Source organism: Leucopleurus acutus (genome assembly GCF_964270905.1).
Source record: "Leucopleurus acutus genome assembly, chromosome: 4".
Taxonomy (NCBI): domain Eukaryota; kingdom Metazoa; phylum Chordata; class Mammalia; order Artiodactyla; family Delphinidae; genus Leucopleurus; species Leucopleurus acutus.
Window position 1 is genome coordinate 35,831,413 of NC_139146.1, and position 144,179 is coordinate 35,975,591.

The 144,179-nt window shown below is 39.3% G+C and overlaps 2 protein-coding genes across 4 annotated transcripts; both read left to right on the forward strand.

Moving 5' to 3' along the window:
• Positions 1–16,184: 16,184 nt before the first annotated feature.
• SLC9B2 (solute carrier family 9 member B2) lies at positions 16,185–44,503 on the forward strand (the record flags this gene model as incomplete). 3 transcript variants are annotated; one of them, XM_082838355.1, is made up of 9 exons in its annotated part: positions 16,185–16,355; positions 21,260–21,402; positions 22,283–22,410; positions 23,626–23,801; positions 27,091–27,197; positions 29,409–29,558; positions 37,875–37,983; positions 41,227–41,363; positions 44,282–44,503. In XM_082838355.1, the coding sequence occupies exons 1-9, from the start codon at positions 16,190–16,192 to the stop codon at positions 44,501–44,503; spliced, it is 1,338 nt and encodes a 445-aa protein (XP_082694481.1). In that variant the 5' UTR covers positions 16,185–16,189. The 3 variants fall into 3 exon arrangements, with proteins under 3 accessions (XP_082694481.1, XP_082694482.1, XP_082694483.1); XM_082838356.1 differs by lacking the exon at positions 22,283–22,410 and having other exon boundaries at positions 23,684–23,801; XM_082838357.1 differs by lacking the exon at positions 41,227–41,363 and having other exon boundaries at positions 44,282–44,499.
• Positions 44,504–67,235: 22,732 nt separating this feature from the next.
• On the forward strand, positions 67,236–113,587 carry SLC9B1 (solute carrier family 9 member B1; the record flags this gene model as incomplete). The annotated part of the gene is made up of 11 exons (XM_082838358.1): positions 67,236–67,304; positions 69,632–69,770; positions 86,504–86,674; positions 87,870–88,012; positions 89,086–89,213; positions 101,549–101,724; positions 106,010–106,116; positions 107,002–107,151; positions 110,425–110,533; positions 111,144–111,280; positions 113,375–113,587. 11 exons carry the CDS (start codon positions 67,236–67,238, stop codon positions 113,585–113,587), a joined length of 1,542 nt encoding a protein of 513 aa, XP_082694484.1.
• Between the last annotated feature and the right edge of the window lie 30,592 nt (positions 113,588–144,179).

Here is a 144,179-nt window from a genome sequence, read left to right on the forward strand (position 1 = left end):
TATATCACAAGAGATTGTTGACTATCTGGTTCATGACTAACTGTTCGTGAGTCCTGTTGGTAATTGGGAGGCCGCTGACTCTTGGTTGGCACACAAACCCTAATGATAGAACAGATTTTTCCTCTTGGGAAAAGAAATTTACATCTTTTTCACACAAAGCCTAGGAAACTAGTATGTGGGGAGATGGAGCTCCCTGTATATGCACTTGTGTAGTGAGGGAGCATTCTTTGTAGTCTTGGGTCATACATGTTAAGGAAAGTGCAATGATGATAAGTTCGAAGGAGTTTTGAACAGCCTTATAAAGTTATAAGTATACCTTGCCAATACAGTAAAAGCTCTTTATGTGTTTTTTTTTAGGAATCTATTTATGTTTCTGTGGTTCATAAGGAGGAATGAAAGGTTCGAGTTTACCCGTGTCCCTTATCTGTGCTCTTCAGTACAGTACATGTATGCTTCTTTCTCAAGGAAAATCTCATGGAAGGAAGATAAAGCACTGAGGGTCTTTTTTTTTTTTTTGCGGTACGCACTGTGGCCTCTCCCGTTGCGGAGCACAGGCTCTGGACGCGCAGGCTCAGCGGCTGTGGCTCACGGGCCCAGCCGCTCCGCGGCATGTGGGATCTTTCCGGACCGGGCACGAACCCGTGTTCCCTGCATCGGCAGGCGGACTCTCAACCACTGCGCCATCAGGCAAGCCCGCACTGAGGGACTTTTTGGGGACTCCTTGATGTACTTAATACTAGTTTAAGGTTTTGTGTGACATAGGCATTATCACCATTTTGCGGTTGAAGAAAATTGTCCAGACTGGCTAAGTAACTTGCCCCAAATGGCCCAAGTAGGAGGCAATGACACAAGAAGGAAACTCAGGGTTTTCATGTCCTTCTTCCTCTGACTGCTCCACATAGCTTGCATATGATGCTCATTATGAGCTCATTGACATGGATGTGCACAAAATTCCCTACCTGCACTTTCCTTTTTACCCCTTACCCTTTAATCCTGTGGTTCCTCTGCCTGTAATGGTCTTTCTTTTCTTTTCGAGACTAAGTCATCTTTCAAGGCTTAATTCAAGTATCAGCCACGTAGGGCATTATCTCCTCTCCCCTGTTTAACGCTATGCCTGCGCTTCTCACATTATAATTAAATTACCTTAAGGTGGCACTAGCTGCTGTAACAGATAATCTCCAAAACCTCAGTAACTTAACACAATAGAAGCTTATTTCTCATTCATATAAAGTCCAAGCAGGTGTTCAGCTGGTGGCCTTCTCCTCAGTGATTCAGGAACGCTAACTCTTTTTATATTATGGCTTTGCCACCCCCTAAGACCTTGGAGTCCTTAGTTTCCAGGCAATGGACAGGAAAAGAGAGAGCATAATGTAAAACATGGGAGCTTTCTTACAGCAGTGGAAGTACAACACATCATTTATGCCGACATCCCTTTGCCAGACTCAGGGACTTGCCACACTGACCTGCAAGGGAGGCTGGGAAATGTCAACTATCTGTGTGTCTAGGCAGCAGAGGAAACTGGTTTGGTGAACACATAACAATCTCTGTCCCTTCCTTAAAGAGCAGAGACTGCATCTCAGTCATCTTTCTGTCTCTTGTGTTTACACACCATAGAAACGCAGTAAAAGGCTGATGAACTTCAATGATTGTGAAAAGATGGGGTTGCTTATCTCATGTGCCTTAAATTGAAACTTAACCACACTTCATTATGGTTACCTAGGGAATGGTCTGTCATACTCTGACTAGGTTGCAACCTTTGACTATAGGAACTGTGTCAGACTGTTCACATTCAAATCCCTAACACAAGGGCTAGAACATGGTAAGAGCTTAACAGAGGTTTGTTGAATGAATGAGTCCTTAGAGAGAAAAAAGAGGAACAGAGTTAGTCTACATGGAGTTAAGAAATACTAACTGAGATGGTGACATTTGGGTTAGATCTTGAATGACTCGTAGAACTTTACCAAGTAGAGAAGTAAAACATGAAACCCCAGGCAGTGATGGTAGTTGTGTTTTGTTGTTCTTGTTGTTTTGTTTCATGAGTAGAAAGTAACAAAACAATCATATGTTTATAAGCCCAACTTTTAAAAATTCAATATTCAAATATTACAACTAAACTTCAGGGATAGGGCAGAAAAAATATATATAACCTTACAAGCTATGCAATCTCTAAAGACTAAAAGAATTGTGCTAAAAACATTGGCACTGATTTTTAGCTGCTGAAATGTTATTTTCTGGACATTTTTGAGAAATTTCGATATGAAGGCAGTGTTCTATCAATATTTGTTCATCCTCTGTGAAGGTTTTGCACCATGTCAAGAAGCTAGGGAGACGTGTAAGCCAAAGGTTCCTCATCACTGCTCTTATCAGAGCTTCTCAGAGACGGCTCTGCAACAGAGTCACCTGTTGTATTGGTTAGGATGCTTTTGGCTATAAGTAACAGGATATTCAGCCAAAATTGCCTTCAAAAATACAAGCTTCTTTTCTCATACGACGAAATATCTAAGGTAAGTAGATCCAAGGTTTGTTCAGTAGCACGTTGATATCAAGGTCCAGGTTGCTTTCCATTAGCTAATCTTGACGTTTTCTTCATGGATAAATGATGGCTGCTAGAATTCCAAGAAACACAATCCCCATCCACAGCTTCATCCTCCCCTGCTAACAGACGCGCGCGCGCGCACACACACACACACACACACACACACACACACACACAGACAAAAAGAGAAGAGGGTTCTCCTCTTGCCTCTCTGTCTTTATATTAGAAAGGAAAATCTTACCCAGTGGTCCGCAATAGCCTTGCCCGCAAATTTCATTGGCAAGAAATGAATCATGCTCATCCTTAAACCGACAGCTGGCAAAGAGGAATGATGTTACAGAGATTGACTTAGACCAGTCATGATTTATTCCTAGGGCTGGTGAAGGGACCCACTGGCATACCTGAGCAGTGGCTCTTAGGTAGGTAATAAGTCACATTGCCACACTTGGGGAGATTGTCTCTGGAGATTCTGATTTTAGTAAGCCTAAAAGTAATATTTTAAACTTTCAATTAAACATATTTGCCTTTGGGTGGGGGGAGAGATTTTTTACAAAGAGAAGCAAGTATTGGGTCCCTTCTTACCTAGGGATAATTTCCTTTTATTCCTATCTCATTGCATAGTGTTTTACTTCATGATGATTCAGTCAAATCACTATATTAATTAACCAAATAGAATAGTGGTTGTTTTCTTTTGATAACTTGATTGCATGCAGTTGGAACACTTAATCCTTTCCGATAAGGTAGTTCTCATTCAAGGAGACATTCTTAGTCATTTCAGTAATTAATTGTCAAGGAAATTTTAAGCCCTACTCTTCACTTAATCTGAATTCCTCACTGATGGAATAGGGCTTCTTTGGGGAAATGAGCATTAGATCAGAGTTGATTAGCAGAATCCAGAAATTGGAAAGTTTCAATATGTTCTACATAGAAGTACCGTATGGTATGGAAACCCTACACTTTTAACATATAAATGGATGAACACCAAAGATAGGAGATTTTTATTATAATTGTTACAGAGTACTTAATGAACAATCATGGAGACGCTATTTCAAATGCATGAATACAGTGCACAGAGTACTCCAGCAATATATGTAAATTCTCAGTACAGTCACCCCATTAAATGTCAGCCTGTCCTACCAAAGACAGAAAATAACAAGAACAACCATTCTTTATCCATGTAATGATCTTTCAGCAGTAATTCAGTTGATAGCAGTAAGTGTATTTTACTTGCCTAAGAGCCTGTGGACATTTGCAAGTTGATAGTTCTTTCATTTCCTCTGGAATATTACAGAAAGCACTTTTAAACACTTAGATTAATAAGATAACCTGAAAAAGAGAAGGTTGATTTAACAAACCTCTTTCTATATATGAAAGCATATTTACGGAAGTTGTTTTCAAAGTGTGCTTCACTTGCCAGGAGGAACAGGGGTGAGTGGACAGGGTTTCTGCAGCTCCACCTTTATCTGTCCCATTTGTTGGATTTCAGGATAAGGTTTCATTTAACAGAAGATCTCTGGCTTAAAAAAATATTTGAAAATTGCTGTAGAAGCTTCTAGGCAGTTCCCCCATCTTCTTTGAAAACCACAAAAACAAAAAAATGACTTAAATTGTGGCAGGTGGAATTAAGTTACCTAAAATCAAATTACCAGAGTCTGTCTATGAAAAATATTATTACCAAGGAAAGCTGTGTCATTTTCTTTTCTCTAAAGCTCTAAGAATTGCGTAAATTCTTTTAAAATGTATTTTAAATTGCATTTAAAAATCTTTTTTTTAATTTATTTATTTCTTTTTGGCTGCGTTGGGTCTTCTTTGTTGCACACAGGCTTTCTGTAGTTGCGGTGAGTTATTCTTTGTTGCGGTGTGAGGGCTTCTCATTTCGGTGGCTTCTCTTGTTGCAGAGCACGGGCTCTAGGCACGCGGGCTTCAGTAGTTGTGGCGCATGGGCTTAGACGCTCCACGGCATGTGGGATCTTCCCGGACCAGGGCTCGAACCCGTGTCCCCTGCATTGGCAGATGGATTCTTTACCACTGTATCACCAGGGAAGCCCCTGAAAAATCTTCTTATTGTAAAAATACTAACAATAAAGAAACATAGAGAATAAAAATGAAATTCCAACAACTCCATTTCCCTCCCCAAAGGCAACTAATGTTAACAGACTTTTTCCTCTTTATTTACGTATATATACATACCAGAACTGCTCATATTCTTGATCTGCAGTTTTCTCTCAAGTTTGGAGGAAAGACAAAGTTCCTTTGAAGTCCACAGCTCTATGATTTTGGTGGCATATGTGCCTAATACTGGAAAATAAAGCTCAAATTAAATCAAGATAGTTTCTAAGTATGTGTATCAGTCCTGTAGGAAATTCTGTATACTGGGAATGCTAAAGAGAGGCATGATTGGCCAATAGCCTTTGCATTTGTTTTTAGAAAATACTTGACCTACTAACTTATAAGCAAGTGGGCAGTCACAACAGTCATAACAGCCATGTCCCTGGGCTTATGTCAAGCCTCATTCTTCTGTTGAAATCTGTACTTGAGTCAGAGAACTTTGATTAAACTCACATTATTTACTGAATTTATGAAGTCTATAAAATTTCACCATTTGAAAAAAATACATTTTTTTCTAATATGGTTTCCAGGTTGTGTATCAGTCTGAATAAAGCAATATCCTGATTGAGAGGCAGGAAAAAAAACTTGGTTCTGTGTATAGGCCCTTTTACTGTTTATTTAAAATGTACCTTGCCTTCCTAGTTCTCAGTATAATTTTCTGATATACAAAAATCTCTCAAACCATCTAAGTTTAACTGGATATTTTTTTAAATGAAAAGCTTCTTAATTCTTAGAATCTTAAGTCATATTTAAGTGGCAAGTTGTCACTCAGCCAGTTAACTGATAATTCAGAATACGTAAACAATATTTGTCAAGAGAATAGAATAAAAGTTCTTATTTCATTCATTTTGTTACCAATGTTGTGCAACTTAAATGGATTAGTAAGAATTTTTGTTTGTAATAAACTCTATAACATTGATAACAATGGAAAAAAGTAGAGCTGAACAAAAGATAGAAATTTTTAATATTTATATTTGCTTGTGGAATGTGTTTTCAAACTTATAATTAACTATGGGTATATACAAGTAGAATTTTAAACAAAATATAACAAAAATGTAAAATTATAATGCAGTGACTTGATAGAAAGGACATGAAGTCAAAGATATAGATTAAAGAACTACCTCATTTCACAAATTTTTATAGTTTTACTATGGGGCTTGGCGGATACTGGCTGTGTTCACTGAGAAAAGTTATTTAGCTTCTCTAAGTTTTAGTTTTCTTATTTAAATATGAAAGAGATTGGACAAGGTAATTTCTAAAGACCTTTCCAACTTTTATTATTCCATTAAACTATGAGTGATTTTTAGCTGCTTAAAAGCCATCTAGTTTCTCCATATTTCCTCACTTTTTAACTTTTCCATCTCAGACACCTAGCATCTCACATCGATTCTGTTGAACCTTTACTGGACCCAAAGACTTTTAAGGACTTCCATGAAAAAAAAAAATAAAAATAAAAAAATAAAGACTTCCATGAACACAATAAAAAAAATAATTAGGGTCCATTAACTATAGTATATCATTTAACTAGCATTGTTGAAAAACAAAGCATTTCACTTAAATTAATTTTATTGGTAACTGACACCTATTTTACTGAATGCAACATTTTTGTTTAACATTTGCTTTAAAGAAAAGCTCTAAAAATTTGCCAACACAGAATGCTAGGTTTGAATATTTATGAACCATCCAGGCAACTTGAAAAGAATTAAAGTGATCTTGTTAAGGAGTATAGTTTTTGAGTTCACATTTTGATGCATATATAAATAAACAAATTCTAAAGAAAAGAAAAGCTCTAAACGGTACTGTATATTTTAATGCCTTTTAAAACAAAATATTTCCACCTAATTTTTTTCTTTTCATTTTCTTAAAGATGTAGAATCACCTTTCTAAACATCTGTTATTATACAGGGGCTCCTTCAAGGCCAATTCAGGTATGAAAATTCTTACTAAGGATTTATTTGGTGGCAAGTGACAGAAACCCAACTCAGACTGGTAAGAAATTTATTGGCTCACCTAACTGAAAAGGAGCTGCTTTCAGCGGTACCAGCAATGCTTTTATTATTGCTTTTTATTATTGCTTTTTATTATTATTTTTATTATTGATTATTAATTTAGAGCTTTCTCTTTCTGTCTTTCCATATTAAGACTCTGCTTTGTTCTGTGGTTAGTTACCTCATTCTTTAGAAGGCTTTTCTTGTATGTTACAATGATTGTCAACAGCAAGTCTGGGCTTAGCAACCCCGACAGAAAGAAAATTCTTTCTTAAGGGTTCCAGTAAACACCCTAAACCTGACTCCCTTGGCCAGCTGTGGGTCACATGCTCATGCCTGAACTGGTCAAGGTGACCAGGGAAGGAGTTCCCTCTCTGGCCAAGCGTGTCTTCATCTCTGGAGCATTGGTGGAGCATGGGGATTAGAGAGGGAAGGATAAAAGTCTCACATGAGCCATATGTATGGGGAATAGAGGAGGCATGGATTCCACAGAAGAGAATTAGTGTGCTATCACCAAAAAAAAGGGGGAGAATCATGCTTGGCCGGCCAAAACTATAAATATCCCCTATGAAAAAGACATTTATTCCCACATTTTGTAGCATTAGATTGCAATCTTTTCCATCTTTTTCATTGTCAGCTGTCACTCACGCTGCTCTCAATTTGTCTCTATCACAATCTCTTCCTACATTTTAATGTATAACATCATAAGAGGATTTGGAAGTCAGATGAGCAAAATCATTAGAATTGTTTTCAAAATAAGAGTTAATGCGCTCTGAGAACTTGAGAGCCTCTCTATGAGTAAGGAGTATAAACTTTCTACTTTTTAATGGACTTCATGATATTTCTTATGTTCCTTAAAAAGCTCATTTTTCCATATTTTCTGATTTCTTTACCTTCTTCTGCCTTCTTAATGGGAGATATACTATTGTAAATTTGTAAATATTGTAAATTTCAAGACCCAGTGACTATGAACAATAAATGCCATGAACATGGTTGCTTTAAGTTACATTTTTGTGATTTTTCTAAATTTAAGCTGGGTTTTGAAATGAGACTGGTGGTTTAAGTATTCTTTTGGAAATGGAAACATAGCAGAGTACAAACAAACAGAACTGACCAGTTGTAAGTTGTTTTATTAAACAACTTATTAAAATACTGGTATTTTATTTTACCTTTTCTCTCTGCAATACCTCTCTGATCTCAAACAGTACTTTGGTATCCATGGTGGAGACTATGGGAGAATAGGGACATTTTTTTGAACACAAAACTATATGAATTCTCGAAAATAGCATATATTGTGCAACATGCCCAATTTTGATTTTTTATGTTAAAAAGGACTAGAATAACATTAATAAAATGAATTCTCAAATTCATTTTAGCCAGTAGTGTTACGTCCCCTAATCAAGAAGTTTGCCTTGAAAGAAAGAGGTTAAAATCATGATCAAAGAAAATGAATGGAATTATGTAGTAAATTCTTCAAGACTGGAGAGGCCTTGTCCTGCTTTAAGAGGAAAAGCAAAAAGAATCTCAGAGATTTATGATAATTAGGGAGGAGGAATATGAGTGGCTAATAACCAACACTAGTGAATGCCTAACATATCCATGGTTGGACCTACTCTTGTCTCTGTTGTACAGATGGAGAATTACTTACAGCCTGAGAAATTTTGTATATGATGGAGCTGGACTTTAGACCCAGGTTTGTCCAAATCCAGAGCCAATAGACTTTGTCACCTACTATATTAGGGGGTCAGTCTCTACAGAGGGTGAAGGCCAAGTGCCATGGTTTGGGATACAATGTCCAAACTCTCCAGCCTTGTCTCTCGTTATCCATAGCCTCCCACCACAGGCTCTAACAGAGTTTTCCCTTGCACCGCACTGGCTTTCATGCCTCGATGCCTTTAAGACAAGCGTTCTCTGAACCCAGCATTTTCCAGTCAAAATGGCATTCTTTCTCATGAGTCTAAAGTTTGAAGTATTTAAATTTTAAAAACTACATATACATAAACACAGACACATATGTAATGTATCATTCTATATACTTGTATTTATTTTATATAATATATAATAAAAATCAAACTGAAGGCTTTTTGAGATGCCACTCTGGCCAACATTGTATTCTGCAAGGAAGAAAAATGATGATGGTGGTGGTGGAAAGGATATCATTTTCATTGAAATTTTAAATGCAAGCATCTTGGCATTTTGTTAAACAGAAAATGATGCCTTGAGGCAGGGGTCCTAGCTAATTTATCCCTGTCTTTATGGTCTAGCATAGTGCCTGGCACATATTAGGCACTCAAATGTGTATTGATGGGCTTCCCTGGTGGTGCAGTGGTTGAGAGTCCGCCTGCTGATGCAGGGAACACGAGTTCATGCCCTGGTCTGGGAAGATCCCACATGCCGCGGAGCGGCTGGACCCGTGAGCCATGGCCACTGAGCCAGTGCATCCGGAGCCTGTGCTCCGCAACGGGAGAGGCCACAATAGTGAGAGGCCTGCGTACCACAAAAAAAAAAAAAAAAAAAAAAGTGTGTATTGAATTAGATTTTCCCTTCTCTCATATAATTTTCTCTTTGGTTCTGCCAGTGCTTATAGTTTGTACCTCTATCATAATACTCATCGTACTTGTTGCATTAGGAATAAGTTTGGTTACTAATAAAAAGAAAACTTGGTAATAGTGGTTTATACAATTACTCCAAAGCTTGGCAGTCCAAGACTGACACAGCAACTCATGATGTCATCAAGGAACCAGCTCCTCCTCCTTTCTTGTCTACTGTCCTTGTATAGGGGTTTTTATTTTCATGGTTAAAAGATGACTTTTGGCCCTCCAGGAGGTATATCTACAATCTAGGAAAGAGAAAGAAACGTGAGAGGGCAAAGAGTAAACAGTATGATCCTTGAAAGGTCTTGCCTTATTGTTCGGGAATGAAAGCCCTCCCCAGGGACTCCCACTTATATCTCATTACATAGAACTATGACACATGGCCACCTCTAGCTGCAGAAGTAGCTAGGAATTGGAATATTTGGCTTTTCAGCCCATATAGCATGGGAAGCCAAGGGAGAAGAGATTGAAGTGGGTGTTTATGAAGGCAACCTACAGGTCTGCCCTACAGGTTTTTTAGTTACTTCATACAAATTTATTTTTCTTGGTGTACTGTAAGTCTGTAGAGAACAAAGGATGTGCTTTGGTAATCTTTGAATTACCCACAGTGACTACCAAGAGTCTGTCACAGCATTTATCACAGTGTCTAAGACATTGTGGCTGCTCCATCATTGTTGTTGTATTTTATTTAATTTCAATTTTGAAATAAGAACTAGGCAGGAATTAGTGACTCTGGTTTCTCTGAATATGATGGAATCCGTAGATTTCTCTTTGGTGACTCATTTCCTCATATCAACATTGGAAAATTACCTGGAGCTTTCCTGCTTCAATTTGGCCCATTAGAGAGGACAATTTAACAGTAATATTGCTGGGATTATTTGCAATATAACTCAGAAAACAGGGTGGGAAGGAAATCATATAAAAATATGGTAAACAAGGGCTTTTTCAAGAAAGGTACAAAGATAAGTATTAGGATTATATATTGTAATCAAAGAAAAGATTAGCAATTGAAAGTTAAGAACAGTCTAATTTAAAATATTTTAGCCACTAAGGGGAAAAATAAGTACAGTTCATTCATTTAAATCTCAAATTGGTGTTCTATATCTATACTCTTTCTCCTTCAAAACAGATCCTGTTCTTCCCTCTATCATATTCTTAATTATAAATCATGGAGAATCAAGATAAAACAATTAAGCATGAAGATTCAGAACCATCCACAGAGGTGAATCACACAGCCTCCAGGTGTCAAGTACAACAGGTATGATCAAATGTAGAACATCCCAACCATTTCCTTAAGGAGGGGACTACATTTCCAAATCTATGACAGAATTGTGTTCTCTTCATTCTCTATCACTCAATTAACAATTCTCCCCATTCTTAAATCCCCAAACTGGTGTAGTAGGTGTGACTGCCAGTTTTCCTAGATAGTCATTAGCAGCTGGCCCTACATGGAGAGCCTGTGAAGTGCTTTGTGTTCCCAGCCTAAGCCCTAGAATGATTCTGGTTTCTTCCGTCTTTATTGCTTAAATTAAAGTAAATGAATGAATGTGAATTTGTTTTCGCCACAGATGATTATCTCTTTCTGAATCACTCTGACATATTTGCCAACTATGGTCTTGAATCATATTTTAAATAGGCTAATTTTTAAACCCAGTATTGAAAATCATAATGAGATTTTATGTGACTCAAGCACTTATAATGCTACAAATAGTGACTCAATGGTAAATACTCTTGGTAAATACTCAATGGTAAATACTCTTCACATAGTTTGTTCTTATTCTGAACATTCTCCAATTAGCTAGTAATAAAGCTGTGCTTTTCCTCTGTAAAGTGTTAACCTTGATTCTAGCAACAGAAATTTGATTTGTGATGTGATGGCTCAGTAACTATAAAAATGTACAGCAAATATATAGTTTTAAGGATTTTTTAATTGCTCTAAACACAGGAGGAAACAGTTATGAACCCCAGAGGTATAGATGGAAATGAACCAACAGAAGGAAGTAACCTACTGAATAGCAATGAAAAAATGCAAGAAACACCAGCTGAACCAAATCACTTGCAAAGACTAAGACAGACATTTGCTTGCCCTCCACGTGGTTTACTGGATAGAGTAATAACAAATGGTATGTAAATGATAAGGATGAATTCAGAACAAGTGGGTAAAAGATGAAGTTGTTATAATGAGAGATTCCAAAGTAATATGGTTTAAAGGACACAAAGACGTTTACTTCTCTCTCACATAAAAACTACAAGGTGAACAATTCATAACGGTATGTAGCTCTGCTCCATAGTCATTCAAGGTCCCAGGCTGACAGGACTCCACCATTTTCAACACAGGGCTACCAAGAGCAGTGTTGTCACCACCATTCCCGCTAGCAGGAAGAGGGAGAGAGCAGAGGTCAAGGGCATTTTCCTTTTCTGTATCTGAGTAATTTCACAGGATTACATTAGGCCTCCAATGAGAAAAATGACTGAGAAATTACTTATAAACAGAAAAGCACCAAATAAATGTTGGTTGTTATTACTGTTAAGTCATGCCACTAATGTTTGAGCAAACACAGCTCAATTTATACTTCCAAACAAATCCATCATTTTGTAAGTAAAGATCCTGGTTTCCAATTCAACTTATTGCTGCTATTACTTAAAATTGGGGGGTTAAGGAGGGGGAATTTATCTCTGCACTATTTTGATGTGTTAGGGTTGGGATATATTTGTCTTTTAGGAATGGATTTGGTCTTTGGAGGCATCCCAACATTATTCTGATATCAATTTGATGAATAAATGGACGTTCAATTTCAGTAATGTTGTTTTTGTTCAAAAAGGAAGTTGTGTGCATGTATACTGCATGTATATTGGAGGATGTGTAATATAGTAAGAAAAAGGAGAATGGGGTTGAAACTTCTCTATAAAGGCAAATTTAAAGACAGTTTCAAAAATTGTGTTAAGGAATGACAGCATCATTACATATATGGCTTCCCCCAGTAAATATGTTGAAGAATGTAACATGTTTGATCTAGAAGTTATATTTACTGAAAAATCAGGTTCACTTCTTTATACATATGCTTCATTTGTGAGCTCTGAAAAACATTTTTATCATTCGCCACTGGGACAATGGAAGCCAAGTATGATACGTTATACTGTACTTCAGGCTCTAGATATGTTTTTAATGAAATTAGGGAAGTTTCTAAACCAGCACGAGAACTTTACTTAAAACATGTAGAGAAAACCAGGTTCCGGAATATACACTAGTTGAGAAGGCAACAGATAGTTTAATACCTTTACTGTTCTTTTTATTTTTTTTAAACTTTCACCGTTCAAGTTATGACACACTTCTAGTTAAAACCTGTGCACTACAATGGATATGGATTGCATTAAGGAAAGGGGTATAAAAGAATGATGTGATTTGGAGACTATAAAATTTATACAATTTTATAAAATTCTATAATCATTGTCCTTAAAGCTGCCTGAGAAATGGGGACTCACGATACGTAAACACCTCTCACTTGTTTTCTTATACTTCCGTTTCTGAGGCTTACAAGACTGCTTTTTTTCCCTGTACTCCTTCCTGTGACCCTTCATCATGCAAAGTATTCTTCTTAAGAAGTAAATCTTACATGTGAAAATATTATTTTTCAGAATTGTAGATAGGAAATAAATTATTAATTGAATTAAACATGATTTAGAGAAACCTTATACATGTATACTCACTATGTATTCAGAATTTCATTTTGAGTATGAGGAGGGAAAAAGGAAGTTAGAGGTTTTTTTTAAAAAGTAGTATAAACGTATGGGCACCAAGGGGGGAAAGTGGCAGGGGTGGGGTGGTGGTGGGATGAACTGGGAGATTGGGATTGACATATATACACTGATACGTATAAAATAGTTACCTGCTGTATAAAAAAAATAAGTACAATTTTTAAAAAAAGTAATGTTGAAGTGGAAAACCCTTAATTCTACCTTTCTGAATTAGTATCAAACTAGGTTTATGCTGTGATAAGATACAAGTTAGTAGCTGGCAATTCCTGATTTCCCATTATTTTTCAGCTCCTGTTACAAATTTCAGCCCCGATAGCCAGTTGGGAAATACTGAAGGCCCCTTTGTTATTTTGTTGTAATAGCATCATAAGCCTAGAAAATCTGGAACAATTCTGTAAGGGTTTAAAAAATGGGACATTGGACGTGATCTCTAGCAATATGTAGAGGAGACTCAATGAATAATCCTTTCACTTATGCCAGTGAAAACATCTGAAAATAATTTAAGGCTTTTTAAATATACCTTTTATCTGTCAAGAAAACAGGAAGTCATCGGACACCGAAAACGAAGTATAAGTAGGACAGAGAAATAAACACTCAAGCTGGCCTTCTCTCCAGAGGCTTCTGCAAAATACCAATGAACTTGAGATTTATTCTGAGAACCATGAGAGTATAGGAGGCTTTGCTAGAGCCGCCCAGGTTGGGAGAAGTATCATAGGAGAAGTCATTCTCCCTCACCCACACAAAGGTGGAACCCAATGTGATGGTGGATTTGAGGTAAACCTGCCCTGCAGAGGGGCCCAGTAACTAAACCTGTCTGTCTAAACTGTGGTGCTGGCTGGAGGAGGGGACAGCCTCCACTAAAAATGGGTAACTTCATTCTGATTTGTGCTCCAAATTCATAGAAAAATAACTCAAACTGAAAATATATCTAAAAGTGGTCCCAATTTGTAAGCATCTAAACACATGGTAGAAGCAAATTCAGATCCTATCTGGAAAAACTCAGACTCAAACCTAAGGCTCCAGCAATTCCCAGAGATACAGTTGCAAGGAAGAGCTCACTGTTGCAAGAAAACAAACAAAAAATCATAAATAAATGCACAAGGAAACATCTCAACATTTTGCATTATCAGAAAATAGAATATAAAATATTTTTTGATATTTGCAAAGAACCTGAAGAGGAAATATCAAGTATGAGTACAAAACAACTCTTTATAAAAATGAACAGATTTTAACAAGAACCAAACTGAAGTTCTAGAGATGAAAAATAAAGTACAGTAATTGAAATTTAAAACAGTGGATAGACAACAGAGTCAGTGGAAAGAAAGTTGGTAAACTAGCAAATAGATCTGAAGAGATTATGTACAATGCAATACACAAAGACAAAGATGGGAAATATGAAACTAGGGTTAGCAACACGGAGAGGAGAGTGTGACTATTTAATCATAGTTCCAGAAAAAAAAAGAATAGGAAAAATGGGGGAGATAAAATATTTGAAGAAATACAAAATTTATAAAAAGCATAAATCCTAAGCAAACCAAAAGGAAGCCATTCCTAAACATATACTGAATTTGCAGAAAGCCAAAGGAAAAGAAAGATCTTAAAACCAACCAAAGAAAAAGAATTCCCTAAAAGAGCTGAAATTAGACTTACAAAACAGTAACAAAAGACAGAAAACCAAGGAATAATATTTTCAAGGAACTGAAAGTAACGCTCAACTTAGAATTGTATACATAGATAAGCTATCTTTTAAGAATGAGAATAAAGATGATTCCTGATAAATAAAACTAAAAATTTGCTACCAGGAGACCTTCATGAGAAATATAGCATGCTCTGCTACAGAGTGTTTCTGTACCATGATTTAGTTTATATGCGATGGTAAATAGGGAACTGTGTCAGTGTAATATGGAGTTTGCATTTTTGTACATAATTTTTCCTGGCATATTAATCTTTAACATCATCGAGCAATAGCAAATAAGTACAAAGTGAATTGAACCCTTCCCCCAAGAAAGATCAGGTATATACTTTATTACAACTAAAGATAAAGACTTACTAACTTTAAAGATAAAGCCTTTTAAAAAGCTGAGCACCCTGGGTAAGTACCTTCCTTTGAGGCGGTTAGTTGTTCTCTTAGGGACGTCAAAGACTTAAACTTTCCACGACATTCAGCTGTCTAAGAAGCCACATGTGATGAAGAAGCTGCCAACACTTACCTCAGTTAAAAAACAAAACAAAACAAAACATTAACAACAACAAACCATTTGATTGATGGAGAAGGCTACAGTCTGGATAGGATTTGATAGAACTACTCTCTGTTTAGAGCAAATGCTCTCAAGATTCTGCATCTTGAAATAGTAAGTGTGGTTCCAGTGTTGAAGTCTGCAAAGAAGAGGTTGACTATGGGAGATACAAATATTAGTGGAGATTTAACTGTGCTGGTACTTTTATTAGGATCGTTGTTGTTTCTGTTAGTGCTTTGGTCACAAGTTTTGAGTTGTGAGTAGTCTGCCCAACTCTCTTTTTTCCATGTGCCTTTCTATTGTCAATGTATGATTTTGTAGAACACAAGGTTTTCAAACAGGGAAACATTTCACATTCTAACAGACATGCCTCTGCTAAAGGAAATACTTCAGGCAACAAAATAATTGTCGAGATGAAAGGTTTGAGATGCCATAATGAATGATGATGAAAGAAAAAGGTAAGTATGTAGGTAATTCTAAACAAACTGACAATAGAAAAGAAGCAATAGTTAAGCAATAAACAATAATGCTTAATTCAAGGCAGAACTAAAATACTGGAGTGTGATTGTTAAAGTGTTCTCATGTTTCTGCGAAGAGAAATATATAGATATATAGATAGTGACTCTCTTTTTATTAACTAATGAATATTTCTGGTAAAATTATAAGGAAAAATAAGGGAATAGTTAAAAAAAAATCCAAGATAGTAGTTTCTTCTGGCAGTGTGAAAGCAGATGGGCGATGGGATTAGAAAGAGCACACAGGTGGATGCAAAGGCACTGTGGTAATATCCTACTTTTTAAGGTGCTTGGAAATTACCCAGTTTTTTATATTACTGATGTTCTTTAAAACTTACACATGATTATAAATATTTGTATGTGTCTTCATTTTTTTTAATGTTTAGATTATATTAAAACCTGCAGATGACCACTCCTTGGTAGAAACTAGTTTTCCTCGTTTATTTCAGTTACCATGGTGGTTCTTCTGTGGGCTGTAGTTTGGTCAATTACCGGCCCTGAATGTCTTCCTGGAGGAAACCTGTTTGGAATTATAATCCTATTCTATTGTGCCATCATTGGAGGTAAACTTTTGGGACTCATTAAGTTACCTACATTACCTCCACTGCCTCCCCTTCTGGGTAAGTGCTAAACACATCCTGTTTACTTCAGAGTAAGTCATATTTAAGTCATATTATGGAAATAATATATAATGGTGTGCCTCTCATGCCCTCTTCCTAAATCCACATTCTTTGACACCATGTTGGTAGCTTAACATCAGCCATGGTGGAAGTATCTTTAAGACAGAACTCAGCAAGTGCTACAAATCAGGGCTTACTATATTGTTAGTCATTCACATCACTGACAAACAAGTGAAGTTCCAACCTGCATTTTCATTGGTTCATTTTCATCTTACTCATTAACATAAACAAAATTATCAGCTGATATTCATGGTGACACTATACTCGCTCGTCATAATGTGAATGACTTCTTTGCTAAGCCAGATAGTAGTCAAGCATTTATTTGTAATCTGATTTTGTCAATTCATTGTTGAACTGCAACCATAGTTGGTTATGGATCTGGAGTTCAACAATGAAAAACAATGAAAGCATTCTATGAGAATCGATTGGCTCTATAGAATTTACAGCGATGATCGTTGCATATTTATAAACTGTATTCTGCACATCCCTTATATCAGTAAAATTTATAATAAATATGTAAATATATAAATACACACTTTTTTGGACAGCTACTTATTAAGCATTTACCAGCACACCATTGGCTGTATTGTATTATCATGCTTATTAAAATAATTTAGCCAAAAATATTCTTCCAGAGGCCATGAGAACTGTCCAAACATGAAACACATGAAAATTAGTCTTAACACTGGACATTATATCTTTAATGTTTCTTCAAAGAATTCCATATTACAAAATTTTAATTTACCACTTTCATTATACCACAAAAGGCATTTTGTGTCCTTTTCTAACAGATTTATAAATCACTAAGTTTTATTTATAATCACATATCTTTCACACATATATATTTGCACACAATTCCTGAGTAACAATTTTTCCTGTTATTTTATGTTAGTGAGGACAATTAATATTGGCTAACAAAGACCAAAATTACTTGCTTTTGAATTTGTAGTCAGCAGTTGAAGCTAAATATAAAAAGAAGTAGAGTTATTTACATTTGACCATGCACTATTTCTCAATATACTTTTCAATTTTAGGTAAAAATAAAGTTATTTTGCTTAATTCATATTATTTATCATGAGTGCTTTTTGTTCTCTAAAGTTATGAACTGAATTATTGTTAAAATAGTTGTTTCTAAATATGCCTGTATGCTGTGATAAAGGGTTGGCAATCCACCTCTTTTGTAAATAAGATATTATCGGAACACACCCATGCTCATTCATTCACATACTGTCTGTGGCTGCTTTCACACTACAATGGCAGAGTTGAGAAGTTGTGAAAGAGACCCTGTGGCCCACAAAGCCTAAAATATCTCTTATCTGACCCTTGACAGAAAATGTTTGCTGACTCATACATCTAAATCAGTGCTTCTCAAACTTTATCATGCAGAAAAATGACCTTGGGACCTTGTTAAAATGCAGATTCTAATTAAACAGATCTGGGGGTGGAGCCTGAGATTCTGCATTTTTAATAAGCTAATTATAAGTTTTCAAACATGGTTGTGCATAGGAATCACCTCATGAAGTCTTTTAAAAGCTGATGCCCAGAGATTCTGAATTAATTGATGTGGCATATGCCCTGGGCATCAGAATTTTTAAAAGTTCCCCATGTGATTCTAATATGCAACCTAAGTTGAAACTGCTGTTCTAGGCTCCATGAAAATACACTTTATACCTCATCCTTTTTTTTTTTTTTTTCCATTCTATGCCTATTATTACAACAAACTAAGTATACCACATTGCCAAGTGGTACAGACTTGGGCTTTGAGATCTCATGAAATCTCCTGGGGTGACTGAAATTATTCTGAAAGATCACATACGTTACATATCTTAGCATCCCTTTTTGTAGTGTTGCACTTGTGATAGAAAAAAGTTTACCACTTTTTACTGTAGTAGGGCCAGTAACTAAAACCGAAACATTATCTGAATCCATAAAGACTTGTTGAGACAGAATATGTGTGATGATTGCCTGTTCTATATTTTCATAAGCTCATTGAAATAACTGCTAGAGATAGAGGATGAAGGAGAATTTTTTTTATTCCCAAAATAAACGTGAAAACAGTTGCCCTGGAACACTTTCCTTTGCCCATGAAAAAAAGAAAGAATAGAAGAATAGTCCTATATCAAAGGAGGTGTTCTTTCCTCCACAACCTACATGAGAGGGAGAGGCCAACGGGGGCTCAGAGGCAAGAAGATGCCTGCCAAGTCCATATCAGGTGGCCAGAGCAATCCAGACCATTGGCAAAGGAAACTGGTTCCCAGGGAAATTTTCACATTCATTTGAGGAACAAAAAAATGCTCCCTTCCCCCCTAAAACTCCAAAAAACGCCCTCTTAACATATTTTTGAATTCTTGTTAGATTATTATTCTTTTTGATTCCAGGTAGTTATATGCTATAATTAATTTAGGACTGGTTTAGATCCACATTTTAAGTTTCAGTAAGGAACTATGGACGTATTAATGAAATATAAAGTTAGTGCAGCATTTTGGGCTTGGTAATTCGTCAATATCTATGAAAATGAAATATGCCTGTACCCTAGGGCTTAACATTTCCACTGCTAGGGATTATCCTGTGGATATACTTACACAAACCTACAAACATGTAAGCTCCATATGGACAAGGACCATGTTGGTCTAGCTGCTATCTGTATTAGCAGGGTATCATAAGGGTCTGGCATGTAGTAGGCACTTAATAAATACTTGATGTATGAACTGTGCTCATTTCAGCACTGTTTGTAATGAAAAATCTTAAAGTCCATTAATTGGTTCCAAAATTATTGTACTTCCAAACAATGAGATACTATTGCAGCTATTATAAAATAAGGCAGATATATATATCAATGGGAATATATCCAGGATATATTGTTAAATAGGGAAATATTATACAATGGTATATAAACATGCTTTCATTTGTGTCCAGCACACACACACACACACACACACACACACACACACAAAAGCACACACACACACAGGCATGCTTAAATAGGTATAGAAACTTTTTGGAAGGGCACAAATAATCCTTAACAATGAAAACCTTTGGGGAATGAAGATCAAAAGTTGCCCTTGGGGGCTTCCCTGGTGGTGCGGTGGTTGAGAGTCCGCCTGCCGATGCAGGGGACACGGGTTCGTGCCCCGGTCCAGAAGATCCCACATGCCGCAGAGCGGCTGGGCCCGTGAGCCATGGCCGCTGAGCCTGCGCGTCCGGAGCCTGTGCTCCTCAACGGGAGAGGCCACAACAGTGAGAGGCCCTCACTTTTACCCTTGTCAGTAATTTTTAATTTTACCATAAGCATATATTATTCTTCTCATTATTCTTTTAAAAATAGTTATTGTAGGCTAGTTTATATTTTCACAAATTCTAGAAAGACCATGACTGCAGAATTCAGAACTTAGAGACCTTCTTCCAGATTAAATGGCAGGGATGAAAGATGCCTGGGAGTGATGCTCCTTTACCTAACGGTGTCTGGGGCAAGTCACAAAAAGCCACACGGGTAATTCTTTTCTGTTCTCGAAGCTTACATTCAAAACATCCCAACACTAGTAAATTTGTCCAGTCATATAATGGGTGGTGCTTATAAGGACATGGTGAGAAGAGGGTAGTGCTGGAGAACGGAGGGTGGAAGCCTCACAGTATCTGCTGGAGAAGTCTTTCCCTTTGCGTGGGCATGAAGTATTATCACTGAGGGCAGGATTCCCTTACAAACTACTCAGTTTCCTCAGTCACACTCAGCTACTTGCAGTTTCTAGAAGGTCACACTTCTTTTTCATACCTTGGAAGAAACTGCTTTCTCTTTCAGAAACTTTTCAACTCCCCGGCCTCTTTACCCCTCTTCTCCTTCTTTGCACCCCTCTGACTCTCCCCTCCCGTCTCAGCTCATACAATACCTCCTCATGCTTCCATAAAATTCAGATTGTCAATTTGTCTTGCTCCCCTAGAGGCTGAAAGCTTGTTGAGGTGTAGTACCCAGTTTTTGTCCATTATTATATCTCTAGTGCCTATTATAGTATCTAAAATACTGAAGGCATTTGGTGAAGGTTGAATGGCTGAACGAAAAAAGAGTCACCAGCTGACATGACAGAGCAATGTCCATTTCATCATAACTCACCTTAAGCCTTTGCAGAGCAGGTTATGTAGGATCTTTTTTTCTTAAATTATCCTGTTTGAAGGTAAAATGGAATCCATATAGGTATTTATTGACATTTCAGGTAATCTGACATAGGCAATACTGTCAGGAGCTCTTTGCTAGTTGCACACAAAGGGATGACTAAGTTGGACATTGTATTTTTTTAAATATTTATTTTATTTATTTATTTTTGGCTGCGTTGGGTCTTAATTGTGGCACACGGGATCTTCACTGTGGTGCGCGGGCTGCAGAGCAAGTGAGCTCAGTAGTTGCGGCACGTGGACTTAGTTGCCCTGCGGCACGTGGGATCTTAGTTCCCCGACTAGGGATCGAACCCACGTCCCCTGCATTGCGAGGCAGATTCGTAACCACTGCACCACCAGGGAAGTCCCTGGACATTGTATTAAAACATTTTACATTTAGAATTTGATCACACTTTCTACAAATACTGCATCCTGTTTCTCCCTTTCAGGTTCAGTTATTTAGGAATTATTAATTATTCTAATCTGTTGTTTTTATCTTCGTATTAAAGCCTTGTCTTAGCTCCTCTAATTTATTATATTATTTTAATTAAAAGCTTAACCTAATTTCACCTAACTGATAAGCAAAACAGGAAGTATTTCCTAGGATTATAGGGTAGTCTCTTTCACAGCTAAAGTGCCAAAACCTATTGCCTGTATTTGAAAACTAACTAAAGAGCTGTTTGACTTTTCCATTCTAGGCATGCTGCTTGCTGGGTTTCTCATCAGAAATATCCCTGTCATCAGTGATAACGTACAGATCCAGCACAAGTGGTCTTCTGCTTTGAGAAGCATAGCCCTGGCTGTCATATTGGTTCGCGCTGGCCTTGGGCTTGATTCAAATGTATGAAGTACAAATTTCTAATTATTGACTAGGAATTTTGTTCCTTCACCACTGCTAGTGTTTAGAATCACTGAGCTTTGGGAAATGGAAGTGGGCATTGTGCATGACATTCTCAAGAAGAGAAGAGAATCTGTTTCATGCAGAACTCTCCCCAGAAGATGTTCCCATACTCTTTCTTGGAGAAAGGTGGAGTTACTATGTGGGGACAGCACCAAGAATAAAGGCCCCCCCCTTTTCTCTGACAGAGCTATGGGCCATAGTTATCAATTATGGTCATGAGAGAGAAGACATCATATTTTTGGCATGCGAAGCCCTATATAAGAGTTTAGGGCTAACTGTACTGGCTCAGGAAACTGCCTCCTATATAGAATGAGTCTCAAGTATGAGGTTTTTAAATGCTTTTTTACATTAGGAATGAATTTTTGGAATGTTTTGATTTAGAAATGCATGTTTTGGGGGACGGAGGTTTTCACCCAAGCCTCATTTGGGGACCATAAATTATAAATAAAGCTAACCCTGAGAGGGTTAAATCAGCTAGCGTGGAGATTATGAGCACAGACTCTGGAAGCAGCCCGCCTGGGTGCAAACCTAGCTCCACAACTCACCAATGTCATGATCATAGGCAGATCACTTTAACTTGAGCCTTTTTAGTTGAGGACATCTACAAAATGGGCATAATATTACCTATGTCGTAGGGCTGCTATGAGGAATAAATAAGCTAGCTCTAAACACTTAGAACACTAGACGTTCTAAGTGGAACATTCCTGGAAGATTTGTGATGATCCAGATGTGGGCTGAATATTGAAGCAAAAGCATTGAATGTCATCATCTCTGCATGTCTTTAGAGAAGTATTTTAGTATGTCTAATTTTCTGTTGCAGGCCCTGAAGAAGTTGAAGGGTGTTTGTATAAGATTATCCTTGGGTCCTTGTCTTGTGGAGGCGTGTGCGTCTGCTCTTCTTGCCCACTTCCTCATGGGTTTACCATGGCAATGGGGATTTATGCTGGGGTAATGGTTTTTCTTTATTGGATGAAAATATGCACAGACATTTAGGGCTTTCACCGATTCCTTACAAGAGAACACGTAATAGCATTTTCTTAAGGACATCAAAAAATACAACATCGATATCAGCATAATCTAAATATTATAACTTCAAATGATAGTATACGTGTATAGTGTATGTCTAGCTTTTGCAGTGATTATAATAATTTAAACTATTGAAGAAGTAATGATCTTTTACCTATACGTGATTCCAGACTGGTGAGAGAGATGCCAGATCTCACCTCAGAGTCTGGTATAAAGGATAATAAATATATCAACGGTCATCAACACCCAGAAGTGTTTTCCTCCTTCTTTTGTCACCAGACTGTTTGATTAGATGGTTCTGCTGTCTCTTCCTTCCACTGTCAGTTCTTATTTCTAATGGTTAAAAGCCATGAGAATTAAATAAATATGAAAGTACTTAGAATTTAGTACTAGTGCGTATGCAACAAGTAAGAAGTTCTTATTTCTCAGGGTTATGACCCTGGAGCTATACTGCTTGGATTCAAATCCCAGCTCTATGACTTTGCGTTATGCAATCTTTGGCCAGTTATTTAATCTCTCTGTGCCTCAGTTTCCTCATTTGCGAAACAAAGATAATGATTGTAGCTTTTTCATGGCGTTATTGTGAGGATTAAATTAATATATGTAAAGTGCTTAAAATGGTGTTCCGCACGTAGTAAGCACTATAAAATGCTTTCTGGTGTTACTACTGCTGCCATTATGAGTGTCACTGTCAATGTCATTATGGCCTTTTCCTTCTAATCTGTTGTCTTATTTTACATACTCAATCCTGGTAAAAGGCCTAACGTCACTGGGTTCCAATCCAAAAAGTCTGTGGCCATGTTTTTCAAACCTCATACCATAATGTTTTGTTTTTAAAAAAAGTTAGATTCCTGGGGCCTAACCCCGTTAGGTCTTCTCTACCACCCATAAACATAACTTTTTAGGCAGCCTAAGTAGTTCTAACACAGGTTATCCATGGCCATACTTTGAAAAAAGTGTTCTATAGAACTTGCATATATGTATGTGTTTCTGGGTTGGTGCTTTGCTCCCATCTGAAAGACTTTAGTTGTCCAAAGTGTAACCTCTAAAAGAGTAGAGGTTATTATACTTTCAACAACAATAATAATAATAATGAGTAAGATACTGTCATAAATGCCTAAAGCACTGCCTGCTTAGTTTTGTTTTAGGCGCTGTATCTCCAGCTGTCGTGGTGCCTTCAATGCTCCTTTTGCAGGAAGGAGGCTATGGTGTTGAAAAAGGCGTCCCGACCTTACTCATGGCTGCTGGCAGCTTCGATGATATTCTGGCCATCACTGGCTTCAACACCTGCCTGGGCATGGCCTTTTCCACAGGTACAGGGATCCGTTCACAACGTGCTGTTCTCTTGCACTCTAGAAACATAGATTGTGGTGTTACAAGCATGGCATAGTTGCTTGATAATTAATTAAGGCAAATTAAAATGGAAAAAGTCACCTCCCAAGATTTAGTTCCATTCTAGGAAGGGACCAGTAGCTTCACCCTCTAGACATAGACTGCTCAAGCAGTTTGGTAAGTGCAGTAAGGCGAGATTCAAAGGACTTAAAGCAGATTTAGAGAAGGACTAAAACAGCTTCTACATGGAGCCTCTGGGAAGGTTTAATCTTGGAGACTTCACACAAGGGATGAGTAGATTTTCAATGAGCACAATGACAGCAGGCCAAGTGGGAGGAAGAGCGCTCTTCTAAAACAGGAACAGTTTTAACATTTGGTGGGTAATAGCAGCAATGATTTTAATGGGTATCTTTTCCATACTTACCATATGTTGGAAATGGATGCATTATGTTTTAAGTAGTAATGAAAAAGAACTTAAGGCATCTTTTTCTCTCCCACTATTATTCAGTACCTTTACTCTCCTTTGGCACAGCATAAATTTAAGTTCATTTTTTAATCCACGTCCAAGAGTTGGAAATAAGATTTGCAGTTTCATATTATTGGCAAAATGTAATTGTAGCTTAAATTTAGCTTCAGATTATTTAGTGGGAACACGCCTTCATAGAAAGTCATGTATTTTTAGCCTTTCCACTCCACCATAGTTACTGTCCCATTTTGGGGGGTTATATATGATTTCTGCTGAGTACCTAGAACTTTGCCTCTTCCTGTTGCCCCAAAGTTGCCTTACATCCAGTCCCTGCCATATGTCACTGGTTAAATTAATCTTATCAAAAACATGGCTTTCATAAGGTTACCTTCTTGTTCAAGAACCGGTGAGGATTTCCTCTTATCTATTAAGTCAAATCTACACTTTTTTCTCTTTTGGAAACCTTGTTCTGATGCTGAACTGTTTGATAATAAAGTGCTTATTTGCAGATAAAAAAAAAAAAAAAAAAACCTCTGCTCTACCTATCCAGAAGTATGTTTGCACTGTTCTCCTGCTATACACCTTTTAAACAATAGCTCTCAGCCTCAGCTGCATACTAGAATTACGTGGGGAGTTTTTTAAAATACTCTTGTAGGCACTGCCTTAGGCCAATTAAATTAGAACTTCTGGGAATGGAAACCATGGCTTTAGAGCAACAGTTTGCATTAGAATCACAGGGGATGGGGAGAGCAGGGCAGGGAGGGCAACCAGGAGGGTCTGCAGGGCTGCCAGCTGTGGACTGCCTGCAGAACCTTCCCAGTCAGCAGTGCTGTATTCCCTCTGCCCTGCCCCACTAAATGTGGACTAAATGTGGTCCTTAGGCCTTTTGCTTGGAACCACCTGGAGCTTCTTTTTTTTTTTTTTTTTTTTTTCCGGTACGCGGGCCTCTCACTGCTGTGGCCTCTCCCGTTGCGGAGCGGAGCACAGGCTCCGGACGCGCAGGCTCAGTGGCCATGGCTCACGGGCACAGCCGCTCCGCGGCATGTGGGATCTTCCCAGACCAGGGCACGAACCGGTATCCCCTGCATCGGCAGGCGGACTCTCAACCACTGCACCACCAGGGAAGCCCCTGGAGCTTCTTTAAAATGTGGATCCCAAGCCCTGCCAGATTTACTGAATCAGAATTTTCAGAGGTAGGGCCCAAGAAGTATTTTTTTTAAAAAACAATCTTACTATATCAGAGACTGAAACTAATTGGCTCCTTTCTACACATTTATAGTAAATTATTTACCATATTAGCTCAAGACATAGGCTACTATCACAGCTAGATGCTTTTGACATTCCCACCATTACCTAGCAGAGAGCTATCCTAGCTAAGTAAAATTACTACAGAGGTAATTATTCTTTTAAATAAGAGAGATGATAGAAACCGTAGGGGAGGAAAAGCTATTTCGCCTCTACCCACCTTAGGTTCATTGGCTGGGACCCTGTAAATCAGACTGACCAAAGACAGCTTAACAAGAGAAAATGTTTACTAGCATGTGCGTGCGTCGTGCTTACACACTGGAGTACGCAGTGGTGAGTAACTCAAGGGGTGGTTAGAATTGGGGCTTAAAAAGCATCTTAGCGGAGAGCAGTGATTTTGTAGAGAAGTGCAAGACAAAGGAGAAGGACTTTGAGCTTTTAGAGGCAACAAATTGGGGAAAGGCAAATATACGAGCAAACTATTGTTAGATGAGGGCTGGTTTCAGCGCTTTGTTATGTAGATTCCTCTGGTGCTGTCCCTGGGCTGATTAGGGTTCCACGTGGCCTCAGTGGTTAACTTCTGTCATTCCTGATGGAGAGGGGAGAGGGAGAGCTTTACAAATTTATGTCCTTCTTTTAAAAGCAAATAGAGAGATGGCTGAGAGCTTATTTTGTATATGTTTCTTCTCAATTGCCTTCAGCTCAAAATAATCCTTATGCCAAAGTGGCATACGTTAGGGGTGGCATATGCTGTAGCCGAAATTATAATAACAAGAAACCACATAACTGGTTAGTACATATTTTCTTAGAACAGTTTGTGAGGATGGCTTTATATATTGAGCAATATTAATATAATTTTCTGCACAATGTGCTAGCAAAGATTTTTTTAAATTAAAGTTTCCTAAATCCTGTTTGCTATGGGGGAAAATATAGTTTACTTACCTCTATATTGTGATATTTCGAAGAAGCTAAGCAACAAATAAAGACTCTTCCAAGAGCAATTTCAAAAATAATTTATTTTCAGATTTAATCTTAGAAATAACATTCGAGAAGGAGTAAGTCCCCTACGTTCATTGTAGTAAGAAAAGATTTTACTTTTATTGCCAAATTCTTAAGTTACTGTATTCTGTATATAGCTACTAAAATCAATATGCATTTATTATTAAAAAATCAGGCTCTTAAATGGCAGTTTGAATACTAGGTCTGTCTGCTCACCCAGCCTATGCATGTAATACAGTAGAACAAATTAGACCTGATTTATGAATTTTATCTTTCATATTTTCTTAGTAAATAATAAATTATGTAAATTTATACTGAAGTAAACATAGAAAAAAGTACACAAATCATAGCTTATGCCTATTTTTAAATTTATCTCCAATAATATGCATACCTTTCTTAATGGAGGCCCATTTTATTAGACGTTTTAAGAATATGGAAAGCAGGAAAGATCTGTACATTTTCCTTCTATACAACTAGACTCTTTATGTTAATGATTACCGTCTGTGCATTTATGGATTTAGAATTCTGTCTCAAGTTTTTCTTTTTATGTTTTTTTTAAGGCTCCACGGTTTTTAATGTCCTCAAAGGAGTTTTGGAGGTGGTAGTTGGTATGGCAGCTGGATTGCTTCTTGGATTTTTTATTCAGTATTTTCCAAGCAGTGACCAGGTAAAAGAAATAATCTGTGGGTAAGTCGTGTTCTAACATGTCATTGGAGGAGCATTCTAGAACACTCCCCTGAAAGCTGATGTGAATTAGTGATTTAGAAAATGGCCCCCCATTTTAAAACTGCTCATTGCAATATTAGTGCTGTCCATGAGATTTATGAAGAGAGCTGGATGTATAAGATTTTTAATGCAGTCCTGGAATTTTTTTCTCTAATTTATATTCTGTATACTTCAAACTTCACTGTAAAACAAATAACATCAATTCTAAAATAATACAATATGTCTTTTTATTTATCTTAATTTTTTAAATTTTATTATTACTCATAATACTCAACTAAATCAAGATATAAAATGGCTTTGGGGGCCTCTTTTTTTAGTATCAGAATACGTTAGATTCTTTTTTTTAAAGATTTTTTTTGATGTGGACCATTTTTTTTTAAGTCTTTATTGAGTTTGTTACAATATTGCTTCTGTTTTATGTTTTTTGGCCACGAGGCATGTGGGATCTTAGCTGCCCGACCAGGGATTGAACCCACATCCCCTGCATTGGAAGGCGAAGTCTTAACCACTGGACCTCCAGGGAAGTCCCAAAATACCTTAGATTCTAGTACTATCAAATAGACAGACCTTATCATCTCATATCATATAGTTCAACATTTCTCACCAAAGATATCAAAGTCTTTTACTGTACACAGTGATTTCTTAATAAACAAAGGTTTTGTTTGTTTTCCTTTACTCCCCTTGTCTCTTAGATAAACATATAAAAGTCTTTTTTTTTTCCTAGAAGAACTGGCATTATTTTGAGATTTCAGAGCATTTTGAATGGAATTAGAAACTTAACTAAAGTAGAACTGTACGTAAGAACATTAATATTAACATTACTTGAATGTATGTTAGTTTGAATTTTTACTGTGCGCAAAAAGCTTCAATTGTAGATTGTAGATTTTATGAATGCATAATAGAAAGTTATAGGATTTTCTAATTAAACAGCAAAGTAAAGAGAAAAATGATAGCTTACATTTTGTTGTTTACTGTGTATAAAATGACGTGGTATGTACAATAAAGTGCCACTAGTTCAATATAGCAGCCACTAGCTACATGTGACCATCGCAGATACAGAACACTACCGTAGACAATGCAGATACAGAAGTTTCTGTCGTCACTGAATGTTCTGTTGGAAAGTGCTGATCTAGTGCACTCCATACAATAACTCATGAAAAGAGTACTGTTAATATGAGCATTTTACTGATGAGGAAATTGAGGCTTACGGAGAAATGATTGAAACAAAGTCACGTAGCTAGAAAGCAGTGGAGCTGGGAATGAACTCAGGTAACCCACCGCCAGAGCCTGCACGCTTCCAAGCCAAGCACTTCTAAAAAGCCTGCCTGCCTTCTAAAGCAATCAAGAAGTTTAAAAGGCCAAACGGAAAAGTGAAAGGAAAGAGGTACACATTTCTGAGACTTTAAAAATCAACAACAAGGACCTACTGTGTAGCACAGGGAACTCTGCTCAGTGTTATGTGGCAGCCTGGAAGGGAAGGGAGTTTGGGGGAGAATGGATACATGTCTATGTATGGCTGAGTCGCTTTGCTGTGCACCTGAAACTATCACAACGTTGTTAATCAGCTATACTCCAATATAGAATAAAAAGTTGAAAACAAATCAACAACGAAAAACTACTCTGTCTACAGCCTCTTAAAGCTTCTTGGTATTCAAGGATTTAGAAAGAAAAACCAGGAGAGTATCAAATTAAAGAGTGAACAGAGAACCTAAAAATAATAGAGATATCATATCTTTAGCCTTCACAGAATCCCTGGGATGTAACTGCTTTAGGGAACGAGGAAAGAAGACTTGAAGAGCTTAAGTAATATGGCCAACTACATATGTCAGTGGTGTAAAAGCTGAAATTTTATCCCTGGTCTCTCTGTCCCTAAAGCCTATGTGCTTGTTTCTGCTGTTGCATTTAGCCCTGTGAAATTCTGCTTTGATAACTGCAGAGAAGGATAACTGGTATTCCTGGGAGAGGCACCTAACATCTGTACATGTGCTAACTCTACTTTTACTAAGGAAAAGAAAGTAAATGTTCTGTCATGCATTTATATGCTCAGACACAGACGTTTTTATTTTCTACTAAGTCCTGACTATGGAAAAACCAATAGTTAGCAATCAGTTATATGAAATAATTGAGCTAACCAACCTCTCTCCTCCTCTAGGACAAGCTCGTGTGGAAGAGAGCATTCCTGGTCTTGGGGCTGTCTGTGCTGGCTGTGTTCAGCAGCATGTATTTTGGTTTCCCTGGGGCAGGAGGACTGTGCACGCTGGTCCTGGCTTTCCTTGCAGGCAAGGGATGGGCCAGCGCAAAGGTGAATTCATTTTAAGTTCTTCTGCTCATGATCACTTTCTGATCAGATTAATTTTTTCTTTCCAGATACTTTCTTAACATCAAATTAATGAAATTATTTAATCATAAAAGCTATTTTCTATACATTTGTAAATGTATGTCCAAGTTCACACACGCACATCCTTTTCCCCTTACATACGAATCTAGAACTTAAGGTCTTTACTTAAAACATATTTACTGGGCTTCCCTGGTGGCTCAGTGGTTGAGAGTCCGCCTGCCGATTCAGGGGACACGGGTTCGTGCCCCAGTCCGGGAAGATCCCACATGCCGCGGAGCGGCTGGGCCCGTGAGCCATGGCCACTGAGCCTGCGCGTCCAGAGCCTGTGCTCTGCAACGGGAGAGTCACAACAGTGAGAGGCCCGCGTACCGTAAAACAAAAACAAACAAAACAAACAAACAAAAAATACATCTTTAAGTAGGAAAAAAAAAACATATTTACTTACTTAAAGCATACCATGGTTCTATTTCCATGCTGCCTTCCTTATCCTTTGTAAGGGCTGCAGAGTACTGCATTGTATAGCTGTGCTATACTCTATTTAATCAGTCTCCTACTAATAGACATTAGATTGTTTCTAGTTTGCTAAGACAAAAAGTGCTTCAATAAAATGCCCTTACATATACTATATTCAGTAAACTCTAAGGCACTATCCAGTCTTATTATTATTTTACATGCTATCAAGGAAGAAAAAGAATGCTGCCAATTAAACTGATATCCTAATTTCAGAAATATTAAAATGAGAAAAATTTTAATGTTATAGCATATTACTGAGTTTATCTATAGGATACATTTCTAGAAATAGGATTGCTCTTTGAAAGACTGTGCACACTGCTACTTTTGATAATATCAATTTGCCCTTTTAAAAGACTGTACCAATGTACATTCTCACCAACAGTATGTGAGAGAATCTGCTTCTCTGATCTATTTTCAGTCTTCAGATATTGTGCCAATCTGATGGGTGAAAAATGTATCTCATTGCTGATCTGGTGGCATTTCTTTATGAGTGAAACTAATCATCTTTTCATATGTTTACTTGCCAGTGTATTCAAAAGCTTGTGCCTGTTTTTTATAAGATTGTTTTGGTTTTCCTTACCAAGTTTCAAGATCATTAAGGTTATCTGTTTTCTTAATATGTATTATGGAAATCAGCTGATTGCCATTTATTTATTTTAATTTTAAAATACATTTTTATAGATTTGAACTTGGCAGGGTCATGTGCTATTCTGTTTAATAAAGAAATTAGATGTATGTGACCTAAACTAAATGCAGATATATCCTTTTGGAAAACCTAAAGACAACTGCTCAAAATAATTAAGCTTAATATAATGCCATATGGAAACATGTGAAGGTTATAAATCTTGAGATTAGATAAATAATCATATTCAATTATGGGAATCTCTGCAGAGATATACTAGAGATAGAATTTCCTTGTGGGTAAATAGCATTCAGATAGGAGGCTTCCATTCATTCTCTAACTGTGATTATAAAATTAGGACAAGTATAAGTGTGAATCATCTTGCTTTAGAGGAGGGAAGGATTGGAAGGGGCTCCTGGAGCCTTGTGTGAACAAGGGTACTGAGGCCACAAGAAAGTGAGCTGAGATGGATTGGACTTCGAGGAAAAGGAGAGTCCCTTTGAAACCCTGCTCTAGACACCAGATGGGCACCTAGGTTTGTTGCCCTGTCAGAGGCTTGGCTGTAAGGCTTTCAGGTGGTCTACTTTTTTTCTTTTCAGCAGCACCTATATTATTCAGTTCTACTTTCTGATTTCATATAACATTGAACAAGAACAAAGCTAAAAAGTAAACAAACTTCCTCATATAAATTGGGTACTCCTGTCATCCCTCATCTCTCATAAGCCTTTGCTCTTATCAAACATTTGTTTTTCTATGGCTTCCCTTTTCTTGAGGGCTGAGGCAAGGTTGTCCTGTATCGTGGGCAGTCTTCTGTCCAATCTCAGCTTGGGACAAAGGGCTGTGCTGCCTCCCTTGCTTCTCTCTGAGGACTCACCACTGTCTGTCTTCCACCCTAATCTGGGCTGCGGACTAATACACCTGCTCCTTGAAGCTCTCTGATCTACTCCTTTGCCTCAGGACCAAGGACACAGTTTTCACCCAGTAAAGGGATGCAGCTAAAGTTGCATTGTGACCCCTTATCCGACACCTGGGAAGTTTGCCAGCCGTTAGCATTCTACAAACTGTCCCTTAACTTCTTTTTTTTGTATATTGTTTGGTTTCTTTTTTGCTGTTGTAAATATTTTTTATTTCAGTTGTCAGTTGCTGGGTTACAAATTACCTCAACGTTTAATGACTTAAAACAACCATTTTGTTTTGTTTTCATTTGTCTTGCATTTCTGTGGATAGACTTGGCTCAGGTGGGTGCTTCTTACTTGGAGTTGCTCATGAGGTTGCAGGCAAATAGTGACTGAGACTGGAATCTGTCCCTTAACTTCTTAATTGTAAACATTTGTCAGTATTAAAAGAAATAAATTACTAAAGAGAATAATTTTTAAATAAAATTAGTTTTCTTTCTGAGTATGAAAGTACTATACGCTCATTTTAAAATATTGGGAAATAAAAACAAGTCAGAAAGCAAAGGAAAGAAAAAATCGTTTACAATTCCTCTACCTAAAGCCAACAGCTCTGTAAGCTATTTAAGTATTTTGGCTTATTTCCGTTCATTTATTCAACAGGAAAAATTTCAAATACACTTATAGTAAGTTTCTTCAAATTGAATTTTACTGGAAAATGCTATCTGTTGTCACCTCTTAAAAATTTTCAAAAATTAACAACCAGCTCATATTATCCTGTCATGGGTAAAAGGAGGGAAAGGAACTAATAAATGTTACTGCCACTCTGTAAGGCCTTATACAAGGCACTAAGTGAGTATTCTCACTTACTTTCACAAAAGAAACTGAAAAAGTATTACCATTTCCATTTTATAGAGACTGTAAATCAGAAGAACTTGACATGTTCTAAAACATGTCCGAGGTCACAAAATTTAAAAAGTGGCACTGGGATTTAAGCTCAGGTTTGAATCCAAAGCGACTGGTACTACCCTTATAATACAACTGTAGCATTATTACACAGGACACATTTCTATATTTTGACATCTATTTGAATAACACATATCACATATATTAAAAATGTTATACTTCTACACTTTGCAATTTAAAATTAAGTTCATAAATGATAGGATTTTAAAAAACAACAAAAAAGAGTCATGTCATTTGGAATAGGGCAATAGTTTTAGCAACAGGGAAATCAAAGGGGAGACTGATCCCTACTACAAGTGGTCACTGGCTGTGGGCATAGAAGGACAAAGAGGGAAAGGGAAACTCTGATGAGTTTCAGTTGTGCTATTCTCCAGAATATAGTGTGGGTTATATAGAAAATATTGTTAAACCCGAAACAAAGCATCTGTTTGAATGCATTTGTCATAACTTTGCCTGAATTACCTGCAGCCTGGTTGAGTACATAGAAGGTCGATGTAATCCACAACCCAGAGAAAGAACTAGGTACCTTGTTTTCATATTTACCTCTGGTTACTCTCCTGTGTATATCTCTTTATCTACACACACACACACAAAACACAACACACATACTCACACATACACACACACATAGGGATGCCCCATAATTTTTTAAAACCATTTCCTTATAGTTAAATATTTAGGTGATTTCTAGTCTCTGCTATTTTTAATTATGCTGAAATTCAATTTCTGATCAATTCCTTAGGCCAGATTTCTAACAGTGAAATTTTGGGGTCAAATAATATGAACATTTTGAGGTTTTTGACATGCATTACCAAATGGCTTTCTAGAGTTGTATCCATTTACTTTTCCACTGTAATATATGAAGTACCTATCTCATTGCACCCTCATCAGCTTAGAATAGTGTTTCTCAAACTTGAGAATGCATCAGAACCACCTGGTGGTGTATACACACATCTATACATATGAAGTTAGATTTTTGTGCCATTTTATATTGTTCATTTTTTACACTCAAATATCATATACTTTAATGTGGTCAGATCTATGAATCTCTTATTAGGACCTTTCCTCAATAGTTTTTTTTTTCCTTAAAGATGTCTTTCTTGTAAAGTTTTACATATGTCATCTCATGTATTCTCTACAATAACCTTGAAAGGTAGATATCAGACCATTTTACAAATGAGGACACCAAGGCTTAGAGATACTAGATAGACTGCCTAAAGTCGCAAAGCCAGTAAGTGGCAGAGTCAGGATGAGAACACACAATGTGAATACATCAAACTGGTTCCCTAAAGAAAGGAAAGCAAAAGAATCTTCATTGAATCAATTATGTGGCAGACACCCTCCAGAGCAGCACAACATTATATAAAGAACATAAAATTTAAGTTATGGGGACTCGGATTCCAATCCTGCTTCAAGCTGTATAATCCCCCAAATGTCACCTACCTTCTCTAATACTCAGTTTTCTCAACTGTAATATGAAGAGACTAATAATAACATCTAAAGAATTGTGGCTGTTGTTTGGGGAAATGGAAATGAAGCACTTGTAAACTCAATAGTGCTACAGTAATACTGTTGTTGAGTTATACTTTGAAAAGCTAAAATATTTTATAAAATTCATTTGTGCCTGTAGTTTCTGATGTTATTTCTTACTTTTCTGCTTGGTCTTCCATATAATCATTAATCTTGCCATTTGTCTTACTTTATTCAAATGCACTCACCTTTCTTGGGCCTGTCATCTATTTTTTCATCTATTTTCAAATTCAGTGCTTCTAGATGACCTTTATAGTTATGGGATTTTGTTTTCTGTTATATTTTGGATCTTCTGAATCTTGAATTGTTCAGTCTGAGAAGTGTCCACTTACATAGGTATTTAACCCATGATGAAACCTTCATTTCTCTTAACTTTCTCCTTTTGTCCATCCTTGAAAGTGATTTATAGTTTTGAAGATTCTTACCATTGATGCATAGAGATGTATAAAGTGGCCTTACCTTTCAATGGACAACACAGTCTTCATTCCCCTTGGCTCATCTTCTTTTATACTTAGCTTATTCTATGGTTCCAGTTTCTTTTTATTTTTTTATTTTTTTTTTGCGGTACGCGGGCCTCTCACTGTTGTGGCCTCTCCCGTTGCAGAACACAGGCTCCAGACGCGCAGGCCCAGCGGCCATGGCTCATGGGCCCAGCCGCTCCGCGGCATGTGGGATCTTCCCGGACCGGGGCACGAACCTGTGTCCCCTGCATTGGCAGGCGGACTCTCAACCACTGTGCCACCAGGGAAGACCTCCATTTTCTTTATAAATAAATTCATTTTGTTTTTGAAGTTATGAAAAGCCACAAGAAGATACATTGTGACTCTTCTCCCTTTCTTAAATTATATAATATGTAAGCCTATATCTGATGTTCAATTAGTCTAAAATGTTACAGTCAAAATACAAATCATGTCTTTAGTCTACAGTTTAGAAGTAAAAATAATTTGATAGAGAAAACTCTTTAGGACTTCTGCTCTCATTGGAGTTCTGAATACATGAAATATTTTTGAGGACCTTCCTTAAACAATTAGTCCTGGCAACAAAAGGCTAAGTAACCTAAAGTTAATATAGTTGAATTTTGTTCTTTACAACTGGGGGTATCAAAGTCTTAGTTTTAGCTATGATATACTCTAAAAATTAAATTCGAAAGTAAAATTTAAAGATATGTGGAAGGGTGGCAACTGGACCTGTTGGGGCAGAACTAGTCATTGTCATTAAATGATAAAAGATCTTGGATGTTTTCTAATATAAACCTCTCATTTTACAGATGAGAAAAATGAGGTGCTAAGGGCAAGTGGCTTGCAGTTAGTGGGTGGCAGAATTTGAACCTCATTCATCATCTGATTCCTTATGATGTAGAAACAACTGTTTTTTCATGATAGAGGAATAGAATTATATAAAAAAATCAACAAATCCCCTCACAGATGCTGTCTTTATAAGCTAAGAGGAAATAGAATCTTCACCCTAATAAACATATCAGAAATAATAACTGAAGAAAATAAAGAAACAATGTAATCCTCCTTTGTCGGAATTCCATACATATATGGAAGTGCATATCCTTAAGAACATGTAATTGTAAGGGTAAAAATGTGGTCCAAAAATATAGATTAAAAAAAAAAAGTATTTATTTATTGGCTGCGTTGGGTCTTTGTCGCTGTGTGCGGGCTATTCTCTAGTTGAAGCAAGATGGGGCTACTCCTCGTTGCAGTGTGCAGGCTCCTCACTGTGGTGGCTTCTCTTTGTCGTGGAGCATGGGCTCTAGCCACGCGGGCTTCAGTAGTTGTGGCACACGGGCTCAGTAGTTGCGGCTCACGGGCTCAGTAGTGGCACACGGGCTTAGTTGCTCTGCGGCATGTGGGATCTTCACGGACCAGAGTTCGAACCCATGTCCCCTGCATTGGCAGGCGGGTTCTTAACCCTGTGCCACCAGGGAAGTCCCCCAAAATAAAGATTCTTAATGTTGACTGAAAAAATCTGTTAAATGTAAATTCATAGGTACTGTACTGGGTACTGCTAAATTGCCCTCCAAAAAAGCGTTGTCAGTTTGCTCTCCTACCAATTATTCAATCTTACAAATTGAATCTTACAAAGATTCAATTATACAATCTTACAAATACTTTACATTGTTAAAACTTTTTTAGTGTTTTTTTTTTCAATGTGATTACCCCCTCCCCCCAAAAGATGGTATATCATTTTAATTTGTGTTTCTCTAATTACTGAGTTTCAGTGTCTCAGGGTTTTTGGCCATTTGTGTTTCTTCTTGTACAATTACTTGTGCATATGCATTGCCCATTTTTCTACTAGGGTCTCTATCTTTTTCTTATTGATTAGACATTGTTCCTTATTCTGTTACACATAGTACAGTTATTTTCTCCTGGTTTGTCACTGTCTTTTTTATGGTTTATTTTGCCACAGACATTTTAGTTTTGCATGGTCAATTGTGTCAGTCTTTTCCTAGGATGTTTGCATTATGTGTTATAAAGTTATGCTTATATCAAATAGGGTCTCCTAAGGAAAGAGAAATCACATAGTAACTGGAATAGGGAAGTTTATTATTAACCATCCTGGGGATCAGTTAACAAGGGATTGGCTTGTAAGATGTAAAGAGACCCCTAAATAATATAGGAATAGCAGCTATAAACTCCTAGGGCTGAGATACAGCACACCCTTCCACCTCTCCTCCTCACCTCACTACTCCCTCCTCCAGGGCTGAGAATCCAGACCTTGTTAGAGCCTTGGTTCACTGGGTGACACAGAGATCACCATGGTGCCCTACCTACAAAATTTACTAGAAATCTACTCTCCAAACTTATAGGAAATCCACCCTCTAAGTGCATGGGGAGGTATATGGCCCAAGGGAGGTGGCTACGAAACCACCCCAGGTGTAGGCTGGGGAAAGCTGCTAGCACCATGCACTGCAAGACCCTGGCACTGGAGAAGCCACCTGGACTGCAGGAGCCTTGTGCTGGAAGACCTTGCTGGGAAGAGCCACAGAAACCAGGAAGAGTTCCTTCTCTTGCAATAGATTTCAGCACCTTCTACTGACAATACTTAATATGGTACCAGCTGGCAAAGGTGAAATGTTTAAAGGGCCCAGCTCCATTTTCTGCAGAGAAACAAGGAAAGGCAGATTTGGAGCCAAAGGGCAATAAATTAATAACTGGCACAGCACTTTGTTATACCTGGATTTTATCTTTGTGCGTGATTTGAGATATCCACAAACAGTATTTTTTTATAAAGAAAAAATTGGAAACAACTTAAAGGCCTATTGATAAAGAAATGATTTAATCAACTATGGTACTCCCATACCACAGATTACTATGCAGCAGTTACGAGGTGAATATCTAGATATATGCACTGATATAAGGTCTTTAAATCATATTGTTGAATGAAAATTAACAAAATTTTAAACTATGCAATAATGTAATAATAATATAATTAATATAATATTATTCATTATAATACATACACACAGATTGTGTATTCAGCAGCAGAAGTCCTAAGATTACTTTGTAAAACTCTTTATAATTAACATTTACTTGTAAACCAACACTAAAGTGCATATATCTTAATTGTGTTAGAAATATCTTTGCGCAATTTTTTGCTCTCTTCTAGCTAACTTCTTATTTATAGATGCTACAGAGGTAAAGGCTATCTCAGGCCAAATTGACTCAAATTTCAAATTAATAAAATTCTTAGAACTTCTAAATTCATATAATGAAAGTCTGTTTGTGTGTGTGTGTGTGTTCCTTTTAGGCAGATGTTGAAAAGGTTATAGCAGTTGCCTGGTTCATCTTTCAGCCCCTTCTCTTTGGACTGATTGGAGCAGAGGTAGCCATTACAGCTCTCAGACCAGAAACTGTAGGTAAGAATTTTGCTAAAATCAACTCTTCTTATATTCAGTTGAAATATCTTTAGTAGGTGTGTGTTCAGTGGTTCCCATTGTCACAATTATATAGAAAGGTAACGAGCTAAGTCTTTTAGAGCAGTTCGTTAGAAAATAATGTTTGTCAATCTAAGACAGTAAATTTTATACCTTTAAATATTGTTCCTTGTAAAGAAAAGTGACACTGCTGACTGCCATCAATAAAATGCAGGCCTTAAAGTGTTTTTCCAAGGATAAAAATGTTCATCTAGCCTTACCCTGATCAAGGGCCAGAATTTTAAAGATAAATAGTGAGTTCTATAATATGTACCCATAGAATAAAAATGTTTGTTAATTCATTCTTTTATTCATTCACACATTTGAAAGCCATTATGTTAAAACTCTCTTAATTCATAGCACTTCACTTAAAAATTAATTTATACACATATACTCATTATTTCCTCCTTTCCTTGCATCACAATATTCTTCCGTCCATACTAGGGATCCCATCCCCTGCCACCTCTTTCTGGATCTTACACATAGATTCTTCCCTTTTTCTTATTCATCCTCAAATATCCTTGTCACAGTGTTCTTCTCTTCAGAAGTTAAACAGACTTTAATCTCTAACTTAAAATAATATCCTTCCATTCTGCTACATGCTATAACATGGATGAACCTGGAAGACATTACACTAAGTAAAATAAGCCAATCATAGAAAGACAACTACTATGTGGAATCTAAAATATGGCACAAATGAACCTATCTACAAAACAAAAATAGACTCATATACATAGAGAACAGACTTGTAGTTGCCAAGGGGGAGGTAGGGACTGGGACTTTGGGGTTGGCAGTTGGAAACTATTGCAAATAGAATAGGTAAACAGAAAGGTCCTACTGTATAGCACAGGGAACTATATTCATTATCCTGTGATAAACCATAATGGAAAAGAATATAAAAAAAGAATGTCTGTATGTGTATAACTGAGTCACTTTGCTGTATAGCCAAGATTGGCACAGCATTGTAAATCAGCTCTACTTCAATTAAAAAAAAAAAAGAAATCAACAAAGTAGAAAACAATAGAGAAAATTAACAAGGTCCAAAAAAAAAAAAAAGACACTACTGTGTGATTCTACTTATATGAGTCAAATTCATAGAAATAGAGAATAGAATGATGGTTGCCAGTGGTTTTGGGAAAGGGGAGATGGGGATTTGTTGTCTAATAGGTACAGAGTTTCAGTTTTACAAGATGAAAACGTTCTAGATATTTTTTGCACAAAAATATAAATGTTTAACTTAATTCTTACTGAACTGCACATTTTAAAATGATCGGGATGGTAATTTTTATGTGTATTTTATCACAATCAAAGTTAAATAAATATACACACATATATTTATGAAAGATATATATATATATATATCCTTCCTCCATTTCACTTCCCCCCTCACCTACCACTCTATCTCTCTATTGCTCTTTTCAAACTTTTCCAGAAGGGTGTCTATATTCCCCTTTTCCATTTCAGTTCTCATTCCCTTCCTCAGTACATTTCAGTTTAGCTTCTGCCCCATCACACAACCAACCCTGCTCTTACCAAGGTTATATTATTAAATCCACTGAATACTTACCAGTCTTTATTGCACTTAATACTACTGACCTCTTTAAAACACTTTTACATTGAAGTCTGAAATTTCATATTTTCCGGTGCCTTTTGAGTCTTTACCGTATGTATGGCTTAAGCGCTGCTCCTCCTCAAAGTTCTTTCCAAAACCTTCTATGCTTCTCGCTCTTTTATCACTTCCTTGAGCTCATCTACACTCAGTGACTTTGATTATAAACTATGTAATTCCAAAATCTTTATCTCTAAATCTATAAATCCAGTGGCTGATTGGACATCACCACTTATAAATCCCACAAAACTTAAAACTCAGTGTGTCTAAAACTTCCTCTTTATCTTCTCCCCAAACCTTCAATGTTCCCTCCTGGGAATGGGATCATCTCTTTTGTATCTTGTACTTCAGCAACAAATATTTTTGAAAATCTACCAACCTGGGAGAAATATCCTCCAACAAAAAGCCACAAAACTTTTCGGTAAAAAAAAATATTGCAGATTTACAGTAGAGCCTCCTGCAGTGTCTATCCCTTTTACCCAGCCTTTTGAACTTGACAAAGTTGTTTATCCTTTTTGAACTTCACTTTTTTCAACTGTAAAATGACAGGAATTACCCCACAGGTTGTAAGGATTAAGTAAAGTAATGCACTTAAAGCTTAGTACAGAACCTGGCACAGAGTAAATACTCAACAAATGTTACTTTAAAAAAAATCATCCTGTAACTTAGCAGTCACTTTAGCTGTGCCTTTCTCAGATTCCAGTAGCCTGCAGCGGCCAAGTCACAATCCTTTATTTTGCACTTCAGGATGAACTTAACTTTACCAGCAAAGGATTCTAAATGCTGACTGAATGCAGTAGCTGTATATGAAAACCAGGGCTAATGGGCTGTCAGTGTACACACCAGTATGATGAAACAGCTGTAGACTGCCACTGTCTGTTCTGATTGGTCACTGCCCAGCGAGCTCTGTTCTGATTGGCTGATTGCCCCCATATTGGCTCATAAATATTTTGAATATCGCCTCTGGTCTTATACTCTCTGTAAAGAATTCTCAACCACTTTGATGAAAATAATAATTTTTTCCTCTTCTGTGCCCTCTTACCAGTATGCTTATACTGTACTTACCTTATAGTATATTAATTTGTTTTTTATGTTTCTGTCTTCCTCTGTCTTTGAAGTTCATAGAAGTAGAGTCTGTACATTATACACTTTTGGATACTAGTACCTAGTCCAGATCCTGCCATGCATAGTTATTGAATAAATTCTTGTTAAATAAATGCATGGAAGAAAGTGTGTTTCTTGCTATAAAGCTTAAAAGAACATTCAAATCTCCTTTTAGAAATTAAAATATGTTTAATTTCTGTTTTCAGTTTAAGAGAATATTCTGGTTTCTCTCAGAGCAAATAAATCTTTTGCATTTTACTAAAAAAAAATCAAGGGGAAATACCTTCTTTTAAACAAGTGATCTGATTGATCCTTAATATTGATGTTTTGATAAATTATGCCTAGCCATTTTTGTCTTTTTAATTTTGTGAATGTTTTTAGACTTCTGTTGAAAGAGTTCTGAATCAGTAACCATGTGATTCAATTTTTCCCCCAGTATTTCATTATGTCTAAAAACTGAGTATTTCTTACAGGCCTTTGTATTGCCACCCTGGGCATTGCAGTATTGATACGAATTTTGGCTACATATCTGATGGTGTGTTTTGCTGGTTTTAACTTTAAGGAAAAGATATTTATTTCTTTTGCATGGCTTCCAAAGGCCACAGTCCAGGTAATGATGGATTTTAATTCCTATTTCTATATGATACCTTGACATTTTTAATAAGAGGGCTTGTTCAAATTTGGTGAAAATAAATAATTGAAGTTTGATTTATGATAAGATTTTATACTAATTTACTCTTTAAAAGTTTTATTTTTGGTATATTGATTCATTAAATATGACAGCTCATTAAATTTCCTTAGATCACCAGGGTGCAACTCAAACTCCAATAAATCCCTACACTACTAGAAAGCAGTAGTAAGTAGCAGGAGGGAAGAGTTGGAATTTTTGTCAGTCAGAGCTCTCTAAAATAACCCAAAGAGATAGTTATTAACTCTATTCATTTCAATATCTTCTAAGAAGAGAGTGAAACAGAAATAGCATAGCCCATCTTAGTATTTGGAAATACTTCAATGTCTATATGATTGATCATCAGTTATGCTTGACCACAGTCTTTAATAGAGAAAGATTTATTGAGAAATAACTCAGAAGATGCTTTATCTCCTAGATTATTAGTTGATATTAAATTTTCACACCACCTGAACCTCCTGACAAACGTCTCAATCACATGACCCAAAATTTGTGCACTCTAATAAACAAAGCAGTAACCAATAGGCACTCGAAAGTGTTGACCAGGTATTTGGTAGCATACCTATAATTGCTCATTAAATTAGAACTGTATAGATCATCATTTGTTGCAAATGTAATATATCCCTGATTGTATTGTGTATTCTCCAACTAATTACAACAAATAAGATTGAACTGTTTCATCCTTGATTATTTTGCAATTATTTAAAGGTGTAAATTTCTGTTTCATGAAATGAGAATTAGGTGTTCTTAATTTAGGAAGCTTTGAGGTGTGCAGTGTGCTGCTCTGTAACTATATGCCGGATTTTGTGTGGCTATAGGATTGGGGCATTATTCCAGAGAAGTTTTTCTTTCCATCAGACTTTCAAACGTGTCTGAGACATAGTGGCTAAGAATGGTGTGAGGTTAATAGAGCACAGTAAGTTGAACAGTTTCTCCCTCACAGTATCTCCAGCCTCCACACTACTGTCAGTAACTTTCGTAGGTAAATATCAAAATAATCGCTCTAGTAGCTTTAGTATGAAAGATTTGTTTCTAACATCAAAATTTGAAAGACGGCACTTTCCTGCTATGAAAACAAATTTTAAAATAAGGAGAAATTATCTAGGATGTCTTGAATAATGCATGTTCTCAAAGCAAGTATTGTATACAATTTCTTTTTTCTTCTTTTGCCACTGCACAAGAAACAAGACTTTCTTATATATTTTTTCCATATTAGTGTTCTTTAAACTTTTTTGCCTATGACCTACTGTAAGAAATATATGTATATTTTTAAAATATTTATTTATTTATTTTTTGGCTGTATCAGGTCTTAGTTGTGGCACATGAGATCTTTCATTGCGGCACACGGGCTCCTGTTGCCGTGCGCAGGCTTCTCTCTAGTTGTGGTGCACGGGCTTAGTTGCCCCGCAGCATGTGGGATCTTAGTTCCCCGACCAGAGATCAAACTGGCGTCCCCTGAGTTGCAAGACGGATTCTTAACCACTAGGCCACCAGGGAAGTCCCAGAAATAGATTTTAAATGACAACTTAGCAAACATACAAACCCCCAAACGTACACACACATACACATATACACAATGACAGAGAGCTGAAAGAGAAATATACATCATAATGTGTGCAGTTCTTGCTGAGAATTCATGAAATGTTGAATTAGTTATGGCACAAGGTGATCTGAAATAGCAAAGAGCCCTCAAACCCAAGGGCTAAATGAGATAGATTTTTATTTCTCTCTAACCAGCAGTGCAGCATGGGAATTCCAGAGCTGGCAGGGTAACTGCTGTCCTCAGCGTATGCCTTTCATCCATGAGTCCAACTTTCACTGTTTGTCATCCAATGGGAAGGGGGAAAGAATAAGGTACAAGTGTCCATTTCTTTTCAGGGAACAGTTACAAGAAGCATTTATCATTTCTGCTCACCTCTTAATGGCCAGAACTTAGATACATAGCTTCAACTAGTTGCAAAGAAGACTCGGAAAAAAAGTCTGTATTTGGACAGCAATGTGACCAGCTAAACTCAGGAGTTCTATTATAGAAGGGAAAAGAGGCATTCAGATATTTATGGGCAATGAGTCGTCTCTGCCATTGTGTCTCATCCACACTGATATTTTCTCTTCTGTTTCATTGCTATGTTCTGTGCCAATAAGAGGATAACCAGATTGATGAATGTATTTTCCCCATATGCACTGATAATATTGCATTTTGTCTCTAAGAGTTTTCATAATACTTCCCAGTAGATAAATTTTAAACAAAACATTTCACCAACTCCTAAGGCAAAGAGTTAATCAAATTCCTAATAAGGTTAACTACAAGTTTCAAAGGTACCTACCACTTTCAAGTTTCTTGATGTTTAACAATTAGCTTAGGCTCTACAGCAATATTCTTATGTTTTTTCATGGAAAATTTCACCATCTTCCAGTAAGTATCACTGCATTTTTTCATCTTGTCCCTTCTTAATTCCAAATTCCTAAAGATAAAAGAATGAGATGACCATTCAGTAACTTTCAACTTTACTCAGGAGGAATTTAGTATATAGAATCTTGTTATAGTTAATTAATATCCTAAGTCTGTATTTGCCTTGTGTTCTGAAATATATTTGCCTGATATTTTTGTAAGTTTACCTTATGCAAATAGGTATATATGAATCATCATTCTTTCCCTATGCAAGGGCAGGGAGAGCTTTTAGATCATTAAAATCAACTGTAGTACACTTTGAAAGAAGACTAATAGAACTTTGTCAGTTGAGCAGAAGAACAAGAAATTTGTTTTTGCAAATGATAAAATAACCTTTTTTTCTATGTGCTTGTCTTATCATGCTTCCAACTTTACCTTTAAACTTTTATAGGCTGCAATAGGATCTGTGGCTTTGGACACAGCAAGATCACATGGAGAGAAACAGTTAGAAGGATATGGAATGGATGTGTTGACAGTGGCATTTTTGGCCATCCTCATCACAGCCCCAATTGGAAGTCTACTTATTGGTTTGCTAGGCCCCAGACTTCTCCAGAAAGCTGAACATCAAAATAAAGATGAAGAAGATGAAGGAGAGACTTCTATACAGGTTTAGAGGTGAAAAGAGAGAATGCCAAATATAGTCATCAGAAAGCTGCTCTCGGAGGCTATTTTTATCAACTAGCAGAGGCTACCTTTATCCATATGGATATTGACATATGTAATGGTTAAGCTTAAAATGTACTAGAACCAAGTGTGGCTATTTCTCTAAACAGCATTTTTAGCCATTACCCTTTCCGTCTGGGGGGGATGGGGGTAATGTTCTACATCTCCAACCTGATCTCTACCTTTTTTTTTTTTCACACACTATTCATCATTATATCTTAATTTTTATAGGGACATATACACTTGAATGTACTACCACAATTTAATTTCAGTGTCCTGTTCTGCTAACCAACAGCTTGCTCTGACTTACTATTACCATCACAGTTTCACGGTTCATGGTCACCTGGCCTCTCATGCCTTGAATTGCTTTGGGCTCCTCTTTTCTTTTTTTAAAATACCATAACACAATCCCTCATCAATTTCTATCAATCTCTACACCAGCCTCATGAATATCATATTAATCAGGGTAAGGTAAGCTGCTATAATGAAGAAACGAAAAATGAAATACTTAAATAGAGAAACTTATTTCCCTCTTATGAAACCAGCTGACAGTGTTACTCTGCTCATGCAGTCTACTCAGAGACCCATGTCCTTCTGTCTCGAGGCTGTGCTATGCCCTAGCTTAGGACAAAGGTTAAAGATGTCTGTCCCCTTTCTAATCCTCAGGAAGAAGGAAAAAAGAAAGTCCAAGACAAGCAATTTATTTTTAAGGACATGCTGTGGAGTTGGACACATCTCTCCTCTTACATAATGTTAGTGAAGCCCACACCCCGCTGTGAGGAGGCTGAGAAGGTGTCTCTCACTAAGCATTCACATCCTGGGAGATGGGAAGATCAGATTGGAGAGCCAGAAGTACCATTGTGTTGGGCGTTGCCATCACCTAACAGCATCTTCTTGCAGGTTAACAAGAACCATCTAAAGTTAGTAACTTTAACCAAAAGAGTGACTTCTGTGGCAGGAATTTCAGGGATTGCAACATGCTAGTAGAGAAGATAAGAAGAAAGGCTTATCTGCAAAAGTCACATTTTATCCCACTTGATCAACAGAACGTCTCTGCTTTTGTGTGTCACCCATTAAGTTCCTCTACTCTAGGTCAACTCCTGCCTAGTTGTTAGAATAATCATGTTTAAATAAACATGTCATTAGACTACCTAAGGGTCTGATTTATTAGCAGACAAACATATGAACAAACTGTAAAAAGGGATATAAGTGCTCTGACAGAAGTGCGAATAGGGTACATACACCCTTCATTTAGTTGTTAGACTAACATCTCATATTGACCTAATCTTATCATTAGACTACTGTTGCAGCCCCTTCCACCATGACATTCACCTCTGTTCAAAACTAGTTAATTTTTATTAAGCTAACATATTACGAAGCCATAGAATCTTCATTTTTATGTCAGCCTGACTCTGGTTACTTTCTGGGACTGTATTCCCTTAGTGTTTATGTTCTCAATTTGGACTGGATTAATGTATACCAAAGTTCAGATGGATGAACTTCCTTGGCCAGGTGCACCTTGGTGGTAGCACCATAAACTTAATGCTCACCTGGTCCTCTACTTTCACAAGCTCTGAAACTAGATTCATCCAACAAATACTTACTGAAAGCCTTTGGTGACCCAGGCACATCATGAAGACTAATATTGTTTCCATCTTTAAGGATCTGACAGTCTGATAGAGGAGAGCAACCACTAAACAAGAGATTGCAAAACAGTATGATACGTGCCATGATGCAGGAAGTAGAGGAGCGCCAGGGAGCTCGTAGCAGGAGCACCTTATCAATCCAGGGGGAGGTGCAGTTTAGACACAGCCTCCAGAGAAAGTAGGACTAGGGTTAGGACATGGGGGATGATTAGGACTTAGCAAAAGGCATGTGAGGCCCAAGGGTGCTGCAGTCAGTGCTGGTTCCCATGTTCACCAGTAGCTCTTCTCCATGTAACAGGCTTTGAATAATTTTTAACTAATACACAATAGTTAGTATAAGTAAGTGAGAATGTTGTTATAAATATTCAAGGCCCCAAAGAAGAATTAGAAATGGAAATTTACAGAATGTAGAAATAGTTGAAGAGCACAGTAAGCCACTGTCATAGCCTATGCCATTTTCAGAGCATGCAACTACTTCCTACCTCTACTCTACACCCAAATCTCTCTGGCTGTCTGTCCAGTATTGGTCTCTGCAGGGCTCACCATGAAGTCTCAGGTTTGTCACCACATTGTAAGTCACAGCTCTTGACTTGGCTGGTGAACTCAGAGTTAATTTGATATAGTGTTGACTCAAGCCAACCAAACTTACTCCACCCACCCAACCACAGCTAGGAACCATTACCCTAACCTCTGGGTGCCTGAAAGAACAGTGTATGTACACTATACATACCTCTGTCATAGTACTTATAGTCCTTTTTTCAGTTTGTTTATATGTTTGTCTCCTATTAAATTAACCCCTGAGGGGTGGGAACCTTATCTTGGTCATCTTTGAATCCTCAGCAGTTTGCACAGGGCATGGAGCATGGTGGGCATTTAGTAAATTTTTATTAACTGAGTCGGTGAGGAGATTCTCTTTCAGTATCAGAAAACTACCTGCCACATAACAGTTTAGATGTTAGTCTGCTTAGTCTATCTTAGTCTGCTTGGGCTACTGCAACAAAATACCATAGACTGAGTGGCTTAAACAACAGATACTTATTTTCTCACAGTTCTGGAGGCTGGAAGTCAAACGTGAAAGTTGCCAGCCTGATCAGGCTCTAATGAGGGCTCTCTTCGTAGCGTGCTAATAACCTCCTTCTCGCTGGGTCCTCACAGGGTGGAGTGAAAAAATGGGGATGGAAGAGAGTGTGCAAGCTCTCTGGTGTCTCTTCTTATAAAGGCACTAATCCCACCATGAGGGCTCTACCCTCATGATCTTATCCAATCTAATTACCTCTTAAAGTCCCCATCTCCAAATGCCATCACATTGGGGGATTATGGCTTCAACTTATGAATTTGGTGGGGGGATACAATTCAGTGCACAGCAAGGGTGTCATACTTCCAAGGACAGTGCTAAACAAACACTATAAATTCATGTTCTTCAAGATGCCTATTTTTCCTAGCATTGGTACCATCAATCTCCCCTTTGAGAAGTGTTTGTTTATTGTCTGTTTGTTTGTCTTTAGGCAGACTGATTAGGCTTCAGCTCTTCAAGTTATTTTCACAGTCCAGTGTTTTTCTCTCTGGTATTAACTCCATAACATTGATTGGACTTTAATGTTCTCAAAATGTCCTCAGTCTTATGTTTGCAAGTGATCTCATCCATTACATTCTTTAAAAATGGTACTGATTATTTTTGTCTGATTACAAAATAATACATTTTCATTGCAGAAAATTTAGAACACAGAAAAGAACAATAAAGAAAACTGAAACTAATGTAAACACCCATTTTATTTTGATTCTTTTAAATTTTACTCTTGCAGTTCTGGGGGTTGTCTTATTTTCAGAAGATATATCATCCACCAAATTCATTGGGTGAAAGCCAACATAAATACATTTGACCTCTGGGAAGGCATATAGATTGAAGAATTTTTGTTGTATATGATGAATCCTAAGCCTTCCAAAAAATAATTTATTCACCTGGTAATATTCAGATATTCATTTTGCAATGAATAAAACAGATAAATCCCTGCCTTTATGGAGTTATGTTCTAAAATCCATTCATTCACTCACTCAGAATACACTTGTAACTTGGCTACCATGTGCCAGTTTTGCTAGGTGCTGGGGAATACGGTGATGAAGAAGATATTCAAGGGTTCTGTTTAATGGAACTTGAATTCTAGTGGGAGATTGACTCTGAGGGGAATACAAATGTGAATAAGATACTTGCCTTCAAGAACCTTACAAGGCAGCAAGATGTGTACAAATAGCTGTAATCCAAATGAATGATTCAAAACTGTTCTCAGTGAGGAAAACTTCTTAAAGGAGGTGATACTTGAACCGGACTTTGAAGAAAGGATATGATTTGGATTGATGAGTTGATATTAGGGAGTAAAGCAAAGAAAGGAACAGCTAGGTACAGGGCTGGCATATTAGCCAAGTGTGAAAACAGTAAAGCCTGGGGTAAACGGCCGACACTTAAGGTTGATAACAGGAATTAGTGAGGGTAAGACTGGAAAAGAAAATTGACACTTAAATCATACCAAATAGATCATTGGCCAAATTTCTATTTTTATTGAAGTGCTTTCAGAAGTACAGAAGATATTTTTGAAACTTTATACAGAAACTTTATACTTTATACAGAAGATATTTTTGAAACTACTTTCATATCCAATTTAGTAAAAACTGCTGTAATGAATAAGGTTCTCTTTGTTCCTCAAAAGTTTTTTTTTTTTGCTTTTAATGGCATTGTTGCAAATATAACCAATTTAATTGCTATGAACTTACTATTGACTTTTTTTACCAAAAAAGCTTCAGATGTTTCTTTAGCTGCTTTTTAAGTGATTATTATTAAGTTTGTATTATATTGTCTTTAAATAAATGAAGGACATTATTTTTGAAATGTTTCAGGACATTATATTTCTATATGAATAATTTAGTTCTCTGTAACAGATGGGAATTGCTTCGTGCCATTTTGGGAGCAAGTGATATCACATGCTTTAGTTGACTAACTCAAATTAAATATGGCCTGAGCCCTCTGACCTGGTGAGAATTCTGAAACTCTGTTTGTTGATGTGCCCTCCATCTTCCTTAAATTGACCCTAAAGCATTTGACCTCCAGCAGTCCATTGCATCTGGGGCACAGAGCAGTGTCCTGGAGGCCAGCAGATTCCTCTCAAAGGTCCTTCTTCCCAGCTCTACCATTTGTTCTTCATCCCAGTATCCTTGGGGATCTCCTTGCTTTTTCCTTCCATACCATGAGAACAAAGCATTTCCTTAGCCATATAATCACAAAAGACCTTGTCTACTCTCCTAAAACAAGGAAGAAAATGACTTTAAATCCTTGCTGAGCTGTCTACACCATGCTGAAAGTGGGAAGGGGTTACAATAAAAAGAATTTTTACTCAGTCGCCCCAAAAAGAGTTGTAATTTGAATGAGATCTTAAATGATAAATAAGAAAAGGAGAGAGGGAACACGCCGCATAGACGGAATGACTTTAGAAAAAACATGGGGTCAAAAAGGAATACAGCGTGTGCAGGAGAAAAAGTTGTTTGGAGTATCAGGAGAAAAAAAACAGGAAAGGTCAGTTTGTCTTTCTAAGAAGTTTAGACTTTCTCCAATAACAGTTGTTTTCGTCTATATAATAGGAAGCTTGGGGATTCCATAGAGGAAACTTGAAGTCCACCTTTGGCACTGAGAACCCAAAGCTTCTGGGCCCACCTTAAACCAGAGCAGTTCTGCTTTCATTGTTTCCTATGAAGATTTCCACATAAGATTTCATGGTGCCGGGGACAAAACAAAACAAAGGTTTTACACTGATAACAGAATATCGTCTGTTTACTTTGTATCAAGCCCTGTTGCAGACACTTACCATGCATCAATTCATTTAGTCTCACAACACCACCACATCCTTTACAGATAAGAAAACCCAAAACTCAGGGAGATTATGTATTTGCCTGTGGTCCCAAAGCTACAAAGTGGCAGTGCTGAAATTTGAGCGCAGTCCTGACCCCAGAGACTATGTTATTTTAAGACTGCACTATATTTAAGTTGACGTAAGAGGAAATATGATCTGAGTTTTGACAAGTTACTTCTGGCACGCGCAGCCCCTGGCGCTGCTTTTTGGCTAATGCCCCTCCGAAGTCAACTCCGTCCCTTGACTTTTACAACACAATAGGTCAGTGTTCTCAGACGTGGAAAGGAAAGGGTTGAATAGACTGAAAACACACCGGGCGGTCGCGGAGAACACCAGAACCCTCCGGCTCCGGGACCTGGAGAGACCAGGACGCCACTTTGACGCGTCAGCCCCGCCCCGCGGCCGCCAGCCCCGCCCCGCGGCCGCCAGCCCCGCCCCGCCGCCGCCAGCCCCGCCCCGCCGCCGCCAGCCCCGCCCCGCCGCCGCCAGCCCCCCACCCGTTGCGATTAGCCCAGCCTCGTTGCCATTAGCTCCGCCCCACCGTCGTCAGCCCCGCCCAGAAGCCGCTGTCGCGCAGCCCACTGCGCTCTCCGAAGTTCCGCCACCTGTACCCCAGAGCTGCGCGTGGGCTTTAAGGCGGTTGCTGGGCGCCAGGGCCGCTCCCGGGGCAGCGGCGGATGCTAAAGGAATTGTATGTACGGCCTATTTGTCTTTACTCTCCCCTTTGGCACTAGTCCCCTGTCTCCCGCGGTCTTTCCTCTCTGGTAGCCCCCAGGAACGCCTTTCCGTCCCCTTCAGTTCTAGGGAGCGTAGTTCTAGGGGGCTTCTTTGCCTGGCGCTGGGGAAACAGTCACAGACCTCTTTCTCTCCTCTCCCTGACTCGTGTCTTTACTCCCTCACCCCACATCTCTCTTCTTTATTCTCTCCCTTCCTCCTGCGTTTCTTTCGTTTTACAGGTACTCGCAAGTAAGAGAATGTCTGTCAGTCAGGACTGACTGAAAATTTAATTTTATTAAGCGCAGACTACTGTACAAATGGTGCATATCTGCAAATGAACGTTCGTAAGCTCCTGTGATTGGAGATGTGTTCCAGGATTGGTTGCTGATCCTGGGAAGGCTCACCTCCCTCCTCCCACGCCCCTCACTCCGCCTGTTCTATCACAGTGGACAAGCCCTTTAGATCAGTGCTTTTGAAGGATTAAGGACAGTTGTTGCACAGGTACCACGTGTCAGGCATATCATGTAGGAGTCCTTATAAGAGCTCTGCAGGCCCATAACTGGTCACTGATGCCCCTCTGTGTGTGTCCTGTAGTCTATGAAAGATCAGATGGGGTGATGGAGAGGGAAGATTGGCTTGGGTGGCACCGAGAGAGGTCACATCTCACTCTGTCATTTTTCATAGGTGTAAATAGTATTGTTATTTGTTATTGTTATTCTGTTACTGCAACAGAAGTGTGGGAAAGTGACACTTATTACTATCACATTTAAGAATTCATGCACCAGACATTTTAGACACTATCTGCCTATGAAATGGATATTCATATTTATGACCTTCTGTGAGTACTAGAATTTATACTACTGGTTTTGTCAGTTGACTCTCTGTTGTCATAAACTCCTGGCCAGTACCAGACAAAAGGAAAGAGGCAGGTGTAACAATAGCAATATATAAAGTAATATTTTATAGCACTTCTCATTTTGTATATTATTTTCATACTTATCCTGTTTATATAGCCTATGAGATAGAGTTGGTTAACAAAACTCCATTTTACTGAAGAAGGAACTAAACACTGAGATTGAACAGTATGTGGAACGTAGTACAATATACATTCAGTAAATATGAAAAAAGGGATAAATGGATGAGATTTTCAAGAAGCCATGTCTTATTCACTTTTGTATTCTCCAAACCCAGAGGTAGGGCTAGCAACAGTAAGCCCACAAATGTGGGTTAGAGAGGTCGAGTGACTCGCTCAGGGACAGGAATGCATCACATATTTTTAGGGCATCTACAGTTTTGCCAGACACTGTGAATACGATGGTTAAAAAGATGCAAGATTCCTGTTCTCATGGAGCTTAAATTGTAATGAAGATAGAAAATAAACAGGTAAACAATATGTGAACAAAGAAATTTTGGGTAATGGTGAGTGCAGTGAAGAAGTAAAACAGTGTGAGGTGAGAGGACCTCAGGGAGGGGTTACTTGAGATTGATTGGTTAGGGAAGGCCTCCCTGAAGGGCTGACATTTGTGCTGAGACCTCAGTGATATAAAATAGACAGCCATGGAAATATTTGGGACCAGAGCAATGCAGGTAAAGGAAACTTCAACTACAGAAGCCCAAGGTAGGAAAGAACTTGACTCTTTCAAAGAATATCATAAAGAATGCTGTAGCTGGGATGTAGAGAAAGTGGGACAAGATGAGCTTGGAGAGATAGGAGCCAAAGCATAGATAGGGGCCAAAGGGCTTTGAATCGGCCATGGGGCTCTACCCATGGGACTGATTAGGAATTTATTTAAAGTATGATAAGAAACCAGTAGGGGGTTTTTTGGAAGGGAGTAATATAATCTGATTTATTGTATAAAGGTTTGTTCCGCCTGTTACATGGTGAATGGGTCATAGGGAATGGAAAGCAGCATTAGGAGAAGACCCTTGTGGTAATCCAGGAAGGAATGACCATAGTTTTGGCTAAAGTGGTATAAACATGGATGGATGTGAGATATATTTGGTGGCAGAGACTACAGACTTGGTGATGTTTTAAATATAGGGGTGAGAAAAAGAGAGAAGCTCCTAGTGGATGGTTTTGCCATTTACCAAATGGAAAAGACTGGAGAAGAAAATGTGTGGAGCGGGGACTGTTTTTATTTTGCTCACCTTATGTTTGGTCTGCTTACTAAAAATCTAAAGTAAGTTCTGAGTCTTGAGTTCTGTGTATGGAACCAAAGATATAAAGTTGAGAGACATCAGGATGTAGATAAAACTACCTAGGGATAGTGTGTTCATAGAAAGCATTCCAATGATTAGAGGTAAAGCAGAGGAAAAGAGGCAAGCAGAGGAGACGGAGAAAGAGTAGCCAGTGAAGTAGGAAGAAAGTCCGAAGTGTGTGGTGACTTAAAAAGCCAAGACTACAAAGCGTGGCCAGTGGTCCTGAAATGTGGTGAGAGGTGAGGTAAAATTTAAAAATCTGACTTGAATTTTGACAAGCATAATGAAGAGTAAATGTGGTGTGAAGAAATGGACATAACACTGTAGACATCTCAAGATATTTCACTGTGAAGAAGAACTGAGAAATGGAGGTTATAGAAGAATATATGGGGTCGAAGTAGGATTCTTAAAGATGGGGATACTTAAGTATGTTTTTAGCCTAATGGGAATGACCCAGTATAGAGGGGAAAAATACAGTATAAGAGAGAAAACCTATATCTTAGGAGTGGAATCTTTGAGAAAGTGAGAGGGGATGGGATCCAGGGAATATGTAGAAATGTATGTTGGCTCAGGAACATGAACATAAAATTCATAGTAATGGGAAGAAAGAGAGTATAGGTAGAGATGCAGGTACATGAGTAGATTCAGTGATCAGAAGATGAGAGAGTTTCTGCCTGAAGTTAATTCTCTTTTTCTCAATGAGCGTAAAGAAAGTATGAGGCAGGATCAGTAGAAGAGAGGTGGAATGTTTGGATAAGAGGTTTAAGGGGTGAAGAAAAGACATAAACTAGTCATTTCGAAGATAGAAGGCAGTCATACTTGTTTTAGTCCGTTCAGGCTGCTATAACCAATAAAAAAAACATAGTCTGGGTGTCTTATAAACAGATTTTTTTTCTCACAGTTCTAGAGGCTGGGAAGTCCAATATCAAGGTGGCAGCAGATTCAGTTTCTGGTGAGGGCCCAGTTCTTGGTTTGTAGATGGCCAAAAGAGGCAAGAGAGCTCTCTGGGTCTCATGTAAGGGCACTAATCCCATTCGTGAGTGCTCTGTCCTCATGAACTAATCACCTACCAAAGGCCCACCTTCTAATACCATCACATTGGGGGTTAAGATATCCACATATGGAATTTGAGGAGTTACAAATATTCAGTCTGTAGCAATACTAGAGAAACATAGTAGCATAGCTGGGCAGAATTGAGTGGCCATTTCATATTTGTGGCCTTGTGAGTGAGTAGCTGAGATAGGGTGGAAAAAAGATCAAAGGAGCCAAGGAGATCAAGGAACTGAAAGACCAAAGTGGTGGGTGGGTAGACTACCTGGGTATAAGTGATTAAGTTAGTAGCTAAACTAGTCCTTGAACCCAGATACCCTGACTTTCCAGCTCAATGGGTTACTATTTTACTGAGAAATGATTCAGATCATTACTCTTTTGTGCCACCTACCCTTCCAGTTAACATTTTTTAAAAAATTGTGGTCTGATGGTTTTTGGCCAATACATTTAAATTCTAGACTTTCATAGGCTAGTGTTTCTGACTCTCTTGTCCCTTTAATATTTAGTTGTTAAATATTTTGGCTGTTTGTGTGTGTGTGTGTGTTTTGTTTTTGTTTTAACTCATTTTTTGAGATATAATTCACATACCATACATACCAAATTCACCTATTTAAAGTATACAGTTCAGTGCTTTCGGTGTATTCACAGATATATATAACCATCACTACAGTTTTAGAATATTTTCATCACCTCAAAAAGAAACCCCATACCTTGGAGCTAACACCCTTATGTCCTCCCCACCCCTTACCCTAAGCAACCACTAATCTACTTTCTGTCTCTATAGATTTCCCTATACTGTACTTTCACATAAATGGAAGCATATAGTATGTGATCTTTTGTGATTGACTTTTTTCACTTAGCATTATGTTTTCAAGGTTTATCATAGCACGTATCAGTACTTCATTCTTTTTATGGCTGAATAATATTCCATTGTATGGATATACCACATTTTGCTTATCCATTCATTCGTTGATGAATATTTGGGTTGTTTCCACGTTTTGGCTATTATAAATAATGCTACTATAAATATTTGTGTACAAATTTCTGTGTGGACATATGTTTTCTTGAGAATACACTTAAGAGTAGAATTGCTGGGTCATATGGTAACTATGTTAAATCATTTGAGAAACTGTCAGCCTGTTTTCCAAAGTGGCTGTACCATGTTACATTATCACCAGCAGTATATGAGGGTCCCATTTCTCCAAATCCTTGTCAACACTTGTTATCTGACTTTTTTTTTAAGTGAGGTATAGTTGATATACAATATGACATAAGCTTCAGGTGTACAACATAGTGATTCACAATTTTTAAAGGTTATACTCTATTTATAGCTATTGTAAAATATTGGCTGTATTCCCTGTGCAGTACAATATATTTCTGTAGCTTATTTATTTTATACGTAGTAGTTTGTACTTCTTAATCTCCCACCCCTATACTGGCCCCCCCTTCCCTCTCGCCACTGGTAACCACTAGTTTGTTCTCTCTATCTGTGAGTTTGTTTCTTTTTTGTTATATTCACTAGCTTGTTTTATTTTTTAGATTCCACATATAAGTGAAAATCATATAGTATTTGTCTTTTGTTTTTGTTTTTTTAAACATTTTCATGAGTATGTGTTTATTAAAGTACAAAAGCCTACCTTTTAAATAGTAAAGGGAAGATGAAGGATGAGATTTGGAACTCCTGTTGCCTATAGAGCTGGGATGACAAGTAACAGGGAGACCTGATCTGTAGTCACCCTAATAACAATAATAATAATTGCATTTGGATACCCCTTTATATTTTATGTTATGCTTTTATTTTCTCTTATCTCATTTGATTTTGTAACTACCTTTTTCAGATGAGAAAACTGAGACTTGGAGAGGTTAAGTGTCTTGACTAAGGACACATACCTAGAAAGTGGCAGAATTACTAACCATGGTGTTCTGACAATAAGTCCCATATCTTTCACTATAGTAGTTTGCCTCTTCACTTTTTACACTCCATTATATCCAAAGTGATAACAAACAAAAGCTCTGCTAAGTAGAAAGTAATGGCTGGCTGGAGTCCACTTACAATGTGAGAACGTTTTGTATATGTTTAAAATCCAACAGTTAATGGGATTAGATATTTATCTACCATCTATGGTGTTAGGTAATTCAAAGAACCCAGAAATGATTATGAAATCAGCACTGATTCAATCTACCAGGAAAATAAATGGAAATGCGAGTCACTGAGAAGCATTTCTTGGACCCCATGTACCATACGTGCTTCCACAATACCCTATAGTGACTAAATTCTATATAAAGAATACAGTTACATAGTGCACTCTCAATTAATATTTGTCAAGTAAAAGAATGATGGTAGTTAAACAAGCACTTAACCATACTGGGGTGGATGCTGCAATAAGAATGCATACTGAAGGGAGCTTCTACAAGAATGACTTCTTAAACTATGTAGAATTAGCTGGGAAAAAAGCAGGGCTGTTGGGTGAGGAGGCAACATACAGAATATGTAAAGTCTTGGGGATGTGAGGCATGACAAGTTTGAAGAACTACAGTTTAGTACAGTTGAAGTTTAGAATGCCAAGTGAAGAATGAGGAGATACACAGGGACAAGATTAGCCCTTATAACAGAGGGCTCTGTAAGCTGAGTTTGAGGAGTTTGGATGTTTCTCTTCTATGGGATGCCATTGAACAATATTAAGCAGGAACTTGCTATAATCACTGTACATTTTAGAAGATGCATTATGGAAATTACAGGGGGGAGGACCAAGGCTGGACATGGAGAAAACAGTTGGAAAGACCATTATAGTGTTTAGAGGGAAAGGTGCTTATGGCCTGGACTGGGATAGTGGCAATTTATATGGAGAAAAGTGGGCAAATTTTTTTAATATTTAGGAGCTTGTGTCATCATGATTTAGTAACTCACCAGATGTCAGCAGGAAAGGAAAAGAGGGGAGAAGGAATGACTCCTCAGTTTCTAATTTGAGCAACTAGGTAGATGGTAGCTTCATTCTCTGAGATAGGAAATTCTCTGAAGAAGGAATAGATTTGGTGGGGAAAGGTCTTGGGTTCAGTTGTACATACATTGAGCTTAGCTTAAGATGCTTATAAAGGTGATCAAGTAGAGATATTCAATATTTAGGTAAATATACTAGTTAGAATCTCTAGGTCTTCTCTAGGCCAGGCTCATCAGCTTATTGGTCATTGGTAGTAAAATAAATGTCTTAAAAAATAGAGAGAGAGTGACAAGAAAAAAGGGCAGAAGGCAGAATCCCAAGGAATCCTCAACATTTAAGGGACAGATAAAGGAAAGGAGCCTTGTAAAGAAGGCCAAGGATAGACAGCTAGAGAGGGAGAAGGAAGGTAGAGCAAGTGACAGAATGATGTGAGAATTCAAAAGGGAAGATGACTTCCAGTTTGGGGTATACCTTGCAGGAAGCTTTTCCTGGAATACCCTTAAGCAACAGATATAATTTGCAAAGAAGAGATGCAGTGGGAAGGTATTCCAAGCAAATAAGAGAAAACAAATAATGCATAGGAGAGCAGTTAACAGTTTAATTTGACTGAAATACAGGGTCAAGAGAGCTACAGAGGAAGCTGACAAGATGGTTTGATGCCATGTTGTGGAAAACCTTGGATTCTGGACAAGTTGTTAGTAACTTTATTCTATGGGTGAGAAAAGCCATTGTGTTTGGTACTAAGAAAAAGACAAGAATATAAAACATGCTCCGAATCGTGGAATACCTTACCATTTTATTGTGGAAACAAAATCTAGGCACCCGAAAAGAAAAGAATAAAAGTTCAAGATAATATCTGATTAATGAGAACAAACACTAAATACTATAGTAATGTTAATAGTGGCAGAGTCCATTTGAATTGGAGTAGTAGTGTCCAGATTTGTATTGTCCTAATTAAATAGTAATATCAGCTAGTCATTGTCTTAAAAAAAAAAAAAATGGGACTTCCCTGGTGGCGCAGTGGTTGAGAGTCCGCCTGCCGATGCAGGGCACACGGGTTCGTGCCCCGGTCCGGGAAGATCCCACATGCCGCGGAGCGGCTGTGCCCGTGAGCCATAGCCGCTGAGCCTGCGCGTCTGGAGCCTGTGCTCCGCAACGGGAGAGGCCACAACAGTGAGAGGCCCGCGGACCGCAAAAAAAAAAAAAAAAAAAAAAAAAAAATACAGTATCTGAAATAAAACATTCACTGGATGGACTCAATAGCAGAATGGAAATGAACTAGGAAAGAATCAATGAACTTGATGATAGATAAATAGAAATCATTCTCACTGAAAAACAGAGTGAAAAAAAGACTGAAAACTAAAATGCACAGAGCCTCAAGGACCTGTGGGACACTATTATGGAGTCTACAGCCTAATGAGACAAACACAGTAAACAGTCACTCTAATCAATACATGACTACAAACTGAGAAAACTGCTGTGAAAAAAGTGATCAACATTCTATAAGAACATAAAAAACTGGACCTTACTTAGTCTATGGGCAGTGGTGGTGTCATAAATATTTCTCTGAGGTCCTTGAGCTGAGGGATTAAAAAGGAGTTAGCCAAATGAAGGGGAGGTTGGTGGAGAGTATTTCAGTTGGAGGGAAAAGCAAGTATTAAGGCTCTGCAGAAGGAATCTAGCAATTTCAAGGACCTGTAAGAACATCAGAGTGGCTAGGAATGGAAAAAATGAATGGGGAATGGTATGAAATTAGGCTTGAGAGAGACCCATGGACTACATTGTGCAGAATCCTGTAGGATTATCATTGCAATTAACTGGATGTTTATTCATATGTTGATATCTTAATCCCCAAAATGATGGTATTAGGAGGTGGGACCTTTGGAAGATAATTAGGTCATGATGGTAGAGTCCTTATAAAAGGGATTAGTACCCTTATAAAAGGGACTCCAGAGAGCGCTCTAGCTGTCTCTTTGTCATATGAGGATACAATGAGAAGTCAGGAGTCTGCAACCCAAAAGAGGGCCTTCACCAGCCATGCTGGGACGCTGATCTTGGGACATCCAGTTTCCAGAACTGTGAGGAATAAATTTCTGTTGTTTATAAGCCACCCAGGATTTGGTACTTCGTTGTAGTAGTTTGAACACAGCCATGTTAAATATTTTTGTCTTTATCCTAAAGCCAGTAAGGAGTATTGGGGCACTGAACCAGTGAACTGAAGTGAGGATTGAGGGCAGAACCTTCATGACCCCCAACTTTTAGCAGTTGATGAGAGAAAATGAGTCTGCAAAGAAGACAGGAAAGGAATAAGAAGAAAGATGGGGGGTGGGGTAAGAGAGTGGTTTAATAAGAGTGAAAAGAAGAATGTTTCATCATGTCATATGTTCACTTGTGGATTATTTATGACCTTAAGTAGAATTACTTTGTGGAGTGAAAGGAGTAGAACCTCAAGTGGTAAATATTGCTGAGTGAGTGGTTTGTGAGGAAAAGAAGACTGTGGTGAGAACCACCAACTCTGCAAAAAGTTTACTAGTAAAGGGAAGGAGCAGCTGAATGGGGATGTGGGTTTCTAGGAAACTTTTATTAAGATGAACTCATTTAAACGTCATTGGGAAGGATCTAGTTGAAAGGAAGTGGGAGAGGAGGAATAGTTGATAACAGGCAGTGAAGGATCATTGATGATATAAAATTCTTGAGAATACAAGAAGGAATATAATCCAAAGTACAAGTGCTCTGCTTGCCTTAGGAGGAAGGACACTTCCTTTAATGTAAGAGGGAGAGAAAGATTTGTAATGGAAGTTGGAGGTAAGGTTATCTACTGAGAATGAGGGGTTATATGTGGAGCCACGGTAGTAAATGCATTACCCAAGTGTATGTTTTAAGACTCAGAAGGATTACAAACTTGGGAGTCAGCTGTTCATGTCTTTGGTGAATAATGGAAAGGAACCAAGATAAGGTCAGTAAATAACAGTGACTGGAAGAGGGAGAAAGCGGTATTGCCAAACTATACAAGCTTCAAAGAGGCAAGGTTTTTAAAAAGTAATGTATATAAATAACAGTTGTCAGAAGGAAGTAAGCAAATAAACAGCTATTATGAAAGAGGACTGTAGGGGAAGTAGTATGCTTAAGGGAAGGGCTTGGTAAACAGCTATTATGAAAGAGGACTGTAGGGGAAGTAGTATGCTTAAGGGAAGGGCTTGGTTTCAGATAAGACACAGAATTTGAGAGAATGCTCTGAAGAGGTTGAGAGTTTGATAATTCTAGCAGAAGTTCCAGAGTGCTCAGTGAAAGGGGTTGGAGGGTAAGAGGCATGTAGAGGGATCTTAACACCTTTATAATTGATTTCCAATGAGCAATTTCTAAATAATCGTAGCCTTCTCTGACTTATTCATTATTTACACCCTATTTTCAAGTTTTTCCTAAGGCCCTTATTTTTAATACTTTCTTTTCTAAAATAGACAAACCAAAAAGTTAGATAGATACTTGATAGATTTTCTCTTCTTTTTTTAAAACAGATTTAAGTTATAATGGCCATTTTCTAAACATTAGCATCTAAACCCTGTGAGAGCTTTGTCTATGTCTGACACAGTGTCTGATATATTATAAGCACTTTAGTTTTAAGAGTGTGGGCTCTGGAGCCAAACTGCCTGATTTTGGCCCCAGCTCCTTTATTTATACCTTTGTGACCTCGGAAAAAGCACAGACAGTGGGAGTGAACCAAGGGGAAATAATGTATCTCTGACCTGGGAAAAATGAGTGAGGTTATCGTAATTTGTCGGGGGCATCATCTAAGGCAAAATTCCTAGAGAACTATTCCCTAGGAACCAGAACAAATTGAGATAAAACTGAGTGTTACAAATCTACCTCAACTGAGCTCAGTCTCTGATTTCCTTAAAGTGATTAGCACTCCCCCCCCCACCACACATTTCTTTCTGGAAGAAGATAACATTTGGAGACTGTATCATTTCTTATACATGTCAAGTTTTCAATAAAATTATTAGCCATGCTAGCTTTTAGACAATACTTTATGACCACACACCAAGACAGAAAATTGAAAATAGAAACATGTTCAAAGATGACCCAGATTTTTGAGTTAGGAGACGAAGATGTTAAGATGACTATGATTGTAAGACCTCAAACTATAAAAGTCTTTGAAGAAAAAATAGGGGGAAAGCTTCATGACTTTGGATTTGGCAATGATTTCTTGAATGTTACACCCAAAGTACAGGCAAAAAGAAAAACTAGATGAATTGGACAACATCAAAATTAAAAACTTTTGCACATGGAAGGACACTATCAACAGAGTGGAAAGGCAGCCCACAGAATGAAAGAAAGTATTTGCAAACAGATAAGTGATTAATAGCCCTAGTATTTAAAGAACCCCTACAACTCAACAACAAAAAACAATCTAGTTTTTAAATGGGCAAAGGACTTGAATTGGCATTTCTCCAAAGGAGATATATGAATGGCCAATAAACACATGAAAAGATTCTCAACATCACTAATCATTAGGGAAATGCAAATCAAAACACCACATTGAGATACCGTTTCATACCCATTAAGATGACTATTAACAAAAAACCAAAATAACAGGTGTCAACAAGTGTGTGGGGAAATTGGAACCCTTGCGCATGGCTGGTGTGAATATAAAATGGTATAGTCACTGTGGAAAACAGTATGGCATGTCCTCAAAAAATTAAACGTAGAATTACCATATGATCTAGCAGTTCTCCTTTGTACATATGCATGAGAATTGAAAGCAGACTTTGAACAGTTATTTGTACATCCATGTTTACAGCAGCATTATTCACAATAGCCCCAAAGGTGAAAACAACCCAAATGTCCATCAACAAACGAAGGGATTAAATTCATAGCTTTTGCCCAGTCCTAAGGTAGAATTCCATGATTCCATTGCATTCTGGTACTTGGATGTGACCAGTGGCTTCAAACTCATCATCTTCCCCTGCCACTGAGCAGTCCTGGCTTCATCTCTCTCTAGTTGTATGACCCTGGGAAAGCCACTGACCCTCCAGTCCTCAGAGTCCTCATCTGTTCAATGGGGGGAGGTGGGTGGTGATATGAGGAAAGCAGTCACATACCACGTATGTAGTACCTATCTTGGGGTCTGGTACATTGTAAGCACTAAATATATGATTGTACTTATTCATTCAGCATCTGTTCGTTCATCAGCACTGGTTTTAATTAATTCCACAATAGGAAGCATGGATGTAGTCCTAACCCACTACTTGCAGGCGAATTTTCCAGGAAAACGATCATCTCCCACTAAATCGAGTAAATAAGATGCTACAGTATGGCGGTTTCCTTTGCATTTTATGTTGGTGTATTGCCATCTAGTGGACAATGCACAAGTTACAAGCAAAAGAGGAAAAGGGCGCGCAGAGAAAGGCGATAATCCTAAAAGAAATGTTTACCGTGCAGATTGCTCCAGAGCATTGTTGGATTTCAACAACTATCTGAAAAACATAAATAACAAGATGTGTTCTGAATAGAAAATAAATTGTAAATGAACACTATAGTATGTTACCAGCTTATAATCTTACAATCTCTAACTTGTTCTAAGCAAAATAAAAAATAAAAGAATCAGCATTCTTTCCTGCAACTGACCACTTTTCTCCATTTGAATTCTCCATGCCACATATTGGATGGGAATCTAAATCATAAGGAAGCCACTCAACCAGGGGTTAGACCTCCTGACTTCTCTACCTTTAACTAGCTAAGCAACTCTGTTTTCCTTTCTGAGTATGTTACCATTATGGAGTGCTTACCATATGCTTGGGACTATGCTGAATATTTTATTTGGATTATCTCACTTAATCATTAAATTATTAATAGTGAACCACTAAAAAAAAAGAGACAGATGAAGGGGGTAAACAAAATATGGTATATACATGAATGGAATATTATTCAGCCTTAAAAAGGAAGGAAATTCTGATACATGTTACAAAATGGATGAATTTTGGAGACATTATACTCAGTGAAATAGGCCAGATGCAAAAGGACAAATATTGTATGATTCCATTTATATGAGGTACCTGCGGTAGTCAAATCATAGAGACAGAAGGTAGAATGGTGGTTACCAGGGGGTTTCAGGAGGGGAGAATAGAGAGTTATTGTTTAATGGATACAGAGTTTCAGTTTGGGATGATGAAAAAGTTCTGGAGATGGGCGGTGGTGATGGTAGCTTAACAGTGTGAATGCACTTAATACCACTGAAATGCACACTTTAAAGTGGTGAATTTTATGTCATGCATATTTTATCAAAAGAAAATTTTTTTTAGTAACTATAATATCAGTCAAAGAGAGGGAAAATATATTATCTTCAAAGGAGTCATGGTAAGAATGATAATTAAAGTCTTAACAGAAATTATGGGAGCCAGAATGCAATGGAACATTTTTTAAATGCTTACAGAAAATAACTTCGAGACTAGAATTCTGTATCCAGTGAGAATACCCTTCAAAAGTGAAGGTGAAATTAGCACATTTCAGACAAATAAATAATGAAAGGGTTTATTGTCAACAGATCTATAGTAAAAGAAATACTGAAAACGGACAATACCAAGGTCATCAAGGATATTGAGCAACTATAAAGACAGGTTACAACCAGTGCAGTAAAGAAAGAAAAGGAGATTACATGCATAAATAAAACTTGTATACTTACTTGTATACTTAGAAAATCCAAAAGAATCTACAGACTATTAGAATAAAGTGAACTTATTAAGGCCTGCATATAAAATAAATAAACAAAAATTACTTGTATTTCTGTATATCAGCAAAAACAAATAATGAATTTTTTAAATGATACTATTTTGGTAACATCCAGAAAAGCATCAATGCCTAGAAATAAGCCTACCTAGAAATAAGCCTAATGAAAGATGTGCAAGACCTCTAAATTCAGTTTAGAGTTTTACAAAACGTTATTAAAATAAAGAAAATCTAAATAAGTGGAAGGATATACAGTGTTCAAGGACTGACATACTATTAAGATATCACGTTCTCCCCAAACTGATCTGTAGATTCAGTACAATTTCAGACAAAATTCCAGCAGGTTTTGTGTGTGTGTGTGTGTGTGTGTGTGTGTGTGTGTGTGTGTGTGTGTATTTGTGAATTGACAACTTGATTCTAAAATTCATATGGAAATACAAAAAGCCAAAGAGTCAGTCCAACTCTATCAATACCTATTATATAAGCACTAATGTAGTGTTGGCATAAGGATAGAAAAATAGGCCAGTGGACCAGAACAGAATCCAAAAATAAATTCACATATATGTGGTCACCTTATTTACAACAAAGGTGACCCTGAAGTGCAATGGGTAAAGGATGGTCTTTTTAAATTAATGGTGCTGAGTCAATTAGATATCATATGGGAAAAAAATCAATTTTTATCTTTTTCTCACACTATACATAAAAATCAATTCCAGATGGATCATAGACTTAAATGTAAAAGGCAAAACACTAATGCTTCCAGAAGAATATGTAAAGAGATATCTTTATGATCTCAGGGTTGGCAAAGATTTCTAAAACAATAAAAACTCCAGCCATAAAGGAAGAAGAGAACAAATTGGACTAAATTAAAGTAAAAACTTCTGTTCATTCAAAGACATCATCAGAGTGAAAATGCAAGCCACAGAGTAGGAGATGATATTGGCTATTTATATGTTCAAGAAAAGATCCATTCTAGAATAGATAACTCCCAACCAATCAATTAGAACAATACAGGCAATACATTTTTTTAATGGGCAAGAGAGTTAAACAGATACTTTACTAAAAAAGATATTTAAATGGCCAATAAATATATGAAATATATTAGTCATCAAGAAAATGCAACTTAAATCCATAATGCAGTATCACCAGAATAACTAAAAGGAAAAAGACAGATGATGCCAAGGTTAATAAGAATTTGAATAATACTAAAGAGTATTTGGTTCAAATTCCAACTATGCTACTTGCCAGCTGTGTGACTTTGGGAAAATTACTTAAAATTCCTGGGTCTCAGCTTCAACATCTCTAAAATAAGGATAATAATAGTAAATAATTTGTAGAGTTGTGAGAATCGAATGAGATAATTCCTGTTAAGTGTTTAACAGTCCAAGTTGTGTCAGCTGTTATTATTATCATTTAATCCTCACAATAACCAATAAATTAAGCAATATTATATCATTACTTTACAGATAAGGAAATTGAGGCCTAGGGAAATAAATCACTTCTATCTCGGCTTCAAAGTTCTTGCTTTTAGTTACTATGCTAATTGGTAGTTACCACCTACCAATTCCACTTTTGGCAAATATGTAAAGAGAGTTTTGAGTAATTGCCAGGCACAAATATTGCTTGACACAGTATCAAGCTTCTCTTATAGCTCCTAACCTATTAAATTTATTATTCAGACCCCTTATCTAGGTTTTCAAGCTCTAATGCACTGTTTGCTCCCCTGTATCCCAAGTCCTGCCATCCCAATCATGACATAGTTGCAGATCTTAAAATAAGCTGCCTGGTTTCTTGATATCTCTCCTTGTATGATTCTTTTTTTTTTTTTTTGCGATACGCGGGCGCCTCACTGTTGTGGCCTCTCCCGTTGCGAAGCACAAGCTCCGGATGCGCAGGCTCAGCGGCCATGGCTCACGGGCCCAGCCGCTCCGCGGCATGTGGGATCTTCCCGGACTGGGGCACGAACCCGTGTCCCCTGCATCGGCAGGCGGACTCCCAACCACTGTGCCACCAGGGAAGCCCCTTGTATGATTCTTGATGTTATGTTTGCATGCCCCTAGTCCATCTGCCTAGTTATGATTCACAATTTGTCCTCATTCAAGTCACAGTTGAAATGTCCCCTTGACCACTGTGACATGCTGGTTTATTTTCTTCAGTATTTAATTGCAGTCTGAAAATATTGTTTATTGTCTTTCCCTTCCCCCCTACAAGAATATAAGCTCCATGAGAGTAGAAACCTATATTCCCGTTTTGTTTTGCTGCTTTTATCTTCAGAGTCCAGAAGAGTAGGCATTCAGAACTTACTGAGTGGGTGAACTTTGTGCCCTGACTCTTGTGTACTGGAGTTCAGATTTTTTAATGGTGCTAACCCTCAGCCTGTCCCTTCAGAACCTGAAACAACTTACGTGATTCACCCACATTCCTCGTTCATAGGGCTTACTAACACTTAGCTACTGGTCTAACAGCTAACAGGTAGTCATTCTAATAATTCTGATATTCCCTTTAACTAACATGGAGTTTTACTTTAAAAGGACTTAGAGATCTCATTTTTTCATCAAATTTTAAAAAACAACTGTTATTTTCTGTTTTAATATCATAAATTCAGTTATGATTCCTTATAGGATTTTACACAGTAATATTTTACTTCGTAAAGTGAGACAATATATGTAAGCACCCAGCATATGGTAGGTACTCAGATGTTAATGTACCTTTTCATTAAAAACTTTCATTATTAAAATTGCTTGCCTCTAAAAAATATATATAGATACTTGAAGCACATTATTATCAAGTACTTAAAAATTAAAACTTGAAATCTTTTTGTCTTCAACAGTAACTCAAGAATTGAAAGATATTTTTAAGGCAAAGATACTCTCCCTCTACTCAAAGGCAGCAAAGATCACAGAGAAGGTAGAAACAACAGATATTTTAAAATAAATGTTTCCAGAACTAATTCTCCTCTTGATATGGTTCTAGTTCACTGTTTTTTCCTAGTTCATTCTTATTCAAAATAAAACCTATTTTATTTTGCTTAATGTTGAACCCACAGACCTTTCTAATGGACCATGTATAAAGACAGCATGCTTATAAGATGTAGGTTTTAATGTAGTTGATCACATTTCATTTAAAATTTTTTTGGAGTCTCTTATTCAGGAGTTGACTGACTAGAGTAAATCAATGATGGAAATTAGCTCAAACATATTATTTCAGTGCATGAAATAAAGAACTAAGTTTTCTGATATATGCTTTTAATATACGGCCCAGGATTATGAACTACTGAGAAGTATTAAATTGTTTTGTGATAATGATTTTTAAAATTTATGCACATGACTTTGGTTAATAACTTTAAAATGAATATTTGGACTATTTTTACTATAAAGATATCTGACTTGACTGTGGTGAAACTTTATGCTAAAAAATTATTTAAAAATTAATCCCACTTAACCGTGTTTGTTTTCAGATGGATTTATAGTCCTTCTTTCTTTTTTTCTTTCAAATTACTTTTAAACATTAGCATGTATGCCACAGATCCAAAAAATGAACATTTGGAGGATAAAAACATCCAACCATCTACAACTCCTCAGGTAAAAAATTAAAACTATATTGTAACATATGACATGAAAACAATCTGATGTTAAAATTTATTTTTGAAGTTTACTTAATAGGTTTTTATATATGTTTGGTTTAAAAGTGAGAAGTGGTCATTTTATACTATGAAACCATAGAAAATGAATTCATAGCCCTATACTTATTGAATGTGAAAGATATCCATGACATATTGTTAAGTAAAAAAGCAGATTATGGAACACTAGTATATTTACATTTTTATTAATAAATAACACACATACTCTCTCTCCCTTTCTCAGTCTCCCTCCCTCTTTTACATACATGCACACATTTCTAGATAAATATATATCAATATGTTAGCAATGGTTAACTCTGAATAGTGGGATTTGGAATGACTTTATTTTTTTCTGCTTATCTATATTTTTTGTTTTTCTAGCATGATCATGTGTTACCTGGGTATTTAAAAAATAAATGATTCAGGCTAAAAAAAAAAAAAAAAAGAAGTGATCATTTTAAAATAGCTAGTTTTAATATGTCCCAAGAAATGGGCAAAAGGAATGAAAACATGGAAGGGGTGACTATAGATTATTTTGGAACCAAAGAGGCAGATTTTAGGAATAATGAAAATTTGGCTTACTATTTCTTGCCATGTCCAGAATAAAGTTAGTAGTTTAGAGTAAAAGAGGTAAAGAAAGATCTAAATTAATTAAAATGTGCTGTACATTCGAAGGAGACCCAGGTTTTTATTTTTGCAAGTATGTAGAGTAAGTCATTAGACCTTTTGTTGACCTAGTTTTACTAAATATTAATTGCTCATAATTAGAATTATAAATTGTTTATTTTTATTATTTTTTTCTCTTTTTTTTTGCGGTACACGGGCCTCCCAATGCCGTGGCCTCTCCCGCTGCGGAGCACAGGCTCCGGACAAGCAGGCCCAGCGGCCACGGCTCACGGGACCAGCCGCTCCGCGGCATGCGGGATCCTCCCGGACCCGGGTACGAACCCGCACCTCCTGCATCGGCAGACGGACTTCCAACCACTGTGCCACCAGGGAGGCCCCTAAATTGTTTATTTTTTAAATAGAGGTTTCTACAGTTCTTAAGGGCCAAAAAAGTCCTTTTTAAAAAATGTTTAAAATATTCACCATTGATCCTAATTACTTTATCTGTAAAGACTTCATCTTACTCTATGTAAATTTATTATAAATTCTGAAATAATAAAACTTAAAATAATATGGTTTTATTGTATATGACCTTTCACCCACCCTAATCAAAACTCACCTTTGTGTCTTTACCCTGAACCTTTTGTATAGTGACAGACTTTCCAGAAAAAGGTCTCTATATCAGAACTCCAACAGATTAATCATGATCCGGTTTAAAGAACTTTGATTTTAAAGAGCTACATAATTCGTTTACACCAGCTGCTATGGTGCCTCTGTCTCCCTAGTCATTAAATGCTTCCTCTTCCTTTCCTTATTCTGTCCAAGCTCTCTAGCCTTTGTTACCATTTCTTGTGACAGTGTGATGTTCTCTCTCCACTGCACTCAAAAATATTATCAATACACTCAAAGCGTTGGCCTGCATGTCCACACACGTACATGCATACGCACACACACATGCATCATGATAACAGCAAGGATGTTTGAATATCGCTATTCCATGGTTAACTATTCTGTTCTGTTTCTTTTTAATCTTTTGTTTTGGTTTGGTTTTTACCTTGGGAGAAGCCTTTCAATATTCTCACAAACTAAAGGTGTCTTTTTCCCTCCTAAATCAGCAGTTTCATTATTAGACTAATTACCATTAAATACTGGAAGATTGAGGTATACCCATAAACCATCTAAATATGTTATCTATAAATAGTAGTGGAAAAAGCATGAACATTGAATTTCTGAAAGCTTGATCTGTTTTCTTCTCATTTTTCTTTGTTATATAATTTTTCAAATGAAATGAATCCAAGTTAAATTATATTTCACCTCCTTTCCAATTTAGTTGCATTTTAATTCTACAAAAGTTTTGCTGAATGATGTTTGGGAGTTAGACTAAGTAGGGACAGTTTTAATTATTCTGCCTGCACTATAGGTGTACTTATTCAGTATACATAAATCACAAATGAATATGGCAGGGAGGCAGGTCTACAAAAGGCTAAATCAAGGTGCCCTACAAAATACACTGTTGTTACCTCCCCAAATACCTATTGATATAGAGCATGAATATTATTTTGTATGTATAATTCTCCATGTTCACAGTAATAATATGAATTTAATTATGAAATTTGGTTGTCTCTTACATTCATAAAATTGTACAAGTATATTTCTTAAAAGACTTTCTTGTTTTTACTTCAGATCCTCAAAGCTAGTGATACTAATGAACATGAAGAAACTAAGGAAACTGTCTTGTCAAAAACAGAGGAAACAAAACCACAGATGGAAAAGAAGTGTTCTTGTCCTCCACAAGGAACACTGAATGAAACTATTACAAATGGTATGTGAAATAAGATATGTAAATGGATAGAAAATGAGAAATATATTTGATAAGTATTAAAATACAAGCCAACAAAGACACTGCTTAATCTATACACTCCAGATCAGATGAGCAGCCCTGTTTACAAGCAATATGTGGACAAAGAAGAAATAGTTCCTTAAATCTGTCAAAAATAATAATTGCTTAACAGATCTATATTTTAATGTTTTTCATGACTTTTTATGTTAAATTTTGGAAATTAGAAACAGAAGTGATAGAAAGATTTTTATTTAAAACCTACTTTTGACATTTAGTTTTAAGTAGCTAGAAGGAACATTATATTTCTGCCAATATTAAGGTTCTTATTTAAATTAAGCCCCAAATTTTATGCTGTCTTAAGGAGTTGTGTAGAACTTGCTTTCCCACTAAAATTTTAAAGCATCTCATTGTCACCAAATATTTATAGAAGGTTTTTTTCCCTAGATTTCTATATGATTAAACTTGAGAGAGAACAAGAGAGCGTTTGACGTCTAGAAGTACAGATCTCACAGAAAACAAAAATTAGATTAAAATATGATGAAGGATTAGTATTTGAAGTTTACATTGTTTTTCTTTGCTGCTTGCTAACTTTAAACTGAAAATTTTATTAATTGATGTAGTAAATTCATTTAGGAAAAGTTGCTTTTTAATTAAAATCAGTATTCTTAAGGCCCTGAATCTAAAGTAAACTTGAACATCTGCCAATGTAAGTGACTGGACTCCTTTCTGCACATAGGTCTCACATACACATCCCCATGACTTTATTTAGGGGGCAGTTTCTATACAGCAGTTGTTAGAAGTAGGGCCGGTGCATGTGGAAGAGAGGGAAATGTATTGGTCACCAAAGATTATCCATTGAGGTTGAGGACTGTGGTTTGCTCAGGAACTAGTTGAGGAGTTTTATAACAACAAACTTTGATACTTATAACTGGTTTCCCCCTTTGTTTTCCTTCATTTTTGATTTTGCAAATTTAGAGAAATTCATAGGAAAAAGGAGCTTCATGTTTCTATCTTGGGGGTCTATATTCTTGTACTCTCTTTTTCAATCTGTCTCTCTCTCTCCCTCTCACATACACACCCTATTTTCAAACTAAACAAACTCTTAAAAGAGTGTATACTCTGGATAATAGAAAGAAATAGAGCTGCGGTTTGTCAACAAGTCATGTTTAATTCAGCAATCCTGCAGTGCACACAGGTTAAATTAAATAAGAAATCTAAACTTTCAACCACGTGTAGAAATCAGTCTCATCACTTTTAATCACACTGTTTATATCTTACTTGGAGGTTGGCTTCCCTAATCACAAAGAAATGGATACTCTAGGGCAATAAGTTTAGGTTTTAGGCTATTGCTCCTTTTTGTTTCTTTTTAGTTTACTTTGAATAAAGGTACTAACTTATTTCCATTATTTTTCCTTTAAATAAATGAAAGGGTAGCTTTATTATACATCCAACTATGATTTTCAAATAATCTTGGAACCAAATTTCTCCATTAAAATCTTACCACTAGTTTCATAAAGTAAGCCGTCTTGGTAGTTTAGAGCTCAAAAATAATATCCCAGACAATTCCAGTTTCTGATCCAGCATCATCACTCCATCCTTGCAACAAATAAAGAGCTGAACAAACTGAAAAATCATCAACTCTTCTTAGTTCCATCAAAGAAGTGAGGTCACAGGGCAAATTACTGCCCCCCAAATTAGAGACAGGTTGATACAGAGAATCATAAGTTAGAGCAGAAACCTCTGCGGGAACCAATAGTGAGGGTAGGAAATTTGTCAATTAGCTGGAAGCTCAGTGTGGGCAAGTCTGAGAGTTAAAAACTATAGTAGGAGCCCAGTCATGGTGTTGGGGGACATCCTTTTGTGAGTTGTACCTCCAAGAGCCATCTGTCAGGGAGAGAGAAACGGTAACCACTGTGAAATACAACAGAGATCCTGTTCTTAATAAAACCTGCCTTCAAGAGAAACTGTAATATCAGAGTATAACCTGTGGGGACTTTATTAGCCTAACCAACTAAGGAGAAGAGAAATACCCAACTCCAGCCCTCTCTAGCCATACCGTACAACCTAAGGGGGTGAAAAAAGAAAAAAAACCCTGAAAAGAACTTGTGAAATTTACATACAGGCTCACTAAAAGACTGAGGCCTAATCATAGGACTATAGAACTCTTCTTCTTCCCCTACAACTTACCGTCACATTACCATAGGTCCTTTTACCAGCACATCATGTTCCCCTTTAAACAAAAATATATAAAATGTATTAAAAGGCACAAAACACGTTTTGAAGAGACAGAGAAAGCATCAGAACCAGACCCAGATATGGCAAGGGAGTTGGAATTATGAGACCATGAATTTAAAACAGCTCTAATATACTAAAGACTCCAGTGGAAAGGTAGACAACATGTAAGAACAGATGGGTAATGTAAACAGAGAGATGGAAACTCTAGAAATCAAAAACACTGTAACAGAAATGAATGCCTTCAATGGGTTCATTAGGAGACTATGCACTGAGGAAAGAATCTGAGCTTGGGGATTTGTCAACATAAACTTTCAGACCACAATGGACTTAAAAGTATGATTTATTAACAGAAAGGCAGCTAGAAAATCCCAGAATACTTGGAGATTAAACAATATACTTGTAAATACACATGGGTCAAAAAAGAAACCTCAAGAGACATTTTAAAATATTTTGAATCAAATGAAAATACAAGCTATCAAAGTTTGTGAGGTGCACTGAAAGCAGCACTTAGAGGGAAAATTATAGCATTGAATGCATATATTAGAAAAGAAGAAAGGTATAAAGTCAGTTATCCAAGCTTCCACCTTAGGAAACTAGAAAAAGAAGCAAAATAAATTCAAAGTAAGCAAAGGAAAAGAAATAATAAAAATTAGAGCAGATATCAATAAAATTGAAAACAAGAAATAGAGAAAATCAATGAAACCAAAGGCTTGTTCTTTGAAAAGATCAGTAAAATTGATTGCCTCCAGCTAGGCTAACTAAGAAAAAAGAAAACATAAATCACATATCAGAAATGAGAGCGGGAACATCACTACAGATTCCATGGGCATTAAAATGATAATAAAGGAACATCATAAACAACTCTATGTCCACAAATCTGATAGTTTAGAAGAAGTGGACCAATTCCTTGAAAGACCCAATCTACCAAAATGCAAGAAGAAATAGATAACCTGAATAAGACTATACCAGTAAAAGAAATTGAATCAACCATTAATAACCTCCCAAAACAGAAAGTATCAGACTCAGATGATTTCACTTGTGAATTCTACTAACTATTTAAGAAAGAAATTATACCAATTTTCTACAATCTCTTCCAGAAGATAGAAGCAGAGGGAAGCCTGCCAACTCATTTTATGAGTCTAGTATTACTTTCATACCAAAACTAAAGACATTAGAAGGGGAAAACGAACCAATATCTCTGATGAACATAGATGCAGAAATTCTCAATTTGTTGTAATTCTCTATATTAGCAAATAGAACTCAACAACATATAAAAAGAAGTATACTTTACAACCTTGTGGGATTTATCCTTGATATGCAAGGTTGGCTCACATTTGAAAATGAATTAATGTATTCCATCACATCAACAAACTAAAGAAGAAAAATCACATGATTATATCAACAGATGCAGGAAAAGCATTTGACAAAATCCAATACTCATTCATGATAAAAACTTCAGCAAATTACAAGTTCTTTGTCAACTTGACAAAGAACATCAATTAAAAATCTATAGCTGCCATCATACTTAATTGTGAGGGAATAGCTTTCCCAGTAAGATCAGGGACAAGAACATGATGCCCTCTCTCGCCGCTCCTTTTCAATATTGTACTGGAAGTCCTAGCTAATATAGTAAGACAAGAAAAGGGTATAAAAGGCATACAGACCGGGAAAGAAGATATAAAACTGCCTTTGTTCACACATGACATGATTGTCTATGTAGAAAATCTAAAGAATCTAGGGGAAAAAATCTCCTGCAACAACTAAAAAGTGAGTATAATAAGGTTGCAGGATACAAGGTTAGTATACAAAAGTCAGGGTTTTTTTTCCTATTTACCAAAAATGAACAAATGGAATTTGAAATGAAAAACGTATCACCATTTACACTAGTACTCCCCAAATGAAATACCTTCATATAAATCTAACAAAATATGTACAATATCCACATGAGGAAAACTGCAAAATTCTGAAGAAAGAAATTTAAAAACTAAATAAGTGTATAGATTTTACACGTTCATGGAAGACTCAATATTGTCAAGAAATTAGTTCATCTCAACTCGATCTATAGATTCAATGCAACTCCAATTAAAATCCCCACATGTTGTTTCATGGTGTCGACAAATTCATTCTAAAGTTTATATAGATATTGCAAAGACCAAGAATAACTAACACAATATTGAAGGAGAAAAATTCAAAACTGAAGAACTGACACTACTCCCCTACAAGACTTACTATAAACCTACAATAATCAAGAGAGTATAATTTGGTGAACAGGATGTAAATATATTAATGGAACAGAATAGAGAGCTCAGAAATAGATAAACATGGTCAGCTGAGCTTTGACAAAGGAGCAAAGGCAACCCAATGGAAGAAAGGTAGTCTGGTGCTAGATCTACTGGATATACACATGCAAAACAAATTAATCTAGATCAGACCTTATGCCCTTCATAAAAATTAACTCAAAGTGGGACATAGACCTAAGTGTAAAATGCAAAACTGTGAAACTCATAGAAGTTAACATAGGAGAAAATCTAGATGACCTTAGTTATGGTGATTACTTAAAAACAAAACAAAACAGGGAAGGCACAATCCATGAAAGAAATAATTGATTAGCTGAACTTATTTAACATTAAAAACTTCCACTCTGTGAAAGACAATGTCAAGAGAATGAGCACATAAGCCACAAACTGGGAGAAACTATTTACAAAACACACAACTGATAAAGAACTATCCAAAATATACCAAGAACTTTTAGAACTCAACAATAAGAAAACAGACAACCTGATTAAAAATGGGCAAAAGACCTTAAAAGGCACTTCACTGAAGAAAATATACAGATGGCAAATAAGCATATAAAAATGTTCTCAACATCATATGTCATTAGGGAATTGCAAATTAAAACAACAAAGTACCACTGCATATCCATTAGAATGGCCAGAAGTCCCAAACACTGACACCAGATGCTGGTGAAGATTTGGAGCAACAGGAACTCTCATTCATTGCTGCTAAGAATACAAAATAGTACAGCCAATTTGGAAGACAGTTTGGCAGTTTCTTACAAAACTAAATATACTCTAACCATATGATTCAGTAGTCACTCTCCTTGATATTATTTACACAAATGGGCTAAAAATTTATGCCCACAAAAACCTGCACACAAATGTTTATAGCAGCTTTGTCCATAACTGCCAAAATTGGGGGGCAGGGGGTGCTTACACTGTTGGTTGTATCATACTCCTGTTTTTTTCCCAAACTCTCCATCATCTCCTAAAATTTTTGTTGTTAATAGTACTTTATTGAATTATAGTCAACATACCACAAAGTACAAAGATCTTAAGTGTACACAGCTCAATGAATGTAGACAAATGTATACATTTGTCGAAAACCATTGCTCACATCAAGATAACATAGAAAGGTCTTGCAACAGTATGACTTTCTTTATCCCTCTTCTGCCCTTGTGCTAGATTTATCATATATTTTACTTCTACATTCTTATTATTTTTGCTTTAAAAAAACAAAAGTCTTTGTTTTAAGTTTTAAAAAAATTCCCTTATATTTGTTCACATGTTTGCATTCTCTAGTTCTCTACATTTCTTTCTGGCAATCTGGACTTCCATGTGGGATTCTTTCCCTTCAGCCTAAAAAACTTCCTTTAATGTTTCTTGTTGTGTAATTGTGCTAGTAATTAATTCTCTCAGCTTTTATTTGTCTGAAAATGTCTAATTTGGCCTTCTTAAAAATTGAAGTACATTTGACATATAACAGTTTCAGGTGCATAACATAATGATTTGATATTTGTAAATATTGCAAAATGATCACCACAATAAGTCGATCATTCATGGTTAAAAATTTTTTGTGTGATGAGAGCTTTTAAGATCTACTCTTAGCAACTTTCAAATATACAATACAGTGTTCCTAACTATAGTCACCATGCTGTACATTACTTCCTCATGACTTATTTTGTAACTGCAAGTTTGAACCTTTTGACCCCTTCACCCATTTACCCACCCTCTTACCCTCTGCCTCTGGCAACCGTCAGTCTGTTCTCTACATCCATGAACTTGATTTTTTTTTTAATTCCACATATAAGAGAGATTATATGGTATTTGTCTTTCTCTGTCTGACTTATTTCTCTTAGCATAGTGCCCTCAAGGTCAGTCCATCTATGTTGTAGCAAATGTCAAGATTTTCCTCCTTTTTTGTGGCTGAATAATATTTCATTATATATACATATATATACTATATATAGTACTATATATATATGTATATGTATCTACCATTTTTAATCCATTTATTCATTGATGAACATTTAAGGTGTTTCCATATCTTGGCTGTTGTAAATAATGTTGCTATGGACAGGGGGATGCTTACATCTTTTTGAATTAGTGTTTTCTTTGGAAAAATACCCAGAAGTAGAATTACTGGATCATATGGTAGTTCTAGTTTTAATTTTTAAGGAACCTCCATTCTGTTTTCCATAGTGGCTACATCAATATACATTCCCACTGACAGTGCATGAGGGTTCCTTTTTCTCCACATCCTTGCCAACATTTATTACTTGTGGTCTTTTTGACTATAGCCTTTCTAACAGGTGTGAGGTGTTATCTCATTGGTTTTGTTTTTTTTGTTGTTGTTGTTGTTTTTTTTTTGCGGTCCGTGGGCCTCTCACTCTTGTGGCCTCTCCCGTTGAGGAGCACAGGCTCCGGACGCGCAGGCTCAGCAGCCATGGCTCACGAGCCTAGCCGCTTCGCGGCATGTGGGATCTTCCCGGACCGGGGCACAAACCCATGTCCCCTGCATTGGCAGGCGGACTCTCAACCACTGAACCACCAGGGAAGCCCCTCATTGGGGTTTTGATTTGCATTTCCCTGATGATTAGTGATGCTGAGCATCTTTTCGTGTACCTGTTTGCCATCTGTATGTCTTCTTTGGAAAAATGCCTATTCGGATCCTCTGCCCAATTTTTAATCGAATTGTTTGGGGTTTTTTTTGCTATTGAGTTGTATGAGTTCATTGTATATTATGAACACTAACCACTTATCATATATATGGTATGCAAATATTTTCCATTTGGTAGGTCGCCTTTTCACTTTGTTGATGGTTTCCTTTGGTGTGCAGAAGCTTTTTAGTTTGATGTAGTCCACTCCCCACCACCCGCCCTTTTTTTTTTTACTTTTGCTGCCTTTGCTTTTGGTGTCAAATCCAAAAATTCATCACCAATATCAACACTTAATACCTATGTTTTCTTCCAAAAGTTTTATGATTTCAGTTCTTATCTTCAAGTCTTTAATCCATTTTGAGTTAATTTTTATGTATAGTGTAGATAGAGGTCCAGCTTCCTTCTTTTGCATGTGACTGTTCAATTTTCCAAATACCATTTATTGAAAAGATTGTCCTTTCCCCATTGTATATTCTTGGCTCCTTTGTCATAAATTAGTTGACCATATATCAGTTTATTTCTGGACTCCAGAATAACAAATGACCCAGTGATCTATGTGTCTGTTTTTATGCTAATACCATACTATTTGATTACAATAACTTTGTAATATAGTTTGAAATCAGCACACATGACACCTCCTTTGTTCTTCTTTCTGACCTTTATTTTTGAAGTATATTTTTTGTTGGGTATAGACTTCAAGTTCACAGGCCCTGTTTCCTTTAAGCCCTTTAAAGCTGTTCTTTCATTCTCTTTTGTCTTCCTTTATTTCCAATGCCAAGCCAGCATAATTCTTATTGTTGTCCCTCTAAATGTAATTTGACTATATTTTCTGGATGATTTAAACTTTTTCTTTTCATCTTTGATTTCTACAGTTTAATTATAATGTGACTAGGCATACTGTTCCTTGTATTTATCCTGCTTGGGCTTCACTAGACTTTTTGGACCTGTGTATTGTCTTTCATCAATTTTGAAAAGTCATCTTCTCTTCAAATATTTATACTGCTCCATTCTCTCTCTCCTCTTCTTCTGGGACTTCAATTATACATATGTCACACCATTTCATATTGTTTCATAGGTTTTTTCTTTTTAAATTAATAGCATTTTAAAGCAATTTTTTTAGATTTACCTAAAATATGAGTGGTAAGTACAGAGAGTTTCCATTTAACCCTTTACCCCCTCATACACACATACAGTCTCCCCTATCACTAACACCTTACATTAGTGTGGTATATTTGTTACAATTGATAAACCAATATTATACATTATTATTAAAGTCCATAAATTACATTAGCGTTCACTCTTTGTGTTCTGCGGGTTTTGACATATTTATAATGATATGCATCCACCATTACAGTATCATACAGAATAGTTTCAGTGCCCTAAAAATTTCCTGTGCTCTAGCTATTCATTCCTCCCTCCTCCTGGAATCCCCTGGCAATCACTGATTTTTTTTTTTTTTTTTTTTACTGTCTTCATAGTTTTATAAACTTTAAGAAGTCCTCTTTATTCCTGGAGACTTTCCTCCCAGAGACATCCTTTTCTGCTTCCACCTATGTGGCTGTTTTCTAGGTCTGTGGAAGACTGTCATCCTAGAGCTTCCTTTCAATGCCCTCTTGGTTTGGATCTACTGTTTCCAAGATTAAAATCCTTCATCTTTCCTGGTTTCCTCCTGGTTTTGCTAGCATACATCCTCAAGTAAGTGCCAAAAAAAAAGGATACATGACAGCTAAACTTTCAGAGACCTCACATATATGAAAATGTTTTTATTCTGCTCTCACATTTGATAAGTTGGGTATATAATTCTAGATTAGAAATAATTTTTCATAGAATTTTGGAAGGGTTTATCTGCTGTCTTCTAGTATCTAGAGTTGCTGCTAAGAAATAGTATATAAATCTGTTTATGATTCATTTGGAAATGGCTTTTTTCAAGGTATCTAGAAGATTTTAGCATCTTCTCTATGTCTTTGCTTTTGCAACATTTTACAGTGATAAGTGTAGGTATGGATCTTTTTTTCATGCTTTGTATTGAGCATTTAGTTGACCTTTTCAACCTGAACACTAAGAAAGTTGCATATTATTTCCTTGATAATTTCCCCCCTCCCCTCCTTTTTTTTTCTTTATTCTCTTTTCTGGTCAGATATTGGATGACCTGGATTGGTTTTTATCTCATATTTACCACCACTTTATGCTGCTTTCTGTTCTAGGAGATTTCTTTACTTCATTTTCAGTTTTTCATTTTTCCAGTTTTTCATTTCAGCAATCATATTTATTTTATCTCCAAGAACGCTTTTTTGTTCTCTAATTGTTCCTTTCATATGGTATTCTATTCTTATTTTATGTAAATTCTCAGATCTCTGAGAATATAATTTAAAATTTTTGTTTTATTTCATTCTGGTCCCTAAATTATTGGTTTCTTCTGAGGAAAGTTTTTCAGTTTGTTTTGCTTGACTTTTCCTTTTCTTGCTGCTGGGTTTTGTTTTATGTTAATGATCCTCAGTTGTCTGATACTTAAGAAGGAAGGTCTCAATAGCTTATGCAGATATACTATGCTGTTGTGAAGGTAGGACCTGTTGTCAGGTCCCCCCTCTGAGACCATCTTCTGCCTGGGACAGGGCAGGACAAAGCTTTATTGACTGATGGGCTTTAGTTTGTGGTGAATGGACATAGAGCTGACTATGAAGTTGTGGGCTTTTCACATGCCAGAATGAGTTGTTTTCACTCTGGAACTCCAACAATCACTCTTAAAGCTTTAGCTGTCCCTTAGGTAATCCATTCAATGACTAAAAGTATGATAAATGTTAGCAGTTTCTAAGCACAGGAATGGAGAGAGGAGTAGAGCTGCTGACTGATGCTGTTGTACCATGTACAAACCCTTGATTAATTTCCCTTTTTTAGGCCCCTTTTCTCACTCCTTCCTTTAGCTGTATACTATTTCTAAGCTCAGATTTTCCTCCAGTTTCTATCGTCAAATGGATTTCTTTTGTAGGTACCTCGCATATTTAAGGCTGCAGCTTTCTCTACCTGTTTCCATCCTTCAACCTGGTCCTATCTGCTTTCACCTCCCAGAAGTGTGTGACAACAACTATCTCTTCTCCCCTAATTCTCTTCATGGTGATATGTTTTTTCCTTTTTATATTTCTATACTTTTATTTCAGTTAAGCTTTATATGCCCTGTCTGCCATCTTGAACTAGCTTGGTTTTGTTCTTATGTCCTTTTCTTCCTTCACTTAATCAAAACTCTCATTCATTTAGTTTATCAGCTCTCAGGTTGGTGTTGGGCAAGACAGCAAAAAGATTAATTTCAAACAATGTGCTTATTTATGCTAATAAATATCTGGTTAGTAAAATTTCATGAAATATTACTAACTTTAGGAAAAAATATATGAGGCAGAGAAAAATTTTGTAGCATTGCTGGAAGAAAGATGTTAGGAAAAATAGAACCCAAGAAATCATCATAGGTCCCTTACAGTAATTTTCTGCCTGAAGCAGTCTCCTCTTCACTTACATCCAGGTGTAATTTTTTATTTCAGCTGTTAAAATGGGAGCTGGGAAACTACAGCCCATAGACCAAATCCAGTCCCCTACTTGTTTTATAAAGTTCTATTGTGCTAAAATGGCAAAGTTGGGTATTTGTAACAGAGGCCATATGACTCACAATGCCGAAAATATTTACTGTCTGATCCTTTACTGAAAAAAAATTTTGATCCATCTCCTAGAAGATCATTCCTGTACTATACCCCCTTTATTTCCTCTTTCAGGAATTGAGCTGCAATTTCATGAGTAACCTTACAGCCCAAATTTCTCTATCACCTCAGATATAATCTGGGTGGACACCATAAAATCAAAGAATCTTTGTATCTTAAATCAACTGAATTCCATCTTATTTTACTCCCTCTTCCCAGTAACATAGTAACTAAACTTGTTCTGTATACAGCACTCTTATTTTTTAAATAGCAAACATTTGATATTGGTCTATTTGGATTTTTCCTTCCTTCTTGAATCAGTTTTGTTAATTTATGTCTTTCTAGGAGTTTGTTTATTTCATCTAAGTTGTCTAATTTTTTAGCTTGAAGTTGTTTATAATATTTCCTTAACATTCTTTTAATTTCTGTAGGGTCTATAGTGATGTTTCCTCTTTCATTTCTGATTTTGGTGGTTTGTGTCTTCTCTCACTTTTCTTGGTCACTCTAGCTAAAAATTTATCCATTTTGTTGACTTTCTCAAATAATCAATTTTTTGTTTCATTGATTTTCTTTAGTGTTTTACTATTTTCTATTTTATTATTTTCTACTCCAATCTTTTTAATTTCATACATCCTGCTTACTTTTGATTTGGCTTTCTTATCTTTTTCTAACTTTCTAAGATAGATGTTGTGATTGTCAATTTTAGATTATTTATTTCCTTCTAATATATTTTTAAACCTATAAATTTCCCTCTACACACATCGCATTCCTTTAACATTGATATATTCTGTTTTCATTTTTATTCACTTTAAGACATGTTGTAATCCCCTTGTGTTTACCTCTTTGATTCATGATTACCATTTGCATGATATATATATTTTATCCTTTTATTTTTAGCTTGTTCATTTCACCTGAAGTGTGTTTCTTATAGACGCCATATCGTTGGATATTTTTTTAATCCACTATGACAATCTTTGCCTTTTGATTTTAGTCCATTCACATTTAACATAATTACTGATATGGTTAGACTTATGTCTACCATTGCATTATTTCTTATTTGTCATATCTTTTTATTTTTCTCTTCTTATTCTACTGCTTCTTTTGTTTTAACCAAGTATTTTTAGTGTATTATTTTAATTTCTCTGTTAATATTTTAGCTGTATTTTAGAGGCTTTAGTGTGAATGGTTTCTCTAGGAATTACCATAATCACCTTCAACTTTTTACAGTCTACTTCAGTTTAATATTGACATAATTTGGTATTATATAGCAGCTTTGAGCCAATATACCTCTATATACTATAAACTCAACAATATTTTGTTATTCTTATTGCTTTTAAAAATCTTCAGCTTTTTTAAAAAAAATTGAGATGAAATGAGAAAAACATATACACAATCTTTTATACTTAGACATTTATTTATCATTTTCAGTGCCCTTTATTCTTTCTTATTGGTTCAAATTACCTTGTGTCATTTCCTTTCAACTTAAAGATTTTCTTTAGTATTTCTTCAGCAAAGATGAATTTTCTTTCTTTATTTATTTATTTGTCTGAGAATGTCTTTATTTAAGCTTCATTTTGAAGGATGGTTTTACTGGGTATAGGATTCTTGATTGACAGTTTTTTTTTTTCTGTACTTCTGAAATGCCACTTTACTGCCTTCTGGCCTCTGTTTTTCCTGATGAAAATGTTGCTATTAATTGTATTATTGTCCCCATATGTAATAAGTCATTTCTCTTGCCACTCGCAAGATTTTTGCTTTGTCTTTGGCTGTCTCTGGTTTCATTAAATTTGGAAATTTGGACATTATATTTTCAAATATTTTCTCCCCCTTTATCTCTCTTCTCCTCCTGGGACTCCCCTTATGCATATGTTAATACTCTTGATGGTATTCCATTGCTATCTGAGGCTCTGTTTATGTTTTTCTTCATTCCTTTTTTCTTGTTGTTCTTCAGATTGATTAATCTCTATTGATGTATTTTCAAGTTTGTTGATATTTTCTTTCACAAGCTCAAATATGCTGTTAAGCCTCTCCAGTGAATTTTTCATTTCAGTTGTTGTATGTTTCAATTCTAGATTTTCTTTTATTAAAAAAATGGAAGTTGGCCTGCCTAAAGTTATGGAGCTGCATTAGATAATCTCTTATAATTTTTTAAATTCAATTTATTTAAACTAAAAACAAAAACAGTTCACCCATTTCTCCCATGCCCATTTTCATTTTAAAGTAAATTTTATCTCTTTATTGATATTCTCTATTAAATGGCACCTTTTTGTCGTATTTTAATTGCTTATACATATTTATAATAGCTGTTTTGAACACTTTGTAAATCCAACACCTGGACTCACTCAATATCTCTTGATTGCTTTTTTCCTGAGTATATATCATACTTTCATGTTTCTTTGAACATCTAGTAAATTTGGTTGAAAATTAAACATTTTAATTACACATTATTGCAACTTTGAATTCAGTTTTACTTTTTAGGGTTTTTGTTGTTATTATTATTGTTGTTTTGGTAATTCACATGTACTTAAACTGTGGATTTTAACCTGCCCCATGGTTTGCAGCAGCCAATGGTTCTTATCAGTTTTTTGTTTGTTTATTTTTTTGTTGTTAGCCTACCTTCCTAGCGGTTTCCCTTTTGTCTGCATAGCTTAGTAGTCACCTAATGATTTTCGAGTGACATAGTGTTCAGGCCAATAAGTCTTCCACCCTCTGCCAGGTGATCTGTAGGTGGGTTGAAGAATGCATTTAAAGTTCCTGCTAGTACTCAGACCTCACATCATTTTTCTCTTTTTGCCATACTCCTTGAGTCTTCCCTGCATTTGCATACTTGCCCAACTAGCCATGGATATGTAGAGAACTTATTTCAACCATTCAATACCTCTTTCGTATCCAATATCTCCCAGTCACATTTTTGGCTGGTCTGCCACTTGCCTCAACTTGGACTGCAACCTCAAACTAGCAAAACTGCATGTTTTCTCTGTCCATTCCCAAACCAGTCTGCCACTTTTAGCCAGCAAGGTCATGGGTTTTCTGCCTCCACTCCATATCAAATCCACTCCACCTCCTCTGGCAGGAAAGCTGCTGGTTTTTACTTCCAACTCCATGCTGGTATAACTAGTTTTTCCCAACTGAGCTGAAGTGGGGGAGAAGGGTGAGAAGAATGGTAGCAATCCCAAGCAGCAAGGCCTCAGACTTTCAGTGATCCTACCCAAAACTCTAGCATTTTTTTCAAGAATAACTGCTTCTCAATTTGATAACTGCCTTTGGTCAGTTTTCAAGGTCCTGAAATGGTTGCTTTTATTATTTTATACAGTTTTATATGTAGACTTTTTTATTGAAATAAACTGTCAACTTCTTCATGTTATCATTGTTGGAAATCCCATATCCAAGTTATTTTTATATCCCCTGATTTAGCAATTTTGATTGGGTATTTGTTATACAATCAAACACTTGTTTAGACCAACCTACATGTTTACAATTCTTTTTGTTCATTTTTCCTTCCTTTATAGTCCTATGTCCTTATTCCTAAAGCATATCTTCTAATAGTTTTTCTGCCAGTAAAAATGGAATATATTCTTAGATATATTTGCTTGACAATATCTTTCATTTGTCCTTTTCTTGAATGATAGTTTAACTTGCTGCAGAATTCAACATTGGATATTTTATCTCTGTACTTTGAAGACCTTATTTCATTATCTTCCAGCTTCTGTTGTTGCTGTTGAGAATTGAGAATCTGCTCTAATGTTTATTTCTTTATGACTAATCTGTATTTTTCCCTCTAGATTCTTTAAGGCATTATTTTTGTTTTTGCTGATCTGTAGTTTCTCAACATTGTGTCTAAGTATCTATTTATTTTTATTTAATCCTGGTGAGAATTTATTTTACTTCCTGTGTCCAAATCAATACAGAATTGATTATGATTTTAATCAATTCTATAAATTTGTTAAGCCAATTTTCTTCTCAAATATTGTCTCTTTTTCACTCTTTCTATTCTGTTTCTGAAATTACTATTAGATATATTTTACATCTTTTCCAAAATCTAAATATCTCATATTTTCCATCTCATTTTTCTTGTTATGCTACATTCTAGGTAATTTCCTCATATCTACCAGTTTACCATATTTCTCTTTTCAGTTGTATCTAGCCTGCTGTTTAAGGTATCTAGTGATTTTTTAAATTTCAGTAATTATTTATGGTTTCTTTCTAAATGTTGTATTTGAGTCTTTTACAATGCTTCCAGGTATTTCTTTTCTTATGTCTTAAGTATTTTTTTAATTGTCTTGAGTTTCTTTGAAAATACATATTTTATATTGTCTATCTACTGGTTCTGTTAGCTGAAGTTTTTGGATATCTAAGCCCATTCTTCGTTGTATCTATCAACTTTTGTTCATGGGGATTACTTCTTATTTTGTAAGTTTTTATTATAAATTCAGATTCAGTGGGGCTTTGTCTTTGAGACTTTATGCAGTCTGGAATCAAGAGTGTCTATTAGGGATATTTTGAACTAGCATCTACCAAGTGCCCTAGGGATAAGTTCCATGCGAAGGTACACTTTATGCCAAATTCAGGGTTTGGGGGTTCCTAAACCATACAAATCATGTAAATTTGAGCCCCAAACATAAGTTAGTTGAGGCCTGTATGAATTCTCAGAAGTGATTTTGCCACCCAGAGACCAGCTAAGACAAACAATCTGCTTTGTCTTCTCCCTTTGTCAGTAGAATGATAATTTCTGGTTCATTCTTTTAGTAAGAGTTCAGTCCTTTAAGTATTCCAATTTTGTGGAGTGGTTACAGTCAGAGAGGAGGGGACAAGAATCTTATTTCTAACTTCCTGCCTTGAGTTTGTCAAAATTCTCCTCTTTTACCCTTGACAGATTGGTGCCACCAAAAAGGAGTCACAGCTAAAGAATACACTTAAGCTGTTTCAAGGACCTGAAAAAAACATTACAAATTATGATTCATAGTAAATGAAGGTAGCTATTTAATTTGCAGATGGCAGTTTGCAGTATCACCTTCTGTCCTTTATAGAAATCTATGAATTCCCTCTGTGAGTAGGGACTTTCCTTAGTACCTAGTTGACAGAAATAATATGTCTACTACCTTATCATTACTCATCCTGTCCACCTCTACTTCCTATACATAATCTAAGATACTTTTCATTCTCTCAAAGACCAGGTTTACTTTTTTCTCAGCCTTTGTCCCCTTTAATAATTTACACCCAAACATCAACTGAGTTATCCTTTCAATACAAATACTTAGTCTGCTGCCATTAATAAATGTGGCACACTGTTTGTGACCACCTAGAGGGGTGGGATAGGGAGGGTAGGAGAGAGGGAGACGCAAGTGGGAAGAGATATGGGGACATACGTATATGTATAACCGATTCACTTTGTTATAAAGCAGAAACTAACACACCATTGTAAAGCAATTATACTCCAATAAAGATGTTAAAAAAAAATGTGGCACACTTCCACTATGATCTTCAATAAATTTGAGAACTCATCACAACAAATCATATTCCTGGTGAAAAATCTACTTTAAAATATAAAATGAAGTAAATCTCTTCATATTGCCATGACATTTAAAAAATGTCATATATTATGAGAAAGCTTAGCACTTTAAAGGATTCACATATAGTTTAAAACTATTTTTTAATAAAAATACTTTTTTTTAGATTGACAAGGACTTTGGAATATATGTTAAACAGACATTTCTTTAACCACACTAGCAAGCAACATTAGTGTACATTATGTATCATTATATAGGATTGGCTATTAATATATTCGATGAAATCAAATTCCTCTCACATGTATATATCTATGTCTAGGTAGATATATAGACATGCACTTTTTTATATTTCAGGAGCTATACTTTTTATGGTATGGTGTGTAACCTGGTCATTCTCAGGCCCTGAAGTTCTTCCTGGTGGAAGTTTATTTGGACTGTTAATTATCTTTTATGGTGCTGTTATTGGTGGGAAACTTTTGGAAAACATTAGAATACCTTCAGTGCCTCAACTTCCCCCTGTTCTTGGTAAGTGAATAATTAGCTCTCCTTTTTTTGTCATTGACCACATGTAAATTATGACTATATTCTAGTCAGAGTAGATATAATTTAGAACTATTTCAATGTAATATGATCTATATAGCTTTTTTATATGTGTACTTATTATATATGTGTAAATATAGCTTGTTTATAGAAGTATTTATTCTCTATATACACACAGATTTTTCCTGAAATATATTTTAAAATACTTTAAATATACTCAGTATATGATTCTTGTTGCTTTATCATTTAATAGGACATTTTTTACTTAACTTTACATATATTGTAGAAAAGGAAAAATTTGAAAAAAACTGAATTTTTCTGTAGATAACCTAATTCAAATACAATTACAAGGTTCAAATGTTATAGTGACTAGGGCACCAAAAGGTTTATAGTTTTTGGGTGAGCTGTTTGAGCATCTCCACTATGTATATTCATCAGTGCATCATCTGCCTAAACAATGGTACCCCCTATTTCTTCATCACCATTATTATAATTCTCCAGGTAGAGGAAAATTAGTGGAAGAACTTCTATCAGAGGTGTATTATATCTTCTAAGTATTCAATACATTCAAGTATTTAGTTACTGTCAATAGAGGTAATCACTCTCGCTTATCTCTAACACCCTTTCTGTGTTCATAACACCCATTCAGCACCTGCCAAGTATTTACTGAATCTTTTCTCCTCCTCTCCAAAACTTCCACTTTTGTCCTAGCTCAGCCTCTTTGTTTCTAACCATTCCATGCACTATGGCAGAGCCTTCTATCTGGTCTCTCCTTCAGTTTTATGTCTATCTAATTTGCCAAGACCATCACATAGAAAATACAAGACTCATTATCTCACTTCCTGCCTAAAACTTTCCCATGGTGCCTTACTCTGCCAAAACAGGGGAGGGTAGAGGGTAGGGGTAGCTTTCCATGATCTGGCCCCTCCAGCCCATTCCCCACTCCCATCCTAGTCCTTTATGTTCCAGCAATACGGAATTACTTGTTGCACCCCATTGCCATATATCATTTCTTATATCCATTCCTTCATTTATGCTGTTTCCTCTACTTGCATGTAACCTGCCCTTCACCAAAGTAGCGAGAGACATAGTGTGTTTGAAGAAGGGAAATTAAACATTTCTGTTTTCTCTCTTGGGAAAATGAACTGAATCAGACATGGTTTATTTTCTTTCTTCTAAGGGATGTTACTGGCTGGTTTTACCGTTAGGAATGTTCCATTCCTCAGTGATCACGTCTGTATTAGTAGCACAATGTCTTCAACTTTAAGAAACACTGCCCTTACCATTATTCTAGTGCAAGCTGGGCTTGGACTCGATCCACAGGTAGATTTCCAATTATACCTTGAGTATAGTTATTTTCTATATTAGAGGCTGGTGGAGAAGAAAAAGAGGCAGAATTTTTCTTACAGCTGTTCCAGGTAGAGCAAAGCTAAGACAAAGAACAAAGATTTTGCAGAAACATTGACATCTTAATTTCTACTGCTGGATATATTACTGATATGAAGATAAATCTCTGTGATATAAGATCTCTATTGGAGATACTCTTTAATTATTTACATAGAGATAAATGTCCCGTATGCAACATTTGTATCATTTGAGAGTTGTGGCTCTTCTGTGGAGAACTGTTTATTTTTCTGTTAACAAAGGATAAGGTCATCCTGTAAAAGGTTATTGCTTTTGTTTTGTTTTCTCAGAATGATTAAGAATTTCAATAATATTATTGTTTCATGAACTTTTCCCACAGAACTTGTTCCTGATTATCTTTACATTTTTGTAAAAGCTAATCTTTTCAAATATTTCTTTAAATATTACTGTCTAGGGATCATAAATCTATTGGGGTTTTTAAAGATGGATATTCATGAATATACCAGCTATTCAGGATATAACAAATGTGGCAAATATATAAGACTGGTGGAAGTATCTTAAGAGCATAAATAATTATAGACAGTGATAATTTATTGTATTATCCAGTAGAAAATTTGAACCAATAAGAAAATTTAAAAGTTTTCCCTTTCAGTTAATTATGCAGTTTTTAAGTGATTTTCTCTTTTGGCATAATTATTACCGCTAATCAAACAGTTCATCCCTACAAGTTAACTGATGGAGATCCCTAAGATTCTACAGGATACTTTCATTATACTATTTACTAGGAAGATTAAGGGAGGTAGAAATAGTTATTTAATCACAGAGAAATGGGTCTTTTTTAATAATTAAAATACAAGTGTTTTATAAACTATGAAGTAGTTTATAATCCAATATATGATGACATATAAAATGAGCTGCATTAGCATTTAAAGCCCAATGTGACATCTGGAATGTATTTCAATATTTGCTTAAAATAATTTTCTTATTGGCCAGTATAGGTTTGTCTAAATGTGACTATGTTTATATTTCAGGCTTTGAAGCATTTGAAAGGAGTTTGTTTAAGATTGTCTATGGGTCCATGCCTCATAGAGGCATGTTCAACTGCTGTTGTTTCCCACTTCCTTATGAATTTTCCCTGGCAATGGGGATTTCTATTAGGGTAACTTTTTCTCATTTTTCTCTATGAAAATATTCAGTTAAAATTCTTGGTTTTAAATTATTGAAATATTCAGAATGTTGTATAGACAAGCTTATCATTAAAATTATTTTCACAATGGTAGAAAATCTTGGAAATCAGTTGGTCAGAAACAGAGCCATGTCCTAAATCTACTATATCCTTAACAAATATTCATAGTCTCTAAATGCTTAATGCCAAGATAGTTCAGGTTATCAGTTTATTTTTTCCTCCTATACTGTAATCTATCTCTATTTTTAACCTATCTAATGACTTCTTCCTTATATACCATATGTACATAGATATAAAATCTGTATCTATAATATGTAATATATGTATTATATATGAAAGATATTTTGTATAGATATAGATATTATAACAAAAAACAGCAAACACTATTTTCCTAGATCCAATGTCCCAACTGTTATTATCCACCATCCATTTCCCTTCATGTCCAAATTCCTCAGAATAATAGTCTATAATCATTATCTCTATATCCTGAGCTGCTTTTCATTTTTCAATCCATTTAACTTTTGCCTCCACTTATCCATTCCAGTGGATGCCATGTGCATTTCTAAAAGATAAGGGCATTCTCTAACTAAATTAACAACAATTTCTTATTATCCTTAGGTGATTTTTAAAAAAATTTTGATCTACTCAATATTTGGTGGAATCTTTGAATCAGTCAAAGGATTGTGTATCCATTTTCTGTCCAGGTCTTGAATGTATCTTTTATCTCTCCTCAGTTCTCTTTTATTATGTCCTTTTGTAACTCCCCCCTCCATATCTATTAAGTTTTTCTTTATACTTCTCATCTGCTTGCCTTTGCAGTACACACTGGAAAATTTTCTCTGCTCAGTTCTCTAGCTTATTAACTCACTCTACAGTTATGTCCCTATCACCTATTTATTTATTTAACTTTGGCAATTAATTGTTTATTTCTAAGGACAATAGTTAAATGTTATGAACAGATAGAGTATACTTTCATGATTCTGAGGATATTTAGTTATTCTGAAGTCATGTTCTTGTTGTTCTCTTTTTAGTATATCTCTTTCCTTGGGTATAAATTATTCCATTTGATGAACATGGTGCCTCAATTCAAAGTGTTGGCTTTCCCCAAATATTTGGTGATACTTTAATGGGTACTCATTTTTTTAATTGAAACTTCCTATTAACCTGTGCTTTGTTTTATCTGTTTGCTATTGCCTTCTTGCAGGAAATAGGCCAGTCATGCTACCAAGCAAGTTTCCTTAGAAGCTGAGGCTGAGATTAAGATTTTTCTTTGGCCACACCTCGTGGCTTGTGGGATCTTAGTTCCCCACCCAGAAATTGAACCTGGGCCACAGCAGTGAAAGTGCCAAGTCCTAACCACTGGACTCCCAGGGAATTCCCTAAGATTCTTATGCAAATGATTTATTAAGGGAGCTCTCAGTAGAAACCTCTGAGTGAAGAAAGACAGATAGGAGTGTGGGAAAAGTCAGTGGTTCCAAAACTTTGCTACCCATTAAAATCACTTGGGGAGTTTTTGAAAATCCCAGAAATTAGAGGAGTGATGTCAGCAAGATGGCAGAATAGGAAACTCCAGGCTCACTTTCCCACATGGAGACACTCTCCTAACAATATGAGGACCAGATTACCTTTATGGTAACTCCAGAACCACTTTAGAGGTTATATATAGCATTCCATGCAAGCACAGTGCCAAGAAGAGGCACAATGGAGCAATTAGAACATTCCATTGCACTTACCCCCATACCCCATGTCCCTCCTACAGAGCAAGGGCAATCAGGAGGAAACTCCCAACTTTTGAGTTCTCCCTCAGGAGGAAAAGAAAAAGCTGGAACATGCGTCTTATATTCTGGCTTTTAAAGAGGCTGCCCAAGGCACTGGTTTCTGTCTCATCTGACTTGGAACATTGACAGAAAAGAGAGTGGCACATTTTAGATGCCCGAGGTCCACTGAGAACAAAGGTGAGTCTTGTGCATTGCTTTACTCCAGAGATATTGATTGCAGTACTACTGATAGATACCTGGGGTTACTCTGAAGTAGGAAAAAGCCAAAGTCCAGCTGGAGATAAATGCACCAAAGCCTGGAGAAGACACATTCCAGAAAGGTTTGAGAGACTCCCAGAATCGTTAGCTGGGATGATTGGTCTTTCCCTAGTGAAGAATTTCATAAAGACCAGGCGAGGTGGCTGTTTTTTCAAATATCCAATTTCCAACAAAAGATAACAAGGCATACAAAGAAACAGGGACTCAGGGCTCAATCAAAGGAACAAAATAAAATTCCAGAAACCAACCCTAAACAAATGGAAACGTATTACTCAACAAAGAATTCAAAATAACCATCATAAAGGTGCTCAGTGAGCTCAAAGATGTTGCAGACGTCTAAAAGAAACCAGGAAAATGATGCATGAACAAAGTGAGAATACCAACAAGGACATAGAAGCTATGAAAAAAAGAACCAAAAATAAATGCTGGAGCTGTAGAATATGATAACTTGAAAAATTGACTAGAGGGGATCAATAGGAGACTGGATTGGCTGAAAAAAAAGAATCTGAACTTGAAGACAGGTTATTTGAAATTATAGAATCATTGGAGCAAAAAAAAAGCAAGGAAAGTGAAGAGATCCTAAGGGACTTGTGGGATGCCATTTAATGGGCCAACCTATGCATTATGGGAGTTTCAGAAAGAGAAGAGAGAAATAAATGGTCAGAAATCCTATTTGAAGAAATAATGGGCCAAAACCTCCAAATTTGAGGAAGGAAATGGACATACAAATTCAAGATGATCAAAAAACTCCCATTAAGATACAACCAAAGAAACCTACACTGAAACACATTGTACTCAAGCTGTCAAAAGTCACAGAAAGTGAAAATCTTAAAAACAACAAGAGAAAAGCAAGAGCTCCCTGAAGATAATAGTTGGACTTTTCAGTGGAAACCTTGCAGGCCAGAAGGGAATGGGATGATACATCCAAAATGCTGAAAGGAAAAAAAATGGCCAACCAAGAATACTATATCTAGCAAACCACATGTAAAAACTTCATGATGTTGAATTTGACAATGATTTCTTGGCTATGACACTAAAAGCATAGGCAACAAAAGCAAAACTAGGTGGGACTGCATAAAACTTAAAAACTTCTGCACAGCAAAGGAAACAATTGACAAAGTGAAAAGGCAACACACAGAATGGGAGAAAATAATTGCAAACCATATATCTGAAAAGAGATCAATATTCAGAGTATGTAAAGAACTCCTACAACTCAACAAATTTTAAAAAATAACTAAATATTGGGCAAGGGATTTGAATAGACATTTCTATAAAGGACATATACAAATGGCCAAAAAGCATCTGAAAGTACTCAACATTTATAATCATTAGAAAAATGCAAATCAAAACCACAATGAGATAACACCTCATACCCATTAGGATGGTTACTATTTTTTAAAAAGCTAGAAAATAACAAGTGTTGACACAGACGTGGAGAAATTGGAACATTCGTGCACTGCTTTTGGGAACATAAAATGGACAGCTGCTATGGAAAATAGTTTGGAGTTTCCTCAAAAAACTGAAAGTAAAATTACCATTTAATCCAATAATGCCACTTCTGTGTATATATCCAAAACAACTGAAAGTAGGATCTCAAAGAGATATTTGCATGCCCATGTTCATTGCAACATAATTCACAATAGCCAAGAGGTAGAGGCAGCCCAAATATCCATGGACAGATGAATGGATAAAGAAAATGTGGGATACACACACACACACACACACACACACACACACACACACACACAGAGGAATATTATTCAGCTGTAAAAAAAGAAGGAAATCCTGTCTCATTCTACAGCATGGATAAACCTTGAGGACATTATGTTGAGTGAAATAAGCCAGGACAAATACTGTATGATTCCACTGATATGTCTAGAGTAGTCAAAATCATGTTAACAGAAAGTAGAATGGTGGTTGTCAGGGGCTTGGGTGAGGGGGAAAAGGGTGTTGCTCAATGAGTATAGAGTTTCGGTTTTGCAAGATGAAAAAGTCCTAAGTATATGTTACACAACAATGTGAATATCATTTGCACTACTGAACTGTACACTTAAAAATAAAGTTAATTTTATATTATGTATTTTTTACAACAATTAAAAAACTTTACAATATCCCAGTATTCATGTCAAACTTCATTCTAGATCAGATCAGAATGTCTTGGAATGTGAATCCAGGCATCCATATTTTTTAAAGATCCCAAGTACATGGTAAGATCACTGTCAGTGATCCCTGCTTTCTGATATTTAAACTTCTGTTTAAATGTGGGCTGGACTTACTGACTTGCTTCCAATGGACAGAATACCGCAGAAGTGATAGGATAGTTCTTCTAAGAAGATTAGGTCATAAGAAGACAATGACTTCTGTCTTCCTTGTTCTCTCTTGCACTCTCTTTAATTGCTTGTCTTGGGGGAAGACAGCTGCCATGTTGCGAGCAGCCTTGCAGAGAAGCCCTCATGGCAAGAGGCTGAACCTATCAACGGCCATGTGAGTAAACTTGAAAGCCGATCTTCTCCCATCCACCTCATGAGAGACCTTGGGTAGGAAGAGGCATACAGCTAAGCCATACCCACCCAGACTCCTGACCCACAGAAGTTGTGAGATAATAAATGTGTGTTGTTTTAAGCTTCTAAGTTTGGGCATGATTTGTTAAGCAGCAACAGATAAATAGGTGGTTCCAATGTGCAGTAAAGTTCAGGAACCACTGAACTGGGCAAATATGTGTTTTCAGAGAATTCTAGGTTCTTCTTGAGTCCCTAGGGAAATCTGGATTATAAACTGCACCAGAGAGGTTGTACAGCCAGAGGCATAGAAGCTAAACTGTTAGACCCTCACATCAGTCAGTCATTGGCAGGAGCTGTCTGGAAGGGGGAAGTGGTGAACTTCCTTAGCATCCACAGGTAAGCTCTTGTTATCAGGGCAAGGCTCCCAGAAAGCTGCAGTTGTCAGTGGTTAGCAGGCAACAAGCAGCAGCTGGGGCACAGGTACACTGGCCTGGCAAATGGGTTCTGGTGGGGACCACGCGCATCACTACTGCAGCATTTAGAAGGTGAATGTGGAAGAGACAAGGCAACGTTCTGGATGGGATATACGAACAGAAGGTATTCTGAGCAGGAATTTCCCCATTCCTCAGGGGTGTCATCAACCACCCCAGAAATTTTCTCATTTGCCTTTGTGACTTAGGTGCCCACACTCATTTTTCCTTCTTTTGGGCAGATGTCTTCCTTACTGACTTGTTCAAGAGGTAGGAATGGTGTGGAGACTACATCTGACGGGCCATTCTTATGGTGGTACTCTAAGTAATTACCATTTGATTTCCTCAGAGGCGCCTCCTACTCCCAGGATCTGCCTTCTGGGCTTGGGACATTTTTAGGCGTACACCATACCTTCTGTAGCAATCTTATACGCTTTTTGGCTTATGATTTCCTTTCTCAATCCTAAACCGTCTGTCTCTAATCTTCCTGTATACACTTAGTTTCTTGTCCATTGAGGATTCCTCTTTTGTCTTCTAGCTAGGTTATGGATTTTCCTATTATTTTCTTTTCTTTTTTAAAAATAATATATATTTAATAAAATTAGGGTTATATCATACATGCTGGGGTTTTTTGTTTGAATTTCAAAATTGTATTAAATATCACAATTCTAATAATTAAATATTAAAAATGACAAAATTAAATAGGAAATAATTTTGAATCTTAAATAGTAGTCCACGTTTACTTAGAGGAGGATGAGGAGGTAGTTTGAATTTTTTTTCCCACCCCCCCACGGCTTTTCCCCCTTGGTGTCCATACGTTTGTTCTCTGCATCTGTGTCTCAACTTCTGCCCTGCAAACCGGTTCATCTGTGCCATTTTTCTAGGTTCCACATACATACGTTAATATACGATATTTGGTTTTTTCTTTATGACTTACTTCACTCTGTTTGAGTCTCTAGATCCATCCATGTCTCAACAAATGATCCAATTTCATTCCTTTTTATAGCTGAGTAATATTCCATTGTATATATGTGCCACATCTTCTTTATCCATTCATCTGTTGATGGACAGTTAGGTTGCTTCCATATCCTGGCTGTTGTAAGTAGAGCTGCAATGAACATTTTGGTACATGACTCTTTTTCAATTATGGTTTTCTCAGGGTATATGCCCAGTAGTGGGATTGCTGGGTCATATGGTAGTTCTATTTGTAGTTTTTTAAGGAACCTCCATACTGTTCTCCATAGTGGCTGTATCAATTTACATTCCCACCGATAGTGCAAGAGTGTTCCCTTTTCTCCACACCCTCTCTAGCATTTATTGTTTCTAGATTTTTTGATGATGGCCATTCTGACCAGTGTGAGATGATATCTCATTGTAGTTTTGATTTGCATTTCTCTAATGATTAATGATGTTGAGCATTCTTTCATGTGTTTGTTGGCAATCTGTATATCTTCTTCAGAGAAATGTCTATTTAGGTCTTCTGCCCATTTTTGGATTGGGTTGTTTGTTTTTTTGTTATTGAGCTGCATGAGCTGCTTGTAAATTTTGTAGATTAATCCTTTGTCAGTTGCTTCATTTGCAAATATTTTCTCCCATTCTGAGGGTTGTCTTTTGGTCTTGTATTTTTTTGTTTTTATTTCCATTTCTCTAGGAAGTGGGTCAAAAAGGATCTTGCTGTGATTTATGTCATAGAGTGTTCTGCCTATGTTTTCCTCTAAGAGCTTGATAGTGTCTGACCTTACATTTAGGTCTTTAATCCATTTTGAGTTTATTTTTATATATGGTGTTAGGGAGTGTTCTAATTTCAGCCTTTTACATGTAGCTGTCCAGTTTTCCCAGCACCACTTATTGAAGAGACTGTCTTTTCTCCATTGTATATCCTTGCCTCCTTTGTCATAGATTAGTTGACCATAGGTGTGTGGGTTTCTCTGGGCTTTCTATCTTATTCCATTGATCTCTGTTTCTGTTTTTGTGCCAGTACCATATTGTCTTGATTACTGTAGCTTTGTAGTATAGTCTGAAGTCAGGGAGTCTGATTCCTCCAGCTCCGTTTTTTCCCCTCAAGACTGCTTTGGCTATTCGGGGTCTTTTGTGTCTCCATACAAATTTTAAGATTTTTTGCTCTAGTTCCATAAAAACTGCTATTGGTAATTTGATAGGGATTGCATTGAATCCGTAGATTGCTTTGGGTAGTATAGTCATTTTCACAATATTGATTCTTCCAATCCAAGAACATGGTATATCTCTCCATCTGTTGGTATCATCTTTACTTTCTTTCATCAGTGTCTTAAAGTTTTCTGCATACAGGTCTTTTGTCTCCCTAGATAGGTTTACTCCTAGGTATTTTATTCTTTTTGTTGCAGTGGTAAATGGGAGTGTTTCCTTAATTTCTCTTTCAGATTTTTCATCATTACTGTATAGGAATGCAAGAGATTTCTGTGCATTAATTTGCATTCTGCAACTTTACCAAATTCATTGATTAGCTCTAGTAGTTTTCTGGTGGCATCTTTAGGATTCTCTATGTATATTATCATGTCATCTGCAAACAGTGACAGTTTTACTTCTTCTTTTCCAATTTGTATTCCTTTTATTTCTTTTTCTTCTCTGATTGCCGTGGCTAGGACTTCCAAAACTATGTTGAATAATAGTGGTGAGAGTGGACATCCTTGTCTTGTTCCTGATCTTAGAGGAAATGCTTTCAGTTTTTCACCATTGAGAATGATGTTTGCTAAGGGTTTGTCTTATATGGCCTTTATTATGTTGAGGTAGGTTCCCTCTATGCCCACTTTCTGGAGAGTTTTTATCATAAATGGGTGTTGAATTTTCTCAAAAGCTTTTTCTGCATCTATTGAGATGATCATATGGTTTTTATTCTTCAATTTGTTAATATGGTGATTCACACTGATTGATTTACGTATATTGAAGAATCCTTGCATCCCTGGAATAAATCCCACTTGATCATGGTGTATGATCCTTTTAATGTGTTGTTGGATTCTGTTTGCTAGTATTCTGTTGAGGATTTTTGCATCTATATTCATCAGTGATATTGGTCTGTAATTTTCTTTTTTTATAGTATCTTTGTCTGGTTTTGGTATCAGGGTGATGGTGGCCTCATAGAATGAGTTTGGGAGTGTTCCTTCCTCTGCAGTGTTTTGAAAGAGTTTGAGAAGGATGGGTGTTAGCTGTTCTCTAAATGTTTGATAGAATTCACCTGTGAAGCCATCTGGTCCTGGACTTCTGTTTGTTGGAAGATTTTTAATCACAGTTTCAATTTCATTACTTGTGATTGGTTTGTTTACATTTTCTATTTCTTTCTGTTTCTGTCTTGGAAGGTTATACCTTTCTAAGAATTTGTCCATTTCTTCCAGGTTGTCCACTTTATTGGCATAGAGTTGCTTGTAGTAGTCTCTTAGGATGCTTTGTATTTCTGCAGTGTCTGTTGTAACTTCTCCTTTTTTATTTCTAATTTTATTGATTTGGGTCCTCTCCCTCTTTTTCTTGATGAGTCTGGCTAATGATTTATCAATTTTGTTTATCTTCTTAAAGAACCAGCTTTTAGTTTTATTGATCTTTGCTATTGTTTTCTTTGTTTCTATTTCATTTGTTTCTGCTCTGATCTTTATGATTTCTTTCCTTCTGCTAACTTTGGGTTTTGTTTGTTCTTCTTTCTCTAGTTCCTTTAGGTGTAAATTTAGATTGTTTATATGAGATTTTTCTTGTTTCTTGAGGTAGGCTTTCATAGCTATAAACTTCCCTCTTAGAACTGCTTTTGGTGCATCGCATAGGTTTTGGATCATCGTGTTTTCATTGTCATTTGTCTCTAGGCATTTTTTGATTTCCTCTTTGATTTCTTCAGTGATCTCTTGGTTATTTAGTAACGTATTGTTTAGCCTCCATGTGTTTGTGTTTTTCTACATTTTTTTCCCTGTAATCTATTTCTAATATCATAGCGTTGTGGTCAGAAAAGATACTTGATATGATTTCAATTTTCTTAAATTTACTGAGGCTTGATTTGTGACCCAAGATGTGATCTATCCTGGAGAATGTTTCGTGCGCACTTGAGAAGAAAGTGTAATCTGCTGTTTTTGGATGGAATGTCCTATAAATATCAATTAAATCTGTCTGGTCTATTGTGTCATTTAAAGCTTCTGTTTCCATATTTGATTTCATTTTGGATGATCTGTCCATTGGTGTAAGTGAGGTGTTAAAGTCCCCCACTATTATTGTGTTACTGTCGATTTCCTCTTTTATAGCTGTTAGCAGTTGCCTTATGTACTGAGGTGCTCCTATGTTGGGTGCATATATATTTATAATTGTTATATTTTCTTCTTGGATTGATCCCTTGATCATTATGTAGTGTCCTTCCTTGTCTCTTGTAACATTCTTTATTGTAAAGTCTATTTTATCTGATATGAGTATTGCTACTCCAGCTTTCTTTTGATTTCCATTTGCATGGAATATCTTTTTCCATCCCCTCACTTTCATTCTGTATGTATCCCTAGGTCTGAAGTGGGTCTCTTGTAGACAGCATATATATGGGTCTTGTTTTTGTATCCATTCAGCAGGCCTGTGTCTTTTGGTTGGAGCATTTAATCCATTCACGTTTAAGGTAATTATCGATATGTATGTTCCTATGACCATTTTCTTAATTGTTTTGGGTTTGTTTTTGTAGGTCCTTTTCTTTTCTTGTTTCCTACTTAGAGAAGTTCCTTATCATTTGTTATAGAGCTGGTTTGGTGGTGCTGAATTCTCTTAGCTTTTGCTTGTCTGTAAAGCTTTTGATTTCTCCATTGAATCTGAATGAGTTCCTTGCCGGGTAGAGTAATCTTGGTTGTACATTCTTCCCTTTCATCACTTTAAGTATATCATGCCACTCCCTTCTGACTTGTAGAGTTTCTGCTGAGAAATCAGCTGTTAACCTTATGAGAGTTCCCTTGTATGTGATTTGTCATTTTTCCCTTGCTGCTTTCAATAATTTTTCTTTGTCTTTAATTTTTGCCTATTTGATTACTATGTGTCTCAGCATGTTTCTCCTTGGGTTTACCCTGTATGGGACTCACTGTGCTTCCTGGACTTGGGTGGCTATTTCCTTTCCCATGTTAGGGAAGTTTTCTACTATAATCTCTTCAAATATTTTCTCTGGTCCTTTCTCTCTCTCTTCTCCTTCTGGGACCCCTATAATGTGAATATTGTTGCGTTTAAAGTTGTCCCAGAGGTCTCTTAGGCTGTCTTCATTTATTTTCATTCTGTTTTCTTGATTCTGTTCTGCAGCAGTGAATTCCACCATTCTGTCTTCTAGGTCACTTATCCATTCTTCTGCCTCAGTTATTCTGCTATTGATTCCTTCTAATGTAGTTTTCATTTCAGTTATTGTATTGTTCATCTCTGTTTGTTTGTTGTTTAATTATTCTAGGTCTTTGTTAAGCATTTCTTTCATCTTCTGGATCTTTGCCTCCATTCTTTTTCCGAGGTCCTGGATCATCTTCACTATCATTATTCTGAATTCTTTTTCTGTAAGGTTGCCTATCTCCACTTCATTTAGTTGTTTTTCCAGGGTTTTATCTTGTTCCTTCATCTGGTACATAGCCCTCTGCCTTTTCATCTTGTCTATCTTTCTTTGAATGTGGTTTTTGTTCCACAGGCTGCAGGAATGTAGTTCTTCTTGCTTCTGTTCTCTGCCCTCTGGTGGATGAGGCTATCTAAGAGGCTTGTATAAGTTTCCTGATGGGAGGGACTGGTGGTGGGTAGAGCTGACTGTTACTCTGGGGGGCAGAGCTCAGTAAAACTTTAATCCACTTGACTGTTGATGGGTGGGGCTGGGTTCCCTCCCTGTTGGTTGTTTGGCCTGAGGCAACCCAACACTGGAGCCTACCTGGGCTCTTTGCTGGTGCTAATGACAGAATCTGGGAGGGCTCACACCAAGGAGTACTTCCCAGAACTTCTGCTGCCAGTGTCCTTGTCCCCACGGTGAGCCACAGCCACCGGCCGCCTCTGCAGGAGACCCTCCGACACTAGCAGGTAGATCTGGTTCAGTCTCCCCTGAGGTCACTGCTCCTTCCCCTGGGTCCCAATGCACACACTACTTTCTGTGTGCCCTCCAAGAATGGAGTCTCTATTTCCCCCAGTCCTGTTGAAGTCCTGCAGTCAAATCCCACTAGCCTTCAAAGTCTGATTCTCTAGGAATTCCTCCTCCCATTGCCAGACCCCCAGGTTGGGAAGCCTGACGTGGGGCTCAGAACCTTCAGTCCAGTGGGTGGACTTCTGTGGTATAAGGGTTCTCCAGTCTGTGAGTCACCCACCCAGCAGTTATGGGATTTGATTTTACTGTGATTGCGCCCCTCCTACCGTCTCATTGTGGCTTCTCCTTTGTATTTGGATGTGGGGTACCTTTTTTGGTGAGTTCCAGTGTCTTCCTGTCAATGTTGTCCCAGCTAGTTGTGATTCTGGGGTTCTCACAAGAGGGAGTGAGAGCATGTCCTTCTACTCCGTCATCTTGGTTCCTCCCTCTCCTATTATTTTCATGTCTTCATTTCAAATGGTTTTGAGATGGAGGTAAAGGCTGCAATTTGTGCTTGACCCAACATCTTGAATGAAATTTCTCTAGAGTTTTAACCAGCACTAAAGAATGTGTGAACATTTTTACCACCATTAAATGACATTCACTCAAGAGCAGAATTTTTGCATTCAAAGTCATTGTAAAGAGAAGATGTGGTACATATATATAATGGAATATTACTCAGCCATAAAAAGGAATGAAACTGGGTCATTTGTAGAGATGTGGATGGACCTAGAGTCTGTCATACAGAGTGAAGTAAGTCAGAAAGAGAAAAACAAATATCGTATATTAACACACATATGTGGGATCTAGAAAAATGGTACAGATGAACCTATTTCCAGGGTAGGAATAGAGACACAGATACAGAGAACAGACATGTGGACACAGATGGGGAAAGGGAGGGTGGGGCAAACTGGGAGATTAGGGTTGACATATATACACTATCATGTGTAAAATAGATAGCTAGTGGGAACCTGCTGTGTTGCACAGGGAGCTCAGCTCAGTGCTCTGTGATGACCTAGATGGGTGGGAAGGGGGGTGAGGGAGGTCCAAGAGGGAGGGAATATTTGTATACATATAGCTGATTCACTTCGCTGTACAGCGGAAACTAACACAACATTGTAAAGCAATTATACTCCAATAAAAAAGTCATTGTAAAGGTTAATACATTTGTTGTACAATTTACTATAAAACACTTTTGTTAAAAGGATGTTTTTAAGTTGGTTTTCAAAGATTTTTCTCTCAGTTTTGTAGTCAGTGCAGTCTCTCCTGCTGTTGTTGTCCCTTCCATGCTACGTTTGCAAGAAAAGGGATATGGTTTTGAGAAGGGCATTCCAACCTTATTAATAGCTGCCAGCAGTTTGGATGACATCGTGGCTATCAGTGGATTCAATACATGCTTGAGCATAGTCTTCTCCTCAGGTAAACAAAAAAATACAACAGCTACCGTATAATTCATTGCTTTTTTTGTTCTTTAAACAAGGTTTGTGTCTTTGCCTCTGCATTTATTAATGAAGACTTTTCTATGTAACATCTTTTTATTCTTCATAGACAGCTCATTCTAGACCAGAGAAGGAATTTCAATGGGTTAAGATACCACTACTTAACACAAATGATTTCCTTTTAATAACTAAATATTCCAATTAATTTGATAACCCATATTATTACCATTTATCTGCTCTTGTTGCTTTGGAATTTTGTCACAGTTTTCAATAGAAAAATTTAGGCAGCAATATTATTAGTACTACTAATATATTGAATAGATATTTTGGAGATGTACCTTTCTGGCCATCATTATAAATAACTGGTTGCTCTGTTACTAAGCCAACTTAAATATATAGAGTGTGGACAAGTGTGTGTCTTTTTGGTAGTGATGGGACAAGATCCTGCAACAATTCTAAATCCCAAGGTGATATTTGGTCTTGAATGTCACTTGGCAGAAATTGTGAAAGTAAACACTCCACATTTAATAATGCGTTAATTATCTGCCAGTGTTCGAAGTTCAATATTCTGTATTATTAAAGCACCAAAACATTTTAAGGCTGAGAAGTTATATATATATAGTTTCTCTTAAAATCATAAGATATAAATGGATAAGAAGGAAAAAAGGGAAAATATAGAAATAAAGTATGTAATAGTTATACCCCCAGGAATAATAATTGTGAATCTTTTGATGTAAATTCACCCAGACTTCTCCTTTTCTCCCCCATCCCCATCTATCTCTAGCTCTTTCTCTCCCTCCCAATATTCTTATAAAATTATTGAATAGTAACCATACTTTCTTATAACCTGAGTTGTTTTGCATTTACCTGTGTATTGCAAACATGTTCCTCTTCAGTAAATATTTCTATGACATTTGAAATGGTTGCATAGTATTCGATTGGCTGCATCATGGTTACTTAACATGTTGAAAATTGAAATTGACACCAGTATTTACTATTAAAATAATGCTTGGTTGAACAGCTAAATAGTTGTACTTAATCTTAATATTTTCTTAATCTTTTTTAATACTTTTTAAAAAAGTTTTATTTTTTGCTGTGTTGGGTCATTTTTGTGCGCAAACTTTTCTCTAGTTGTGGCGAGTGGGGGCTACTCTTCATTGCGGTGCGTGGGCTTCTCATTGAGGTGCCTTCTCTTGTTGCAGAGCATGGGCTCTAGGCACCTGCGCTTCAGTAGCTGTGGCTCGAAGGCTCAGTAGTTGTGGCACACGGGCTTAGTTGCTCTGCAGCATGTGGGATCTTCCTGGACCAGGGACTGAACGCGTGTCCCCTGCTTTGGCAGGCAGATTCTTAACCACTGCACCACGACGGAAGTCCCAATATTTTCTTAATCTTAAAAGAGAAATTATTGAGTTAAAAAGCATATAACATTCTAAGATTTTTGAAATATATTGCCACAATATCTTGTCCTACCAGGGTGCACAAGCATGCCACTTTCTCTTCACCTTCTTCAAAATTAGGTATTTACTAGTCCTTTTTAGCTTAGCTAATTTGACAGGTGAAGAGTGAAGTCTCTTTAAATGAAGTACTTTGAATACTAGTGATGTTAAACAAATGTTCGTGTTTATTGGCCATTAGCATTTTGGAATGTTTAATAGATTGCTTTTCTTGAAATATTTTGCCTATATCCTATAGGTGTGTTCATCATTTGTTCTTTTGATTTGTTAAGATTCTGCACAAAATTAAGAATGATAACCATTTGTTTTATATGCTATGGTTTTTGTAATTTGACTTTTAACTTTATCTCTTTTCTGCCATTCAGAAGTCCTAAATTTTTTATTGTCAAATCTGGCCACCTTTTCCTTCATGACTGGTATCAGTCATTCTTTCAAAAAATATTTTTTGTGCTCCTCTTCCATTGTACCAGCTACTGTATTAAACACTGAGGATCAACAGTGAACAACAATATTAGTTTTTATTGAGTAATTGCTTTATACTTGCTGTAAGTTCTGTAGATGTTTTGACTCAACAGTCACAATAGTGCTATGCTCATTTTGCAGATAAGGAAACTAAGGAACAGAGGTTAAGTAATGTGCTCAAAGTCACAGATCTAATAAGTAGGGGAACCAAGATGCAAACCTAGCAGCCTGACCCCAGGCCCACACTTTTAACTACTATTCTATCCTGCCTCCCGACACAGCAGACAGAGAAGACCACGTGGTCAATGGTCTCAAGGGGTTTATATTAAACAAATAATTACAGATGTAATAAATATTACATAGCATAAGATGCTAGGGGAACATTCTACAGGAGACCAAACCTAATTTGAAGAGGACTGAAAAAGTGGAAACCAAGCAGGTACATGCTTAAAAATCCTCTTCCACCACATAACTATGTAAACTGTCTCTTAAAAGTTTAAGGACTTTTAAAGTTTTATTTTACACATTAGATCTTCAAAGCATCTATATTTTGGAATATAGTAGATATTGAGATCTAACCTTACCTTCCAGGTCAATTGGCCCTTTTACCATTATGTAATGTCCTTCTTTACGTCTTGTGACAGTATTTGACCTAAAGTCTATTTGTCTGATATAAGTATGACCACCCCTGCTCTCTTTGGGGTACCATTTGCATGGAATATCTTTTTCCATCCTTAAAGTTTATAGCAATCTGTTTTAAAATGACAACAACTTCAATTGCATTCAAAAGCTCTACTCCTCTATTCCTTTACCTCTCAGCCTCCTCACTTTATGTTATCATTGTCACAAATTACATTTTTTATATTATGTATCCATTAACATAGTTTTACAGTTATCTTTTGTGCTTTTTTTTTTTTTTTTTTTTTGGCGGTACGTGGTTGCTTTTTTTTTTTTTTTTTTTTTTGCGGTACGCGGGCCTCTCGCTGTTGTGGCCTCTCCCGTTGCGGAGCACAGGCTCCGGGCGCGCAGGCTCAGCGGCCATGGCTCACGGGCCCAGCCGCTCTGCGGCATGTGGGATCCTCCCGTACCGGGGCACGAACCCGTGTCCCCTGCATCGGCAGGTGGACTCTCAACCATTGCACCACCAGGGAAGCCCTGTGCTTTTATCTTAAATTCCAAAATAGAATTAAAAGTGATTTCCTTACCACCATTAAGGTGTTACAGGATTCTGAATTCATCTATTTACCTTTACTGGAGGTTTATATTTAATGCTTTTGTGTTGCTGTCTAACATCCTTTTATTTCCACTTTAAGGATTCCCTTTAACGTTTCTTGTTAGGCAGGTCTAGTGGTGATGAACTCCATCAGCCTTTGTTTACCTGAGGAAGTCTTAATTTTGCCTTCACTTTGAAGGACAATTTTGTGGGATAGTATTCTTGGGTGGCATTTTTTTTTTCAACATTTTGAATATATCATCCTACCTTCTTATAAGGTTCCTGCTGTGTAAGCCTCTGATAATTTTATGGGCGCTCTCTTATATATGATGTGTTGCTTTTCTCTTGCTGTAATATTTTAAATGAGCAGAAAGCCTTTTGGACTGTATATTGTTGTTAAATGGGTGTCTCTGTAGGGGATCAAGGTTCCGGGCTTCCCATTCTACCTTCTTACTGTTGTCACGCTCCACTTCTATTATTTTTAATGGGAAAATAGTTCTAAAATATGTATATTTACATACCTTATTGAGTTGAATACACAGAGCATAGCTGAACTTTTTTGTGTGACTCTGGACACTTTTTAAAACATATTACAACAAACTACATGTATCCATGAGACATTATATTGAAAAATCAGTTGATCCTTGAATATTCCTAGGATTGACCCTGGGTTAAATCTTTTTTTTATGCTGTTGTTGTTGTTATTAAATTGTCCTTTTTATGTTTAAATCATTTGTTTATCATAATAGAATATCAGAGGAAAACATTACCAACCTTGTGCTAGGTGCCAGAGGTTCTCCTTTGCCAGTCTCTGTGCGTTCTTCTACCTCACCTGGTCTTTTAGGTTGGGTGTGTAAAAGGAGCACATTGTGGCTTATTACTGCTTTGTTTTCTGGCCTATTTATTCAATGAACATTTCTGAGTTATATGTATTAAATCATTGGAGAGTACATATTCAATTTATCAAGTAGAAGTGTATATGTTTTCATGTGTTGGAACATTAAAGGTCCATTTTGGTATATTTATTCTATGATACATACCTTTCTTTATGAATCACCTACATTTGATTTTCCGATGTGTTGGGTATGTGAAAATACTTCTCTATGAAATGTTTTTCTTATTGTGTGCCCTTACAGGTGGTGTACTTAACAACCTCCTGTCTGCTTTTCGGGATGTACTTGTTGGTGTGCTGGTAGGAATTGTTTTGGGAATGTTTACTCGATATTTTCCAAGTAGAGATCAGGTAAATAAAAAATAATCTATTGTTTGGAAGTACAGTATTTCTTTCAAAAGACATTTCTTTCAAAAATTTGAACTTTTAGAAGATCCATGAAATAATAAATTTAATATTTAGTTCTCTTTCTCCAAAAGAGGCCTCCAGTGCCTACTCTGCTTAAAACTGAGCACAGTTGTGATTGATCCAGGTCAGTGGCCCTAACCGAAGTCCCTGCTTCCTGATTAGGCAAATAAGGAATATCAGAAAAATGTACTTAATCCAGAGTACCTTCTCCATTCCATCCCACTCCTTTCTTCATTAAATTGCCTGTTGACTCCTGACATTTAAAACAAAGTCTTTTTCCCTCAAACTTTACGTTGAACATTTTTGGAGAAATATATTCCCATTTATCTCTGCATATTTTCTGACTTAAATTCACTCCCTCTCCCTTTGACCAAGGATACACTATCAAACTCAACCCTTTCCTGCCCTAAAGGATATGCCATTACTCTTAGACTTCTGTAACTTCCATCTTAATTTCCCTGCAGTTATTGTCTTAGCTAAAAAGATATTCAGACATTTATCTTTAAGAATTCTTTGGATATGTTATATGGGACTACAGGTTATATGGGTCTCTTTTCTTTCCTTCTTCTCTTACAGTTAAAGTATTATAACCATTTTACTGATGTTAGTATCAGAGATATGGCAGAAGATGAAACTCAGTAATTGCAAATTTTGTCACTTGATACCAAGTTTGCTAAAATATGTGGTGAGAAAGTCAAAATTTTAGACATTATTCTATACAACATATGAAGACATGGTATCAAAGGGTCAATAATAAATGATAGATGATATGATAATTGTATTATATATTTAACATAAATTAATTTCCAAATATCTATCAAATTCTAGGGAGAGCTTGCAGTGAAGAGAGCGTTTCTTATCTTGAGTATGTGCATTTCTGCTGTCTTAGGCAGCCATCGCATTGGTTTGCATACAGCTGGAGGATTATGCACACTAGTATTGAGTTTCATTGCAGGGACAAGTTGGTCCAAAGAAAAGGTGAATATTTTTAATACACCATTTTTTAAAAGATAAAATAACTGCATTTTTCTTACATCTATAATGGACATTTTAGGAAATCGCACTCTAGTTGGAAGATGTTCCATAAGTTTGTATCTTCAAGGAAGTGAATGAATCAGTCAAGGAAATAAAATATTTAGAAGAAGGACTACAACGCAATCAGAAGTTGAGTTATCACATCAGGCCTTTCTCTTTTTCCCAAGTTTAATGCAATAGGATTATATAACTTTTATTGATTTAATTATTTTATTTATTAAAATTTTAGTTATACAATTAATACATGCAAATATGCTCATAAAATATTAAAACAGTAAGAAGGGGACTTCCCTGGTGGCGCAGTGGTTAACAATCCGTCTGCTAATGCAGGGGACATGGATTCGAGCCCCGGTCCGGGAAGATCCCACATGCTGCAGAGCAACAAAGCCCATGCGCCACAACTGCTGAGCCTGCGCTCTAGAGCCTGCGAGCCACAACTACTGAAGCCCGCGCACCTAGAGCCTGTGCTCCGCAACAGGAGAAGCCACCGCAATGAGAAGCCTGCTCACCGCAATGAAGAGTAGCACCCGCTCACCTCAACTAAAAGAAAGCCCGCACGCAGCAAGGAAGACCCAATGCAACCAAATATAAATAAATAAATAAATTAATTTATTTTAAAAATAATAATTAAAAAAAATAAATAAAACAGTAAGAAGGCCCACATATGGAATACAATGTAAAAGACTCCCTTTCCCCCACCATTGCCAAATATCAAATCCCCTTCCCAGATCATTTCCTCTAATCACTCCTCTATCTGTAGACAGATCACTTCCATGTTTTGTTATTACAAACTGTACTTCCATGAACAATCCAATTCATGTGTGGTTTTGCAAATGTATAAGTACTTCTGAAGGAATAGATTTCTAGAAGTGGAATGGCTGTATTTAGAAATTGTACATTTCTATTTTGATGGGTACTGCCAAATTATCCCTAAAAAGGATTTTATTTACACTGTTTACTACCAGCGGTGTAGGAGAGTCTCTAATACCTAAACCCATCAACAATCTTGGGCATTATCAATTTTTTTTTTTTTAACAATCTGATGGGTAAGAAACTATATTACATTGTTATTCTTTATTTATATTTCTCTGATTAGTAGTGGAGTAAGCTTCTATCCATATATTCTTTTATAACTACTTATTCATATTCTTTGCCCATTTTTAAATTGGTTTATTAGCCTTTTTGTTCCTAATTTATAGAGTTTCTTTATATGTTAGGGCTACTAATTCTTTGTTGTCTATATGTTGCGTGTAATTTTTGCTTATCTTCAACTTTTTTTTTGATGTCTTTTGTATGACAGTAAAATTTCCTATAGTCAAATCTGTCAGTTTTTCCTTTTTGGTTTGGGTTCTGCATCTTGTTTAAGAAAAATTTTTTCATCCAAGATTATGAGATTATAAACATTATAACATCTTATATATTATCATCTAATACTTTGGTCATTTGTTTTGTTTTTCATTTAGTTCTTTAATCCCTCTGGAATCTATTTTTGTGAATGATGTGAGGTAAGGATGTACATGTGTGTGTTTATATATATGTATTCATAGACATACATATATATATACACATACATATATATATGCATATGAATTGTATCGTCTATTTTTGCCAAAGTATTTATTGATTAATCCATCAATTATTCAATGACTTTTTAAGTGTCTCTTTTAACATGTGCTAAACTCCTATATATATATATATGTATATATAAATTTACTTCTGGAATCTATTTAAACTTATCTATTTCTATGCCAATACCACTCTATTTTTTTTTTTTTTTTTTTGGCGGTACGTGGGCCTCTCACCGTTGTGGCCTCTCCCGTTGCGGAGCACAGGCTCCGGGCGCGCAGGCTCAGCGGCCATGGCTCACGGGCCCAGCCGCTCCGTGGCATGTGGGATCTTCCCGGACCAGGGCACGAACCCGCGTCCCCTGCATCGGCAGGCGGACTCTCAACCACTGTGCCACCAGGGAAGCCCAATACCACTCTATTTTAAATCACTGTAGTTTTATGTCTCAAAATCTATATAGGAGATTCCCTCTTATTATACCTATTTTTAAATTATTTCTTGTTTGTTCCTGCCCATATTCTTTCTTAGATAAATTTTAGAATCAGCTTGAGAACTTCCCTATCCAAAAATCATATGGGCATTTTGTTTAGCATTCTGATAAATTCATAATTATAAGAGAAATTAAATCACTAATAATAAATTACAAATAAATGAAAACTACTGGTTTGTTTACATGATAAAGGAAATCAAATAGTAAAGAATAAATAGATTTTAAAGATTAAAAGTAACAACTAGGATAATGTGCTACAAAGAAGAAAGAGTAATATTGATTTTCTTTTGTTACTTCCTTTTTTAAACTTACTTTTATAAACGGCAACCAGAAAACCTAGTCATAAGGGGAGTAGTTATGAAGATAGTTTATGCCTCAAACAAAGGATATTAAAGTTTTATGTATCTCCACCTGTAAAAAAAGATAAACCCAGACTGAGACTAAAATCTCTTCATCCAAATTCCTGGAAAAGAGCCAGAGTACAGTTATGTCACTAGGGGCATTTCCTATAACCATGTAATTGTGGAAGCAGCACTGGGGGGATTCATTCCCAGAAAGGGAAGCCAGGCAGGCAATCAAGTTAGAATCTATTAAATGTTTTGGTTTGGTTTTAAGGAGAAAGTAACTTTGATGTTTTCAATATGGCTCCTTTGGAAGCAGGCCTAACAGATTACCAGAATTTTTTTCCTAGTTGTTTAGGACCCATCAGGATTCACTTTCATGGGATTTGGTCCCAGGATAATTTTTAGTGGAGGTCTTCCCAACTCATTTTTGAGAGCTGAAATGTCTGAATGATCTTGAGTATGTTCTCATCAGGCATGATGTAGTTCTATCTCTGTTCAGTTGCCTTACAAACCAAAGGTAGAACTCTTACTGTACCATCAGAACATGTGTGGAACTTCAAAGACCTTACTTGTTCCATGACAGAATTAACTAAATAATATTTTTATTTTATTGCTTTGTAGATTTCTTTTAATCAAATTCTACCTAGGTGTTTGTATAAAAGAATTAACCTACTCATTTAATTTTTATTGTTTTAACATTTCTTCTACAAATAAAATATCTTAAGTTTATTAAATGTTAAGAGAGACTTTAAACTTCTGAAATGCAAATAATTATATGTGTCACAATAACTGAAAATTTATTACCCTTTTCTACAGATTAGAGTCCAAAAAATTATTCGAACTGCATGGAATATTTTTCAACCTCTTCTTTTCGGTTTGGTTGGAGCGGAAGTATCTGTCACATCTCTTAAATCAAATGCTATTGGTAAGAATGATTAGAGGCACAAAAATATAAGATTTGAAAATATTTAAGAAAACTTGGAATAATTTTTATTTACAACATGTCTTTGAATGCTACAAGGACCTTCTTCAAAAGTACATGTGTAGCATACATTTGTTCTTCCTTTATCCTGTACGCTCTTTGTAACCAAAGACAACCCTGAATATCTTCCCTGAGTGATCTGAGGAAATGGTACGCTCTTTGTAACCAAAGACAACCCTGAATATCTTCCCTGAGTGATCTGAGGAAATGGAGATTAGAAATTTTTCTGAGGGGAAATATTGGATACCATTAGCATCTTTTGAATACTTTCATTTATAGTAAAAGTTCAACATCTGTTAGCTCAGAATTAAATAAATGTAATTTATCTTATTTTTCACCATACCTCCACCATCATATTATCTCTTGCACTTTACATAGAAGCCTCAATCATATTTGTATTTTTATGATTATTGTTTTTACTTTAAAAAATAAAAATATACAGAGACACTAGCCCTAAAATGCTTTCAACCCATTTACAAATCATATCTCTAGGCATAAAGAACCACTATTTCCCAAATATTGTGTTATTCATGTTTGTTTTTATCTGTTGTAGGTATTTGTGTTGTTACACTGAGTTTGGCATTATTGGTTCGAATTTCTTTTACATTTGTATTGATGTCTTTTGCTGGTTTTAATTTTAAGGAGAAGATATTTATTGCTTTATCGTGGATGCCCAAAGCTACAGTCCAAGTAAGAACATATTAAGTCATTCTAATTATTTTAACGTTGATTTTTTTAAAAAATTCTAAATGAAAAAAACATCCAGTCACAAAATATGGGCCATTAATCTTACTTTTAAAATGTTTGATTGATCGTAACTACTCATTAAAATTAATGTAATCTTTAAGAAACTCACTTTTAAAAGCAATTTTTCTGAAATTGAAAACTGTGCTTTTAATGACAAATACTTCCTAAACTTACAAAAACATTTTTCTATTTTCCCAAGATATAAAATAAGAGTATATCTGAATGCGCTGAAAAGGGCACATCATTACTTCTGGGCGTTCCTGCCAAATACACATAACGTCAATCTTATCATGAGAAAACATTAGACAAAAGCAAAGTGAGAGACAGTGTGCAAAATTGACCAGTACTCTTCAAAAGTGTCAAGGTCATGCAAGACAAAGACAGACTAAGGATCTGTCTCCCATAAAAGGAGACCAAGGAAACACTTACTAAATGCAGTGGATTTAGTTCAGGCATGGTCCAAAAAAAAGGACATTAGTTGGACAGTTGTTGAAATTTGAATGAGGTCTCTAGGTTAGTGTATGTGTGTGTGTGTATATGTAATATATATCATATCAGTGTTAATTTTCTGATTTTTGGTTATTGTACTGTGGTCATACAAGAGTTAACATTTGGGAAATCTGGATGACGGATATATAGAAAGTCTTTGTATTACTTTTACAACTTATTTGTGAGTCCAAAATCACATAAGAAGCCCCAGAAAGTGAATGAACTTGGGGGTGGGGGGTAGGGAGCAGCAACTCTATGCATGGGGAGGAGCTGGTTGTGGGGCTGTAGGATGCTCTGAGGAGTGCTTTTCCTTTAGGTATCAGAGTGTGAGGTGTCAGATTTGCATTATATTTAAATCATTGTTTAAATCTTAAAAAAAAAACACCTTTTTTTGATTATTAAAAAAAAGAGTATATCTGAAAATTGGAATTTTTGCATTTTGCTGAATATTGTAGAGCTAAGTGTTACGATTTTAAACTAGAGACATGTTGATTCTTTTTAAAATATATCTTTCCTATGCCTGCCACCCACTCTACCATACATGAATGCACATATATTATTTTTAATTATATATTTAATTTGTATGACTATTTGATTGATGACTGAATCTCCCCACTAGATTATATAGGAAGGATAGGAACAGTGCTTGTTTTTTCTGTTATTCTTTTTCCCTAGCACTTAACACAGTGCCTAACATGCAGGAGGTACACAATAAATAAGCATTGCATGCCTACAAGAATGAATGATGAATGAATGAAAGAGAGAGAAAAGCCAGACCTTGTAGTTTTGCTCTCGGATTCAGTGATAAGGTATTGCTACTTATTGTCAGACTGTTTAACCTGGCAATATAATGTCTTGATTTCCTGAGATTTTCTCCATTGTTATTCCAAAACAGAAGCTTGTGAGTTTCCATGCAACAAAACTCTCTATATGTCATGGTTAGAAAAGCAGGTCCTTGGGACCAGGCTGCCTATTTTGAATACCATGTTACTTGCCTATAACCTTAGGCAAGTTACTTTGTAACGTCTCAGTGCCCAGTGTATAGATTCCAAACCTCTTGCCAGTTTTACTGTATCACACTGCCTCCCAGTAGTAAGAACAAGAAGACAGACAACAAAATCCTAAAGAACCGTAAGAAACCTTAGCATTTTGTGTTGTCTCATTGTAGCCAGGAACCTAGTGGTACATGGGAAAGGCAAATATGCAAAGCTCTGGTTTAGGTGAAACTCCTAAGGTTCTGAAAATAATGTGAGCACTCAAAAAATATATTTAAACAGGGGAAAGCTGAGATGACAAGAAAACAAAAACAGCCCCCAAATGTCTGCACACTGGTTTGTCACTTTTTCACTCTCCTTCCAGATATATTTGCTAGGAAGAACATAGGATTGATGAGTAATTTATGAAAATTCTTCAACGCTTTGTCTTGTCTCTTTTCTAGTAGTCTAGTGCTAGGTGTTATTTGTTTTAACAGGGCTATTTACTTTTATTATATGTTAACTCCATTTAACATTTTTCTTTATGCCTCATCTTTTTCTCCTCTAAATGTAGGCTGTTTTAGGTCCCCTGGCTCTAGAAAGAGCAAGAATCAGTGCACCCCATTTGGAACCATATTCGAAGGATGTGATGACAATAGCTTTTCTAGCCATCTTGATCGCAGCTCCAAATGGAGCTCTAATTATTGGCATTCTGGGACCTAAAGTACTTACTCGCCATGATCCAAACAAAATGAAAGTGGAATTAGCAGGATTAGAACTTCATTAAAAAGTTGATTTGCCACCACCTGCCTGCTTCTCTTAATGAATTCTCTTACATGAGAGAAAAATTAAAAAGTACAAATATGTGGAGACTACACAGAACCAAGGAGTTACTAAATATATGATTTCACTACAGGTGTTTCCTATGACTTTTTATTCCAAAGTTAATTTAATAAAAATAATATAAAATAGAATGCCTTGTTAGTATTTATGTATTTCAAGAACAAAGTAAATTTATAAATACCCTAGGAAAGTTGAAAGGACTCTATCAGGTTGGATTTACTGTCACAATACAAACTAAGCATAATAAAAAATTAAATGAACCTAATGACAGAAAGATAAGATAGTATAAGTCTCTAAATAGGAGTAGAACTCTCCATCAGGTTAGTAATTCAGTTAAAAAGATTACCAGAAAAAAGAAATAAAAATGACAAGAATAAAACACACCAAATTTAAGTGGGTCAACTGAATGCATTTTAAATTCTGGTTTCACTACAGTTTATACAGTGCTTTTCACCTGCATCCCATCACTTGGCTACATAATTTGTGGGGCCCAGTGAAAAATAAAAAATGTGGGACCCCTTGTTTCAAGAACAGGGAAAAAGTGCAGTTAAAAGAATTAAAGTGTTTCCCTTTAGACTATTTTATTACGCACACAATATCATAAGAACAATAGTGACACATGACATGACAACATACACTTACAAATTGTAAAAATAAACTTTTGGTGTCATAATGTATATAATACAACAAATAATAGCTTATTAACATGATAGCTTGGTGATAAGATTTTCCTGGCTGCTTCTGTGCAAATTTGTGTATTAGGTTCATCAAAATTTATACTTTTAGCCACTCATTTTCAATCGATATGATGGAAAGTGACATCAGTTGCTCTTGACAAAGGCACGATCACAAAACATTTTTGATAATTTTTCATTTTGAGAAGGAACTTTCTGCTGATACAACCATGATTGGAGCTGTTAAGAGTATTTTACAAGCTGTGATCACATCGGGATACATTTCTGATAAATTATTTTGAAATACAAATTCTAGTACATCTACAGCTGATGATTCTTGCAGAACGCTTTTTTCTAAAAAGATTTAACTCTTCATACAAATCAGTTTCATGTAAGCCTGAATTTAGTTTTAAATGTAAATGTATACACTGATACATTGTAAATGTATCAGTGTATACAATGATATTTTAATGTTTACTGTTGGACATTTCCTGTAACTTCTGGAGGTTATACCAGAAACCAAAAGTGGCTTCATGACTTGTATATAGTTCAATCACCTATTTATGCATTCTTTCGCTATACCTTGAATTACAAGGGAAATTTATTTTTAAATTGTCTTCCTCTTTAATCATTGGTTCATCAAAGCTTGATATGGATATAGTGTTTTTTACCATCAAATGTGACAACGTTTACATTTAATTTCTATTTATAAGCCTTTGGATATTCGTAGCATTACAATAGCTTTCAAAACCAGAGATTCTAAGTTCACTGACGAGTTCTAATAACTCCTGGCATGCTGTATTGCAATGTCCATGTGTTTACTTCAATTCTGTAATAATTTACTGACAAAGTTTACTGCCTGAGCCCCTGCAGTTCCTACCCTGGCCCTCAGGCCAGAGAGTTAATGTTTATGTAGGTCCCCCCAGGACAGGCTCCAGGGATAGAGTTCCTCATCTCTCCTAGTGTCTCTCACTGATGCCACCATCACCACCAGAAACCCAGGCCTAGGTCCCAGCCCCGGCCACCCCCTATCCAGGACCCCACGGTGCCCCAGGCCACCCCAGGCATATGTGTGTGTGTGTAGCCCAGCAACCAAGCTAACTGCTTGGAGCACTGCCCACTGTGCCTGTGTGCACTGCAACCTGGCACATCCCATGTGCATATTGTGTTGTCCTGTCAGACGTCAATTACAAAGCACAAGTTCAAAGAAAAAATTACTGACTTTCAAGATGGCAACAGCAAAGCACTAAACGAAGTCCTTCTGAGAGTGGGACTCTGAGACTTGAGAGGTTGCACACCTGTGAAGCCAGCCATGATGACCATCCTGGCTAATATTTACTGAACTCCCCACATGCCAGACCTGGTGTAGGAATCCATGTAATCCTCACAACGATCCGATGAGGTCCTGCTATCACCCCCATTTTACAGATGGGGAAACTGAGCGTCCTGAAGGTAAAGTGACTTACCCAGGGTCACACAGCTAGCAAGTGGCAGTGTCTGCATACCCAGTCTGGCTCCAGAGCCAGTGCTCCTAACAGCTCAGCTGTACTTCTGCTTCATTCTACAGCGGGAGGATTATCAACCACCTCTACTCTCAGAGTTCTCAGTGTCTCATCCATCACAGCCCATCCCTGCAGGCAGGCAGAGCTAGATGCCCAGCCCAGATTTCTTGCCTCCCAGAGTGAACAGAGGAAAGAGTTCAGGCCAGGACTCCAACCTGCTCAGTCATAGATTCCGGTAATTGTACTTAAGGGGCCTGCAGTGAGGATGCCCAAGAAAGATTTATTTCACTGTAGCCATGACCTATTAGGAAGTCCTGAAATCAATTTGGTGGGCTGTGCCCAACAGTTTCAAAATATGAAATAGAAAAGAAGACAAAGTGTCAGAGTGTACCCCTGAAGTAGCGTGACTATTGTTTTGCATGGGTTCAGTGTTAACTCTATTTGTGTGTGCTGGGTCACACATCAATTCTATTTCTTTCTGTGCCTCCTTGAACACAAGTCCAGCTCAGATAATTACGTTTCAGCTCTGCTGGCCAGGGGGCATACCCAGTACAGTTGTCACTCCTGCAGTCTGAGGGCACCGTGGTCTCCTTGTGAGCCCCATCACCCCCAGTGATCTGGTTTCCCTGGGGTACTTCGTGCAGAGGCTGGGCCTGGGCCTGTGGAGGCACCCCTCCTGGAGGGCCTCAGTGACTGGATCTGGAGGAAGTCAGATTTCTGGGCCAAGACTTGGGTTGAGGAGGGCGGGGCACCTAGAAGGAGGCTCCAGTGAGCTCCTGCATCTGGACCTCTCTGCATCTGGACTACCCCAATAGCATCATCCCCCACCCCAGCCCCGCATCCCATCTAGGACAGTGGCATGGGGTCCTGCACTGCCAGCGCCCTGGAGGGGCGTGAGAAACATAAACCCAAGCCAGACCCCATGGTGCCTGGGGAATGGAGTCACTTCAGCAAAGAGGCTCGGCCGTGGGGACGAGCATGAGACAGGCGACACACTCAGCACCTGTCAGGTGGTCGATCAAGGTCTTATTGTCACCATGAGTCCCAGAACGGATCCTGGCAGAGCGGTTGTCAGGGACAACAGGCACATCCACGTCCAGAGCCCCTGCAGCTTGCAGGCCCTGTGCAGGGTGCCTTATAAGGCACAGCTCCTTGGTGCTGGCATTGACCCCACCAGGTGTTGACATTCCCATTTTACAGAGCAGAAAACTGAGGCTCAAGGAGGAAACGCCTTGCTCAGAATCCCGCAGCTGCTAAGTGGAGATAATATATGTCAGGGTGCATCTGGGCATTCAGACTTGAAGTGTTAGACCCGGGCTAGTCCAGCTCCCTTGCAGCAAGTGGGGAAACAGAAATGAAAGGATGGGCTCCAGGCCCCGCAAGGTTTTGGAAGCAGAGCTGAGGCTACCCACCATCCTACCTTGCCCACCATCCATGGGTAAAGTTTCCACCTGCACCCGAGGAGGCCCGCCCTGCCTCTCTTAGGACCTGCCATCTCCTGCTTCTCTTGCTTTGGTGAAAAAGTCAGGGCCTCAGATCCTGGGACCTGGATATAGTTCAGGGGCCACCACCAATGTGCTGTGCAGCCTCCTGGGAAAAATCCACATGTTTTCCTGCCGATAAAATGAAGGGGCTGAGCTTGGTGAGTTACACAGCCAGCGAGGCATGCGTGTTAGGGCTGTCAGATAAAATTTGAGTGTCCAGTTAAAATTTTCTGAACGATTTTTCAGTATGTCCTCAATACTTCATGGGACATACTTATACTAAAAGTCATTGTTTATCTGAATCCAAATTTAACTAGTGTCCTGTATTTTTATTTGCTAAATCTGGCAGTCCTCTTTGTGGTCTAATTTGGATAATCTGGGTGTTCTTATTCAGCAAGATTCAGAGAGTGTGACTTTGAGCTGTAGGTAAATGTGGGACAGGGTAACTAGGGAGGGAGGGACTGAGTTGTTTGGAAAGAGGCAGATGACCTTCCTCCTGCAAAGCAGCTACCAGTCCTGTAGGCCAATGCGGTTAAAGCAAAGAGCTGAACTTCCACAGGATACAGTTGTGATGGAAACCAAATCTGGCCCCCTTGCCAACAGCATCTCATCTCGGGCCAATTACTGGGCTCCTGTCTTTCCATAAGTAGGTAAGTGGCTCAAGCAGAGCTGCCTTGCGAGGGCACTGGGTGCATTAAGTGAAATGTGTACAAAGCACCAGGTACAGAGCAGGCTTTCAACAGCACTAGAGCAGCAGCTATCACCCCGGCTGAATGCTGCCATAAACAGGCTCGGAGACACTCCATCATCATCTGCTGAGCAGAGAGACGCTGGGCTCCTCCACAAGGACGCCGGCCAGACTGCACACAGACCTCCACAGGATCACAGCAAGCTGGCTTCCTCCTCTAGAAATGGTGTCCACTGGGGCTTGCCCTCTGCCCTCCCATTTCTTCTCTAACTCCTTTTTCCTCACTAACCCAAACCAACTTTGCTCTGGGTGGTCCTGTTTTCACCTAAAATACATTTCCCAGCCTCCCTTGCAGCTGTCCTGGCCAAATGCCACCATCTTGGTCCCTGAGATACACGTGGAAGTTGCTTTCTGAAAACTCTTCTAGAAAGTGGGGCTTTCTGGAAGCTCTTTGTAAAAGGAGGCTGACCATCTGGAGCCTCCCTTTTGCCCTGCCCTTTGCCCCCAGCATGCCTGGAGTGCAGAAGCAACGCTGGAGGTTGGAGAGCTGCCCTGGGGGCAAGGGATATACGCACAAGAGCCAGCGCTGGAGGGAACTGAGTAGAAAGAGGTGTCTGGGCCCCTCTGGGAAGCTGCTGTCCCTGTCCCTGCTGCTCACTGCTGGACCTTTTGTTATGTGGTGAAGCCACTGTGGTCGGGTCTTTGCTTCAGGCAGGCAGACCTAGTCCCTGATGTCTACACCCATGTGTGTACAGGACCCACCATGCCCCCTGCCCCCATTTTGTAGCTGTATATCAATTAATAGCCTATAAAGCCCTACAACAGCCCCATAACAGACACTGCTGGTGCCCTACCCACATCCCTTGTCCTTGCCACCCCAGGGGGCACACTGGCCAGCCTTCCAACTGCAGGGTCCATTTCCCTGCTCAAGGCTCTTCTGGCCTCCTGTGCCCCACCTCCCTTGTCACCTGCACAGCAGGCTGGAAGGAAAAGGAATTGACCCTTCCTGGAAGCCATCCTCCAGCACTGATGGAAGGGAGCTGGTGGATAAATACCCCACCTTCCAGGCCACTGCGTGGGAAGCTCTCAGGTATGGGTCCTACCCTGGCTCCCAGAATTTCCCTGGGGGTTCAGCCACAGTTTCTTGCTGACACAGTGCACCCTCTCATGTCTGTCCTCCCCTGCCTGTTTCAGTTCCCCACTCCCCTACTTGGATCACCTCCCAAACTACCTGCTTCGTGCAGGTCCTGTTCTCAAGGTCAGCTTCCAGGGGACCTAAATGCATACAAGATGATTGTGTTACTCCATCTTCATCCCATCCCTTGAGGCTGATGGGCAGCAGTACTGTCTTTATAATTCAGTAGAGGAAACCAAAGTGTCCAAGAGGCTGAGGAGAGGGGCTGCTCAAAGTGCGCCAGAGACTCAGGGCTGCCGGGCACAGTGTGCCCTGCGAGCAGGTACGCACTGCACTCACTCTCTGTGCTTGCAGAGGCAGACACACTCCACCAACATTTTCCCACATTAAAGCTGCTCAACTTTTAGTCCGTAGAGGGAACACTTACAGGGCAGACACTGCGAAGCCCCAGACAAAAGACAGATTGCGTCTGTTGTGCAAACACACATGCACAATTTATTTTTTCCTGGGTCAGTAGAGCCGTCCTGGCTGTCCCATCTGCAGGACCCCAGGATCTTCCACTCTTCCTCCACTGAGGGAAATACACCTTTGGAAGCTGACTCCCGTGTGTCCAGAATGCATCCTGGGGTTCCGTCGGTGCGGGGGTGGGCACTGCTTTATGCTGCAGAGTTGGAAAGGGAGAGCAGACAGTTTACTGCCAGGAAAAAGCTCTGGAGCCCAAGGGCTCCTTCAGATGAAGCACGATCCATGCTTGCTCTGCTCATCTCAGACATGCCTGCAGAGACAACTGTGCACGGGTCCCGGACAGAGAACTCGGACAGGGTCCTGGAGAAGGGGGTCTGAGAGGAGGGCCCACCTGGTGCTCCACTGGACACAACTCAGGCTTAGGCAGGATGGCTGGGTCACATCATCAGCCCCAATTTATTCCCCAGTGTCACCGTCTGAGACTTGGAGCTCTCTGAGGTCATAAAATGTCTCCTGGAATTTCTGGCTTCCCAGCACCGAGCCCAGGGCTCGGAGGATGTCTCTGGATGGAGTGAACCAAGTGAGTGGGCTGAGGGGAACCACAGGAAACAGAGGGTGGTGGGAGGAGAGAAGGAGCTGAACCCGCAAAGCCACTTTCTGGACATTACTTGGCACCAGATGCATTGATAAATTTGGAGCCAGTGATCAGTAAATGTTTTCTAAAAGCTGGGTTTCCTTTACATTATACTGTCCAGGCACCACATCCAATGCCTTCCATCATGCCTTCCCTGGGAAGGACACCCACGTGAGAACACGTGGACATCAACCAACCCCCAGAGCATCCTTCGTCTTCTCCCCAGAGCTGCTGCTGTCATGACTGCAGTAAATGGATCCAATTCACAAGAAAAGAAAAAGGCCACAGGGAGGGAGAGAGAGCTGGGGCCCATGGGCTTATCAGCACTGGAGAACACACCTCCTACCTGCTTCCCACATCCAGTAGGAACCTGAGCCTGTGTAATCCTCCTTTCTTAGGAGCGCTCAAGCCTGGCCTGTTGCGGAGCACAGGCTCCCGACGCACAGGCTCAGCGGCCATGGCTCACGGGCCCAGCCGCTCCGCGGCCTGTGGGATCTTCCCGGACTGGGGCACGAACCCGTGTCCCCCGCATTGGCAGGCGGACTCTCAACCACTGTGCCACCAGGGAAGCCCCACTTACACTATGTAAGGATAAAAATTCACATGGAATCTGGCCAGGGCAAATGCTCTCAAGCGAGGATGGTGAGGAGAGGGCACGGGAGGGAAAGAGGCCAAGTCTCCAAATTTCCAAAGCAGCAGGACCTGCTCCATCTGCCTCACCGCCAGGACCCTTGGCCTTGAGGCGTCGCTATTAATAGAGCAGGGATGCTCCACCCTGTGCCCAGATGTGATGTGTTCTGGAGTCACTGCTTCACCGTGATGTGAGACCCCAAGTGTCCCACCCAGCGTGAATCAGCAGGGGACTGGGGCGCTGTCCCATTCGTAGCAAAAGGACAAGCTGTCAGTGAACAAATCCGTCTGATTCTCGCCTGCACAGTGCTGGTGGCCAGCCAGTAATGCACCAGTGAGGCTACGCCAGGTCTGAGAGTACTGACATCTGCCAGACTGATTGGTAAACAGCCACTGCCCAGGAGCTGCCCGATCCAGCAGCCAAGGGGGTCAAGGCCTGGTCCAGCAGGGGCCCCAGGGACCCTGCTCTCAGCTCACGGCCAGCCATGTCTCAAGAAATTCCTGTTGTTAGTGATTTTGGACACTACCCCATTCATAAACAGATAGAAGACGGCTGGAAGGAAGGAGATGCAGGAAGAGGCGAGCAGTAAAAGCCTCTAGGGAGGGCAGGGAAGGGATCGGCAGGGGAGTGGGGAGTGAAGGGGAATGGTCACGTTTTATGTTTCTCCAAAAGGTCACATTTAAATATTTTACCATGAAATGGTATTCACGATTTTTTTCTTCAAAGAGGAGTGTTTGCACCAGGCCTGCACAGGACACAGCCACGTATGTGCTCTATGCCCTCCCTCACCTCCTTGGTGCCAGGGTGCGGGGCTCCCTGCCTGCTGTGCCTCTGGCCCCTTCTTTGCCTCAGGAGTTTGGGACTGTCTTCTTGGGTCCTTCCTCTTTCAAGTCCTTCTAGAAGCCCACCTCCCATAGATAGAGAACTGCCTCCCAACTGAGTGCCCACAGCACCTTGTCCATGGAGGGAAGCTCTCCGCTGGGACACTGCACGCCGACAGTCTAGTGACTCAGGATCTGTCCACCTGATTAGAGCTTGAGGCCAGGGGCTTCTCCACCTCTTCATCCCCTGGCAGTGCCCAGCTCAGGGCCTGGCACCCAGTGGGTGCTGGATTTAGGATCACAGTATCATCGTTCATCTCCGTACATCCCCCAGCACCCAGCAGCAAACCTGGACACACTGGCCATGTGGGAAGCATGCTGAGTAAAGATGTGGGGGACGCAGGCATGAATAAATGAATGGACAGGAACCTCTGGGCCTCGGTTTTATAGACCAGCGAGGACCTGGAGGGAGCATGCGTGTGGCCTGGGGAGAGGAGGAAAGGGACTGCCCCGGACGGCTGGCTCACTCGTGTCAGTTACTCGCAGGCCGAAGTGGGACAGCATCAGGACCATGTTCAGGTTCTCAAACTCCTTCTCCAGGACGACCCCGTAGGTCTTCAGGCCGGCCAGCTCCACCTCCAGCCTCTGCCGCCGGTTCTAAAAGAACAGCAAAGGGTTCAGGCAGCTAGCTCCAAGACTTTCCAAGGGAATGAATGAAAGAATGAATGAATGAACAAACGAACAAGTGACTAAATAAGTATATAAATATGTATATAAGTAAATGAACAAATAAATAATTAAAAGTAAATAAGTAAATAGGCCCCAAGTAGATAAATAATCAAATAAATAAACAATTAAACAAAGAGGGTCTTGCAGCTGCTCTCAGAATCCATGAACATAGTCAATCTCCCTTCCCCACACCTCCAGTAAGTAAAAGAGCTACCCCACTGACACAGCCTCCACTTGTCAAAAATCCTATTACTTCGTGCTGGACCCTTTATATCACTCAGTATCTCACCCTCCTGCTGAGGATGTGTCCCCGCCTGGGAAGCGAGGTTCCGGGGTGTCAGTGGCTGCCCCAGCCTCATGACCACGGACGGGAGCCCAGACCCACAGCTGGGCCTGATTTCTGAGCCAGCCCTTCTCATGCTGCCATCTACGGGGCCCTGGGGGCCAGGATGACATGGGGCAGCCCCAGGGCAAGGGCTGTGTGTGCAGTGGGTGAGCTCCCACCCTGGAGAAGGTTTACTGTGTGTCCCGCCCTCGGCCCCTCCCAGCATCCCTGGCAGGCAGGCGTGGTGGTCCTCCTCTAAGATGTGGGCTGGGAGTTCAGTGAGATGCCTTGCTAAGAAGGTCCCGGACAGTAAGGGACACCTCTCCCCACCCCGGCACACACTCTCCCTGCCGCCCAGGCTGCTAAGCGAGGAGCCCTGGCAGGGCTGATTTCCAGGGACCTATGTCAGGGGGGTTCATTGCACGATGGCTTCAGATAACTGGGGTATTTCCTTTTTTTTTTTTTTAAACATTCACTGTTCTTCAAAATTCTGTAACAAAACTACACTCAAAGGAAACAGGAATTGCAGTGGAACTTTGTGGTGCACAGAAGTGTGGGATGCTGGAGGCATTGGAGGGGACAGCCCCAGAGGGCAATGCCATGACGCCCACTGGTACCCTGCCAGGTGGATCAGTTCATGTCATCGCTCACAACCACCCCATGGGGCGGACCTACTGTTCCCCCCAGTGGTGCATGGAGAGACTGATAACCGGGGAGGTGAAGAAATGAAGCGGGGAGCCCGAGGCACACAGCTGGGGGAAGAGCCTGGATTCCAACCCCGAGAGCCTGTGCTCGGGACCACAGCAGATGCCACGTCCTTTCTGGACCTCTTTAAGGCTTGTGCTTTTTAACTAAGCACCAGACTTCTAGGAATCCCTCCCCAGGGAGCTCAAGGATGAGTGTAAACACTGACAAGAGTGTTCACAGTGTTATTATAATATAATGATTGGATGTAGCCGAAATGTCCACCAACTGGGAAACAGGAATCCATTATGGTTCATCCACATAATGACATATTTTGCAGTCATGAGAGGCAATTCTTACAAGGACATCGGAGGAGATGAAAAGGCTTACTTACTATGGAATGAAATGGCAACCGTAGGAATCAAACTGTGTGGGTTTTATTCCAATTTTTCCTTAGTCTCTGTCTCTCTTCCTACCTACCTACCTATCTCTACCTATTTAGATAAATACAGAGATACATAAATATATAGATAATATACAAATATATCTACGTAAACAGATTTAGGTATTTGTGGAAATCAAGACTAGAAGATGCTACACAAATGTTAATGATGCTTCTCTAATGATTGGATTTCATTTTTCTGAAAAATTTCAAAATGTCTTCTGAAATTTCAAAATTTTCTTCCAGGAATATAACTTAATTTTGTATTCAGAATAAAATAACACATTTAAAAATTGAGACTTTTTGCACGGTTTCACCACATCTTCTCTTTGCTTTCATCAAAACAGGTACCACCCATCAATGCATAAATGTGCACACACTTGCCAACTGAAAATTATTCCCAATGCACACCAGGCAACCCTCCTTGTGGTATGTGGTCCAGACCTCCTCTCATGGAACAGGATGCGAGCAAGGATGCTCGTCACACCCTAAGCTGTGGTCACGGAAGCTGGTGCACACTGGGGCCCCCAATGGGGGGAGTGGGCCAGGGACGTGCAGTGGGTAGAGAAGTAACAGGCCAGATGCCACGGGGCAGCGTGGATGAACACGGAGCCTTGAGTGAAGCAAGCACGCAGCACAAGAAGGCTCACAGCACAATTTCTCTACGTCAGAAACACGAACACTCTGTATTTTACAAGAATGTATAACAAGTATGCTCTAGCAGGAATGGTGGGGAGGCGAGTGGCACCTTGGTTTGTGATGCGTTATTTCAATCGGACCACATGGTCTTCTTCCCCTGCCTCCCGACCCCACCAGGTAGGGCCCTGAGCTGATCAATGGGGCTACAGAGATGGGACTGGGCACTTCCCTCCCGAGAGCCTCACCTGAAACTCCAGCAGCTGCCTCTGCAGGGCCTCCTGCTCTACTTGAGCTCTTTCTAAAGTCTTCCTCAGCTCTCTGAGCTCAAATTCTTTGACTGGGAGGAAAGGGGAGAGAAGGCTGTCTTTATCTGTTCTTTCCATCAAAAACCTTCCCTTCTCTTTGAACCGCACCTCACACAGGCAACAGCTGGGACCCTGACATGTACAGGGCATCCTCAAAACCCTTTTTAATATTGCCTATTTCATTCTCTGATAATATAAAGGACACCTATCCATTGAGGGAAATAAGAAAGGAATAAAGAAAGGAATAAAGAAAAACAGCACCTTCCTCTTGCCTGCCAGAGGTAACCACTGTTAACATTTGCACAGATCCACATATGCATAATTTTATAAATATAATTGAGATCGTAGGGAAGTTATGAAGAACATGGGTCTTGGAACCCATCCCATCTCAGCTCACTATCTATACAACCATGGGCAAGTTACTTAACCTCTCCGTGCTGCACTTTTCTCATCTTTAAAAGGAGGTGATACTATAACCGACCTCACAATTAAAAGGTAATTTGTATAAACTTCTTAGACCTGTGCCTGGCTTACCGGAAGCCCTCGGTTATTTCCCATCTGATTATTATCTTTACTTACTGTTATTCTCGTAGTTGAAACCTTTCCTTTTTTTTTTTTTTTGTTTTTTTGTTTTTTTTGTTCCACTTAATATTATAACCTATTATGTAGGTTGCTCTTACTAGGCTTATAAAACTCTCGGCCACCAAATTTACTAGGGAGTTGTAGAACTTGACTACTCACTTTTCAGAAGTTTAAAGATGAACTCTTGCAAGAAACGTAAGTCAAGTGAAGCAAAACTCGTCTCTGGGATCAGGCCTCTGAGTGGAAGTGGATCAGGGCACTCAGCTTCCTCCTCTGAGTCCCCTTTGTTCGAATTCTGACCTACCTCTCCCTCCAGAGGCTCCAGATGCTTCAAGCACTCAGTAGAATCTTTTTCAAATTCCCCTAAAAAGCGAAGAACCCGTGTCAAAGGTCAGCCCCTTGAGCATAAGATGAGTGGCTCCCCTGGGTCTGGCCCTCTGTCCAGATATGGGCAAGCCCGTCCCTTCCAAACCCCAGTCCCTGCGCCAGGTCCCCAGATGTACAAGAAGAATGTACTGGGACCAGTGCCAGATGGAGGGCAGCAAGGGAGGCTTCCTGGAAGAGGGGGTCCTTGACTGAGATGGGTATCTTTTTTCCAAACCACTTCATTGAGATCTAAATCACATACCATACAATTTACCCATTAAAGTATATAATTAAATGGTTTTTAGTATATTCAGATATGTGCAGTCACCACCACAATCATTTTTAGAACATATTCATCACCTCCCCAAGAAAACCCTGGTTCCATTTAGCCATCACCCCCCGTCCCCCACCCTCCCTCAGCCTCAGGCAACCACTAACCTGCTTTCTGTCTCTACAGATTTCCCTATTCTGGACATTTCATATACAGGAAATCGTACAATCGGTGGTCCTTTGTGACTGGGCTTTTAACTTACCATGTTTGTTTTCAAGGTTCATGTACATTATAGTACATATCAGTGCCTCACTCCTCTTCAGGCTGAATATATTCCACTGCACGAATGGACCGTATTTTATCTATTTATCAGTTGATGGATGTTTGGGTTGTTTCCACTTTGGGGCTACTATGAATAATGTTGTCATGTACATTCATAATATTGTGTGAACATATATATTTTGTTCTCTTGGGTACATACCTAGGAGTGGAATTGCTGGGTCATATGGTAACTTTAAATTTTTGAGGAACTGCCAGACTGTTCAAAAGTGGCTGCCGCATTTGATATTGCCACCAGCAGTGAATCAGGATGTGATTCCTCCATATCCTCCCCAGCACTTGCTATTATTCACCTTTTTGATAGGGTTTTGAAGGATGAATAGGAGTGAGACCCAGTACACAGAGGTGGGAAGGCCATTCCTGTAGAAGGGCAGCTTGATGAAAAGAAATTACAGAGCAGGGAGCTACAGGGAACCATTAGCAGTTTGAGATTCCTGGAAAGTAAGTGGGGAGGTAGGGAGTTGCTTATCCGCTACAGCCCCCAAGCTCATAATAATTACACAGTGGACACCCAGAGTGTGCCAGGCATCACAGGATTAACTCATTTCCTTACGACAGCCCTGTGAGGTCAGTATTATTATCATTATTCCCGATTTTGCCCTTGAAAAAATGAAGGCAGTGGGCAGAGAGTTCAGCAAGGGTGATAAAGGCAGTAAGTGGCAGAGCAGGGATCCAAACGCAGGTCCTTAATGGTGACAGGGCGCTGCCCACCTAAGATGTCACCAAGGCGGGGATGACTGTTGTCGCCACAGAAAGGAGACATCAAGTATTAAACTACCAGAGCCTCCTATGGAGGCAGAGGGCACCCTAGTGGCTGCCCAGGACCATTCCTGCTCACGGGGATGGGTTCTGTTGTGGTGATGAAAATGTTGTAAACTTAATTGCAGTGGTGGCTGCACATGTCTGTGAATACACTGAAAACTACTCTCCGTGGGTGAGTTTTATGGTGTGCGAATTAGATCCCAATAACACTGTAAAAACAAAGAGCTCTGGGACCTTGCCCCATACCTGCTTCCCACCCTGGTTTTGCTGAGAGGGAGTGGAGAGCTGGGGAGGGGACCGCTCAGATTCTTCTGGGGCGGTGACAGCAGAAGCAGGCGACTCCTGGGCTCACTCTCATCTCAAGGGGTTGGGGGGCTCCCAGGCAACGAGAGCCACATGAGATCCTGCTCCGAAAGGATGAGTGGCTAATGCCCCCTCCCATCAGGACCGAGACTCAGAGACCCAGAGACTCAGATACTGCGGCTGCTCAAAGCCCTGCTTTCCAACAATATCACAGCAATTAAGGCAGACATGGAAACGCTCTTGAGAGCCTGACTGTTAACATAAACCTGGTAGGCGGTTTAGGGAGAAGACGAAGCAAGGTGTGCCCATGTCTGTTTCCCTTTAAATAACTGCAAAGGCCCTCAGAGAGTTACATGGCATCAGAGCCACACGTATCTATGGCCTCATGGTCCCCTAGTACATGATTTTATAGATTTTGAAATGAGCCGTAATCCTCTCCAGCGGGTAATTTACACAGTATAACTCTAGGCATATGGAGTGCACACATTATACTCAATTTCAGGTAATGAGATTCACTTTTACTTTCATTGCCATTATTCACCTTCAACAAGACATTACTGAAGACACTTGATTTCCTTACAAACCCCAGACAAAGGTGAGCTTCCTGTACATTTGTGCATTCCCTCATCACATGTTTATTGCAACTCTACTATGGGCAAGAGATATGTCCTAAACCACATAGCTCCTCCCTTCCAGGAGAGCAGACGTGTGTGTGTGTGTGTGTGTGTGTGTGTGTGTGTGTGTGTGTGTGTGCACGCACGTGCATGCACGCACAATCATGACTGTGTGAGCGTGTCTTGTGTCTCTGCATGTATGTGCACACACACATGTTGCAGGGTGATGGTGACAGTAGCAGGGGATGATAATTACTAAGCAAAGGGTACATGTCACACCCTCAGGAGCCCCCCACTCCATGTCTGAAACCAGGAAAGACTTCCTGGAGGAGGTGACATCTCAGCTGAACCAGGCCTGCACACGGCTCTGATATCCATCTTCAGAAGAGCCCTGTGAGGTGGGTGATTTCAACCTTACTTTACAGATGAGGTAGTGGAAGCACAGAGAGGTTAACTAACTGGCCCCAGCCCACTCAGCAAGCACGGTGCTGAGAAGGGGCTGCACTGACCAGAGGCTGGTTACCTGTGAGGTTCTGCAGGTGCTGCTTCCCCAGCAGGTGCTCCCGCTTGTTATGCAGGGAACTGAAGAACTGCCTGCAGGTCCGACAGTACAGGTCATCGTTCTCATCCCCCTGCGGACAGAGACGGTTTCTGGTGAGCAGGGAGGAGGCGGGATCCCACCTTCTCTGAACATAAAATTAGCTTAAAACAGCAGATGGGCTTCAGCGGGGCCAGGCTGGGTCTTGCTAGTCCTTTTGTCACCTGTGAGATCGCTTGCCGGGTTGAGGCTTTTCTGAGCACAGCTGAGAATTTCAACTCATCCCAAGGCCTCTGTCACCGAGTGAGAGAGAAAGTGTTAGGAATGTGGCAAACAGGGTACGACAGGGAGGTTTTGAGAATTGGTGGTGTTGTCTGAGTCCACAACCAATTCTGAGTTTTTCATATTTTCAAAGAGTTTGCTTTGAAAACATGAACAAAATGAACTCTGTGACTAAATGACAAAGATGTGTCCTTTCATCAAAATACATATGTACTAACCTGTAGGTGCTCATATATCCATGGACTATTCTGGAAGATGCACTAGAAACTGGTCAGAGTGGATGCCTTGGGATGCAGGTATGGGGTGGGGGAGTGAGGGACTGGGGCTCTGGGCACAGAACCCACCTCCCATTGTAAACCTTTGTGCACTGTTTGCATTTATTTATTTTTTTTTTACCATGCACGTATGTTATTATTATTTTTTGTGTGTGTGGTACGCGGGCCTCTCACTGCTGTGGCCTCTCTCCTCGCGGAGCACAGGCTCCAGACGTGCAGGCTCAGCGGCCACGGCTCACCGGCCCAGCCGCTCCGCGGCACGTGGGATCCTCCCGGACCGGGGCACGAACCCGCGTCCCCTGCATCGGCAGGCAGACTCCCAACCACTGCGCCACCAGGGAAGCCCACGTATGTTATTTTTAAAAGAAAAACAGTTAATTTAAAAAAACATAGAGCTGTATGTATTTGCTTACATTTAGTTCAGAGACGTAAAAACTCCCCAAGCTCTGACAAGAGATGGTTCCTGTCACAGACTTGAAGTGTCCCCTGCTGCCCCGAGAGCTGGCGGGGAACTGACCATGCTCAGGACACTTTGCCACTCACTCTGCTTCTCAGGGATCCTCTCCCGCGTCAGAGGGGCACTCCTTCAGCCCAGAGATGTGCCCCCAACTGGAAGAGTGTCTGTAGGGTTTCTTCCGCACCCTCTGTGAGGCTTGCCTCTGCCTCTCACTAAATGAGCGGCAAGACCGGCTAAGAGAGGCCGGGAGCGAGGGGGCCCCAGGGAGCTCCACAGCAGGAAGATGAGGGCTGGCAGAGGGAGGGGGACTCGTCAGGAGGGAGCTTCATGGAGGAGAGAGAGGCCACTGCCGAGAAAGGGCCCCAAATGCTCATCGAGGCCAAGACATCAGAGCAAACATCCAAGCTGCACGTACACCTCAACAAAAAATTCCATCCTCTCACTTTTGCTTATAGAAATACGTCATTATTGTACGGGGCTTCCCTGGTGGCGCAGTGGTTGAGAGTCCGCCTGCCGATGCAGGGGACATGGGTTCGTGCCCCGGTCCGGGAAGATCCCACGTGCCGCGGAGCGGCTGGGCCCGTGAGCCATGGCCGCTGAGCCTGTGCGTCCGAAGCCTGTGCTCCGCAACGGGAGAGGCCACAGCAGTGAGAGGTCCGCGTACCGCAAAAAAAAAAAAAAGAAAAAAAAATGTCATTATTGTAAAATTAATCGCACATAGCCCAGGGTGGTGGGGCTGAGCCTTTTAGGTTTGGTGACCTTTTGAACAATTATGGGAGGGACCCAAAACTCATTCAGGTAATCCCTAGTACAGATCCTTTCACAACCTGAAGCCAAGACTAGGAACCACGGTCAAGAGAAAATGAATCACAAGGCACCCAAGAAAAAGTGTCCAAGAAAAACAATAGCCAGGAACCATTTATCCTATTTCTCCATTAAAGTGCGAGGTCTTCATCTATGAGAATCAGTGCATGTTTCCCAGCAAATTCAACTAGAGCAGCTGCACTTTCATTGGGTACCAGGCACTGAGCTACTGGCCCTTGGCCTCTTGGCTTCGTGCCCCTGCATTACCAGGCATTAACAGGGCAGCCCCATAAAGAGTGTGACACACGGTCCCACCTACGCTGGTGGACAGAGATATGAGACATGAAACAATAACAGTGACTAATATATTCAAGCCAGGCATGGACACTGCATGACTGACGGCTCTTACATCGTTCACAGTCATGTTCTGAGGAAGTTCTGAGGAAGTCATGTTTGTTATGAGGAAGGCCAGCCTCAGACTTAAAGGTGTTTGACTAAGGTCACAGAATGGGTGAGGAAGAAAGGCAAGGATCTAAAAAAGCATGGTGCCTGCTGGCATCCCTCCATGGTGGGTGGGGGACATGGTGAGTGGGGAGATGGACACCAGGTCATGGAAGGCAATGGGGAGCCAGCGCAGGCTCCAGGGAGAGGATGGCTGGGTTGGTGGGAGAGTAGCTGGCTGCACAGAGCAGACCCCTTCAGGGGGAGGGGCTGCCGGCGGGAACTCCACTTATGTGGCTCCTTTCATAGCGGCTCCAGCCTGGGCCACAGAGGGCTGACCTTTCATGTGGACAATGGACTCAGGAAGTCCTTTGCCCTCTGTCTCAAATCATTTTCTAATGATAAAAGGTGGTGTACTTCAAACAATGTTTAAAACTATTAGAAATGCGTGTTGAAAGTAACAGAAAAGGGGGGATGTAAAGTGAAAAGTAAAAGGTACCCAGCTCCCACTTCTACTCGCTGTACTACAAGAGCTTCTTGTGTAGCCTTCCAGACGTTTCAATGTAAACACATCTGCCCCTTAAGAGTCACTTTCAATTGTTCTTCATTTGTTAAATATATACATTTCATCATCAATTAACTTCAAAGGGAAAACACCTACAAATTACACCTTAGCTCAGACCACCTGACAAGCCTGGTCCCCACTGCCCTGTCTTCGTCCCCATCCGCATACTGTCTGCTCCAGGCGTCCTGAACTGCTCAGAGCCACACACACACACTGGGCTGCTTCCCATCCCCGGGCCTTTGCAATTCTTGTTTCCCCAGCCTAGAGCTCCCTCTGTGCTTCATTTCCACCTGGCCAGCATTTCCTCTAGGAATTTCCCATCTCTTCTTCACGAGCATCATCTCAGAATCACCTGCCCTGAGACTGACTCGCCCAGAGTCAGGGGCCGCTCTCACCGTGCACGTGTCTCCATCACAGCAGATCCTGGTGTGAAGTGTTGCACGCTTGCCAGTTTCCCCTGAACAGGAGCCGTGAGGCTGTGCTTCACCCACCTCTGCATCCTCAGCCTGGTCTCCCACCTCCCACTGAGCTGGGCTCAGTACATACTTGTCCAAGGAACACACAAAGAGAGGCCTCCATGAGGGACTGACGTGTGAGCCACACTCTGGCAATGCATGAAATCCTGTGCCCCGATGCTGTGGTTTCCTGGGGCTGCCATAACCAACTACCACGAACTGGATGGCTTAAAACAACAGAGGTTTATTCTCTCACAGTTCCGGAGGCGAGAAGTCTGAAATCAGCCTTACTAGACCAAAATTAAGGTGTGGGCAGGGCTTAGGTCCCTCTGGAGGTTCTGGGGAGAATCTGTTCTTGCCTCTTCCAGCCTCTTCTGGTGGCTGATGGCTTCCTTAGCTTGTGGCCGCATCACTCCAATCTCTGCCAGTGGTCACACGGCTTCCTCCTCTTCTGTGTCAAGTGTCCCTCTCCCTCCCTCTTGTAGGGACACTTGTGACTGCATAATTCCCCTCCCTCAAGATCTTAACTTAGATCACAACTTCAAAGACCGACAGGTTTTTTGCCATATAAGGTAGCATTCACAGGCCCCAAGGATTAGGACCCAGATATCCTTTGGGAGGGACCATTTCTCAGCCGCCCACACCAAATGAGGGTGATTATTTTAAAACCACATCCCCCTGGCCCCCCAGCGAATACTTACGTCAATTGCTGAGAAGTCAAGGCCCTCGCTCTCAAACTCACATCCTAGTGTACCTGTTCCTGATGGAGAAAAAAACAGCATCATTTTACAAAGCATCTGTCTCAGAAAAGGCCTCAGCCTTATTGCAGAAGCATCAACTCAAGGGTCAGAAGCGCCTTCTGAGGCTGAAAAGATTTATCCTAAGAGGTCTCCATGCTTCCTGCTGGAGGATCAGTGCTTGACTTCAGATGCTCAATTTCAGTAGAGGTCTGAAAATCCCTTATTATAAACCAAGAGGAAAAACCGGATACCTCTGACCTCAGTTTATAAACACCTGGCCAGGTACGGAATGAAGATGAGAGAGAAACAAGGAAAAACATGAACAATTCTTTTTTTATTAGCATGGCAGAATCTAGTGGTATTTTTAAAAACTATTAGAATTATTATATTTTTATATAGTAAACTTTTAAATTTTACTGTGTTTTAAATAAGACAGAAATACATCTTATTTAAAAACCAAGCTCTCTCGGGGCGGCCTTTCTTTGTAACACGCCAGCTTGTCACGTGATGACAATCTACAAATAATCACAAAAATAAGAAGGCAGCAGAACTCCAGCATGGCTGAAGGATTAAGCACGATGCGGTGTTCTCTGCAAAGTCTGACATAGCATTCTTTTTCTTTTTTTTTGCGGTACGTGGGCCTCTCACTGTTGTGGCCTCTCCCGTTGCGGAGCACAGGCTCCGGACGCACTGGCTCAGCGGCCATGGCCCACGGGCCCAGTCGCTCCGCGGCATGTGGGATCCTCCCGGACCGGAGCACGAGCCCGTGTCCCCTGCATCGGCAGGCGGACTCTCAACCACTGCGCCACCAGGGAAGCCCTGACATAGCATTCTTAGGGAGAAAAATATGAACAGGGAATGACAGCTGCTCATGGGGAGACCCTTAGCCAGAGGTCTCAGGGCACAATCGGCTTAGCTTTCACATTCACATGAGGACCAGAGGCCTCACAGCTCCCTCAGAACTATCCGACACCCCACTCTGCTAATACTAATTATATGCTAGACCAGTGGTTTTCAATGGATTATTTTTATCTGCAGATGCTTGACTGAAAACAAATGTTAAGTGGAAACCCAAGAAATACAATGGGCCGGAGTGGAGCTGCCTGTGGACCAACTCAGCCCTCTGCTTGTTTTTTTTTTTTCTTTTTTGCGGTACGTGGGCCTCTCACTGTTGTGGCCTCTCCCGTTGCGGAGCACAGGCTCCGGACGCACAGGCTCAGCGGCCATGGCTCACGGGCCCAGCCGCTCCGCGGCATGTGGGATCTTCCGAGACCGAGGCACGAACCCATGTCCCCTGCATCGGCAGGCGGACTCTCAACCACTGCGCCACCAGGCAAGCCCCTCTGCTTGCTTTTGTAATTAAGTTTTATTGGCATGCAGCCTCACCCATTCATTAACATATTGTCTATGGCTGCTTTCCTGCTACAACCACAGAGTTGAGTGGTTGCGACATAGACTACAGGGTCCACAGAGAGTACAGTATTATCTAGTCCTTTACAGAAGTTTGCAGATACTCTCTCTGGATGAAGCTGTGGCGGAGGGGGAGGCTCATGCCCCAGTGCAGAGGGTATGAAGCACGACTTCTTACTGAACTCGCTGTGTGCCGGGCACTGAGCACCAAGCTCCTATGGTTTAACTCGTTTGATCAGCACCCGGCCCTGTGCAGGAGAGCCTATTACAGCCCGACTTCCTATATGAGGAAACTGAGGCACTAAATGCTTTAGTGATTTGTGCAAGGTGGCAGAGCCAGGATTTGGACCCAGGCATTTGGACCGCTGAGCCCACACCTGACCACTGTGGAGGCAGCGCTCAGCCAGGCCCAGGCGGGAGTGAGAAGCGGCAAAGTGGAGAGCTGATGGGCTCTGCCGGATGCCGGTCAGCCCCCAGCATGAGGAGGGCAGGAAGAACCCTCAGGATGGACAGTGACGGACCCCACACCACTGGTGAGGACACCCCACGCTGCCCTGAGGCCGTGTGCCCCTTGGAGGGGAATGTGCCACGGGTGGGGTGGCAGCCCTGAGTCTGAATGTAAACTGGGCCTCTGGTGGGCACTGCAGTTGATACAGCTTCCAGTGAGGATGGTAAAGACGGTGAACGAGAAGCGACCTCCATGGTGAAGGCAGGGTCAGCAGACAATAAATGGAGTTCGCGTCTCTGCCTTAGGCCTGCACCCCCAGAGGCACACTCTGAGACAAGGATTTTGCTGCAAGCGGGGGTTTTTTTCGACAGTGATCTCGGGAAATGCTGGTAGAGGAGTGGGGAAGTGGGTCGGGAAGGGGAGAAAGCCAGTATGGGGGGCCTTGCTGAGCAGAGGCCACTACAGTCAATAGGGCGCAGTCCCACCAGGAGCCTCGAGGGGGCGCATGGGACACATCTCAGCATGGCGGGTTGCAGGAGTTGGGGTGTTTACCTGCCATTCTTGTCATTCCTGTGCGCACTGGTTTAGGGATGCTCAGTGTGTTGATTCCTGATACATCAGGCCTGACTCCAGTTGGGCAATGCCGGGGCCTGCAGTAGGATGCTGTTGGCACGTGGGGACGTGCCACGTAGATGCTATGGGGAAGTGGACCCCCAGCGTAATCAGAGTGTGGTCCCTGCACCAGCAGCCTCGGCAGCGCCAGGGGCGTGTTGGAAATGCAGACCCCAGACCTGCTGGGTCAGAACCTGCATTTTAACAAGACTCCCGGTGATCCAGGGTACTTTCGAGTTTGAGAAGCAGTGAGTTCCATAACTGCGGGTTCCTTTCCTCTTTCTAAGGACTAAAATGTAATCACTGGCCCAGCACTACCTGACCATTCTCTGACGTTCCTGAGAAGGAGGGAATGAGATGCCTCCTCTTTAATCAGGTACAAGATGTGTCTCAACCCGGCCAGAAGAGCCGCAAAGGGAGACCGTGACGCCAGCGGCTTTGTTCGGGGCATGGCTCTTCCCCCTCCCCCAGTTTTGTGGAGGTATAATTGACACGTTTAAAAATGTATATACTTGAAGTGTTCAGAGAGGATCTACTCAGTGAATTCAATACACAATAGCGAAAGGATAGTCTCTTCAATAAATGATCTTGGGAAAACTGGATAACCACATGCAAAAGAATGAAGTTGAACACTTATTTTACACCATACACAAAAATGAACTTGAAATGGATTAAAGACTTAAATGTAAGACCTGAAACTGAAAATACTCCTAGAAGAAAATGTAAGGAAAAAGCTCCTACATGCCAATTTTGGCAACAGTGCTTTGGATATGACACCAAAAGCACAGCAACAAAAGCAAAAATAAACAAGTGGGACTACATCAAAGTAAAAAGCTTCTGCGCAGCAGTCAGCAAAATGCAAAGGCAACCTACAAAACGGGAGGAGATACCTGCAAACAGTATATCTGACAAGGGGTTAATATCCATAATATATAAGGATGTGAATGCTGACCAAGGCTGAGACTAACACAGAGCGTTTTTCCAATGTGCCTTCTGCTGTAAAACATCCCATAGCCTCAGGCCTGGGAGGCAGAAGCTGCAGCCCACCCCAGCCAGGCCCCACTCACCGCACAGCGCCTGCACTTTGTGCGCTGCCCTCCTGCGCAGGAAGGCTCGGTAGGCCTTGGAGCTCTGGTAGGCCTGCAGCTCTCGGATGTAGCGCTGCTTGTCTTCAACGGCCTCATACACATACCTCTGGAAGGAGGAGCACAGAGATTCTGAGACTCTCCTAATCCGGGGGAGGGGGGGCGGCTGGAGGTGTCCTCTTGTCCAACTTGCCTCAGTCTTTCTAGGATGGTCCCAAGAAGCTATTGCTCATCTTCTACTTGCACACCTGCTGGGATGGGAACCTCACTACCTAACAGCAAGTTCATTCCTTACTTGAATGATGCAGACCCCAGAACGTTTCCCTTCCAATCAGCTGGAATCTGCCTCCCTGTGGCTTTTACCATTCTGCTAGGTGTGGTCTGATGACTGTAGAGGAGGGTAGCACTCAGCTCCCCTCCCCGCCTTGAGGGACCTTACACTTCTATTCAATTATCACACAAGCAAACATCAGTGCTTAACTCTGTGCAGGGTCCTGGGTGGAGCACTAGTGATAGAGACGAATCAGACCCAGCCCCAAGCTACTCCATCTGCTACTGTTTTCCCTCCATCAGTTAACACCTGTCTCAACCTTCCTCCCCTGGCCAAATCTTACTAATCCTTCCTGATCTATCACAGAACATTTACCTCCTCGAGCATCTTTCTCTGATGCCCCCAGGTTGACTCAGGGCACTCCCACACTGGTTTAGGTGCCTCCTGGAGACCCCCTGCCCCTGGCACAGATCTCTGTCCCAGGCACCCCTCACCATGGAATGTATGCGTCCACTTCGGAGGTCCTGACAGCCTAGACAGTGAGTTCCTTAAAGGCAGGGACTTGGATTCATCTCCAGCCACCGAGGCTGGTACCAGCTGGTGTAACCCAGGCACAACTAGTGTGTGTGTGTGTGTGTGGGGGGGGGGGGGGGGCGGTTATCTAAGGGTAAATTGGGAGCCAGAACCAGAGATGCTTGGTGGAGCCCTGCCTCTCTCCTCCCCCAAGACCTAGCTCCAGCAGACAGCCAGGGCCCCAGTCTGCTCTTAGCCAGAGTCGGGGGGCCTGCCCAGACTGGGACAGCCAGGGCTCTTGCAGTTGTCTGACTGGCTACTGGATCTACTTCCTGAGTGGTTGCAAACCTGAGTAGCAAGGAGAGGAATGTTATTAGTTGATACCACGCCCCCAAAGTAGGATTTCTCTGAAACACGGGGTTGGCCAAAAAGTGCGTTCGTGTTCTTCCGTAAGATGATATGGAAAAACCGAAATGAAGTTTTTGGCCAACCCAATAGTTAATTTGAAGCAAGGGTTTTCTACAGCCAAAAAGTTGCAAGTGCAGGGGTTTAAAGAAGCTCATCTCAGAGTCTTTGCATTTAACCCAAAGAAAGGACACTCCGGAGGCAGCAGGCAGTTCTGGGAAAAGTATGGGCTCTGGGGTCAGACATACTTAGAAGGAGTTTGGGAGGGATTTCGTAGGAAGTGGTGCTGAAGCAGGCGTGTCTTGATCAGTGTGACTGGCATGTGGGGTGGGGTGGTGGCAGAAGTTGACACTGGACATGAATGCCATGATAAAGGCATGACTGTATCCCCTACGTTAGTGTTTCTTCCCCTGTGACCCCAGAACATACTTCCCTAGGAGGCTAACAGGTGCTCTGTGTATAAGGGGTGCCATGGTGGAATTAGTTTGAGAAAGCCTCACAGGAGAGAGGACAGAGATTCTCACACCCCTAGAGTGCTCTGCTCCGTCTCTCCTTCCACATCTCATTCCAGGAGAGCACGGACCTCGCCTGAAATATTTTTAAGTGAGTAAAATTATATTAAAATGCTCCCAAAAAAATTCCTGCAGGGGGAAAAAAAGATCTGTTTCACTTGATTTACTCCAGAATTTCCTAAACTTATTGGACCATTTAGCCACATTCGCCCTTCCTCCTGACACAGTTTGGGAGATGGTGGACGCCAAAGCCACAGAGACCAGTCATTGCTTTGAAGGGGTGGGGCGAGAGGCACCTCCCACCCGCCTTCTGGCAAGTTCCCTCTGGCTCCAGTGTGAAGAGACGGACCAGGAGGGAACAGCCCCTCATCAAGGCTGCAGACAGCTAGGCCCACTCCTCTGCGCATTCCACGCAGAAAAGGACTTACTTGCTTTTTCTCTTGGGGCAGCTGAGCCCACTGAGCGGCCAGCATCTTCGTGATTTCCGTGAAAGGCAGATCTGGGTGCCTGGCCCTCAGGGGGCTCCTCTGCTCATTTAGGAATATCACGTACCTGCACCAGGAACGGAACAAACACAACAGCTCTGAGCTACCGGCTGGAGCGGAGGCCGCGGGGCCTGCTGCAGCTACTTCCACTTTCAGGTTTTCATAAAAATAAACAGTCATGGGTTTGCCCATATTTTTCAATCTAACCAGTGAAATGGAGGTTAATCAAAAAGGGGAAAATATTTGAATGGCTGGCTTATCCAGAGACTGATGGAAGACCTAAGGGGGACCCCATCCCCGATGGGAGGGGCATGAAGACTGAGTGGGCAACTCGCTCAACCCACCTGAGCCTCAGTTTTCCCCTCTGTGTAATGGATATAACACCACCTGCTCATGAGGTTGTTGTGCGGCCCAAATGCTCCAGGTACAGGCCAGCCTCCTGATCAGGGATTCGGGTCGAGGGAGAGGGAGAGAGGCTGTGGGCATTGGGGTGAGACAAACCCGTCTTTGGAACAAAAGCCACGTCCCCAGGAATCACAGGAAAACCGAGAAAAGACCTTCACCCTTAGAAATGTGTGGACCCTGAGGATAAAAGAGAAAAGCGCACAAGCTTCCAGAGGAGCAAAGTGACCCTCAGAGCAGTGACTGGCCTGGGGCCTCTCTTCTGCAGCCTCTGATGGCAGGGGACAAGGGACGGACGGTCTCAGTGCACTTGGTGGGGGAGGGGGCATTTTGAGCCTTGATGAAGGTTAACTAGCTCCCCTGAGGCCGTGGAGCGAGCCTGAAAGGGAAACCAGACCTGCTGGCCTCACAGCCACCCCCTTTCCCATCTGTGAGCCAAGCCCAGCTCTCCTTTGAGCATCAGAACCTTATTCTAGCTTAAAGAACTAAGCAACCCTCCCTCACTCCCTGGCGTGTGAGGCCCCGTAATGATCAAGGGCCCTGAAAAACAGACAAAGGCTGAGACGGGATAAGAGGCCATCCAGGCCTGGCACACAGCAGAGGCCACAGGGTGAGCCCAAAATGTTACCTTAACATCAGTCAGGTAATCTCCCCATCTTACCCTGTCCTAGGAGCGCGGGGAACAGGAGGGTCCCTTGGGGGTTTCCTTTTCTTGCCTTTAGGCCAGCCCCCTTTCCTTTTCTGAAAGAGTAATACACAGAGGAAAACCTCAGGATTGTCAACAACGATTTACCATATTCGAATCACAGCCTACAATACGGCAACATACTAAAGGGTCCTCGTCACACTTTACCCACGTGGCTTCTGACCTCCCGGCAGCTCTGCAGCGTAGCAATAATCATGCCCTGAAGATGAAAGAACCGAGGCTTGGAGGACATCATCACTGCCCTGGTGTCCCTAGAAGGCGGGGGAGCTGGGGACATTCCCTCCCATGGTGTCACGACTGCACGCGCACATCGGGCGTAATCAAGGAGGCAATGTGAGGTTTCTGTAACTCACTTCACAGTGGGTGGGGCCCGGCCTCAGCACTGGGGACAGGGCGTAAACATCTGAGCTTGCCTGGTGCTCAGCCCGGGCTCCCATCTCAGCTCTGCCACTTACCTGTTATGCGGCCTCAGGTAAATTAGTAACATCCCCGTCCCTCTGTTTCCCCACTTGTAAAATGGGGATCACAAAAGTCTGAACCTTGTGGGTTGCAGTGAGGATTAAATGTGGAAATATTCATGTATTTCTTAGAACGGAGCCAGGCACCTAGTAAGTGCTCACTAAATGCAGGCTGCCACAATCGAATGCAGACCCCTCCTGTGGCAGCCAGCGCTCGGGAGGGAGACCCAAGCTGCCCCTCCCTCTTCTGTTCACTGAGTTTCTTGGGTCATTACAGTGCCTGTGCCCTTGCTGCCACTGAGGCCCTGTGCCATGTTCGGAGGATAGAGGGCTGAGTAAGACGCAGACCTGGCCCTCAAGCAGCCCAGTCTGATGCAGGAGGTCTGATGCATGGAAATAATGGCAACAATTCATTACAGGGATAACAGTTACAGAATGACAGCCTGGACACCCTTCCATTCACGTGTCAGTTTCAAATTTTCCTAAACCAAACACACACACACACACACACACATGCCACTAATGGTGGAGAGTAATCAAAACGTGGCCTTAAAAACCTCTGTTTCAACTGTTTCAGCTTTCCAGTTTTCAAAACTCCCTCCCAGACATGCCCATTTTGGCCTTTCCAGGGCCAGGAGACACGCAGTTGGTCAGTGGCCCAGCAGGCTGGCTGGGTGAGGATCTGGTGCTGCCGCAGCCAGGCCACATGTGCTGGGGACCAAAGGACATAGGAGGTCAGGGCAGCACCTGGCATGGGGACTTGAGGAACAGGAGGGTAGAGCTCGGGCCAGGCAGAGGCAAAGAGCCAGGCTAGTAGCCACGTGTGTTAGAGAGAGACTGCTGCAGAACACCTAGCAGGGTGCTGGGCATGGTGTAGGTGCATGACAGAAATGACGACACTCTCCCTTGTTCACTTCCTTGCTGATCCCTGGAGTCTGGAAGTGAAGGACAAGCCTTTCAGGACCTTGGACAGCTCCCGGGTCCCGCGGTCAGCTCTGATTCCATGCAAGAAAAACTCAAACCGTTTCTACAGTCTGGTTCACTGGGAGCTTTCCAACACACATGTTCCTGAATTCGAGTCTCACGTTCCCCACCAGAAGCAAATACTTCAATCACCCCGTGCCACAGGAAGACACTCAGAAAGATGAATGACTTGGCGGCTTCTGTTAGAGCCGTGCCTTCTGAGGGAGACCCCACAGCTGCCTGGAGTCACGTGGGATGTGGATGGGCTCGCCCAGCCGTGCATCACAGCTGCCACCTCCTGTCTGCCTGCTCAGTTCCTCTGCCGCAGCACACAGGGGAAGTTGTTTGTTTGTTTTTAATTGGAGGAACCACGTTCATTTATTGATATTTATTGTACTTCTCTATATTCTAGTTTCATAAGTCAAAACTAAAACTAAAAACGCTTATCATTTTACTGCCATCTTTGGTCCTTTGTTTCAGTTTCTTTATTAAAAGAAAATCCTTCCTGAGTGTTTTCTTCGTTTGCCTGGAAACCATAGTTACGGAGACAAAGGCACTTGGGAAGGCTGCAGGGACACTTTTCTCTGAAGCTTTTTGTTCTCACTGAATTTCTCACACAAGATTTATACCAAATTGACTCTGCCCTAAATAGAGCCACGTACACAGTGAGCTGATCATTAGCACAAGGTGTTGCTACATGGAGAGCATTTCCCACACACTGGAGTACATTAGTTTCAAAGGAAAAGCAGAAGTAGAACATGATTGAGCAAGGAAAGACTGATTACCAAAAAAGCGTAGTCAGCAGGAGAGCAGGAAATCCGTGGATTGGCAAAATTCAAGGGGAAAAGATCCATTTCAATTGGATTCTTGACCAGCACAGAACTCTCATGTTCAGACTGTAACAGACGGTGAATTTTGGATATCTGGTTTTATACACAGAATTTTCTTTTACAAAGAATATGTCCACTGGGAGTCAGCAGGGTGTAGCAGAAGGTGTGAGGGGCTTGAGTGACAGATATGGGCTCACTCCCTGGCTCTGGCACACTGTAAGCCTGAGCGCCCATTACCTCTGCAGCTCCCAACTGTGACACAACAAAAGGCAGCACTGGGGTGGGTTTGTGGAGGGCCAGCACAGTCCCAGCACATAGCAAGGCTCAATGCACGTATGTTCCTTCTCTCTATTGATGAGGTAAAAAAACTCAAGAACATACCAATGAACAGGATTCTACAAGGCAACTAAGCAGATCTCAAGGAGAAAAATATTTCCGTTTATGCAACTAATCACGTCAATCATTTGGGAACCAGATCAAAGCTCAGATGATGATTATAATCATGGTTGGGAAAAGGATCTTGGCCCCAGTGGTTTTACAATCAACTCCCCCAGCAAAGTCCAGGTCCTGGTTTATTTTCCCACTTAGCCACACTGTGCACTCCACTCCACTCCTCACCAGCTGCTTTTCCTGCACAGAGAATGAACGGGGGTCATCTCCCAGGTGAGAACTGCTCACCTCATCCCAGAACCTTCACCAGAAACCCTAAGTTTCCTGGAATAGTTAGTTAGGCCCAGGAGCCAAGCTCTTTGAGATCGAATCCTGCTCTGCCATTTACTGTGTGACCCTGCAAGTTCCTTGACTTCTCTGTGCCTCACAGGGTTGAGAGGGTTTGAAGAGACAATGCCCAGGAGTGCCAGCCTAGAGCTCGGAGCACAGAACACACTAACACGCGGGTGTTATCACTCATGTCACGATGCCAATGCAGCACGTGAGGCCCTCTGTGCCTGCCCTGGACCGCACTTGCCTTTCGCTCCTCTGTGTCCCGCTCCTTCGGGTCCCCCGGTTCAGCCAGCACAATGTGCTGAGTGGGCTGAGACACCAGGTCCCAGCAGCGTGTCCGGATCACGGAGCTCCCAGGTAGTAGGCTGCCTGTCCCACTTGGAGATGGGAGAAGGAATTCTATGGGCGCTAGAACAACAAGAAACGGCACATAAGGTCAGAGACATTGAAATCACCACCACCCCTGAAGTCCATCCAACACTCCAGGCACTCTGTGATATGCCATTTGCGTTTTCAAATGCCCACAAGTGACAGCAAATGCCTAAAACCTGAGCTGGTGGTTATTTCTCCGGGGCACAGATGGTAAGGACAGGGGAGGTGCTACACAGAAACGAGCCACTCCCTGTGAGCAGGGCAACCGAGCTGGCCCTCAGGTCCTGCTCTGTTGGACCTGCCTCACGGACCCTCGCCCAGGGGAGCATCATGGTTAGAAGTGTGGGCTCTGGACTCAGACCGTTGGGGTTCAGCCCCCAGGTCCCATGAGTCAGCTTCACGCCAGCAGCAACACACTTCACTTGCCGGGACCGTGGCTTCCTCTTCACAATGTTAGAGCAAACTTCAGACCAACTTCATGGAGTTGTTGAAATGCCTGTTCACACCCCAGGTATTTACAGGATGCCTGCAATATGCTGGACACGGCAGACAACAGCGCATAGAACAGACAGATATCCAGTCCCCCCGGAGTTTACAATTTAAGGGTGGGGGATTACACTAAGACTTGTAGGGTCCTCAGAGCAGCACACAGCCCTCAGTAGGTTCTCAGTAATGTCACTGTTATTTTAGTGGCATTTTAAATTGGTGCATTTACAGAAAACTATCCTTTGAGAATGTAAAGAAGGTTATCTGCGGTCAAATTATCCCCTGATCCCCTATGAAGTAGGCAGGATGGTAATTATGATCCCATTTTACAGATGGGAGAGAGGTGGGAATGGGACAATACATACCTCAGATCTATTAAATGTATGCACGACCTACACGCACACACACACACACACACACACACACACACACCTTTTGTAGATGGAGAAACTGAGGTGCCTGGAAGCAAAGTGATTCCAGAGAGAAGCCTAGAATCACACAGGTGGGAAAAGTCAGGTGAGATCTTGAACCCAGGTCTCCTGGTTGCCAGCCCAGCGGTCTGTCCTCCTCCTCTAACCTGCACCCCCTATGGTTCCTCGTGCGGAGGGGAAGGTAATAACTTTCAAGTGACCATGCTCAAGAGTGACCCCATCAGGGCTTCCCTGGTGGCGCAGTGGTTGAGAGTCCGCCTGCCGATACAGGGGACGTGGGTTCGTGCCCCAGTCCGGGAAGATCCCGCATGCCGTGGAGCGGCTGGGCCCGTGAGCCATGGCCGCTGAGCCTGCGCGTCCGGAGCCTGTGCTCCGCAACGGGAGAGGCCACAACACTGAGAGGCCCACATACCGCAGAAAAAAAAAAAAAGAGTGACCCCATCAGTAGCCCATTAAGAACTACTTAACAACC